The sequence below is a fragment of the Hemiscyllium ocellatum genome, chromosome 30, assembly GCF_020745735.1.
Source record: "Hemiscyllium ocellatum isolate sHemOce1 chromosome 30, sHemOce1.pat.X.cur, whole genome shotgun sequence".
In the NCBI taxonomy this organism is placed as follows: domain Eukaryota; kingdom Metazoa; phylum Chordata; class Chondrichthyes; order Orectolobiformes; family Hemiscylliidae; genus Hemiscyllium; species Hemiscyllium ocellatum.
In genome coordinates, this window is record NC_083430.1 from 11,273,598 (window position 1) to 11,382,865 (window position 109,268).

The 109,268-nt window shown below is 41.3% G+C and overlaps 1 protein-coding gene across 2 annotated transcripts; it reads right to left on the bottom strand.

Moving 5' to 3' along the window:
• Window positions 1-34,723: 34,723 nt before the first annotated feature.
• On the bottom strand, window positions 34,724-107,974 carry stk40 (serine/threonine kinase 40). Of its 2 annotated transcripts, none has more exons than XM_060847370.1 (11): window positions 107,767-107,974; window positions 86,877-87,003; window positions 84,887-84,972; window positions 83,190-83,330; window positions 82,646-82,867; window positions 81,368-81,420; window positions 61,391-61,506; window positions 49,235-49,379; window positions 45,149-45,268; window positions 43,573-43,657; window positions 34,724-38,682 (listed from the first exon to the last, which is right to left on the bottom strand). In XM_060847370.1, exons 1-11 carry the CDS (start codon window positions 107,767-107,769, stop codon window positions 38,467-38,469), a joined length of 1,314 nt encoding a protein of 437 aa, XP_060703353.1. In that variant the 5' UTR covers window positions 107,770-107,974; the 3' UTR covers window positions 34,724-38,466. The 2 variants fall into 2 exon arrangements, with proteins under 2 accessions (XP_060703353.1, XP_060703354.1); XM_060847371.1 differs by lacking the exon at window positions 107,767-107,974 and adding an exon at window positions 106,212-106,578.
• Window positions 107,975-109,268: the final 1,294 nt, after the last annotated feature.

A 109,268-nucleotide genomic window follows, 5' to 3' on the forward strand; every position in this document is an offset into this window, starting at 1 on the left:
GCAATTACCACTTCCAATGGCAGTTCATTCTACATATGAACCACCCTCTGTGAAAAAGTTGCCCCTCAGGTCCTTTTTAAATCTTTCTCCTCTCACCTTAAAAACATGCCCCCTTGTTTTGAACTCCAGCACTCTAGGGAAAAGTCCTTTATTATTCACCTTATCTATGCCCCTCATGGTCTTATAAACCCCTTTAAGATCATCTCTCAACCTCCTATGCTCCAGCTAAAAAAGTCCCAGCCTATCTAACCTCTCCTTCTAACTCAAATGCTTCAGTCCTGGCAACGTCCAGGTAAACCTTGTCTGAATCCTTTCCAATTTAATAATATCCTTTCTATAGCAGAGTGACCAGAACTGGACACAGTACTCCAGAAGTGGCCTCTCGAATGTTCCATACAACCTCTATATGATGTCACAACTTCTGTACTCAATAGTGTGAGCAATGAAGGAAGCATGCTAAACATCTTCTTAAACACCCTGTCTACCTGTGACACAACTTTCAAAGAACTATGCATGCAAACCCCCTAGGTCTCTCTGTTTGAAAACACTATTCAGGCCCCTATCATCAACGGTATAAATCATGCCCTTGTTTGTTCTACCAAAATGGAATATCTTGCATTTATTCAAATTAAATTCCATCTCTCACTTCTCAGTCCAATGGCCCAAGATCTCTTTGTAATCTTAGATAATCTTCTTCACTATTGACGACATCACCAATTTTGATGTCATCCACAAACTTACTAACCATGTCTCCTAAATTTTCATCCAAATCGTTTATATAAATGACAAACAATAGTGGACCCACCTCAATCCCTGTGGAACACTCCTGGTTACAGGTCTCAGATATGAAAAATACCCCATCCACCACCACCCTCAGTCTCCTACCATCAAGGCAATTTTATATCCATTTGGCAAGCTCTCCCTAAATCCCATATGAACTAATTTTACTAGTTAGCTTACCATGCGGAACCTTGTTAAAGGCTTTATTAAAGTCCATGTAGACGATATCTACCACTCTGCCCTCATTAATCTTATTGGTTATGTCCTCAAAAAGCTCAATCAAATTAGTGAAACTCTATTTCCAAGGCATTCAGCCATGTTGACTATCCCTAATCATTCCTTGCCTCTCCAAATGCATGTAACTCCTATCTCTCAGAATCCCCCCGGAACAATTTACCCACAGTGATGTCAGAGTCACCACTCTATAGTTCCCTGGCTCTCCATACAGCCTTTCTTAAAAAGAGGCGAAATGTTAACTACCCCCCAGTCTTTCAGCAATCCACCCGTGGCTGCAAATGATACTGGAGATCAGAGCTGAAAATGTGTTGCTGGAAAAGCGCACCAGGTCAGGCAACATCCAAGGAACAGGAGAATCGATGTTTCGGGCATAAGCCCTTCTTCAGGTATAAATCATGAACTCTTCCTGAAGAAGGGCTTATGCCCGAAACATCGATTCTCCTGCTCCTTGGATGCTGCCTGACCTGCTGCGCTTTTCCAGCAACACATTTTCAGATCCCGCAATTTCTCCCCTATCTTCCCACAACGTCCTGGGATACCCTTGATCAGGTCCTGGAGATCTATCCACTTTCATGTTTTGTAAGACCTCCAGCACCTCCTCTTCTGTAATGTGGACTCTTTTCAAGACATCAGTATTAGTTTCCTTAAGTCCCAGAACTTTCATATCTTTCTCCACAGTAAAAACCAAAACTAATACAGAGGAACCTCGATTATCCAAATACCAATTATCCAAATATCGAATAATCCAAAGGGGATCTCAAGGTCCCGATAGAAACATTGTGTCAAACAATCAGTGTTAGACAGGGTTGGGGGTGGTCGGGGGCGGGTTGGATGGCTTTGGGGGCAGGCGGGGCTGGATGGGTTTGTGGGGGCAGGCGGGGTGGGAGTGGAGAGGGTTGGGGGGGCAGACGGAGAGACGGACAGTGTTGGGTGTCAGGGGCCCACGCTCACTGCTGCCTAGTCTCCTGCATGGGGAGCAGACTTCACAGAAAACTCCGAGCCCCAGAGAAAATTAATTGACCGAATAATAAATTATCTGAATGAAATAGTGCCTGCCCATTTCGTTAGGACAATCGAGGTTGCTCTGTATTCGGTAGTATCTCATCATTTGAAAGGATAAATTCACTTGGCCAAGATTTTGATACACAGACAAAACAAAATGTTTAGAGTGGGCAAATTGTCACTTTTAAATCAAAATCTAAAAACCTGTGAAAGGTTCTTCTTGCGTTCACTCTGCTCCAGTATAGAGATGTACATATTCTAAGCCAGCACATTCCTAGAAGAATTAGGGTAAATTACTCTTAAGGATTTAGAAGTTTTGTCCCTCAACGAGCTAAGAGACTTAGTGAGGCACTTGGGGTTAGAATTTCATGTGAAAGCCAGAAAACTGTGGAGTCTTGTATAGAGTGGGGGCTTGAAATGGATAAAGTTGTGATAGAGAGATTACAATTGGAATAGTGGAAATCAGAACTTCAAGAAGAAGAAGAAAGAGAGAAAAGAGAGAGGGAAATGGCAAAGAGAATGGAGGAGGAGAACACGGAAAGAAGATTCAGGAAAAAGAGAGGGAGTTTGAATAAAGACAGTTCAAACCAAAGAGCAAAAGTTCTACTGTGTTTCATGAAGACAGCATTGGCTGGGAGTTAAAGTCATTATAGTCTTACCAAACACACAGGCTTGGTCTTCCATTAGAGAGTTGACTAGTGGTGGTTTAACCTGAGGGTCACCTCAGACAAGGGGAGAAGAAGTGTCGTTCATGGTAACCTCAGCCAGTGTGAGAATGGAACCCAGCTTGTTGGTGTCACTCTGCATCATAAACCAGGTGTCTAGCTGACTCAGCTAACCAATGAGACTTAAGGGTGAGGGCAACACGGTTGGTTCCTGTAAATCCTAAGTTTGAGGAGGAAGAGATAGAAGCTTTCATTGGAGTGATGTTAACACCAAAGGCAAAAAGATTCTTCAATTCCCTCAAACCAATGGCTCCTCACAGTCAGCAGATAATGGGAAAGCTTAGGTGCACTCCTGTGAATTTCCTGTTCTATGTTCTATTTTCCAAAACCAACAGCTGGACCTAAGAGAGAAAAAAAAGTCTACAAAATTAAACTATTTGTTTTGAATATGCTTTGTGAAAAAAAAATGGTTGGCTTATTTCCAGTAGAGATGGGCATTGTGTATGCATGTGAGGTAGCCTCTCAAAACAAGAATGACACTTGCTTAGGGCAAGATCCTGTATGTAGAGGCTTTTAACATGGGAGGCTGTTGTACTGCAGGTACACTTTGTTCTGCCCGACCAGGAAAACCTCCCACTCTTACTGCCTCCCATCCGTGTATCAGGAGGAGTTACAGATAGATCATCAATCTGTCTGACTGCTTTAGGACACATTCCACTACTCTCATGCCCTGAAGTGGGTGTAGACCCTGGACCTTCTGGCCCACAGATAGGAACATTACCAACTGCACCACAAAACCTTCTGGAGAGAGACTCACCCTTTTTTTAAAAAGGTAAACCATTGTAAGGATTGACAAAGAGCCAAAGCCTTGCTCATTAGTTGGATAAGTGATACATCAATCACAGTCTTATCTCTGAAGACCCAGATCAGCTTCTCATCCAGTCTGCTGCTGTGCTGAGGGAGAACATACAACATTGCAACAGGGCTGCTCTTCACATAAGGCACTAGCAATTCAAAACAGACAAAAATGGGGAGTGCTTCAACAAACACTTTCCTATCATATTCTTCTGTCTTCACAGATGTATGTTCTTTTAAACATTTAGAGGAGGTTTGAGGTCATTACATTCCTTTAACTATATCCATCATTTCTAGAAAGGTTTCAGTATGTGAAACTACTTGTTTAACATTTCAAATGATCTGACTGTTATAAGACCAATCTTGTGGGCCCTTGATAAACCTTCCAGCTACAATCAACACTGACTTATAACTAATTCAAACATGTCAGTGAATGAGAGAAATGAGTGTTTGACATGGCTCTGCATAACTTGTCTCCTGGGGCAGGTTTACACTGAGCACTTAATGTGCCCTTGTTAAACCTGACCTGTACAGGTCTGTATGGATTCTTTGAACCTCAGGGAAAGGAGTATTTACAGAGTGCTGAATGAAGAGAGAAGCTGCCAGCTTTTCCAATCTAATTTACGAGTTGCCACGAGCCACAGGATAAATATCTAACTTTGCAGAAGGCGGTGCATTCCTAACCCACCATCCAGTGTAGCTTGCTCACAGTCAACTCACATGACCAGAGGGTTAAAGCTAATCGGCAGTGTGTCTCATGTTTAACTTTATCCTTCCGAAATAAATGTGATCAGTTCTTCCTTTGAGTCAATACGAAAGCAGTACTACCGCTGATAAAACAAAACCAATGCTCTCTGGTGTTAGTTAGTGCCTGGATCGAAGTCATTTGGAATCCTAGTATGTTTTACAAACAGCAGTGTCACTCAGTAAGTTACCAATGGGTCCAGTAAGTAGGCCTCATCTCCTAGAGACTTACTTTGTACACGTTGGTTCCGCAGTAGGCATACATTGTCACAGCATTAACTATCACGCCATCTGCAGCCATCTGGATATTACATAATCTGCCACACACTACAGCAACAAGCTCTTGATCATCATGAAGTACACATTATGTTGTATACACTGTTTGGCTGAATGGCCTGTTTCCACATTGGAGGAATTCTATGAATGAACTTGTCGAGGGTTTTTTTTAATAGGTCAAGCCAATTTATATCTACAGTTAGAAATAATAAGTAAAATGAAACAACAATTCTGCCATTGGGGGAGAATGTTAATGAGAGATTAGATAGAGGTGTTTAACATGAAAAAGGGGATTTAGCAGAGGAAATAAGGAGAAGAAGCTACTGTTAGCAGGAAGGTCAATAACTAGAGAAAAATTGGCAAAAACAAAAGCTGTGGGGAGTTGGGGAGAATTGTTTTACACAGTAGGTTGCAGCGTGGAATGCTCTGCCTGACAGAGAGGTGGAAGCAGATTTAACAGCAACTTGCGAAAGGGAGTTAGTTTTTTAAAAATTGTAAGACGTTTTGGGTAAGAGTGGCAAAGACGCACTAATTGCTTCGTGCTTTCAAAAAGCCACTTTATTAATGATTGGCAAAAAGGTCTCCTTCTGTACTGTATGATTCCAAGTACCATTACTACAAACTTCATTAACATAATGGGAATGCTTTTATTGAATGGTAAATGAACAGACCGTGCATACTGGCCAAATTCTAGGTTGTCTGTATAACAGAAGTAGCACAATTGAATCAAACTAATGTATCTACATTATCTTTGAATTGCAATACACAATTGGAGCTTTTTCAAAAGGAGATGATCAAACATTATGCTAAAATTACATTCAGTGCTACTGGCTGAAGGAGTGGAAAAACAGAGCAGCAGAATTCATTTTCCTTTCCCACACATCCTGTCCTAAAATATCCATTGGGAAGGACAGAGTTGAGCTGAACTGCAGAACCACTGAAAGAACAGTGGCCCAGTTAGCAGCAGGCTTTCCTTGATGCAGAGATCACATACTCAAGTCACATTTCAGAAAATCTGATTGATGGTACTGAAGGAGTGCTGTTCTGGTGGCGTTATTGCCTTACGTTTGAGATATTAAATCAGAGTCCTCATCTTCCCTCCCAGGTAAACATAAAGACCCTAATCCTGCTAATCAATGGAGAGCAGTGGAGTTCTCTCTAATACCTTGATAAACATTTCTCAATCAATATTTTTAAAACTGATTAGTTATTATCACACTTTTGTTTGTGGGAACTTGCTGTGAACAAGTAGCACAAACTGCACCTTCTACTTTCTACAGCAGTGACTAAATTTCAAAGCTTATTCATAGGTTGTAAAACATTTTGGGATGCAGTTCAAGTCCTTCTGTCTTTTAACACTCATTGGTTTCAGTTTTGAAGGATCATTGCAGTCTAACCAAGCTACCCTCACATTCTGGTAGTGAAGAAGTAAGACAAACCAGGGCAAGATTTATACAGTTAAAGGGAGAGCTGTTGAACAGAGAGATCTAGGGGTTCAAGTACACAATTCTTTGAAAGTGGAGTTGCAGATGGACAGGGTGGTGAATATTGTGTTTGGCACAATAGAGAGTTTGAGTTATAAGGAGAGGCTAGATTGGCTGGAACTTTTTTTCCCTGGAGTGTTGGAGGTTGTGGGTTGAATTTATAGAGGTTTTAAAATCATGAGGGGCATAGATAAGATGAATAGCCAAGGTCTTTTCTTAGGATAGGGAAGCTCAAAACTACATGGCATAAAGTGAGAGGGGAAAGATTTAGAAGGGACCTGAGGGGCAAGATTTTCTCACAGTGGGTGGTGCATATGTGGAATTAATTGCCAGAGGAAATGGTAGATGCAGATCCAGTTAGAACATTTAAAAAACATGTGGACAAATACTGTACATGAATACTGTACATGAATACTGTACATGAATGCAGGCAAACGGGACTAACTTGGTTTGGGAAACCCTAGTTGGCATGAATGAGATGGGGGAAGGGTCTCTTTCCATGCAGTATGACTATATAACTCTGAGTTCCTTGTGATCTTCAGGCCTCAACTTTATTTAAATCTGGTAGGCCAGCAGCCAAAACTGAAATGGTGATGGGTGTCCCGGATATAGCACAGGTGTCTATCATATTCAGTGGGGACCTACTTCCTGAAACAGCCAACCACTTTCGACACTTGACAGTAAGCCCCATTACTGCTAGGTGAGGAGACTCAAAATCAACCCCATTGTCTTCACTCAAAGTTGGCCATTGGGGTGAGGTCCTGAAAGATGAAAGGAGTCTGTTTGGGAAAGAGCAGGTGAGTGGGATAAAGAAAGAAATTTACATCTGAGAAAGGTTGAACGGTAAAACAGCTTAGGAGCAGTTGTTGTATGAATAATTATTTCCCAATCCCACACAGATGAGGAAAGCATCCCTTGTAGAGGATAGAGAAAGCCAAGTCTGAACAAATCAGCCATTCACTGCTTATTGAGTTCAAGATGCAGTTTATTTTGGCAAAATACAATTTGAAAGCAGCAGGCATTTGAGAGCTGCTGACCCCTTTCCTGACCAGGAGTACAGCAGATAAGTTGTTTCAGTTCAATCAGCACAGACCATTCAGTGAACCCTTTCCCTTGGGTTAGAATCCAAGAGTCAGAGAGCTGAATTATATTCAACTGAGACACAATTTGGGAAATCCATGCGTTACACTTTCTGAGCAACTGTGATCAGAACTCAAGGTTTCTACTGTTCAGGTGACATGGGAGCACTGGATAGAGGATGTAGCTTGGGGAAAGGGTGAATTTAACTTGCTCAGGCTTAAAGGATATGTCACTGAGTCTTCTGACTGACTGAATATTACAACCTCAATTTCCTTCTCCTGCCCAGATGGGCAAAAACAGTAAAATAAAAGGGTAATACTTGAAGTGCACATTCTGGTCATTATAGTCATAGAGATGTACAGCATGGAAACAGACCCTTCGGTCCAACCCATCCATGCCAACCAGATATCCCAACCCAATCCGACCCATATCCCTCCAAACCCTTCCTATTTATATACCCATCCAAATGCCTCTTAAATGTTGCAATTGTACCAGCCTCCACCACTTCCTCTGGCAGCTCATTCCATACACATACCACCTTCTGTGAGAAGAAGTTGCCCCTTAGGTCTCTTTTATATCATTCCCCTCTCAGCCTAAACCTATGCCCTCTAGTTCTGGACTCCCTGACCCCAGGGGAAAGACTTTGTCTATTTACCCTGTCCATGCACCTCATAATTTTGTAAACCTCAGTCTCTGATGCTCCAGAAAAAACAGCCCCAGCCTGTTCAGCATCTCCCTATAGCTCAAATTCTTCAACCCTGGCAACATCCTAGTAAATCTTTTCTGAATCTTTCAAGTTTCCGATAGGAAGGAGACCAGAATTGTACACAATATTCCAACAGTGGCCTAATGTCCTGTATAGCCTCAACATGACCTCTCAACTCCTGGACTCAATACACTGACCAATAAAAGAATGCGTACCAAATGCCTTTTTCACTATCCTATCTACCTGCAACTCCACTTTCAAGGAGCTATGAACCTGCACTCCAAGGTCTCTTTGTTCAGCAACACTCCCTAGGACCTTACCATTAAGTTAATAAGTCCTGCTAAGATTTGCTTTCCCAAAATGCAGCACCTCACATTTATCTGAATTAAACTCCATCTGTCACTTCTCACAGGACTAGCCACACTACCATACATCAGGAGCGTTTCAGAACTGACAGCCAGACTACTGCGACCCCTAGGACTCATAACGGCACACAAACCAACAGTCACGCTCAGACAACAACTTACTAGAACAAAGGAGCCAATACCCAACATGAGCAAAACTAATGTAGTTTATAAAATACCATGCAAGGACTGCACAAAACACTATATAGGACAAACAGGAAGACAGCTAACAATCCGCATACATGAACACCAACTAGCCACGAAACGACACGACCAGCTATCCCTAGTAGCCACACACTCAGACAACAAGCAACATGAATTCGACTGGGAAAACACTACTATCATAGGGCAAGCCAGGCAGAGAACAGCCAGGGAATTCCTAGAGGCATGGCATTCATCCACAAATTCCATCAACAGACACATCGACCTGGACCCAATATACCAATCACTACAGCGGACAGCTGAAACTGACACCCGGAAGCGGCAAGGACAGACCACTATAAATGCCGGAAGAAACATCAAAGAAGCGCTTCGCAGGAGGCTCCAGAGCACTGATGATGTCTCCTAGCCAGGGGACAAAACGTTTGCAACAAAAACTTCCAGCTCGGCGAACAGAACCACTACAACTTCTCACATCTTGGCTCAACTGGTCCAGATCCTGTTGTAATCTGAGGTATCCCTCTTTGCTGTCCACTACACCTGCAATTTTGGTGTCATCTGCAAACTTACTAACTGTACTTTTTATGCTCACATCCAAATCATTTACATAAATGATGAAAAGTAGTGAACCCAGCACCAACCCTTGTGGCACTCGACTGGTCACAGGCCTCCAGTCTGAAAAACAACCCTCCACCACCACTCTCTGTCTTTTACATTTAAACCAGTTCTGTATCCAAACAGCTAGTTCTCCCTGTATTCCATGAGATCTAACCTTGCTAATCAGTCTCCCATAGGGAACCTTGTTGAACACCTTACTGAAGTCCATATAGATCACATCTACCACTCCGCCCTCATCAATCCTCTTTGTTACTTCTTCAAAAAACTCAATTAAGTTTGTGAGACATGATTTCCCACTCACAAAGCCATGTTGACTATCCCTAATCAGTCCTTGCCTTTCCAAATATATGTACATCCTGTCCCTCAGGATTCCTTCCAACAAATTGCCCACCACCAATGTCAGGCTCACTGGTCTGAAGGTCCCTGGCTTGTCCCTACCACCCTTCTTAAACAGTGGCACCACATTAGCCAACTTCCAGTCTTCCGATACCTCACCTGTGACTATCGATGATACAAATATCTCAGCAAGAGGCCCAGCAATCACTTGTCTAGCTTCCCATAGAGTTCTAGGGTACACTTGATCAGGTAGTGGGGATTTATCCACCTTTATGGGTTCCAAGACATCCAGCACTTCCTCCTCCATAATATGGACATTTTTCAAAGTGTCACCATCTATTTCCCTACAGTCTATATCTTCCATATCCTTTTCCACAGTAAATACTGATGCAAAATACTCGTTTAGTATCTCACCCGCTTTCCGTGGCTCCACACAAAGGCTGCCTTACTGATCTTTGAGGGGCTCTATCCTCTCCCTAGTTATTCTTTTGTCCTTAATATATTTGTAAAAACCCTTTGGATTCTCCTTAACTGTATTTGCCAAAGCTATCTCATGTCCCCTTTTTGCCCTCCTGATTTTCCTCTTAAGTATACTCCTACTGCGTTTATACCCTTCTCAGGGTTCATGCGGTCTATCCTGTCTCTACCTTATATATGCTTCCTTCTTTTTCTTAACCAAACCCTCAATTTCTTTAGTCATCCAGTAAATCTCCTCTAAACTCTTTCCAAAGCTTGGGCAGAATCTTATCATGGGCGTGTGCCTTGGCGAGATGTGTAGCAGAATCAGACAAAAAGCGCAGCAAAGTCTAACCCATCTGGATGCTGAGATTATCTCATTCCATCTTTTATAATTTTCGCAGACAGCGTGGTGAGATTCTCACCAGGCAGTGGTGAGATTCCAACTGATGCTCGCTTGCTAAACACTTTGTTAACTCCTCACCGCCTGAAGCCCTCCCACACTCACACTCCAGCCTGAGTTACTCAATCGTGATTATGAGGGGAATTTTCTCTCACCTTCATTCTGTGTCTGCAGACAGTGGGGCTAATGATAGTCTAACTGCACAGCTGGGAATAGCTAACACAGCATAGGCTGCAGATGAAACCTCAAATGTTATGATCCATATAAACTTGTTACCACATTTATTTTTGAACTAAAGGGAGGGACGTTTGTTTACTTAATAAATTCCTCTATCATTTTACTACAAAAACATTTACTGCAAAGTCTAGGTGCAGTGTCAACTTGTAAAAGTATCGATTATGAACTTGTCTGGAGTATTATGGAATCACTGTTAACAAGAGCAGTTGTAGTAGCTGAAGGTAACATACTAGCTTTTACACACTAATGTTTCCACCATTTTTTTTTCTCCTGAAACACAATTACCTGAAATTGGGCAAAACCCTATCAGAGAGATGAAACCTATCCCAGTGTTGAGGAAGTTCTGAACCAGGGGGTCACAGTCAACAAGTAAGGGGTAAGCCATTCAGGATTGAGATGAGGAAGAATTCCTTCACTTAGAGAGTTGTAAACCTGTAGAATTCTCTCCCTTTAGATATATTCAAGAGAGAGCTGAATGTAGCTCTTGCAGCTAAAGGGGTTTGGAGACAAAGTGGGAGGGAGATACTGAGATTGCATGATCAGTAATGATCGTATTGAATGGTTAGTGCAGGCTTGAAGAGCCAAATGGCCTACTCCTGCACCTACTTTCTAAATTCCCATGATTTTCTAATGTGGGGAAACGTAAGGTTATATACTTTGGCAGAATGAATAGAGGAGCTGAACAATATTTAAGCAGAGAAAGACATTTGGGTGTATTCGTACATAAATCACAAAAGCGAGCGAGCATCCACGTTTAGCAGATAATAGGAAAGGCAAAAATGCAATGTTCATCTTTATTTCAATGGGAGTGGAGTTGTAAAGTGGGGCAGTTTTGCTAAAACTACACCAGGCAGTAGTTAGACCACAGATGGAATATTGTGAACAGTTTTGGATCCATTATCTAAGGAAAGATAGACTGGAATTGGAAACAGATCAGAGAAGGTTCACCAGCCTTATCCTAGTTGTGAAAGAACTATCTTCCAAGGAAAGGTTGAGTGAGTTGGGCATGTACGTGTTGGAGTTTAGAAAAATGAATGGTGCCCATATTGAAATGTACAATATTTTATAGGAGCCTGGCATGGAGATGTGGAAAGGTTGTTTCCCTGAATGATGGAGTCTAGAACCCAAGATTATAATCTCGGGTCACACTTAAGAGAGAAAGGGCCACATTTAAGAGAGAAACGAGGAGGACTTTCTTCCCTCACAGTGTATTGAAATTGTGGAATTCATGACAGTAGAGGACTGTAGGTGTGGGGTCAGTAAGTATATTCAAGGCTGAGATGGACAGATTTTTAATCAATAAATGTATCGAGGGTTATGGAGAAAAGGTAGGAAAGTGGAGTGGAGGATGATCCTTGTGATCTCATTGAATCTAGGAGCAGACTCGATGGGCTGAATGGCCTATTTCTATTCCTTAAACCATCAACATTCCCATCATTGCCAAATAGTTTGCCAATAATGACTGATGAAGCTCAAATAGAAACAATGACCATTGCGGGGTTCAAACAGAACCCAACCACAGCAAGAATCTTTCAGAAAGGACAAAGGAAAATCTCTTGGGGTGCGAATATAAAAAGGTGTCTTTCTGGATGGGGGAACTTTCAGTGAAACAAATGACGTGTTTCTCTGGAGGCTGAACAGTAATCCTGTTATGTTGGTGCAGATTCAACAGGATATGATAAATCTGGCTCTTCAAAGCTTGCACAATCCGTCTCAGAAAGGGGACATCTGGTTCGCATGTGACCTTCTGGTTTAACAGAGGGTTCATTGAAGCAACAACCTTCAGGACAGCGGAAGTCTCAGCTACAGCAGCCAAGCAGTGTTTGTGCTGAAGGCCAGCACAGTGCACAAGGTAAAAGCAGCAAAAAAAATAAAATGGTGGCCGTCCATCCTGTACATTATTGATTCTCCATGTTGGACACATGTAGTGAGGGAGAACCCCTATATCCAGATAACTCCACATTCTTAGATTGTATTAGGGACACTAAGAGTCTTTCACAGTACAAAAATAGTGTCCAGGGGTGTGCAGGCTAGGTAGGTTAGCCATGGGAAATGCACGGTTACAGGGATAGAGTAGCAGGGTGGGACTGGGTGGGATGCTTTTTGGAGGGTCAGTGTGGGGTCAATGGGCCAAATGGAACTGCAGGAATTCTATGATTCGATGAGAGTGCAGTCGAGGAATGAGTGGAACGGTGGCTCAGTGTTTAGCACTGCTGCCTCGCAGCACCAGGGACCCAGGTTTGGTTCCAGCCTCGGGCAACTGTCTGTGTGGAGTTTGTACATTCTCCCCGTGTCTGCGTGGGTTTCCTCCCACAATCCAAAGATGTGCAGGCTATGTAGATTGACCATGCTAAATTGCCTATAATGTCCAGGTATGTGTAGGTTACGTGAATTAGCCATGGGAAATGCAGGGTTACTGCGATGGTTGGGTCAGAGTGGGCTGCTCTTTGCAAGGTCTGTGTGGACTCGAGCTGAATGGTCTGCTTCCACACTCTGGCGATTCTATGAAATGAATAACAGAGACATGGATTAATACAAACAGAGGATCCTTGGAGGGTACAGACTCACTAACATTTAAAGCGCAGAAGGAAACCATTCGCTCTGCTGTGTCCCCAACAGTCAACAAAGATCTAATTGCCAGCTCTTGGCCATAACACTGGAGGCTATGGCGATGTGAGTGAATATTTGAAGACAGCTTAAATGTACGAGAGTTTCTGACTCAACCACTTCTTCATGCAGAGTGTTCCACACTCCTAACACCCTTCAGCTGAAAAGAACCTCTTCTCAACTCTCATCTTAATCTTCTAACTCTTACATTAAATCTCTGCTTATTGAACCCTCTACTAACAGTAAAATGGCTTTGCTCTCCACCCTATTTATGCCTTCCCCAAACCATACACCTCCATTAGGCCCCTTCTCAACCTTCACTGCTCCAAGGGAAAGAGCCCCACCCTAGCCAATCTTTCTTCGTAGCTCAGACCTTCCAGTCCAGGCAGCATAGTGGTAAATCTCCTCTGTACTCTCTCCAGTGCTATCACATAATCCTCCTATAATGTGGTGACCAGAGCTGTACGCAGTACCCCAGTTTTGGCCTAACCTTCCTACTTTTTATTCTATGCCTTGCCTAATAAAGACAAGTATCTCACCTGCCTTTTTCACCATCTCGTCTATCTGACCTGCTCCTTCAGGGATTCAGGCAGGTGCACAAGAGGGTTCCTCTGATCTTCAGTTCCTTCCAAGTCCTACCATCTAAGATGTAACACTTGCCTTGTTAACCCCCTCCAAACACATTTCCCGGTTGATAGATTTTTGTTTTTGATTTTACTTTCTTCCAGCGTTCTGGGACTTCCCCATTCTTTACATCATTTGTTTACTCTTGGGATGTGGGCATCGCTAGCTGGGTCAGCATTTATTGCCCATCCCTAATAGCCCTGGAGAAGGTCATGATTTGCTGCCTTCTTGAGCTGCTGCAGTCCACTTGGTGTATGTACACTCCTGATGCCCTTAGGGAAGGAGTCGCAGGATTCTGAAGCAGTAACACTGAAGGAACAGTGATATCTTTCGAATTCAGCAGAGTGAGTGGCTTGGAGGGCAAATGGTAGCGGTTGTGGGTTTGGAGGCTGCTGTTGGTAAGCTATTGCAGTGGATTCAGTAGATGGCATGCACAGCTGCCACTGAGCATTGATGGTGAAAAGGGTGTGTGGGTGGACTTGTTCAGACCTAACTGATTATCTGCCTCCACCAATGAGAATCTGTGCTGTATTGCACTCCAATCCCCTATTAAGAACAGACCAGTGAGATTCTGAGCAAATCATAGGTCTCCTGCCTCATCAAAAGTTGCCAGCCAATCAGAAACCATTGGATTTTGGGGTGTAGAGACCATCATTAAGGCCTAACCTTCAAAGGATCAATGATAGAAAGATAGGCCATTTGCTTTTGGGTCTCACAGGGTGGGGTTGCGGTGTAAAAGGAATATGGGGTCTGAGGTAAATGTAAGGAGTATGGCTTCCAATGACCATGCCAAGCCCAATATCCCAAGTGGCCTCACACCAGTGCAAATAGCCCACCCCCTTAACCTGTTGGGTACGTCACCCTGGCTTCCCAGTCGTGAAATTCACTCTATTTGCCATGTGCAGGGGAGCCAGGTAACCAAGTTGGTGGTGAACTGAAGCCCTTGGCAAGGCTGCCAATTCATCATTAAAGGGAACTCATTGATGGCAAGTTGAGATGGCCTCCACAGGATTTTCTTGCCCAGCATTTAGTTGCTGAGGTGGCACTAAGTGGATACATTTTGATCCTGGGACAAATCGCCCAATTATCCACCCTTCTCGACAACTTCCTTATAAATCCAAAAAGAGGGGAAATTGTGCTCATTGCAAATATATGTCATAGTAGGAAACCATTTAGTTGACTGTATGTGATGTCCAAAGTAAATCTAGCCAACTTCATCCCACGTTTCTACACATGGTTTGTAGCTGTGTCGTTACAGTACCTCAAGCACATATCCAGGTGTTTTATTTTAAATGTGATGAGGGTTTCTGTCTCTCCCACTCTTTCAGGAAGGAGGTTCCAGACATCTAAAACAGTTTAATTGAAATAACATCTCCTCAATTCACATCTGATCCTTCAGGCTATTATTTTCATTCCAACTTCCCAAGTTATTGCTTTCTCTGCAAAGGGAGCATCACATTTAAAATAAAACTCAAAGGGAAATATTTCCTTCCTATTCACTCTATTGTGGTCCATCATAATTTTACCCACCTCAGTTAAATCTCCCCTTGACCTCCTCTGTTTCAAAGAAAACAGCCCTAGCCTGTGGAAAGCTATCCCAGCTGATCCAGTCCCATCAACAACGGAGATACCTGCATACCCCGGGATCTGGGTTCTTCGTAACTCTCAGCATCATTCATTCCTCACTTTTAGATTAGATTACTTACAGTGTGGAAACAGGCCCTTCGGCCCAACAAGTTCACACCGACCCGCCGAAGCGCAACCCACCCATACCCCTATATTTACCTCTTACTAACACTATGGGCAATTTAGCATGGCCAATTCACCTGATCCGCACATCTTTGGACTGTGGGAGGAAACCGGAGCACCCGGAGGAAACCCACGCAGACACGGGGAGAACGTGCAAACTCCACACAGTCAGTCGCCTGAGTCGGGAATTGAACCCGGGTCTCAGGCGCTGTGAGACAGCAGTGCTAACCACTGTGCCACCGTGCCGCCCATAAGTTCCTGAGTCTTTATTTACCAAAAGCTTTAAAACTCCCTCCACAAATCTTTCCATCTCTCTCTCTCTCTTTTGCTATAAAATATTCTGTAAAACCCACATTCAGTCCTAATTTCATTTCATATTGTTCTGTGTCAAATTGTGCTGGGTGACATTTCTATGGGGCACTTTGAGATATTTGCTGTATTAAAGGTGCTTTACAAACACTTATTTAAGTGATTTGATTTAGAATCACTTCTTCCTCATCTCTGGAATTCTGCTCTGTTGTCCACTCTTGGAGAAAGGATGTAATGAGGTCAGCTGCTGTGTGGCCTTGAACAAAACCCAAATTGAGCGCCATTGTATGTTATTTGTGAGAAGGTGTTACACTATCAAGGATCCTCCCATCACATGATTAATGACCGAGTGATTGATGGGTCAGCAATTGGCCAAGTTTGATTTGTCTATTTTTTTGTGGACAGGACATACCTGGGTAGTGTTTTACAGCTTCAGGTGGATGCCAGTTTTGTAGCTGCACGAGAACAGCTTTGCTGAGGTAATGCCTCATTCTGTACAACAAGTCTGCACGTTGATATACCTTTGATTCATCCAGTGCCTTCAGCTGATACTTGACATCACGTGAAGTAAGTTGAAATGGCTTGCAAGTTGACAAATATGAAGCTGGGATCTTTGGGAGGAGACCTAGATAGATCATCTACAGCCACTTCTGGCCAAAGATGGCCATAAATGCTTCAACCTTGTCCTTTGGACTCATGTGTGGGGCTCCCTCCACACAAGGAGTGCCTTCCTCCTGTTACTGGTTTAATTGTCCACCCACATTCAAGATATAGCAGGACTGCAGGTCTTAGTCTCAATAGTTGGTTGTGGGATTACTTAGCTCTGTTTCTACCATTAGGCCTGTATGTAGCCCTGGCTTGTGGTTTCACCTGGTGCTGCCCTGAGGATCTTCCAGTGAAATCAACATTGAACCAGGAGTGTGTGAACATGATGAAGGCCTGAGGGAAATGCAGTGCTGGAAGATCACAGGGGATTAACATTTTGCTGTAATGGTTCACAGCATTACATCGATTTCTTGATCAAATCTGAATATCTAGTATGATGGCAACGCTAAATAACACAAGTCTCCACAAGAACTGTGAGGTTGTCACCCCTACCAATACTTTCAGGCACAAAGTGTCTGTGACATGGAAGTTGGAGAGGACAAATCAGGTAGTTTATTTTTCATATTGATTCTCTCACCACCAACAAATTTGATTTGGTAGCTGTGTCCATAAACTCAAGCCACTCTTGGTGATGGACCAAAGTATATTCTGTTCCCTTCCCACCCTCAATGCTTCTTCTAAGTGTTTTTCAACATGATAGAGCATTGATTTAACAGCTCAGGGAAAGGGTGGAATGGAGATTTTGTGGCTGTGCTTGGCCAGAAACCGCAAGACATCATAGAAACCCATTATTGTTGTGGTCTCCAAGGAACAGTACCATCAGACTGTAAGTATCCCACTCTCTCCAATGAGGTAGACAGGACATATTCATAGAATCCCTACAGTGGCAGAAGCAAGCCATTCAGCCTGTACTGATCCTCCATAGAGCATCCAATCCTCCCTACCTTATCCTGTAATCCTGCGTTTCCCATGGCTAATTCACCTAACCTACACATCCCTGGACACTACAGGCAATTTAGCATGGACAATCTATCTAATCTGCACATAGAGTCATAGACTCATAGAGATGTACAGCATGAAAACAGACCCTTCGGTACAACCTGTCCATGCCGACCAGATATCCCAACCCAATCTAGTCCCACCTGCCAGCACCCGGCCCATATCCCTCCAAACCCTTCCTATTCATATACCCATCCAAATGCCTCTTAAATGTTGCAATTGTACCAGCCTCCACCACATCCTCTGACAGCTCATTCCATACACGTACCACCCTCTGTGTGAAAAAGTTGCCCCTTAGGTCTCTTTTATATCTTTCCCCTCTCACCCTAAACCTATGCCCTCTAGTTCTGGACTTCCTGACCCCAGGAAAATACTATTTACCCTATCCATGCCTCTCATAATTTTGTAAACCTTTACAAGGTCACCCCTCAGCCTCTGACGCTCCAGGGTAAACAGCCCCAGCCTGTTCAGCTTCTCCCTATAGCTCAGATCCTCCAACCCTGGCAACATCCTTGTAAATCTTTTCTGAACCCTTTCAAGTTTCACAATATCTTTCCGATAGGAAAGAGACCAGAATTGCCCGCAATATCTTTGGACTGTGGGAGGGAACTGGAGCAGCTGGAGGAAGCCCATGCAGACATGAGGAGAAAGTGCAGACTACACACAAACAGTCGCCTGTGAGTAGAATTCAATCTGAGTCCCTGGTGCTGTGAGGCAGCAGAGCTGACCATTGGGCTACCGTGTCGTCCACTATCTGGAAATAGTGATGGAGATGTTTGAAGTGTCTGTTGATATATGACCCAGGAAGTATGATTATGTCAAACTGTTAGGTGATTGGCTGGAATAAATTTCATCAGTGGGAATACCAGGTCAGTCCCCAGATGTTAGTGAGGAGGATTTTGCAACATCAAATGGACCCAATGTGCATTTCTTAGTTCCAACTCAATGCCAGGATCCCAGCTGAGTGTTCCAACCTGTTTTATTCTGGCATCTTTACAGCAATTTGATACAATTGAGTGACAGAAGCCAATGATATGAGTATGAAAGTCTTTACACTTGCACCCCCTGTTCCTATTATAGAATGGAGGTATTATGCATCAATATATTAGAAAGACAAGGGCAGCAGACATATAGGGACATCTCCACCTGCACATTCCCCTCCAAGCCACTCACCATCCTGGCTTGGAAGCATATCGTCGTTCCTTTGCTGTCACTGGGTCAAAATCCTGTTGCTCCCTTCCTTAGGGCATTATGGGTCAACCTCTAGTACATGGACCTCAGCGGTTCACAAAGATGACTCACCACCATCTTCTCAAAGGCAATTAGGGGATGGACAATAAATATTGGTTTTGGCTACCAAGTTTGCATCCCAAAACTGAATTGAAAGAAAATGATCTAAACTGTGTAATGAGAACTTTTAAACACATGTCCATTATATATGCCTTGTCTCTGTTTATTGTGTGAAAAATGCTACTGACTTTCCATGCATATTTGAATTGTCAAACAAATGCATGATACAAAATAAGATATTTCAGGTATTTTTCTAATCAACCTGCTCAGAGATGGTATTACACACCTCTGGAGCAGGTGGGACTTGAACCAGGGCTTCCCAGTCAGGGGTGGGGATGTTACCACAATGCCACGTAAATATATTTTGTGATAATTGAAGTGAAAGGCACAGGCAAGTTGTGTGCTGTGCTTTCTTTTTCATTTGTTGATGAGGAGTGAGTGTCACTGGCTAGGCCAACACTTACTACCAATCTCTAATTGCCCAGAGGCCAGTGAAGAGTCTACCAGCTTGCTGGGTTAGGATGGTAGATTGGTGTCTCTAAAGGTCATTGTGAAGCAAATGGATTTTTTTTAATGATAACCAGCAGTGGTTACAGATATTTCTGCTAATCAACCTGTTCAAGGATGTTATGACACCCCTTTGGAATAGGTGGGACTTGAACTCCTGACACCTAGCCCAGAGATAGAAATATTACCACTGTGCCATGAGCACCACTTTGATAATGGTTACACTGTTGCAATTTGGCCTGCTTTTTACTGAATTCAAACTTCTCCATTTGCCATGGTGAGATTCGAACCCATGTTCCCTGAAAATTAGTTTGGGGGTAACTAGTTCAGTTGGTGTGTTGGGGTCAGTGGTAAGGGTGAATAAGAGCTTCAGTTCCATAGTTACCCAGGAGTTACAGTAGGTTTTATCCTTTAACCATTCCTGGGTAGTTACAAAGCATATACAAGTTGGAAGCTTCGAAATTCTCCAACTTTAAGAGGCTTTTGCTAAGGGTTCCAGACCCAGAGGAATTGCCCATTACAATTTTCAATTACCTTGGCAATTTTCAGGGACTGTGCTGCATTGGGAATTCTGCATGGTCCCAATGTGCAACTCCAGTCTGTGCTGCAGCAACTACTATCTGGCCATCAAAGTATCTGGGCCAATAATAACTAAAGACTTCTCTCTTATAACATTCTTTCAATGACTTCTTTAGTGATGAATGTATTAGATTCAGTATCCGTGAAAGGCCTACTGATTTTGATTTGATTGGATTTATTGTTGTTGCATGTACCAAGATACAATGAAAAGTGTTGTTTTGCTCTGCAGGCAGATCGTACCTTCCAAAAGGCATCAGGTGGCAAAACAGAGTGTAGAATACAATGCTACGGCAACAGAGAAGGGGCAGAGAGAGAGATCAATGCATTCCTGATGAAGACCTTATGCTTGAAACGTCGACTCTCTGGCTCCTTGGATACTGCCTGATCGACTGTGCTTTTCTAGTGTCACACTTTTTGACTCTGACCTCCAGCAGCTGCAGCCCTCACTTTCTCCTATTAATATTTAAGAGGTCCATTCAAAAGCCTGATACTCGTACTGAAGTTATAAATCACACAACACCAGATTATAGTCCAACAGGTTTAATTGGAAGCACTAGCTTTCGGAGCGCCACTCCTTCATCAGGCAGTTGTGGAGTGCATCGCTGCGAAAGCTAGTGTACTTCCAATTAAACCTGTTGGGCTATACCTGGTGTTGTGTGGTTTGTAACTTTGTACACCCCAGTCCAACACCAGCATCTCCAAATCATTACTGAAGCTGACAGCCATAAGACCAACAGTGCCACTGCCTGGTGGTTTGCAGTATCACAAGTGCAGCCCATACTGTATAAACCTTTTCCTCAAAGTGAATAACTGTACTCAGAAGAGAAGGAACAGCTTGATTCACTTTACAATCCTGAAGCAGGCAGTCAATACTTGCAGCTGAGGAAAGGAGACTACTGCATTGTTTTTCCCCCTTCCCCAGCTATTCCCATGAAAGACTGGCTTAACGCTGTTGCTTCACAGTGCCAGCGACCCAGGTTTGATTCCGGCCTCAGGTGACTACCTGTATGGAGTTTACATGTTCTCCCTGTGTCTTTACGGGTTTCCTCCAGGTGCTCTGGTTTCCTCCCACAGTCCAAAGATCTGCAGGCTAGGTTGATTGGCCATGATAAATTGCCTATAGCGTCCGGAGATGTGTAGGTTGGGTGGACTGGCCATGGGAAATGTAGGGTAACAGGGATATAGTCGGCATGGGGGTCTGGGTAGGAAGGTCTTCAGAGGGTCGATGTGGGCTTGATGGGCCAAATGGCCTGCATCCACATTGTAGGGTTCTATGATTCTCCAGCTCAGTGCTACCTGTGGCCAGTAGGGGACAGCACTTACCTTATCATGACAGTCATACTTTCAAGTTCTATTTCAGTGTCTTGAGCACAAAATATTGTTACAATCAAGAGTGCTGCATTGTTGGTACTTTTATTTTCAAGCTTAGGCTTCATCCACCATTTCTGTATTGACCCAATTCTATGGCATTATTTGTAAAGTAGGGCAGTCTGTTAGTGTCCTGGACAACGTCTATCTAACAACCAACCTAGGTTTGAGGCAAAATGCTACCTATATCTTGGAAAGTAAGAATCAAAGTACAAGAGTCACAAGGGACACAGGGGTACAGATATACAAAACTATTAAATGTGGCAAGATCGACTAATAAAGACTTTAAAAAATGCAAATTGTTGACACTTATTTATAGAAGAATGACTTCCAAAGAAGAGAATTTATATAAAACATACACAGAGCCTTGGTTAGACTTCAGTTGGACCTCTGTTTTCTTCATTATATAAAAAAAAACCACAGGCCCTAGAAAAAAGTGGAATAGAAGATTTGCAATGATGATACCAGTATCAGGATAATACAACTATAAAGACAAATTATAGAAACTGGGGCTCTTTCCCTCAGCAAATGAAAACTAAAAGCTGATCTGTTAGAGTCTTCAAAATTATGCTGATTTGATTTGATTTATTATTATTGTCACATGCACCTAGGTACAGTGAAAAGTTTTGTTCTGCGTGCAGCACAGGCAGGTCATACCATACCAAGTGCATTTGGATAATAGAACAGAGCGAAGAATACAACGTTACGGCTACAGAGAAGGTGCACAAAGAGCAGGATAGACATTAAGTTTGAAATTTGAGAGGTCCATTCAGAAGTCTAATAAGAGTGGGGAAGACTCTGTTCTTGAATGTGTTGGTACGCACTTTTAAGCTTTTTATCTCCAGCCCGTCAGAAGAGGTTGGAAGAGATTATGAATTTTCAGTGGGTTAGATATAGAGATACTTCCATTGGTGCCAAAATCCAAAACTAGGATAATAAATGTAATATAGTCACTAATAAACTCAACAAGTTAATCCACTTCCTTTGGAATGTGATGAGAATGAAAACCTTGCTCCCATGTGGAGTGTTTGAGATGAATAGCATCAAATACATTTAAGAAGTAGCCACTTAAAATAGTGAAGAAAACAAGAACCCTGATGAAGATGGTGGGAGCAGGAGGGTGCATGGGGTTTTGAGGGAGGCTCTTCTAAAAATTCCTTTGTGGGATGTGTACATTGCTGGCTGGCCAGTATTTATAGCCTATCCCTAGTTGCCATCCTGAAACTCTGCAGTGCACCTGCTGTAGGGAGGACATTCCAGGATTTCGACCCAGCAACGATGATACATTTCCCAGTCAGGATGGTGAGTGACTTGTAGGGGTACTTACAGGTGGTGGTATTCCCATGTATCTGCTGCCCTTGACATTCTAGATGGAAGTGGTCATGAGTTTTGAAGAGCCTGATTGAGAATCTGTGGTGAATGTCTGCAGTGTATCTGTACATTGTACACACTGATGCTACTGAATGTAGGTGGTGGGGGAAGTGGATGCTTGTGGATGTAATGCCAATCAAGCAAGCTGCTTTGTCCTGGATGGAGTCAAGTTTCTTGAGAGTTGTTGGACCTGCATCCAGCCAGGCAAATGGGGAGTATTCCACCACAGTCCTGATTTGTGCCTTGTAGATGGTGGATGGGCAGGAGTCAGGAGGTGAGTTCCTCCCCACAGCATTCCTAGCCCCTGACCTGCTCTTATAGCCACAGTTTTTATGTGGTGAGTCAAGATAAATTTCTGGTCAATGATGACACCCAGGATGTTGAAAATGGAGGGTTTAGTGATGGTAACACCATTGAACGTCAAGGGTGGTGGCTAGTTTGTCTCTTAATGGTGATGGTTATAGTCTGGCATTTGTGTGGTACGAATATGACTTCCCACTTGCCAGCCCAAATCTGGATATTGTCCAGATCTTGATGTATTTGGACATGGACTGTTATAGTATCTGAGGAGAGTTGCTGAACACTGTGTAATCATTGGCGAAAATCCCCACTTCTGACATTATGATAGAGAGAAGGTCATTGATGGATAATGGTTGGGTCGTTGTTCAAGAAACATCAGCATAGACGTAATGAACCAAACAGGTTTTATTCTGTTACTGTAAGATTCTATTTTAAAGATTTAACATTTCTTACACCAATGTTCTTCATATGATCTTGCTGTGCTCCAATTTGGTATATGTTTAAAAATTAATTGGAATATCTTGAGGTCATGAAATACATCATGTAAATGCAAGTCTTTATGAAGCGTTTATTGTGTCCCACCTCTATACCTCTGCGATTAGTAGTGGGGCACTCTCACTCAGGAAAGCCATGGGAAATGGATGTTTGGATCTCTTTAAAACCTTTGAGCTGGTTTCTATACGGGTGATACAGGAAACGAAAGACATGTGTCACTGCAAGAGCAGACAGCCTGTTCCTGCCACCTCCTCAACACCAACAACTTCAACTGCCTGCCTTCTGAATCAAAGTTACAGTTCATTTGTTAGAAATTATAAACAGAACTGCAAAATCAGAGGATATGATTTAAACTTAACAATCAGGAAACTGTCAAGTAATGGTACATGCTTCTCAAACAGATGGGGCAGGTATCAGCTATACAAGGCAAGTAGATTATTTTCTTAACAAAAAAAAACTGCAGATACTGGAAATCAGAAACAAAAACTGATATTGCTGGAAAAATTCAACAGGTCTGGCAGCATCTGTAGAGAGGAAACTGAGTTAACGTTTTGGGTCCAGTGACCCTTCTTCAGAAGAGGTTCATTTCTTGGTGCGCGTTTTTCAATTCTTTCAGACCAGGAACTTGTATCCTATCCCTTTCTATCTCTGCTGCTTTGAAATGGGATTTAAAGTTGAACTCTCACCAAGTGCGGCACGGTGGCACAGTGGTTAGCACTGCTGCCTCACAGCGCCAGAGACCTGGGTTCAGTTCCTGACTCAGGCGACTGACTGTGTGGAGTTTGCACATTCTCCCCGTCTCTGCGTGGGTTTCCTCCGGGTGCTCCGGTTTCCTCCCACAGTCCAAAGATGTGCGGGTCAGGTGAATTGGCCATGCTAAATTGCCTGTAGTGTTAGGTAAGGGGTAAATGTAGGGGTATGGGTGGGTTGTGCTTCGGCGGGTCGGTGTGGACTTGTTGGGCCGAAGGGCCTGTTTCCACACTGTAAGTAATCTAATCTAATCAAGTTGTAAATAGATTAGAACCCCACAATATGGAATCAGGCCCTTCAGCCCAACAAGTCCACACCACCCCTCCGAAGAGTAACCCACCCAGACCCCATTCCTCTACCCTATATTTACCCCTGTCTAATGCACCCTAACACTATGGGCAATTTAGCATGGTCAATTCACTTAACCTGCACATCTTTGGATTGTGGGAGAAAACCTATACAGACGCAGGGAGAATGTGCAAACTCCACACAGACAGTTGCCTGAGGCTGGAATTGAACCTGGGTCCTTGGTGCAGTGAGGCAGCAGTGCTAACCGCTGAGCCACTGTGCCACCCCAAGTTGTTAGTCAAATTGTTTGCTGAGGAGTCATTTTTTGTCTGATTCTTCTCATAAGATTCTTGGTGTTTTAGTGTGTGATAGAAGTTGCTGCTGTTCCTTTTTTCAATGAAACGCTCTTAGCTGCGGTTGCAGTAGATGGGTATCACCAGCATGGTAATTATCGCTAGATTATTAATTCAGTGGTTACAGAAATAGTCAGGAGACTTGGCTTTGAATCCTGCCATGGCAGATGGTGGAATTTGAATTAAATAAATATTTGGAATAAGAAGTCTAATTATGACCATAAATCCATTGTCAGGAAAAACCCATCTGGGTCACTAATGCCCTTTATGGAAGGAAACTGCCATCCTTATCTGGTCTGGTCTAAATGTGACTCCAGACCTGCGGCAAAGTGGTTGACTTTTACTGCAATTAGGGGTGGATAATTACTGCTGGCCTGGCCAGTGATACCAACATCCTGTGAATCAATTTTTTTTTAAAAAAGGGTTGCCACTTTATCAAGATACTGGAATCTTCAGTGCTTGTGGAACATCACTCAGCTTGCATCCACATCATCTTCAAGAGATGACAGGAGAATATAGAACATCACTCGGAAGTTGGTAATCAGACCTGACTAACTCCATCATCATAATTCAGCATGGATACCCCACTCTCTTAGAAATATTTCAAGAGAGGATGACATTCAGAAGAAAATGGATGGAAAGTGGAGTCAAGGGTGACTGCACGTGAGTACCGAAGAGATGAGCTCAATGGGATGATACATACTCTACTAGCTTGAACAGTGCACCACTGTCTGGGCTCAAATGATTCTCTTCCCATTTAGTGTAGCTTCACAGATACACTTGGGCCATTTGTTAATCACGAGTCTGTCTTTGCAAAGTGATCCTGCTGGATAACACTCGAGGTCAGTTATTGATTTGGTGCATGTCAGGCACTGCTAATGAGTGAAAACCAAAAGAACTGCAAATGCTGTAAATTACAAACAAATTTAGAAATTGCTGGAAATTCTGAGGATTGAATTTCCCTTGGATTCCCCTTCCATTCCCTTGCAGCAGGCAATAGCCTGCCCAATAGGAACTCATCACCTGAGCCCTTTATAAAGCAGAAACATGGTGACTGCCTGGCCCGCTGCTGGGGTTATGGTCATGCTCAGGTGTTCTTGGAGTGGGAGCATGTGAAGTTCATTAATGCTGTTGATGCCTTTAGGCAGAGGTGAGCTTTATTTGTCCCTCCATTTCCATTTTGATTTAGTCCCTTCCCACTCTCCCTACCTCCCCTCACCTTCTGATGGCTAGCATTGCCCACAATGGGCTTTGTACATAATTGGCTACATGGGTGATTTACTAGTGGCAATTAATAGATGAAGAACAAAGTAAAAATGCCATAGTGATTTAGTGATGGAAAACACATCGCTCAGTTACATGTAAGAGCATTTCTGGATATAAAGAAAAAAAAAGTCACATAGCAGAACCTCTTTTTTTGCTTTGAACCAGACAGAATTGTTCCTACAGTTCCTCCATACTTTAATGGAGCTGACTGAGGCCCTCACCCAGCTCTCAAGAGATAAGTCCCCAGGGTTAGGCAGACTGACTGTGGAGTTCTTTAGGGTAATCTGGGATATCTCGAGGAGCCACTATTTAGACAATAGACAATAGGTGCAGGAGTAGGCCATTCTGGCCTTCGACCCTGTACCACCATTCAATATGATCATGGCTGATCATCCTTAATCAGTATCCTGTTCCTGCCTTATCTCCATAACCCTTGATTCCACTATCCTTGAGAGCTCTATCCAACTCTTTCTTAAATGAATCCAGAAACTGGGCCTCCACTGCCCTCTGGGGCAGAGCATTCCACACAGCCACCACTCTCTGGGTGAAGAGGTTTCTCCTCATCTCTGTCCTAAATGGTCTATCCCGTTTTTTAAGCTGTGTTCTCTGGTTCGGCACTCACCCATCAGCGGAATCATGCTTCCTGCCTCCAGAGTGTCCAATAGTTTAATAATCTTATACGTCTCAATCAGATCCCCTCTCAGTCTTCTAAACTCAAGGGTATACAAGCCCAGTCGCTCCAGTCTTTCAGCGTAAGGTAGTCCCACCATTCCAGGAATTGACCTCGTGAACCTACGCTGCACTCCCTCAATAGCCAGAATGTCTTTCCTCAAATTTGGAGACCAGAACTGCACACAGTACTCCAGGTGTGGTCTCACCAGGGCCCTGTACAGCTATAGAAGAACCTCTTTGCTTCTATACTCAATCCCTCTTGTTATGAAGGCCAGCATGCTAGTAGCCTTCTTCACTACCTGTTGTATCTACATGCTTGCACTCATTGACTGGTGTACAAAAACACACAAATCTCTTTGTACAGCCCCTTTACCTAAATTGATTCCATTGAGGTAGTAATCTGCCTTCCTGTTCTTGCCACCAAAGTGGATAACCATACACTTATCCACATTAAACTGCATCTGCCATGCATCTGACCACTCACCCAACCTGTCCAGGTAACCCTGTAATCTCCTAACATCCTCCTCACATTTCACCCTGCCACCCAGTTTAGTATCATCAGCAAATTTCCTAATATTATTACTAATATCATCTTCTAGATCATTAACATAAATTGTAAAAAGCTGCGGTCCCAGTACTGATCCCTGTGGTACCACACCTGTCACTGCCTGCCATTCCTAAATGGAGCCGTTTATCACTGCTCTTTGTTTCCTATCAGCCAACAACTTTCAATCCAAGTTATTACTTTGCCCCCAATACCACGCACCCTAATTTTGCTCACTAACCTATGTAGGATTTTATCAAAAGCTTTCTGAAAGTCCAGGTACGCTACATCTACTGGATCTCCCTCGTCCATCTTCAGAGTTACATCCTCAAAAAATTCCAGAAGATTAGTCAAGCATGATTTCTCCTTCATAAATCCATGCTGACTCTGTCCTATCCTGTTACTACTATCCAGATGTGTCATAATTTCATCCTTTATAATAGACTCCAGCATCTTTCCCATCACTGAGATCAGACTAACTGGTCTATAATTTCCTGCTTTCTCTCTCCCACCTTTCTTAAAAAGGGGTACAACATTAGCCACCCTCCAATTCGCAGGAACTGATCCCTAATCTATCGAACTCTGGAAAATAATCACCAACGCATCCACGATTTCCCGAGCCACCTCCTTCAGTACCCTGCGATGTAGACCATCAGGCCCCGGGGACTTATCAATCTTCATATCTAACAATCTCTCCAACACCAATTCCTGGCAAATATAAATTCCCTTAAGTTCAGGTCCTTCAGCCACTGTTACCTCGGGGAGATTGCTTGTGTCTTCCCCAGTGAACACAGATCTGAAGTACCCATTTAATTCTTCTGCCATTTCTTTGTTCCCCGTAATACATTCCCCTGTTTCTGCCTTCAAGGGCCCAATTTTAGTCTTAACCATTTTATTGCCTTTCACATACCTAAAAAAGTTTTTACTATCCTCCTTTATATTTTTGGCCAGTTTACCTTTGTACCTCATTTTTTCTCTGCGTATTTCCTTCTTAGTAATCCTCTGTTGTTCTTTAAAAGCTTCCCAGTCCTCCGTTTTCCCACTTATCTTTGCTATGTTATACTTTTTCTCTTTTGACTTTATATGTTTCTTAACTTCCCTCGTCAGCCACGGCCACCCATGCCTCCTCCTAGGGTCTTTCTTCCTTATTGGAGTGAACTGATCCTGCAACTTCTGCATTATACACAGAAATATCTGCCATTGTTTCTCCACTGTCATCCCTGCTAAGGTATTGCACCATTGAACTTTGGCCAGCTCCTCCCTCATAGCTCCATAGTTCCCTTTATTCAACAGAAATATTGTCACTTCCGATTGTACCCTCTCCCTCTCAAATTGCAGATTGAAGCTTATTGTATTATGGTCACTACTTCCCAATGGCTCCTTCACTTCAAGGTCCCTGATCAATTTGCACAATACCAGATTCAGAATTGCCTTCTCTCTGGTAGGCTCCAGCACCAGCTGTTCTAAGAAGGACAGGTCTTGGAGGAATATTTTGCTGTCAGGGAGCTGGGTGCTAATGAGTAGAATATGGTGTGAGTATGGGCCTGCTGCCAAAGAAGGGTCACCTTTTTGCTTAAGAACGAGTGTCTGTAATCAACCCTGAGAACAGAGACTAAAGTCTTTGCCATAGTGCTGTCATCTCACCTGGGATCCGTACTGACCAGTTGCATACAGTCACAGGCTGGAGGATTCAAGACAACATCCATTTGATCTGGGACCTGATACATTTTTTTTTCCCAGAGGACAGGTCTGTCGAACGCCTTCCTGTCTCCTGACCAGGAGAAGCCATTTGACAGGGTGGATCATGAATACCTACTCAGGACTCAGCAGGCATATGGGTTTGAGACGTAGTTTGTTGCCTAGATTTGACCTTTAACCAGACACTGTGGTGGTGTACAAAGTTAATGGGTCCCTGACAGCACCACCTTGCTTCAAGAGAGGAACACGTCAGGGCTGTCCCTTGTCCGGCCAACTGTATTTCCTGTACATGAAGCACTTCCTGTGCCTCCTGCAGAGATTGTCAGGGGTGGCTCTGAACAGCATGGGCATAGTCCTTTTGGCTTACACGGACATACTCCTCCCATTCACTGACCCGGCTAACGTAGACAGGATGTTCAAGTGCCAGGCCGTGTACTCGGCTGCAGCTTCCATCAGGATCAACTGGGCCAAGTATCCCAGGCTCCTGGTTGGTCCATGGATTGTCTGCCAGAGGAGTTACAGGGGTTTAGCTGGAACAGCACCCATCTCCCTCTAGCTAGGGGTCTACCTTAGACCAGCAGAGGAAGCCTGGCCAATGAATTGACAGCAGCTGGAGACCAAAGTCGCAGCTTGCCTAGGCTTCTGGACAGGACTGCACTGAATGCTACCTTACAGGATCTGAGTGTTGGTCAGAAACTTGATAAAGCTTGTAGCGTCCATGGATAGAGGTGCTTTTTGTCCTGGCTGCTGTTACACATCATCTCAACTCCAACATTTGCTTCCGCAGACATGGCGTAGTGTAGTTGTTGGTCACTGGGCAGTGAAGAGCTCTCGATGATGGAGTGCTCCCTCTTTCCATCAGGGAGCTGGAGTGGAGGGTGTTACACACAGCAGTACTTTATAACAATTGATTGTGGCTGTTCACAAACTCCCAACTCAACTTTTTTTTTTGAAAAGGCATCAGAATTTTTTTATTTTTTTTAAAAAGCCCCCATACTACCACCTAACTGCAGTAGTACTTCTTATTCTTCTCCCACCCCCTATGTTGTGTGCGTTCAGGTATGAGACACAGTGAAAGACAACAGGTGTACAAATCTTTATTCAAGTCCCACCACCAGGGAGAAAGGAGACAGCCAAGTGGCCAGTAACCCAACTGTTTAGTTTGCAGGACTGTGGATTATACTTATATTGGTTGTGGGTAGTTGCACCCCCTTTTCTGTTACTTAATAAAGTTTTTTGTTAGCATTCAGCCCCACCCACTCCTGACCTTTGAGCAGCTGGTGCAGAGGGGTAGAAGTAGATCAGAGGATCTCCTCAATGGGCATAGCTATGCTGTCTATAAGCAGCTCCAAGCAATACGTCAGGAGGAGGGTCACCCTAGCTATCTTTTGGCTGAGTGTCCTAAGAGAGGTAGCATAGTGTCCATCAATACTCTTACTGCTTTTAGTGAGAAGTGTGCACCGTGGGGGATCGAGTGCTTTATCTCCCCCTCCAACTCCAGTGGGATCTCACCTCTTCCTGGTTTCCATCACCCAAAATAGGCTCTCTGGCTGTAGACTTCTAATTGGCTGCATGGGTGACTACTGGTTACAGTTAAAAATTTAGTTTTTATTTTAAATCTATTGAGTTCAACAACAATAACAAAGATTTCCTTTGCAGTCAGGCTTCCTGAGTTATTGCAAACAGGAATCTCCAATCACTCATCAAATATGGGGCAGACACTTAGTATGTTATCATTTAAATACACTGCACATGCAGCTGGAGAACAATTCATCGCAAATGTTACTGTCCAACCTACTGTGCAGTGATTAACCTCTTGAATTCATAGATAAAAATCTAACAGTTCAGTCTAAAGTAACTTGTGGGTGAACTTGATTCAGAAGATGATCCTCCACATCCACCTTATGTACAATGAAGTGAAGGTGGGTGGGCCGCTCCTCAGAGCGTAGGTGACAGATTATGGCAATGCCCTACAACCTCCCTTTCAGCAAAGTGAGAGACAAAACAGTGTGCGCTCTGGTGACACAATACAGTGATGCTGAAATGGACTGTACCTAGAACTGATGAGATGAAAAATTCATAGGGCAATAAGATTCAAGTGCAGGCAAGTCACGACAAAGTTATACACAAAATAATGATTAGACCTCAGCCTGAGTACTGTTCTGGACTCCATTCAGCCCACTGAGTCACACTGACCCTTCAAAGGTCATCTCACCCAGCCATCTCCCCTCCTCCCCCGCACTCTATCCTTATGACCCTGCATTTACCATAGCTAATCCATCTAACTTGCACACCTTTAAAGTGTGGGATGAAACCAGAGAATGCGGTGGAAACCCACAGACACGGGGAGAACGTGTGTGGAGTTTGCACAGCCTGGTGCATTGAGGCAGCAATGCTAACTACACAGACACCCGCAAGTAGGAAGCATGTAAATGGACTGGGGAGAATCCAGAACAGGTTTATGAGAAGGGTTTTCCAGGCTTGAGACACTTCAGTTATCAGGAAAAATTGGAGAGGGTGGAACTGCTCTGCCTGGTGATGGAGAAAGCCAAGGCAATTTGAGAGACCTTTTTACAATCATGAAGGGTCGAGACAGAGTGGCTAGAGAGAAATGGATCCTGCTGGTAAACAAATTGAGAACTTATTCCCAGCGAGCATTTAGAGCCTGAAATGTACTGCCTAAGAAGTGGGATGGTGCGGGTTCAAATGGGGCAGTGATTATTTAGAAAGAAAGAGAGTGTGCAGGGTTGCAGAGAAAGGGCAGAAAATGTGCAGTCAGTGCAAATACAAACAATCGTCAACTTCTACATCGTACGTTGACAGCATTTCAGTCAGCTAAGTTGGTTTGCGACGCAAAGTGATGACAACAGGGGTGGCTCTTTTCCCATGCTGGTTGGAGGTTCCTGCCTTCTCAACCTCACTCCTTGCCTAAAGAGTGTCTCACACACACACACGTCCATTTCAGGCAATGGCAGCTGTTTTTAATTCAAAGTTCTACTGGTAGTGTTGGAGGCTTGACATGGTGTAGCATTCAAGAGGACTACTCACACCCAACTACCGGGCAAGCAAATAATCCCAAGAACAAAACCTTCGAAGATTATAACAGAGAGATGGCTGAATAGTGCCACATCTATACTCCAAGGGTAAACTTTAAAGGAAATGCCAGCGTACGTTTTAGACACATAGTTCAATCTCTCATTCAGCCCTCAAGAACACAAGGAATGTGAACAGTTAGATAATAGGACAGCAGGAGCCTGTTCAGCTAAATCAATACAATCATGGTTGATGCTTTAGGGTCATGACGCAGGAAGGAGCTATATTTGATAGCACATTCTAAAATGACCCATAGCAGCTCTCTTCTCCAAATGTTTTCTCTCACATCCTTCATCAAGCACAGCCACTTATTTTGACACAATGCGGGGCTGGTGATTTTTGACACCAAGAAGGAATACAACTTAGCAGGGGCAGTGAACTTATCTGGGTGAGATATATGCTGCCAAATAAAGTTAGTAAGCTAATAGAAAGGAATATGAAAATATTAACTGGAATATTTGCACTACTTTCATGATTAATTGTTGAGCTGGATATCAGTTTATGCTTTCATTGTTAATTACAGTTTGCAGCGCACACGATTAAATAATCTGTGTGTCATAATAGCATGTTGTCCCTAGAGGGTGCATCCATGCCTGTACCTACATCCAAAGCTGCCTTTGCAGCCACAATTTAGAGATGGTGCTGGACTAGGGTTTACAAAAATTTTCAAAAGAATCACACAACACCAGGTTTATAGTCCAACAGATTCATTTGAAAGCACTAGCTTTTGGTGCGCTGCTCCTTCATCAGGTGATTGTCACCTGATGAAGGAGCAGCGCTCCGAAAGCATGTGCTTCCAAATAAACCTGTTGGACCATAACCTGGTGTTGTGTGATTTTTAACTCTGCAGCCACAGGTAGTAATTGCAGAGGTAGTGAGAATGAAGTTAGTGCAATGAAAGTAAATAACTAAATTCAAACTTAATGAAAGCATTACATCAGCTTTACAGCAAACATTAAAGGCACGAAGACATGGGAAAGAATTGCCCGACTGTTCTCCACAATAATATGCTGGGCCACTTGAAAATGTAGACATGAGTCAAACTTTGCATCTCCATGCACCTCTTTGCTCCTGAGCTGCAGCAACAGCCCAGACTTTACACTCAATTGTCTGAAGTGGGTGTTCAAAACAACGCCTTACATTTCAGAGCAAGAACAGAGTGCTATTGTGAACCACCTCAACAAAAGGGAGTAAAAAGCAGAACACAGCACAGCAACATGAAGCCGACTAATAATCACGAGATATACAGAAAGGCTGTCGCTGCAGGAATGTGGATATTATCAGCCTTAATGAGCAGCACATCATATTTTGACAGCACAGCATTCATGACCTGCGTAGCATGAACTAGAACTTAAAAATCCACTAACCTGGAGAGAAATCAGATATTGAATAGAATAGCAGAGAATAACACAGTCGTTAAACATATTTTTTTTTCACATATATGAATAAACACTAAACAAGGTACACTCAGGTTCTTTTTTTGAAAAAATAATCCATAGAAAGTCAGGAGTGGAACAGAGTCTCGGATAGACTTAGTTAGGTTGGTTCCCTGCTCTTGGCTGGTACAGCTGTAGCAGTGTGACAATACTGTCGTATGCCTCGAATAAGGACTGCAAACGTGTTGGTGGAATTCCCACCACAGCAGGTGGTGAAGTTTAAATTGATAAATTAATTTGGAATATAAAACTGACAATTTCTTATTAATTATCAATTTTTGTAAAAACCCATCTGGTTCACAAATGTCCTTTAGGGAAGGAAAGCTGCCATCCTTGATCTGGCCTACATGAGACTCTAACCCAAGGCAATGTGGTTGACTCTTTACTACCCTCTGAAATAGCTGAGCAACCAACTCAGTTTTGGGACAATTAGGGGAAGACAACAACGAGCCTCATCAGTGATGCCTACATTACACGAAAGAATAAATAATAACAACTTTAAGACATCCCACTTGCCGTTCAGTGTCAGATCTCTAAACAATGCAACATAAACCAAAAATGAATACAACTCAGCAGGAGTAATAAAATTAACTGGGAGAAGGGGAGATATTACCAATTAAGATTGCTAAGTTAATTAGAAAGGGATGTGAAAATAGTCACTGGAATATTCTATAAATACTTATTGATTTTGTAGGAAAAGCAGCAATATATTTGCACACAGCAATGTCTCAAACAGTGCAATATATGACCAGGGAGAATAATTCTAAGAAATGGAGGTGTTCCCATTTCTGAGAGAACACACAGTGCAGATCTAAAACCTTGTTACTGTAGCCCAAGCACTGAAAATGCATCCATGCTGTACCAGTGTAACATGATCAAAGGAAACTAAGTAGAGGGAGCTTTCAGCTACATCTGGCCTGGGAGTATGGCTGAAGATACTCATGACTTGAAATGACAAATGGGGAGAAAGTGAGGTCTGCAGATGCTGGAGATCAGAGCTGAAAATGTGTTGCTGGAAAAGCGCAGCAGGTCAGGCAGCATCCAAGGAACAGGAAATTCGACGTTTCTGGCATAAGCCCTTCTTCAGAAATGGGCTGAAGAAAGGCTTATGCCCGAAACGTCGAATTTCCTGTTCCTTGGATGCTGCCTGACCTGCTGCGCTTTTCCAGCGACACATTTTCAGCTTTGAAATGACAAATATCTCATTCGAAAGGAGCAGCACTCTTTAACCTTGAGCCCAATCACCACAGGAATGGTGGCCATCCTTGAACATAATGGTCTCAGTGTCACAGAGATCAACTTTACAATGATTCCATTGGAGACTGACAACAGGTAACTTGATATGAACCCACATTCAACCACAAATCAAAATGAACATCTCTACAGTATGAAATTTATTGCTGACATGCAAGTAGATTTTAAATGAAGTACAAAAATATGTCATCTTTATTTATACAAATTTGTATACAATGATCACAATTCCTTTCTACTGACATCTCATACAACGTACTTCAATTGGTACACCCAGAGGCAGCTCAAAGCACACAAATCATCGACATGCATAGGCTGCTGCATTATTCCAGTCTGATTAGATAATCACTTTTACTATAAAGACATAATTCAAGGGAAACAAAAAAAAATTGCTCAATAAAAAGACTTCCCAGGATGAAGTAAAAAGCCACGGCTTCTAATTGTGACAAATTGTAATACTTTGCCTTTCCACTGAATTAAGGTTATCAGGAATTATATACAATTTATTGTATTACAAAAAAAAAGTAACTGGAGCAGCCAGACTGGAGTAAGGCTCAGAGAACTCAGTGAATGAGGAGTTGAAGAAACAGTCTACGATGTAACAAGTGATGGGGCCACTCCTCTGCTGCTCTCTCCATTGGGCTCAGCACTCCCCAAAGCAGTTTTTTTTTGGAAAAGCACGAGCCAAGACCCAATAGCAGCACAGCACGGTCTTTGGTGAAACCCTTCATCCTCTACAGCACTGATGTGCCCTCACTGGCAAAATCATAGTTACCTCACCATTAATAACATCTAATACAGGAAGGTGAATTCCACAGTGCTGGTAAGTACCCCCCCCAAAAAAAACTAATTTTCATGGATCCTGAGCACTGTGGTTAAGAGTCAGTTAGAAAATACAGCCCGATTCCAAAATGCCAACTTCCAACAAGAATACATTAAAGATCAACAAGTTCTTGGGTCGAGACCTCAACGTGAGCATCACTCTACCAACATCACAATATCTTCAGATTCAACTCAAGCTGGTCAGTGAAATGGGGACTATTTCTTCAACAACCCTCCTATCGCACCATTAAAAGCTACCTTGGCCTTTAAAGGCCGTTCAAAAATTATTTACTTATGCATTTTTAAGACCTTCTATGCTTTACTGCATTCATATTGGAGTCTTATCATAAACTGCTACTTTGTGTTCCACCAAATTGATTAAAATACCACACTCAAAATGGGACACATTCACTTACCCAAGTTGTCCCCAGTGGTGAAATCAGGGGCTCTTCAAACTCACTTTAGTGAAGCACTGAATGGACAGTGAAAACCTGTCTCATTAATAATAAGCAAACATTTGCAGTACAGTTTCAGGACATCACCTCTGTACGTATGAGTCCACTTACTGCATGATAACGGACAGGCAGTCGGATGTCCCAACAATATACACACTAGCACCAGAAAACCCACTTCCACAAGGACCCAAAGATCTGCAGAATGTTAGAAATTGTCAACGTAAGATCAAACTTCACCCTACCCCAAGCATTCAATTTGTTTACCCAATCACACAATATAAAGCTTTGAGGAACACACTGTATTTAATAAATATAACCCTTGACCGCATCACAGCATTTCTCTCCCCTCCCAACAAAAACAATCTACAAGTTCACACTGACCAGAGATCACTTGAGATCATCCCTGAATGGTAGAGGTTTCCTTGTTTAACCACAAGAGACCAAACCTTCCCTCAATTATTAAATTTGAAATAAATCGACTTGAGTCCTTGTATATTTTCACAGGTTCAACAAATTTGGGCAAGACAGGCATTTATCACTGGTTTTAATACTAACTAAAATTCTCAACATTGAGAAAACTCAAAGAAGTTGAAAGCCACCACAAAAAAAAACGTACACCAAGCTCCATGTTACTGCAGACCGCCCTGGAATCATTGTCTATACCCTCCCCTCATTAAAATAGGGGTTAAAAAAAAACCCAACATAATTCCAAAGTCACTTAGGCAACATTTGGCTGGCATAAGTAATTTGTGCTACAGTTAAATGATACTCCCAAGACCCAAAAAGGATCACCAGAACCAGGAGTATGGTCTGTCAATCAGGAGGCAAGCATCTGAACCTCAATCTTTGGATGGTTGGAATAAGATTAAGTAGTCTCTGTTGTTATTTTACAGAGTGATGGGAAAATGAAAATGCAGAGTAGGTTTAGATCTATTGCCCTTATTAAAGGGTCCATATATGTTCTTCACTGATGACTCTTCTGGGACTGACAGCAAACTAGAACAGATCTGAAAAGATCAGATTGTACTGGCCCATCATAAAAGCAGACCCGATGTATTCACAGATCCCCAAACGGTACAAGTTTTATACCCGAGCCAGACTGACTGGATGAGGTGGCAAGCAATAAATGGATCATTCCTCAATAAATGGTAAGATAGAGGATTAACTGAGCATGACCATTATTGTGTAATGTGATGGCCACTTCTAAAACAGTAAATCAAAAAGTCCATTGTTACTTACAGACAAAGTAAAATGCACGCCCAGAGAAAAGGCAAGTGGGAAGAGGCAGACATGACACAAATGGTCCATGCAGCAGCACAAAATCTGAGCAATGGTTACAATAAAAGAAAGATTTGCCTCATAATTGTCCAGTTAACCAATTCTGCAGGTGATGAATGTTTTACAATTACAAATCCTGTGCACTTAATGCAGTGAAACCTAAACTGAAGGGACTCACTGAATGCTCAGAAACACAACAATGTCACGTTGTCACCAGGCCCACTGCTACCAAACCAAACGACAATTCTGTCAGGTCATTTGATTGGGAGATGACCAATTCATTTCAAAATCACTCCCACCACAAGCATGATGCCTGCTGTCACCAGTCTTCTATAAATTCAAAGTCTCCATTGACTCAAAAGTGATGTATGAAAGGGCAAAATCATTACTGGGCACTGAAGCACCATGAATAGTTGTGTGGGAATCTCTCTTGTTCAATGCTTTAGTGAAATCCTGGTGGCAACGCTGAATGTTCTCCCTGAGCTTGTAAAATAAAAGAAAATTATACCCTCAATTGCTCTTTAGTGTTCTAACAGTTTCTGCAGCTCAGTGAACTTGACAAATTCCAGTAGTTCTGGATCAAAAACAACTGCTGAAGTATGTCATGAGTTTTTAAAAATCCAACCTCCAAGCTAACAGCTTTCAAATTCCAAAATAAAAATAACTAGAAAAAGATGGGAAAGGCCAATTAAAGTGATCTCTGCTGTTAAGTACAATAAAAGCAACATATCTACGGATCACATTGATTTTCTTTCCTTCACATTTTCCTTTGTTGGGCATTTTGTACCACACTGAATTCTGCTCGAAAATCTTTCACAAAAAGGGGATGAGGAAGGGGAAAAAAAAACCCAACAAGCTACATTTTAGTCTACTATTCAGCGGGTAATGCAGGCAAAGGGGATTCCACAGCGAATGAACACACCCAATTCTTAATGCTCTTAAAATCTCTTGCAGTACACGTCCTTTTCAGAATCACAACATAGGACAAAACAAAACTTAGCTCAGTCTCTCAATCTATAGTTCTGAGAATGTCTTGGTTAAATGAAGAAAGAGGTAGATTATATAAAGTAAAAACTAAACATCTACTACGGCCCCAGGCGATGTTGCAATACTGTCCTTTCTTTATATGGGTATATAAAAAAAGCCGTCTTATTTTGCCTCTTAAAATAACAGTTTTCCTTTCGAAGAGACTCCGTCCAATGCTACATATCGGTCACAGAATACTGTATTGCTCAGGATTGGTACTACGTGGCATGATGAGTATTACTGTGCTGTGAACTTGGCTTGTGGAGCTTCAGATGCTGTTTACAGCTGTCATTTCCGCAAGTAACGCTGAGCAAGGATTGCCGCATCGAGGGGGTTTATGGGCTGAGCATCGTGGCCCAGTCGTCGCACTGGCGGGATGTTGCTGAACTGTCGCTTGTGTGCAAAACTCTTCACCTCGTGCATAGTGTTTCCCTCAGCCAGCATCAACTGCTGCCGCATGTAGTTTTCAAATTCATATTGTGAGGACTCTTCTGTGACTTTTGCCTGAGAAGGAAAGCAAGATTTTTTTAAAAAAATGTGCAGCTTTTTCCTCTCCACACACCATCACTATAAAGGGCTGGGAGTCAAGTCATTAGAAAAATGTAAGGTTCCCATCTATATCATCTGCCACCCCACGCCCAGCACATTTAGTGTCGTGGTGTAAATACATCTGAGGATGGAAAACTTTGGAACTGTTAGGTTCACCAAGTTTGATCCCAAGATAGTGGGACTGTCCAACGAAGGGGAGATTGGACAAACAGGACCCAGATTCATCAGCGTTTCAAAGACTGACATGTGATCTCATTGAAATCTACAAAATATCAAAAAGGATTAAACGTTGGTGAGGAAGACGAGTAGCAGGGAGTACAAATTTAAAGATAAGAGGGAGTTGCCATTTAGGATGGCGATGAGAAGAATTTGCATTCATTCAGAGGGCTGTGAACCTTCGGAATTTCACACCCGTCAGCCATGATTGTATTCAAGCAGGATCAATAGGTTGAATGACCTACTCCTGTCTTTAGACATCAGTTGCTGAGAGTAGTAGTAAACATTTAGCCACTCATACTTCACCATAGTACCTGGTAACTCTTTGTGCAACCTATATTTGGAACTAAATCTTCTAAATGTAATGCTGTGCTTACATTGTTCAGTTGGATATAATAAAAAGACCCACCATGATCTTCCGCAAAAAGGGCATTTTAAGAAGTGACTTTAATGACAACATATTAAATCTTGAGTTTGAATGTGTCAAGTCAGTAACTGTTTAGAAAGCAGTTAGGAGCTGGTATCTGAACTTACATGTGGTTTTGTGAAATTTCTGTTCCCTATTCTAGGGAATAATATACTTTTTTCCATTTGTGGTATTTAATCACTCCCCCATTAGGTACAGCAGCTCGACACAGAGCAAACTCCTATACTTACAGTAACAACTCTGCACTGTCCCAATGTACCTCCATCCTAATAAGTTGATGGTGTTGTGGCCCTTTCCCACAGAAGACTCTGCGGTCTCTCAACACAAGTATACATTAAAAGCAAACGAATTTGTCTAGTCCTGTATTTGTAAAGAGACTGCCAATATTTCTTATACATTAGAACCTTCTTTCAATCAGAGACAGGTGGCTTTTAACCGCAATTCTTGGCTGAATTTAACCTCAGACACCACAAATGAAGAAAATTTAACTCTAATTTTAAAAATGTATGATTGCTGGCAATGGTCCATTCATCAGTCTACTGCCTTCCAACGTCCCTTAAAGTGCAACTGCAGGAATGGTTAGAACACACAGCTCAACCTCTTATTGCTTAACATGTGATCCCATCCAAATATCAAATTATAATGTATGTAACTAAAACACAGCACATCACAAGATCACACACTTCACTCTGCATCAATCGTACTGTCCCATCAGCACTGGAAAAATTTTTCCATTTCAGAAACCTCTGCTTGCTGTGAAGACAATTATTGAAAAACAGCAACAAAAATCAAGATGGACGTGGCTGATAGCTGGTCTCTAGCACTTAATTTGATAATATTAACAACTGAAAAAGCCAATTAAATCAATGATTGGTTACACAGCCCTTCAACACTGAAGAATCACTAATTACAGCACGTTGCTAACTCTGGGATCAGTGGTGACTGCACAGCATTACTGTGAAACCAGGAGTAAATCTTGAATGAGAATCAAAATTCAAACATACAACAAAAACAAAAAATGCTGGAGAACGCAGCTGTCCAGCAGCATCCATAGAGAGACAGAGAAAGAGAGTTAACATTTTGAGCATGATGATTCTTCTGTGAAGTCCTCTAGCACTTGTGGCTTTTTTGCTGCTTTTATTTCCAGCATCTGTTCTTTTTGTTCTTTCCCAAAATAATCACAGCTCAATATCCAGTCATAGACTTCAAGGATGACTAACTTATCCATTTTCCTCTAAGGATCGGGATGAAGGCTTTCATTTCTTTGTAATCTATGTATAATTGATTTGATTTTTAAAAAGTCAGCAAGTTGTAAATCTAAGTTTACAGATGGCACTAAGTTAGGAGGCACAGCAAATAGTGCAATTGGCAGCAGAAAGGTAAAATGAAAGACAAAAATGAAAGAACAAAACTGACAAGCCAGACACGTTGTAGGGAAATGAGAGATTACTCACTTTGTATCTAAAACATAAATCAGAATAAATTCTAATGGAAAGAGCCTAGAGCCATGGATGAGCACAGGCATTTAAGTAAATGTCAACATATTACTAAAATCTAATGCACAATCACAAAGGCAATTGGAATGTTAGTCTCTAACTCAAGGGGTTTAGAGCGAGGAAGCAATTTCTCTTCAAGCCACTGAGACATTCAGCTTTGCTGACGCTGTGAGAGGGAAGAAAAAGCATAACCATGGAAGAGTTACAATGCAGGTACACTGGAACAATCTCAGAACTTCAAGGATTAAACTGAACGCACGTCAAACATATAAACCTGACTTGCATTTCCTCGAGTTTACAAGATTGAGGGATGATGTAATCGCAGTGTTTAACATTAAAGTACTGAGTCAACACAGGGAAAGTCTTTCCACTTGGTGAGGGAGGTTTCCAAAGAAAAAGAGCTACAATATTTAAAAAAATAATTTGTGCTAGGATATTAAGGTTAGAAATCAGGAAGTACTCTGTATCACAGAATTGTTATGGTGCAAAAGGAGGCCATTCAGCCCATCATATCTACACCAAGTCTCTAAAACAAGGATTTTATTTAATTCCATTCTCCTGCCTATAACGACATATTTTGTTCCTTTTCTAAACAGTTGATTTCTCCTTTGAATGCAACAATTGTATCTGCCTCTACTATTCTCTCAGGCAGCACATTCCAGATTTCAACCACATACAGCATGAAAAAGCTTCATCTCATCTCACTTTTGCTTCTTTTGATAATTTCATTCAAATTTGTGCCCCTCTTGTTCGCGACTCCTTCACACAGAAGGTAGTCGAAATCTGGAACACTTTTCCCAAATGGATATGGAGACTGACAATTTTTGAAAGTTGCAAAGTTAAAAAATCATAACACCAGGTTCTGGTCCAACAGGTTTATTTGGAAATACTAGCTTTCAGAGCGGCACTCCTTCATCAGTAAGTAATGGGGCAAGATCACAAGAAACAGAATTTACACCAAAAGATCATAGTGTCATTCAATTGACATGATATATGAACAAACCTAGATTGCTGTTAAGTCGTTCATCTTTTAGAATGTGTTGCAGGTATCGATTCATTAATATGTAAATACGCACACACAAATATTCTCTCCCTCACATGCATCCATACACACAATTCTATAGTCTACTGCAGAATTGTATTTGTAGATGGATCCTATTTTGTTCAAAAAGCACACAGTCTGCAGGGAATCAATCCATGTGACATTTCATAAATTCCTACTTTGGAAATAGAACCAGTCAGAGTCAAGGTTGGGATATAGACAGACTCTAACCTCACACCTTTAATGCAATGAGATGTCCCTTTTATTTAAAACAAAACCTCAAGTTATCTCAGCAAAATGACTTGAAAGAAGCATGGGGCTTACTTCTAAGGCATCAACACTTGCAAAGATAAAAGATGAAAGACTTAACAATCTAGGTTTGTTCAATATATCGTATCAATTGCACGACACTATGATCTTCTGCTATAAATTCTGTATCTTATGATCGTGCACCACTAGTTACCTGATGGAAGGAGTACCGCAACGAAAGCTTGTACTTCCAAATAAACCCATTGGACTATGACCTAGTGTGATGTGATTTTTAACTTTGTCCACTGCAGTTCAACATCAGCACCTCCACATCATGAAACTTTCAAAGCAGAGACTGACGGGTGAGGGGACAGACAGGAATGAAAATGAAGTTGAGGTGCAGAACAGTCACAATTGGGTGGAACATATTCAAAGGATTAAAATGTTGATACTTCTGGTCCTCCCTCTTTCCCAGTCAATGAATGCTGCTGGTAGTTTATTCTGTCATATAAACAACAGCATCTCTCACTGAGAAGTCAGCCATTGGACAAATATGGCACTGAATCAATAGAACAGAATGGCTCAGGTGGCAGTCTTTTCTGAAGTTCAGATGAAACAGCAGTTGGGAAGCTTACATTTATCTATGGAGAAGGACATTCCCTGCCTGATCACTATTCGGTGTCACTTTATTCCGAATGTGTGCAGTTATTAAAAGGGAATAGAATCCACTTGGCTATGATGCCCCTCATGGGCAAATGAGGACACTCATCGCTTGGGAGTTGCTACTCACTAAAGAATTAAAAAGAACACAAATAATACTAGTTTTAATGAGTTGCCAGTGGATAAGGTGCCAGCCTTCAAAGACAGGAAGCAATGTCAGCAACCAGCTTGATTGATTGATTGAAGTGATCATGTCTCAGTACCAAAAGCAAGGACATACTGCATGGTCAACTGCCCAGATTAACCAGGGTGCACACCCTGGTTGAGTCCATGTCCAAATATCTGGATTCTTTGCAACTTAAACCAAGCACAAGCTGCCAAATTAACAGCAGAAACATAAGGGGTTAAAGGCAGATGAAACAGGTGGTGAATTTTAAGAAATATTCAAAACTGTCATGAAGCCAAAGAGCAAAATTTACAGGTTCAATGACAAAATGACAAAAGAAAAATTACAAGTTCAGGCTTAAGCATCTTCTGGGTCATGAAGCAGTATATCAGAAAATTGCTTGCTTGCAAGGTTGGACTCATGCTTTGTGCAAATAGTTCCAACCCAGACTGATCAATTCCTGGTTACAGAAACAAACTTAATACACTCGAGTAGACTTGATTCAGGCTGACTTACTTTATTCCTACTTTTAGCAAACTGAAAAGGTACAACATATCAGGCACAGCAACTCAGGCCTAGGAGTTCTTACCTCCTGTAGGATTTCTGGATTGTTGACTTGGTCATCAATATCTGGCACCACCTGCAAAGGGCCATGAAGTGATGAAAGAGATTGCCTACAAGAGGATACAGAAGCAGTGTATCAGAAAAATCTGCTGTTGCACTTCATCTAAACAGTTGATGAATAACGTTACAACTTGCATTTTAATACAATAGCAAGCACTTAGAAACAGCAATTCTATTCGTTGAAATCTGATGCAAAGCAACATCTTCAGCCAGGGAACTAGGTTGAAACCTAGGAAGCTGGGGTTGGGAGAAAGAAATGAAGACTTTCCCTTTTGGAAGTCATAAGGGAGATTCACTCAGTAAGGTACTATTGATGGATTCACAGGGCAATGAGATATCTTCCAGGAAATTAATCAGCATGGCAAGAAGGGAAGTAGTGGGAATTGAGATTTCAAAAGATGGTTGGCCTCAAGAGATAAAGACATGCATTTGTATAGCACTTTCCACATGCACTAGAGGTCTGAAGATACTTCACAGCCGAAGTAATAAATTTTGAAGTGTAGTCATTATTATAATCTTGCAAGTGTGGCTGTTAATTTGCACACAGCAAACTCCCAGAAACAGCAATGTGATAATGACCAGATAAACTGTTTTTTGTGATGCTGACCAGGACACAGGGACAACACTCCACTCTTCTTTAACAAAATGACATGGGACATTTTTGCATCCACTCACACAGGCGGATGTGGTTTCAGTTTAGTGTCCCAACAAAAGAATGGCATCCGCAACAGTGCAGCATTCCCTCTGTACTGAAGTGTCAGCCTTGAGTTTAACGCTCAGGTACTTGGTTGGGATTTGAATCTCATGAAGAGAAAGTGAGGACTGCAGATGCTTGAGATCAGAGTAGAGAGTGTGGCACTGGAAAAGCACAACAGGTCAGGCAGTATCCAAGGAGGAGAATCAACGTTTCGGGCACAAGTCCTGATGAACGGCTTTGCCCGAAATGTCAAATCTCCTGCTCCTCGGATTCTGCCTGACCTCTGATTTTCCAGCACCACATTCTCGACAACTTGTAAGAAACCATTATTTAATAATAATGTCATGCATCATTTGCACTGCTTCAAAAATGTTGTCAAAATTGTTCAAACCAAAACTATTCAAACCAAAACTATTTTTTATCCGAATGTGCTGAATGTACACTTTCCTACTCATGCTTTTGCAACACCCTGAAATTTGTAAGTTGCAGTTAGCTGTGCAAGTAGTCAATTCTTTTATGAAATGACTCAACAAAATTTACAGTTCCAGGTGACAAAGGCTCCGAGTGGCATTTGATGAGGGGAAAAAAAGACATGAGGCTTTAAAAGGGATCAGCCTGATTGCAAATCTTTTCCTGATTTATTTATTGCAAGCATGCAGTCAAATCACAGTAATACAGGCAAGCGAGACAGGACCTCAAAGACAGAACCTCTGACAATATGGATTTGAAGTGAAGTCTGTCTAGAGGAAGTTAAGAAATCTATAGCTGCGTGTTAAGAGATGACTGGTTTAGGTTGGTCATAAACAAACAAAATAATTTTGTATGTACAACATAGCAAACTCACCATGTAGCTATGATGGAGCTCAGAGAATCTAGCACTTCAGTGGCTGTCAGCCTTTGCTGAGGGTCCAGAAGCAACAGCTTTTGAATCAAACAAACGGTGTTTTCTGACACACGGCAATCCCTGCACGAGGGGAGGGAAGGAAAAATAAAGCAGAGAGTTATGGCTGGACAGTATTTTTAATGGAAAAAGACAACATATATTGACCACATAACAATATTATGCCAGCTGTAGAGTGAGACTTGTATCAATTTGACACAAAGCAGTGTAAAACATGTAAACCTATGAGTCACAAAGCAGCACACCCAATACTTCAGGCACAAGACAAGCAACTAGAAACCAGTGAGTAATGCTCACAAAATCCATCTCCCCAAACAAAACAACCCCTACAGATCTATGCAGTAATGAGACTTTTCAAAACACAGCAAGCTTAAAGGTTTCAGAACAAATGCTCCCACATTTAAAATCAAAGCAATGTTTCTTGGAAAATGAATAAGAACGTAACAAATCATTGATCAATAAGTGTATTGTTCTAAGTAGTGCTTTTGCTTTTAATTATAAAGCAGATGTCTGTGAAATGGCAGTTTGATTTTTTTTTTTAAAAATCATGAACTATCATTCTACAGTTCTTTGAAAGGCAGGAAGGGAAATTGCCAGGTTGGTATATAAACCTGTAAAGTGGTGAATATTGAGTAAATCATTTCTTGCAAATCTCAAGTCGGTGAATACCGGGGCTTTAAATTTTCATTCCCCATTTACAGTCAAACCTATGACAAACTTTTCTGAAGCAGTTCTCAGCGTCAGACTCCACAATTAATGATTACAAAGGATTGCAATTAACATGCTCAGTTGTGCCTCCTCCATTTAATTATCCTTTAAATTAGCAAGTCCTGGCGCCATCAGGAAACTGCCAAAGGGAATGATCAAGTCTTAGAGAGTTGAATCATTCTTCAAGAGTCAGATCCAAGAATGATTCAGCAGGAACACACCCATTCCTTTATCGCTCTCACATTATATTTACAATTCTGATCTTCATCACCTCATTCTAAGCCAAACTGTTTGGTTTGCAGAGGACTTTCTGACGACGACAAATTTTACATGATTTCTCTGACTTGAGAAGCTTTCCAATCTTTTCACCTCTGTACTCTCACTTCAGCAGAATGTGGGCACAAGAAGTATTTCAGAAATTGACTACAATTTGTGCTGATACTTCAGTACAGAATGGCTAGAGTAGGGCATAGTATTGATGCAATCTTTAGCGGAGACATGTCTGCCTGTGTAGCTGGATGAAGGAAAGCACATGGCAATTTTGAATGAAGAGAGAGAGTGTGATCACTGTCAGCAACATTCCCCCCTCAACCTCAAGTAATGTGGGGTATAGAAGTATGGCTGACAGTGCCACATAGTTGATACTAGAAAATGGTGCATCAAGTCATTGTGGAATCCTGCTAAGGCTACCCAAGACTGAGCAGCAGAACATGGCTGACAATAGTTAGAGGGATTGGGAAAATAGTTGCTTAATGCAGTCTTCACAAGTAGAACGATAGTGACTCTGTAGACTCAAGGTTACTGGACTGAGATATAATATGCAGTATTTATGTATAATGACATTTCACACTAATTAATGCTCTTGAATTACTAAATCAATCTGTTACAATACAAAGAACAGGCTTTAGGTAAGATTCTTCAGATAATCATAAATATAGATTCAGAAGTAGCTTTAGATCCACTTATATATGAGATAAAAAGATTCAAACTAGTCTCAGACAGCCAAAGCAACCCCCATATTATGACAGAGAGATAAGAAAGTCTAGCAGAATCATGAAACCATGGAGAACCGGGATTGACCACAAGCCTGTCCATCTCTTTGTGTCATTCAGTGATATGATTAGCTTAATTGTTGTACGTCCTTTGGGTTAAGGATTATCGACAGTTAAACTACGTACAAGACAGCAAGTAAATTGCTAAGGCAAGCTTGAATTGTATAAGATGCTGTACTTGGGATTGGGGTGGTGGTTTTTTGGGGGGGAGGGGGCAGGGGGGTGGCACTTACAGCTTGAGCTCTTTGAAATAAACTTACAAACTTTGTGTGCCTTATTGCTCTGGAGAAATGACACTGAACTGAAAATACAGGTTACCTGAAACCACCCTGTGACTCAGACTCTCATTGGAAACTAACAAATCCTTTACCAGTTTTTGTTTCAAATGCCTAAAATTTGTTTGGTGCTTTCATTCCACTTCCATCTCACGTGACTGCATGATTGGTGGATGGCGAGGGAACAAAAGGTCAGTTTAGTGTAACAATTAGCTACACACTATTGAAAAAAAATGGACCTACTGGAACTTTTCCCAGCTTTCACTTTCATCAGTTTGCAACTAAACACCTAAATGGAATCAGTGGTCATCCACAACTTTTGTTTCTAAAAAACAAAGGAATTTTGTGCATAGACTGTTATCATATTTGCCTACAAATGAATATGTTTGAAAAGGAATTTCCTAGCTGCAAAAAGAACATAAAACCACTCCTTGATTTCACAATTAAAGCACAAATGTTGAACTCTCTTTCCTTAAGGTGTCACTAATTTCTGAAGTAGTCCTACAGGTGCCACAGCATTCCAGGATTTTGCCCAACTGGCAAATCTTCACAAGCTAGCACAGACGTTGTTCAACAAACAGTGCTAGCTTTCAGGACTAACTTGTATAAAGGCACCACAGTTGTGTACTTGTCCTTATGTTGCTGAGATCCCAAAGTGCTATCTCCCAGTTACATCATTTAACATTGAGCTGAATAGGCTGATGAGAGATAAAGATAGATTCATCCTGCTCACAAAGAAAACTGAAGCATTTTCATATCCCTTTAATAGTGGAAGCATATTTTCAAAGAACTCGGAACACAGATATTTCATGGTGTTTGTTTTGAGTCGTGTTGTTTAAACACTGACTAATAACCAGAAAGCTGACATGGAGGCACTGTGGAGCCTAGCCAGTATGTGGCAAGTGACTCATCAGCAATAAAAGCTACAGTCACCAATCCCACTCCCAGAAGTTTCAGCAACTTTGTTCATTTCAGTTGTACATGCAATTCAGCTTCTTCAGATTGTCAGGGTCAGCAACACTTTCAACAGCGGTACAAATTTGCACCTTATGCAAGCAAAAATAGAAAGAAATAGACAAGTCAGCTCATTAAAGACAATATCTAAAAAAACCAAGAGAACAGATACAACACACTGACTCATGCAAGAATAATGGCAGATCAATGCAAAGTGGTCAGATTGGAAGAAACAATGAAATAGATCCAGGAGCCTTCATAGATATAGCTTTTAACAATGAGTAAATAATGAAGAACTGCAAACGAGGCCCATTAATTATGTAATTACAGATTCAATACAAGCAAGAAGAAATATGCCCAATTAATATAGTGCTCTGGTCAGACAGCACCTCAACTGCATCCAATTCTGTTCACTAAGACATTCAGGGTCAGGAGTAGGACTGTCCCGGCTCTGAGGCCGCACAGTAGAGAAATTTGAGCTCTTCAGCTTTGAAGGCAGATGGCGAAGAGGTAATCTTAGAGATATTCAACATTATTAAATGGTTTAAAAAAAGGCAAATCCAAACAGTAAAACGAGGTGACATTGGTGTGAACCAACAAAAGCTAAAAAATGGAAAATATATCACAAAGCGCTTTACACGAGGGGTAATCGACACATGGATGTACTCCCAAGCAGTGAAATAAAAACCACTGAATCACTTAGGTCAGGTGCTGCAATGAAGGGATCACAAGGACTTTCTGCAGGGGCAAATACTTCCTTTAAAAGTGAAAATCTTATGAATAAGCAGACTACTTCCATCTGCATTTAACAAAACAAAATCCACTTTTAACTGTCTCTTAAACTCTCAATTACTAGCTGTTGTAACGTGGCCACTCGAAACTGGCTTGTGAAAATAACAAATACCTCGGATCGAGAATAGCTCCATCCAGCTGTCCATTACGGTCAACATCCAGAGGATATGACAAGAATAAAAAACATTGACATAAAATCACATTTGTAACAAGTTATTTTTAAGCCAAAGACAAAATTACCAACTTACTCTGGGATGGTATATTCAGCCGCTTTTATTTTCCTGAAGAGCTCTTGAGGTATGCTGTCATAAAATGGAAACTGCCCATAAAGCATGGTGAAGAGCACTACACCAAGTGCCCACATGTCACTGGGTTTGCCCCTGTATGGTCGACCTGAAAAAAAACACACAAAATAATGTACTTGGCTAAAGCTGCAGCGTCCTTCGTACATGTGACTCATTAACTAAGAGACTTAGCTGTCTTACAATCGGCTTCCAGGCCCCTGCCAATCCAACACTACAACAGCACAAGGGGTTGACAATGTAACCAAGGATGTCTTGCATTAAAGATTTTTTAAAAATTATTTTCATTTCTACGTCATCACACATACCATTAAGTGCCACTACAGACACAAACATTAGCCTTCAGTGCAAGGCTTAGCAGAGCCCCACAAGCCCTGAATGCTCACTGCTCTAATTTCCCCCATCCTTAACCATGACAGAACATGGAACTGTTGCTTGGAATCCTACATGAAATAATACTGGTCTCTGCACATTTAACAATGTTAGGTGTTGCTTAGATCATAGAAGCATTTCACTCAATGATTCATTTTTGCATTTCAGTCTTCTATGCAAACTTAAATAAGGTCTTAAACGTTCGTTACCTTGACCTACACAATTTGGTTTCAATGTGTACAGTACTATCCCCAAGATGCATTTTGGAAAATCTTCATCAGCATCTCCCAAACCAGCAACCTCTACCACATGAATATGGGTCCGCAATTCAAGCTGCAGACAGCTCCTTAACATCTCATTTACTGATTCCAAAGCTTTTCTGTATACTGCGTCATTAGAAGAGTTTCAATTTTTCAAAACACATAGTAAGAGTTGTGTTTACATTGTGAAGATATAAAGCTCATCATGATCCCCCACTTTCCTGCTTAAAATTATTTTAACAGAAACCATCATGCTCTAAAATAAAGCTACACCAATCATTACAGGCCACAATTATTAGTGTTTCTAACATCGCCTGACACAATTAGCTAGGTTTGGCTCGAGAATAAGCAAGCAAAAAATTGTCTTAATTATACGCATCTTAAGTAAACTTTTGGTTTCAAAGAGACTTTACTGAACATTATACAAAGAAATTATAACGGTGAAAATTAAGTCTGCTTCAATTTACTTTTCTTGATATTAATAGAAGATGTACTTTAGTTATTACATGTACAAACTAAACAATGTACTAGAGTATTTGTCACGTTAGGTACTTGGTTTAGAAATGCCAAATTTTCAGCACATAGTTCCCAACAGTCTTTACTTTGAGCAATTTTTCTTTTTCAGGTAAAAAAAAAAATGCCCTTGGCCCAGAACAAGGGCTGCAAGCACAAGGCAACATCACCCGAAATTCTCCCCTAAAACATCCTGATAGAGAACTACATTGCAGTTCCTCCACTGTCAAAGTCAATGTATTGGCACTCCTAACTAAACAGCACTATAGAAGTGCTTTCACCACACAGTTAAAAATCACACAACACCAGGTTATAGTCCAACAGGTTTACTTGGAAGCACTAGCTTTCAGAGTGCTGCTCCTTCATCAGGTGGTTGCAGCTGTGACGGTTGTGATTCTCCACAACCACCTGATGAAGGAGCAGCGCTCTGAAAGCTAGTGCTTCCATATAAACCTGTTGGACTATAACCTGGTGTTGAGTGATTTTTAACTTTGTACACCCCTGTCAAACACCGGCATTGCCAAATCATTTCACCATATAGACTGCTGAGTTCCAAGTGCTTTTATTTACTCGTGATATGAGCATAATTGGTCGGCCAGCATTTATTGCCTATCCCTAGTTGCCCTTGAGAAGGTGCTAATGAGCTTCCTTCTTGAACTACCATGTGCTGTAGGTTGACAAAATGCCCTTCAGTTTAGAATTCCATGATTCCATAATTAATCGTTTAATGAATGAGAGAAGGTCAATGAAGAAGCAGCTGAAGATGGATGGACCTCGGACACGACCCTGCGGAAATCCTGCAGAGAAGCAGTGCAGCTGAGATGACTGACCAACAATCTCAACCATCTTCCCATATGCCATGTACAACTTCAGTAGGTAGAGTTTGCCCCCTGATATCCAGTGATTTCAGTTTACGTGCCTCACCAATGTTAGCTAGATCTGTTTGAAGCCTGTCCCATTTAGTACAGGGATAGTGCTACAAACATGATGGAGATCATTCTCAATGAGAAGGCAGGACTCCTCTCCACAAGGACTGTGTGTTGGTCATTCTTATTGATACGGTCATGGACAGATGTATCTGCAGCTGAGAGATTGGTAAGGATGAGGTCAGGTATGTTTTCCCTCTTGTTGGTTCCCTCACCACCAGCTGCAAACCCAGTCTAGAAGCAATGTCCTTTTGAACCCCACCAATTTAATCAATAGTGCTGCTGCAGAGGCACTTTTAGTGGTGGCAAGTGAAATCCACCACCCAGAGTGCATTTTTCACCCTTGCTGCCCTCACTGCTTTCTCCATTGTTCAACATGGAAGAGCACTGATTCGTTAGCAGAGGGAGGACAGTTTGTGATAATCAAGAAGGTTTCCTTGCAAATGTTTAACCCAAGGCGCAAGACTTTATGGGGTCTTTGTTGAGACTTCACAGCAATTAATAGAACTGAGTGGTTCCTAGACCATTTCAGAGGGCAGCTGAGTTCAGACCCATTGCTATGGGTCTGGATACACATTTAGAAGTCCACATCAGGTGAGGATGGCAAATTACCTTCCCTGAAGGACATTAGTGAGCCAGATGGATTTTTCAGACAATCGACAATGGTTTCAGTGTCACTGGTGAATTCTTAATTCTAGAAAGGTTTTTAATCAAATTCAACTTCCTCCATGTACTGTGGTGGGAATGAACCTGGCACCCGAGATCATTAGTTGATTTTCTGGGTTCATAGTTTAACGATATCACCGCTAGGCCATCGTTTCCACTTAACTCATTATAATCCTATAACAGAAATGAGTGCAACAATTTAGCACCAATGACACTTCCAAACCAGGTTACAAATGAAATTACTAAATTCTGGGATAGCTGGGGTTTTTGTGGTTTGTGCATAATCTATTCAAAATGTGAAACGTGAACTCCTGACTCATTCCTGTAAAGAGAATGAAAATGAAAACAGAACGTTCACACCATATTTTGAGTTTCAAGACGTAATTGACATAATAAAAAGTGAATGAATGGTAAAACGATATCCCACAATAAAACTGAAGGCCATCGTTTAACTAATGTGCTTACCTTACGTCGATTTTGGTTCGGAACAACCAAAATTAAGACAGATTGCACTCAAGACATCAAGCACAGAAATTTACATCATGCGCAGCAAAAAATGACAGCAAGTGGTTCCCCCCACAGCCTGCTGAAACTGTAGAACATTTCTTCAATTCAAAATTGAACCTACTCCACACAGGAGAATTAAAACTGCAAGTAGCATTTTTACCACAGGAAATCTAGGCACTAAGTAAATGAGAATAAAATGTGCTGACAGAGTTAGATAAATACGGGAGCCGGTCTTTTAGCCCCTCTTTATTATTGTGTGGGATGCTGACAGTGTTGCTTGGCATTTATAATTTAGCCAGTATTTGTCGTCCATTCCTAACTGCATTGAACTGCAGGGCCCTCTTCAGAGGGCAACCAATAATCAATCACACTGCTCTGGGTTTGGTAAACATGACAGATTTAAAGGGCATTAGTGAACAACATTTTGTTTCAAACAGCAACTTTGATGATGGCTGTACTGACCACCAGGATGAAGCCTCGCTTTAGATTCCAGTGCTATTAATGGTCTTGAAATTCCACTGGCTGTCCCGGTGAGGTGCGAATGCCTCATTGCCAGAATATTAGCCTTGGCCGCTGCATTACTCGCCAAGTGACGTTACCAATATACCATAGTCTACCATGAAGCACAGATCAGTGGGCTGAATGGCTTGTACTGCACCATAAGTTTTGATGAATTGTATATCATGATTTCTGAAACTGTTGATTCCTTGCCCTCTAACTTGCCTGTTAGTGAATAAAGGATATCAGAGGCAGGGAGGGAGCAGAACTTGAGCTTCTTCTTACGTAATATCTAATCTTAGGAACATAGGAACAACAGCAGGCCATTCAGCCCATCAAACCTGTTCCACCATTCAATCAGATCATGGTCGATCTTTTGCCTAATTCCTTGTATCTGCCTTTAGCTCATAGCCCTTAATAGCTTTGCTCAATAAAAAAAAAAACGAGCATGTAAGATTTAAAGCTAACAAGTGATCTAGCACCAACTGCAGATGTGTAAGAGAATTCCAAACCTCTTCCACCTCTGTACAGGAAAGTGCCAAACATCCCTCCTCACTGGTCTGGTCTGAAGCTTTACACTACGCCTCCTGGTTCTAGAACCCCAACCAGTGGAAACAGTTCATCTTTATCTACCCTGTCTTTTCCTGCTAACGTCTTGAAGACTTAAACTTTCTAAATTCTAGAGAAGCAGACCTAATTTGTAAAATTTGTGCACATAACTCAACCCCCGAGGTCCAAGAGCCATTTTTGTAAACCTATGTTGCACTCCCACGAGGCCAGTATATCCTCCCTAAAGTGTAGTGCTCAGATCTGCTCTCATACTCCAGTAGAATCTAAGCAGGGCTTTGGACAACTGCAGCATAATGTCTACATCCTTACGTTTGAGCTCTCTTGAGAAAAAGACCAGCATTCTATTAGCCTTCTTGATTATTTTCTGCACCTGTTCATGACTTTTTAAATTCTGAACTGCGAAGTCTCTTTGGAGATCCACTGTATGTAAGTTCATGCCATCTAGAAAATACCTGACCTATCTTTTGTGGACCCAAATGGATAACCTCTCAGTTGCATGTATTGAACTTCATCTGCCGAAGTTTTGCCTATTCACCTCTCAATATGTCTTTGTTAATTTTATGTTATCATCTGCACTGCCTACAATGCAGAATAACTGTGTCATCATCATATTTGGTTATATAACTTTCTTTGTTTTTATTCAAGTTGCTAATAAATAATGAGAATAATTGAAAACCTAGCAGATCTGTGGAATGCCACCAGTCACATCCTGCCAATTTGAGTGCCTACCCATTCGCCCGACTTTGTTACCTGCTATTCAACTAATTTCCCAGCCATGTCAATAATTTGCACCCAATTCCGTGGGCTTTTACTTGAGTTAACATTTTCTTCTGTACGACCTTATCAAATGCCTTCTGGAAATCCAGAGAAACAACATCCATAGGCATTCCCCTGTCCAATACCTCCTTCACCTCTTCAAAACATTCAATGAGGTTTGTCAGGCATGACCTAATTGTCACAAATCTATGCTGGCTCTCCCTGATTCACTGTAAAAAATGAGGTCTGCAGATGCTGGAGATCACAGCTGCAAATGTGTTGCTGGTCAAAGCACAGCAGGCCAGGCAGCATCTCAGGAATAGAGAATTCGACGTTTCGAGCATAGATGAAGGGCTTATGCTCGAAACGTCGAATTCTCTATTCCTGAGATGCTGCCTGGCCTGCTGTGCTTTGACCAGCAACACATTTGCAGCTCCCTGATTCACTGAAAATTTGAGGTGCGCAGTTTCCATGTTCTTGATTTCAGACTCTTAAAAATTTCTCTGCCATCAATGTTAGGCTAAGATGCCTGTAATTCACTGGTTTTCCTCTTTTATCCTTCTTAATAAGCAGTGTCAGGCAATTTTACAATCCAGAGTATCTAGGAAATGCAATTATAATAATTAGGGCATCTACAATGTGCTCTCCCAAATCCTTTAACATGCGTGGGGTGGATACTATTGAAGAATTATCTAGACTCTAAACACTAGATTGCGCTCTCTCCACGTATGCTGCCTTACCTGCTGTGATTTCCAGCATTTTTTATTTTCTGTGTGGTTCCATTACTTTCCTCATGATCAATGTCTTATGTTAATTTTATTCAGTCCCCGTCCCTCATCCACTATTAATTTCCTCAGGACTTCTCGAAAGCTCTCTTTCTTTTCTACCGGAAATACTGAAGCAAAGTAATTATTCAACATGACTGCTACTTGCCCATAATGATCAACAATATCCCACTTTCAGCAAAACCAACTCAAAATAAGGAATGCAATGCTTTCTGATGTTTTTAGAGTAATTCTAAAAAGAAGAGGATCATTATTGGGAGAAAAATATTTTATATCCATTGACTATACTATGATTAGGCAATCATTGCCAATCCAAATTTTATTTTAACTAAAATGCATAAGTTTTCAAAAATAAGGCAGTAACTTAATCAGAAATGCATCAAGTTCATACAACTCCAAGAAGCTTGTCCAGAACCTATTTCCCACTAAATCCAGTTATCTTTTTACAGCTCCAGCCAAAATAAAGATGTAAAGTGCAACTCGCTATGCAATGATTAAGCAACATACAACTATTTCCACATGCTCACAAATTGCTCAGCAAAAGGTCTTGTTTATTCAGGACAAAGCTTTGTTGGTTTGTACACTGCAATTCCCAAGGTTTTATTGCTAAATCAGTACGAACTTTAATTACCTAAATGTTTGTAATCATAGATTTGTTTTATAGCTGTTAGCATATTAATAATTGAATTACATTAGTAAAAATTCAGAAATTCTGTTATAAATCAGAACTATTGAACGGAATTGCAGATTGAAAAATATTGGTTCTCTCTCCTGTGGATTCCTGACAAAAGGAGGAGACTGAATCAAGGTCAGAGGACACAGTGGATCATTAGTGAAATAAACAGCCAGTGGGTAATATTAGGAGTGCTCAGGTTGCTTGGTTTCTTTTAGAACACAAGTTCTTGCTTCAATGGGCAGAAGTCCAAGAGTGTAGAGCTCGGCCCAATAGTGCCAAACACGAGTGGCACAGTTCCAAGAGTGGAATCTGTTATAGAAGTTAAGTCTGGTTTTATTTTTCACTCCCCCCTCGCCATGTCAGACAGTTTTACTGGAGATTCAAATTTCAAAAACAGTAATCAACTTTTAAACAGGTTGTTGATGTGGCTGGCTCAGTTAACTTCTTGGTCAATGGCAACCACCCTGTTACTGATAGTAGGGGAAAATACTGATGAAGATTATAGGGGTGGGACTAACCAATGCAGCAGTTACAAATTTGATGTGGGTTGTATCCTGTGCACAAATACTTCAGCAGAAGCTGGAACAAATAAACAACGCGATTCAATAAAAGAGGGACCCTTTTGATGATACAGCTTATGGCGGGCAGGTTGAGTCTGCTTCTACTAACCTCTACGGCAATATTCTCGAACCACAGTGAGCAGCCTCCAATAACCATGACCATCTTTCTCTGCGATAACTGTAACTACAGCCACTGAATGTTTCTTTCCCTCAATAGCCTTAACTTGACTAATATTCCCCAATTTGAAACTAATGAATCTCACTTTCCTCAACATTAAGCTCTTGTCCACCATTTCCCAGATTTTCCATATACTGACCCAAAGCCACATGTTTTGACATCAGTTGGCAGGGCTGAGACAATCATGTCAACTTTGTGATCTTTTGTTGGGAAGGCAGTATGATAGAACAATGAATATCCAAGCCCAATTCCTCCAACAGCCAATAATCATGGTCAGTCTCAAGTGCCTTTGTTGATCTTACAGATAATCAGATGATTGTGATGCAAATTCCAACAAGCATAACTCAAATAATGGATATAGAGAAAATGAAAACCATGTCTAACACTGCGAGTAACAACAGATATGCACAAATGCTTGGTACGTTATATTACAGAATTGGTGTCAGTGATGAACTTGGGGCTCAATGCCACACCATATAGATAATCTAAGTGAAACTGACCAATGACCACTGGTATCCAACATCACATCTGCTTTTTTTGGCTTCCCAACTATTTTGTAGAAAATTGTGTAATTTGACACATCCACTGCAGAGAAAAAAAAGTTTTATAACACACACTTATCACATCTTGTTTATAAAAGATGAAGGAATGCTATCACAACAATTTGCTACATCCAGATTCTACTCAATTATTATGGCGGTGCACTGCTGCTCATTCAAATCCCATCGACTGTCATGACCAGAAAGCCGTCACGTCAGTTTCTGACACCTAACTAGTTTATAGAAAGCCGATTACTCCGTTAGTTAACAGCTGGTTCTTGATTGATTTTGTTTTTAGATTCACACATTCTCAAAATGTCAGCGTTGCTGGTGAGACCAATATTTCTTGCCCATCCCTCAATTATCTGAATATGGAGGTGAGACCAGAGCATTGAAATGCTGTAGCATGGTAGGTCTTTAGCCAAACAACGTGGCTTCCTCAGCTATTTCAGCAAGCAATCTAGAGTCAACAACGGCATGTATTTGGCATCACATACAGACGAACTGAATTGATACCTCAAATTTTTTTTTTAAAATATTACTTGTTCATGGGCAGTTGACTTTGGTGGCCATCAACACTTCAGACCAGGAAGCAGTTTCAGTTTATAAAATGTTTCTCCAAAACTTGTAAATATATACCATCACTTAGGGAATTACAACTGACCAAGCAGATAGTGAACAAGAAATGCCCATTTCCAGCTGACTTAGTCTGACATACTATGCTCAAGGCTTGGTCTATGTACTTGTTCGAAATCTAATTTATTGTTCAAATTATTGAGATTTAATTTGCTTTGCAAGGTTAGAGCGATTAAACTGATGGCTGCTCTTTTGTTTGACAGGTAAACATGGTACACCGCCATATTTGCAATCCTCTTAAAATCTACATGACAATAGTTACACATCAACTAGCCCCAAAACTGTGAAGTTAACATACAAATTGTGATAAACATTCATAAATACACCTATCCAAACGTGAAGATTCTCCTACTGCTTACTTAAATTTACTAATGCAATACTGAGTTGCAGAGAGCTGAAGGTCCAAGATTCAAAAACTCTAGCTTTTACACGATTTACTAATTTCATCGAAATGGCAAGACAAAGGCTGCCTTACTATCATGGTTAAGTCAGGGCAACAGAGAGAAAGAACAATTCTGCTCCCTAAAGCCACTGTTCGGGTAAATATCAGTGTTGGCTGCAATGTTTTCCCACTGCTTGTCACCACTTACTATTAAGGCTTTGATGAAATACTGTCCATTAGGAAACCAGTTAGAAATCTTGAGCAAATATATTCAGAACAGAAGGAAAGAAATGGAGTGGGGAAAGGAGGAATACTGAGCAGCCACAACTCAAACACTAACAACATAATTTCCTTCAAACAATTTGGAAAGGAAAAGCAGTATTATCACAACCCAAAACAGGAGTCAAGTGCTTTTGAGGGTGATGGGAAAAAAAATTGATAAAAGCTTCATAAAGAAGGTAAATTGTTGACAATTCAAAATAGTAATCCAATTAAACATATTGTTGCTATTTGACCAGCCTAAACATACTGTTACATCATGTCAAGTACACAAAATACAAATCAAATCCTATTTCAAGTTACTGCTGCAAGATTGCAGAATTAAGATTGGTAACAAGACTAAGCTGAAGAGGCTGGATGCCATTTGGTGTTGTATCAACAGTACCACATTAGAATTTAGAAAAACGCACACTCCATTCCTGTCATTGTGAATTGTGAAGGTGAACAAGGAAAAGCTTGCAAGCTGAGAGAAAGTGTAGAGTGCAGATACTGAAGGGTGAGTCAAGAAGTGTGGCACTGGAAAAGCACAGCAGGTCAGGCAGCATCCAAGGAGCAGAAAAGTTGATATTTCAGGCATAAGTCCTTCATCAGCGTGGAAGCTGCCAATTTCTTGGAGAATATTGCTGTGTAAGAAAACAAACATTGCAGTATAACCCAACCAGTCATACATGCGATGCCAGCCCCACACTGTATAGTTGACTTGAGTGTTCATTAATGCATTCAGCCACAAAGAAAATCAATTCAAGACATTGCACTGCAAACCTTTGGACAACTAGAGATGCAAAACAACTCAGCTTTGGTAGCAACATTGGCATACCAAGAAACATATGATAAAAGCACAACAAAAAGTTAGAACAATCAGAAAAATCACAGATTTAATTCCCACCATGCCCGGTGAGCTATCACCTGAAGTGTGACAACTGGTTTCAGTATTTGTGGAAGAGAAGCAGCCAAACTCCATATTCTGGTCACTTACCAATGACTCGATGGAGGAAACTGCACAGATGCGAGTCTCAAAATAAAAGAGCAAATCAAGTTCAACTGCAATATCCCCTCTCCTCCTTGGCTCTTGTGCAATGCTGGCGTTTTATTGCCTATCCTGAAGTTTTCCTTATTAACTTGTTGGATCATTTCAGAGGCAAAAGGTCAAGCACTCCTGTGGGAGTGAGGTCACATACCAACCAAGTTGGATATGGACAGATTTTCATCTCTGAACGACATGAGTGAACAGGAGAGGTTTTTACACCAATTTAACAGTTTGATGATCATGAATGAGACAAACCCGGAATTCCAGACTAAATTAACAAAATTTAAATTTCATCAGCTGCCATAATGTTTCAAGTCACATCTGTGAACATCTGGATTACCCAGGGTTATCAGTTGTCAGAAGACCTGAAACACTCTTGTAACCAAGAATCGCACTATTACAGCACTAATGCGGATCTACAGTGAATTGCAAGTACCTCTACACTACTTCAAGTAGAAAGAATAATTAAACTGCTGATGAATAGAAACATTGGTATTCCACACATTTTCTATCATCATCAATACCACTAACCAATACAATTGCAGCAAATATCTGAAGTAACCTCAGCATTTAAGTATTCAGTCTGGCTGGTACATTCATGTTGAAGTTCTCTTTCCAAACTTTTAACTCACTGAGCTGCTCCACTTCAAAACCCTCTCCTTTCCACTCAGTTACCATAACTGTAACACCAAGCTACCCAGGCTCTTTATGGCCACACCACCACTACTGACCCTCTCACACAGAATCTTGTTTGTTCTCTCCACCCCCTCTGCTTCGCTGACGTTTCAAACATGATTCATGTGACCTGCTCTAAAGTCTGCCTGACACAAAGTTTGGTGGTTTGAAACAATCAAAAGAAGAGTTCATTTTATAGAGAAGGCTGTGCAAGGTATTACGTTGCATGACAATGGTTGCAGATCCTGAGTTTTAAAAAAAAAGACTGCCTCCAAAAAGGTCCCTACAAGAGCTTGTAGGTATCAGATTTCAAACAGTTTGCACTATAAATTGTCTATTTATTTCAAACATAAAAGGGAGTTGAGGACGAGTCAAGCTAAATATCAGCAGTTTTTTTTCCCTAGATGAAAGTTTGTATGTTTCATATGGCTTTGAGTGTAAGATGGCAGAGAAAGTCAGTTGGCTTTCTATTGGTTTACAAACTTCTCACTAAACCAAGGAACACAGACAGTAGTTCTAGGAGGTTAGCAGTGTGAAGTTGTGATATTTTGCAAGGTCCAGCATCCGGATGCAGAAGGGAGACTAGTTGAAATGATACATTCAGCAGCCATCTCAAAGATCTGGGGAAATTTGTCCTGTAAAGCTTGGAAAAAGCAGCAACAGAAACAGATTTACTATTATCCAGGCGTTTAAGAAGCTCCTAAAACTGATCAAAGTACCTTGGAATAGTCATTCAAAATTAATACTCAGCAAAGTGGAGTCATAGAAACTCACTGAAGGATGGGTCCTGGACTGTTTGCTTTAAAAGAGTGTAATTTACAGAGTGTGTTTCAAAAATAAGTTCAGGAAAAAAAAACTTTTATCATTACTGCTTTTAGTCAGTACAGATTTTAAAACATGAAATCCTGTGTATTTTTTCAACAGGAAATTCAAATCTCTTCAAAAGAGTTATAGGTCTCGACAAGAACTGAAAATTTGAATATTCATATCTGAACTAGGATGAAGACCTCTTTTCAACAGCAAGAAAGGTACTTCCTCACATTCTCATACATCTGTTTTGCCACTTGTTAAAACATCTAGATGATAAATATGATTACAGTACAGAAACACTTTAGTGGAAGCTGGAAGGACTGAATAACAGGAAAAAATAGTGGGTGTAGTGACTGGAGAAGGCTTTCCTGTCTCATATTGCTATACTCAGTAAACACTGATGCAAGAACACAGGCAGCCTTAACATTGCAAACCACCCACTCTCCTGCCAACAGTATATAGTCATCAGACAGAATTGGGAACTCACCACTCAGAACATCAGGGCTAATGTAGGCAGGGCTCCCCCGCTGATCTTTCAGTAAATCATCCTCACTAACTAGATGCTTTCCAAGACAGAAGTTAGTGATGGTGATTCTGTGCGTCCTATGGGCAAAAGAAATAAAAAAAAAGAGTAAGTGTGCACCAAACGTATTTTTTTCAAAGCACTGAAGGTGGAGAACAGAAAGGAGACCAGAGAAGCAAGTTAGAAGTAGCCTGCTTTTAAACAAGCTGTAAAATAAGCCATGAACATCTATTTTTTTTTCTGAGAATGAGAATTTGACATTCCTACAACCAGCTTCACAAATAGAAATACCAAATGTCAGTGTCTAAGCAGTATATGTAGATTATATCATGTATTATACAGTAATGATGTTTTCTGTGGACAAATCAGGAAGTTGTTGAATCAGTAGATTCTCTACATCAATAATGCAGTTGGTTACAGCCAACACCCTCCAAGAAGACAAGTTGATCAAATGCACAACTTTGCACATTAACACACTATAATCCTTTGGAAAGATTGTTGAGCATATCATAATACTAACAGCACTTTTCAATTAACTTAACTTGTTGCACACCACGTACAACCCCCAAAAAATTAATGGTAAAAAAGATTACATAAATATTGTCTCAATTTTATCTTGAAAAACAGCCAACAGCAAACCAAGATCAAGGCTGAAGTTTGCCACTGAACAACTGGACTAAAACAACAATTCTAGGATCAAAAGACACAGCAAAGCAACTTCAGAGAAACTTCAGCTCTGACTTGAAACATTAGTCTGTTTTCTCTCTCTTCATGGATGCTGCCTGACCCACTGTGATTTCCAGTATTTGTAGTTTTCAGTACAGATTCCAAATCAACAGCAATTTGTTCCTACTCCTTCAGAAAAAGCAGCCAATTTAAAAAAAACCTACCCCTTGCATTTTCAGGACATTTTGATAGGAGATACTTCAAGTTGAAGGTTATGAAGGTGGGTTGGGGGAGAAAGAGGGGTAGCTGAGAGTGCGATAGGTGCCACACCCTAACCACCCAAAGCCTGTAGGAAGAACGCCTCATCTTCTGCCATGGGACGCTCCAACCACATGGCAACAATTTGAACTTCACCAGTTTCCTGATTTCTCCATCAGCCCCCACCCCATTATTCAGATCCAACCTTCTAAGTCAGCACTGCCTGCGGCCGGTCATACCTGTCCATCTTCCTTCTATGCCACCTATCCACTCTACCCTCCTCTCTGACCTATCACCATTACCTCTACTTCTACCTCCAACTACCTTCCCCGCTCCCACCCACCCCTACTCACCTCTCATTTATCTCTCCACCCCCTTGCCTCACAAGCCTCATTCCTGATGAAGGGCTCTTGCCCAAAACGTCAACTTTCCTGCTATTCTGCCTGACCTGCTGTGATTTTCCAGCACCACACTCTCGACTCTGATCTCCAGCATCTGCAGTCCTCACTTACTTCAGTGAATATGGACCTAACTGATCCAGTCACTCTTCATACATCAGGCTTGTCATCCCAGGAATCAGTCTGGTAAACCTCCTTGCACCTCCAACATAAAAGGAACATTCTTCCTCAAATAAGGAGGCCAAAGCTGCACACAATACTCCAGGGTGTTATCTCAGCAAAGGCCCTTGGCAATTACAGGAAGGCATCCTGTACTCAAATCCTTACACGTAGAAGACGAATGGACTATTTGCCTTCTTCACAGCCCACTAATTTGCATGCTTACTTTCAACAACTAGCTTACAAGAACACCCAGGCTTACAAGAGTGCACCTCACTCTTTCCCAATCTACTGCCATTCAGATAATGATGATCTTCTTGTTACAATTACCAAAGTAGATCATCTAATTTATCCACATGATACTTCATTTGTCATGCATTTGTCCATTCACTCAAATTTTGTCCAAATCACATTGAAGCATCTCTGCATTTTTCTCACAGTTCACCCTTCCAACCAACGTTGTCTTGTCTGAAAAGTTCTCTTTTAGTTCCCTCATCTTAATCATCAACATATAGATATCATGAAGAACTGGGGTGCAGGCATGAACTTCCTGTTATACCCCACGAATCATTGACTATCACTTGTAAAAAGACCTGGTTTATCCTTTTTTTTTGTTTGCCTGCCAATTAGTTCCTTATATATGTCAGTATAGTATACCCAGTCCTAAGGATTTATGTTCCACATTCCAATCTTTGACGTGGGACCTTATCAAAAGTCTTTTTAAAGTCCAAGCAAACCATATCCACTGGGTTCCCCTGACCAACTCTAGTCTAATTACACCCTCGAAAAATTCCAGTACATTGTTCAGTGGTTAGCACTGTTGCCTCTCAGCGCCAGAGACCCGGGTTCAAGTCCCGCCTCAGGCGATTCTCTGTGGAGTTTGCACATTCCCCCAGTGTCTGCGTGGGGTTCCTCCGGGTGCTCCCGTTTCCTCCCACAATCCAAAAATGTGCAGGTTAGGTGAATTGGCCATGCTAAATTGCCCAGAGTGTTAGGTGAAGGGGTAAGTGTAGGAGAATGGGTCTGGGTGGGTTATGCTTCAGCGGGTCGTTGTGGACTTGTTGAGCCGAAGGGCCTGTTTCCACACTAAGTAATCTAATCTAATCTATGAAGCATGATTTCCCCTCTGTAAATCCATGGCAATCCTGTCACTGTTTCCAAGTGCACAACTGTAAAATTTTCTCTGATGAACTCTAAACCATTAGAGCATTTCTCCAAATCATTTCAATAACAGCTCATTGCTGAACTGAGCGCTAGTGTCAATGATTTTGAAACTTACTTTGAGATCTCATGGTTTCATCCTACTTAAGCTCCTCTAGCCCTACAATACTCAAACGCATACACAAGCTAAAATTAGTGGGATATTCCAAGTTTCTCATGCCATTAGTTGTGGTTGTGCCTCGTCTCCAAGCTCTGAAATTCACATCCTCGACAGCACTCCTCTGTTAAAGTGCTTGATCACAGCTCTTTACATGGCTCAGTTTTAAAAGTCTGTGTGAATGAGAGGGTTTTTTTTATTATAGGTATACTCTCAAATCCAGCTACCTAAAAACAACGGACATTTAAAAACATTTTGTTTTCATTTTAAACGGTGCTCATGTAGGAGGAGGTATGAAGGAGTTAGTACACCTAATCCATGAGAAGTGAATTAATGTCAGCAGCAACATGGCCATTATCCTGAAATGCTTTCCCTCTTTCCCCTATTATCTGGGTTAAGGCATTTCAATTTGAATTAACAATGCTCAAATGGGTTTTTTTTCTGGAAACCTGCAAGCTCTGAAATTTTGAATGGCTTGATCTCAAGGCTCCCAGATTTGAGAGAGTGCACCTGTACATAAAAGAGCCACCACATAAAATTAAAATGCAGGTTTGTCATTTGGGAAGCCTTTTGAAAGTGGAGAGAGATTAGGAAGTTGGAAATGTCTTAGGAAGAAAATTTCATAGTTCAACAGATTACTGACACTTCTACCATTATGATTGATGGGAGGAAGCCAGGAACTTTTGGACGAAAGCAGCCAACATCAAGTAGGTCAACGGAGGGACAGAAAGGTGAACGGAGGACAAGAGGATTCCCAACCATCCTCATGTCAGCCTGCTGGGAGCAGGAAGCCAATCAAGAAAATGGCCAGCGAGTAGAATTGAATAGCAGAATAAGGCTAGGAAATTACAGAGGTGCTCTGGATTAATTAAATCTTCATATTGGATGGAGCTCAAGTGGCAAACAAAGAGGCAGAGAAGTCAAGCTTGCAGATGGTGAAGACAAGAATGGATAAAAATTACTAAAGGCAATAAGGTATACATGGGAGAAGCAGGTATTATGGTAGAAACAGATGGTGTCAGTCATGGATACAACATGAAGTTTGAAGCTCAGCTCAAGGTTGCGAACAGTCTGAGCAAACAGCAGGGAAAATATTAGAACAGATTTTCTGGCATCCACTACTACCATCAAACAAGCAGTCACCAAGGGTCATTACATAAATGTGAAATAGAAAGGTTGAATAAGAGAGAATGAAGTCAATTTTCTGATCATATGGGGAAAACGCAAAATCAGATGTAGGTCACATGACAAAAGTGAAGCAACAGAGCGAGCAGATCAGAAATCTTCAATAAAGACAAAGGGGTAAATGCATTTTGACTCCAAGTGTCATTCTAAAAGGTGTGAGTAGGATAAAAATGTGCTGTAAAGATTGAAGAGATAATCACGGTGTCAGATGGCAATGGCACATGAATGGGACAATCACTGTGAACTCAATTACAGCTGTTTTAAAAAGGAGGGAATCCAACACTGTGGTTAAAGAGACGCCTGACATTTTTTCCATAATAGTGCAGGCAACACCCAAAGAACTGAACCTTAGCATGAGTCAGTGCCTTCAGGAAATGAGGATTTTTAAAAAATTGAACATTTTTTCCATCTTTTAGCTTCTCAAATACAATTTCACATTTCTTAGCAGACTGACTAGATCGTTAACCAGATATATATATCTCTTTGGTTCAAACATCCAACTAACAAAATACATCCACAGGCTAAAAAAGAAAACTTAACCTTTGCTTGAACTGGTTGCAACAATTTTTAATGCATCCTGATGTCGATTTAATTTGAACTGTGGGAATATGCTTCCTTGCAACAATCTTGAGTAAAAGTTAACTTCAGTCTGCAAGAAACAGAAGTCTGAAGTGTTTGAGGACATTCATGCTCTCGTCTTGCTCCATCAGAAAGAACATGAACAGAAACTAACAGCGCCCTCAAATCTCTGTCACTCGCCTTCCTGCCAAAGATTTACCACTTCACATATGAACTTGATGAGAAAATTCCTGACAAATGAGCTCCATCTGAAATATTAAGCAGGATTCCCCTTTCAGAAGTTGAGCATTGCTGACACATTACGAAAAGCACACATTAATGAACTGCATTGTTTCTATAGTTCTATGTTGCAAATATATCTACAAGGGAAAGCCAGTTACCCTCAAAGTCTAAGCAAATTAATTTTCAAGAGGGTAACCTAAATAAAGTTCTTAGTCATAAACTATGAACACTATTAAATCTCCCTTTAATCTGCTGTGCTAAGGAGAACTAGCCCAGCCCCTCTGGTCTCTCTATATTAAAAGAAACAATTCAAACAGAACTGTGATTAGAATTTGAATAAAATGTCATGGAACATGTGCCCATGTGAGTTGTACAACACCCAGCAGTGCCACAACAGACTGTCCGAGTTTAAGCTAAGCCTGTAAGTCAAGGGTCAATATAATGCATAGATGTCTGAACTTTCCACCCAAACAGCATTTCCAATAAGCTAAGTAATCCTAATGATTACAAAAGGCTATAATACTGCACCCAATAGCACTAGCTGCGAGGGTGAAGATTGGAGGCAGGTTTGGTATGGTGGCTCAGTAGGTAGCACTGCTGCCTCACAGCTCCAGGAACCTGGGTTTGATTCCTGCCTCGGGCAACTATCTGTGTGAAGTTTGCACATTGTGTGAGGAAACTCATGCAGACACAGGGACAATCTAAAGATGTGCGGGCTAGGTTAATTGGCCATGTTAAATTGCTCAGCGTATTCAGGAATATATACGTTAGGTGCATTAGTTAGGGGTAAATGTAGAGTAATAGGGTAGGGGAATGGGTGTGGGTGATTTACTCTTCGGAGGGTCGGTGTAGACTTGTTGGGCCAAATAGCCTGTCTCCACACTGTACAGAATCCATGATTCAAACTAACTTGTGATGGAAGCTCATAATTGAAACGTCCTTCAACCAAGGGAAACTTATACCAGGCACATCTTGGTATGAACAATGCAATAAGAACTACTGTTAGGTCCCTACAATGGCTTAAGGTCATCACATGAACAAACCTTTCCAAGAACAATAGACTTAATTTGGCAATTCTACGGTAGTACTGTTTTGAAAGCCTGGAACAGGTACACATCAGTCAGCAGCTCAAACCACAGATGGCTACAATTAAACTCGCATATGTGACTCACCTTTCAGCAATGCCCCACCACAATAACAACCAGCACCAAATATAGACCAACAGCCTGAAGCTAAATTTGTATTTCCAAACACGAGTCTGGTAAAGATTAGGGAAATGATAAACACATATGGAAAGGATTTCATAGAATACGTATTTGATTACAGAACCTAAATATTGCAAGGGTGGATCACTGCAAAATAGAAGGACATTATAATCAACAGTCCCCAGCACCTGCCCCCAACCTTCAACCTACGTAAGTCCTTGCAGTTAGTGGCTATGCATGTAACTCATGGCCAGACAAGTTGCAAGATCCGGTGAAACACCAATAGATACTAATTTACTTTTGCAAATGTCTGCAATTAACCTTGAAGATGAAACGACCAACTGGACTACACTTCATGGGTACTACTCCACTTACATAAAGTTATAACATATTATGCCAAGTTTCAGTATCAAAGCTGCAAAGTATCATTATGTATGCAAACAAAGTCATTCATAGTATCTCGGTTCCAACTTAACTCCGTCAGAGCTCCTCTAGCAGTGTCCAAGACCCAAACATCTTCAGATGCTTCATGAACAATCTTCCCTCAATCACAAGGTCAGAAGTAGTGATGTTCTCTGATGATTGCAATGGTACCTTTCACGACGACTCAGACTCTGAATCAGATAATGTCTACACTAGACCTACACAACATGCAGGCTTAGATTGATAAGTGGCAATGACCATGTCATGACTAAGAAAGATTATCTTCCAACAAGAGAGAATCCATCATCCCTTGACATTCAGTGGCACTGCCATTGCTGAACTCCCCATCGACATCCTGAGGGTTACCACTGAGCAGAAACATGATCAGTAATTTAAATACTGACTACAACAACAGATCATAGCCTACAAATTCTGTGGCAAGTAACTCACTACCTGACTCCACAGAGCCTGGACGACATCTGTGAATGCACATGTCACATGGATGATATTCCATGAAATCAATAAAATCTGAAGGAGTTGTACAGGCTAAACAGACCAAAAGACAGGCTCAAATCTTACTTTACATCATCTGCGCACCAGGGCTTTGCCTGAAAATTATTTGCTTTTGGGAAGGGGGCACACATAGCAGAGAGGAGTGAATCTACTTGAAAAATTTAAGTCATTTCAAAAACCAGCAAGTTATGACAAATATTATAACATTTGAGGCATGCAACTTAACCACACATCATATCCAACTCTCAAACAATGGGCTGTGGATGCCGCCAGAATTGCAAGGCACAGCACAGAAATTCTTAATGTACATTAATGTAATTCATTTTAGGCTTACTATGCCTACATCCAAATAGTGTTGTATATGAACACATTGCAAAATAAATAATAGACAGGATTTCTAAAATAAGGAATTCTAACTTTAGCTCCACAGATTGATTTTAATTTGGAGGTGGGGACAGAGAGACATTCAGGCAGGAAGGAAAGAAAAGGGAAATGCAACTGCAATGACATCATTCCATATAACCCAAGTCACATTTTCCCATCACCATGCTATTCCTGATATGTGCTCAGGTCTAAAAAGAAAGCCAAGTGTTGCACTGGTATTCTTGATCTCTGATCAATGGTCCATATTGAGGTCGCATGTTTCGACCAGATAATGGGGCTTCCAGAATTAGCCAATGTCACCAGAAGAAGGATGCAATCTAATACAGACACACACACACACAACTTGCATGCTGCCTCAAGCTGCTATACAGGATATACATTTGCACTCTCTAGATTATCAATTTATGCCCCTTCTCATCCAACAACACAACTGCTCTCGCTTACAATTCCAAATGCTTATGGCTTGCTGCACTGGTAGAAGTGCTGTACTGCAGAATCTTAAAACAACATGTCACCCCTCACAAGTGGGCAGAAATGTTCCACAGTACTATTCTGCTGGCTACTATTCATTCCTCAATAAGAGACAGATTATCTGTGATAATTCTCACATTGCTGTTTATGAGAGCTTGTTGTGTACAAATTAGATACCATATCTCCTTTATTATAACAGTGAATGGACTTCAAAAGAACCTCAGCAGCTGGAAACTGCATTGTGATGTCTTTTGTGAAAGGCACTATGTAAAGGTCTTTTCTTTTTTCTACCTGCTAAATGGAGTCCAGAGCTTGAGGAAGGCCAGGTGAAAGAAAAAATAATAATAATAATTAATAATAATAATAATAATAATAATAATTTCTCCAGTGCAGATTTCTTAATCAGATTAAAACAGTGAAGATACATAGCATGTTCTTAATAAAGTGACCTAATTGTAAAGCATTGTGCTTGATTCGTTTAGATATTTACAATATAGCAATACTAAAGAACTGCAACAGTGCCTATTTTCAAAATGATTTCTGAAGTTCACAAACCATGCTATGTTTATTACTTCTGGTACCCTCCTCACAGAATATTTCACATATTTTGACAAATTACTTCTGTAGAGGACTTACCAGGGAAAAGCCACAGCGGCCAGGTCTCTGGCACGGAGCCTGTGTTGCTCAGAGGAGAAAGGGGGAGAATGGAACAGCGACAAGGATAGGAGATTCTGTGGTCATGAACAAGACACACTGATGGTAGGTTGTCTCCCAAGGGCCAGGGTCAGGGATGTCTCGAATTAAGTCAACTGGATTCTTAAGGGGGAGGGGGAGCAGTCAGAGGTCATGGTGCATATTGGCACTAATGACATAGCTAGGAAAAGAAGATGTGAAAAGTGAATATAGGGAGTTAGGTTGGAAGCTAACAGGCAGGACGAGCAAAGTAGTAATCTCAGGATAGCTACTGGTTCCACAGGCTGGTGAGGTTAGGGACAGACAGTAAGTGCAAATGAACAAATAGTTGCAGGGCTGGTGGAGGAAAGAAGGCTTCAGATATGTGGATCATTGGGATACCTTCTGGGGAACGTAGGACCTGTATAAGGAGGATGGGTTGCACCTGAACTGGAGGGGCACCAATAACCTGTGTGGGAGCTCTTTGGGATGGTTTAGACTAGTTTGACAGGGGTATGGGAACCAGAGCGATGGATCAGAGGATAAGTAGTAGTTGAACAGGCAAATGCAGAGGTTCTGTGAGGAAGGATAGACAGTTGGTAGGGCAAAGTTGGAGGCAGTGTGATGGTTTGCAGTGTGTCTATTTTAACACAAAAAGTGATGACCTTACAGCATGGATCAGTAGTTGGAGGGATGATGTTGTGGCCATTACGGAGATCTGGATATCACATGGGCAGGAATGATTGATGGATGCTCCGGAGTACAGATGTTTCAAAAGGAATAGGGAGGGAGGTAAAAGAGGTGAGGGGGTGGTATTGCTGATCAGGGATAGTATCACAGCTGCAGAAAGGGAAGCCATCAAACAGCATTTGTCTACTGAGTCATTATGGATGGAAGGTAGAAACAGGAAAGGAGCAGTCACTTCTTTAGGAGTTTTCTACAGAGACACAGAGGAGCAGACTGGGAGGCAAATTTTGGAAAGGTGCAGAAAACAGGGCTGTTGTTAAAGGTGACTTCAACTTCCCTAATATTGATGGGAACCTCCTTAATACAAATAGTTTGGATGGAGCAATTTTGTCACGTGTATCCGGGAAGGATTCCTGACTCAATAGGTACATAGGCCAACTAGAGGGGAAGCCAAATTGGATTTGGTGCTTGGCAATGAACCAGGCCAGGTGGCAGATCACTATCACAGAAATGCTGTCCCACCGAGAGATCACAATTCCTTGATCTTTACTATATTCAAGGAGAGGGATAGGAGCAGATGGTATGGGAAGGTATTTAATTGGGGGAGGGGAATTACAATGCTATTAGGCAGGAACTGTAGAGCACAAATTGGGAGCAGATATTCTCAGGGAAATGCATGACAGAAATGTGGAGGTTGTTTAGGGAGCATTTCTTCTGAGTGTTATATAGATTTGTCCCACTGAGACAAGGAAGGGATGGTAGGGTGAAGGAACCTTGGATGACAAGAGATGTGGAACACCTAGTCAAGAGAAAGAAGGAAGCTTAAGGCTGAGGAAGCAAGGATCAGGCAGGGTTTTAGAGGGTTACAAAGCAGTCAGGAAAGAACTGAAGAATAGATGTAGGAGAACTAGAAGGGGACGTGAAAAAGCCTTGATGGGTAGGATTAAGGAAAACCGCAAGGTGTTCTACACTTGTGCGAGGAACAAGAGGATGGTGAGGTGAGGTGAGCTTGAGGGTAGGGCCAATCAACGATAGTGGAGGGAACTTGTGCCTGGAGTCGGATGAGGTCAGTGAGGTCCTTAATGAATTTTTTGCTTCAGTATTTATTAGTGATAGGGACTTTGTTGTTTGTAAGGACAGTGTCAAACAGGCTGGTATGCTTGAACAGGCTGAGGTTAAGAAAGAAAATGTGCTGGAAATTTAGAAAAATGAGGATAGGTAAGACCCCTGGGCCAGACAAGATATACCCAAGGTTACTGTGGGAAGCGAAGGAAGAGATTGCTGTGCCCTTGGCAATGGTCTTTGCATCCTCACTGTCCACTGTAGTCGTACCAGATGATTGGATGGTGGCAAATGTTATTCCCTTGTTCAAGTAAAGGAAAAGGGATAATCCTGGAAATTACAGACCAGTCAGTCTTACATCAAATTATTGGAGAGGATTCTGAGAGACAAGATTTGCGATTATTTGGAAAAGTTTGATTAGAGATAGTCAGACAGTTTTGTGAGGGGAAGGTCATGCCTAACAAACTTTATTGAATTCTTTGAGAATGTGACAAAAGACATTGATGAAGGTAGAACAGTGGATGTAGTGGAAATGGATTTTAGCAAAATGTTTGATAAGGATCCCACTGGTAGGCACAAACAGAAAATAAGGAAGCATGGGATACAAGGAAATTAGGTTGTCAGGATACAGAACTGGCTAGCCCATAGAAGACAGAGGGTGGTAGCAGATGGAAAGTATTCAGCCTGGAGCTTGGTAACCAGTGGCATTCCAAAAGGGAGCTGCTCTGCTCTTTGTGATTTGATAAATGACTTGGATGACGAAGCGGAAGAGTGGGTTACTAAGTTTTCCGATGACGTGAAGGTTGGAAGAGTTGTGGATAGTGTGGAGGGCTGTTGTAGATTGCAATAGGACACTGAAAGAATGCAGAACTGGGCTGAGAAGTGGCAGGGGGAGTTCAACCTGGAAAAGTGTGAAGTGATTCATTTTGAAAGGTTGAATTTAAATGCAAATTGCACGGTTAAATGCAGGATTCGTGGCAATGTGGAGGAACAGAAGGATCTTGGGGGCCATGTCCATAGATCCTTCAAAAGTTGTCACGTAAGTTGATAGGATTAATAAGGCAGTTTAAGATGTGTTGCCTTTCATTAGCAAGGGGATTGGGTTTAAGAGCTGCGAGGTTATGCTGCAGCTTGATAAAGCGCTGGTTAGACTACACATGGAGTATTGTGTTCAGTTCTGGTCACCTCGTTACAGGAAAGATGTGGAAACTTTAGAGAGGCTCGGGCGTTTCTCATTGGAACAAAGAAGGATGAGTGATGGCTTGATAGAGATGTACAAGATAATAAGAGGCATAGATAGAGTGGACAGCCAGAGACCTGTTCCCAGGACGGAAATGGCTATCATAAAGGGTCATAATTTTAAAGGTGATTAGAAGGAGGTTTTGGGAGACACCAGATATAGGTCCTTTACACAGAGTGGTGGGTGCGTGGAATGAACTGCCAACCACGGTAGTCGAGTTAGATACATTAGGGACATTTAAGCAACTCTTGGATATGTCGGTTAGTTTGATCTTAGAGTGGGATAAAAGGTCAGCACAACATTGAGGGCTGAATACTATGCTGTATTGTTCTGTGTAAGATGGAAAGCCCAGAAAAATCAATGGTGGGGGGGGGGGGGGGGGGGGGGGGTAGAGTAAAAGTGTAAGCAAAAGACTTTCATTCAAGACTTTAGCCAGAAGGGACTTTCTACATCTAAAAGACATTTGATTTGGGATATTACAAGACAAGATTCTAACAGGAAGCTCTGAGCTCATGGACAAACTCTGCGGACCCACTCAAATGTAAACATACTTCTGGCACAATTCTTGAATCAAGACAATAGAAGCAGAATAAAATCACACTGTTAAAGGAACACGATACTCTATCACTGGGAATCAACACTTTTACCCTCTTGAATCCATCCCAAAATCTCTTTCAAAATTCCATCTGAGCCGAATGGAGGAGCTTCGATTCAATGTCTCAGGCTAAAAGAAAGATAAAACAGTAGAAATTGCACCTTGCTAATCAGCAAGTCAGGTCCAGATGCCCAAGATAGAAATCAACTCACCCTCACGTTCATGTTTGTTTAAAAGAGGTGAGACACTGATGGAGCTCCTCAGGGAGCAAATGTGATGCCATAGTGAGCAAAACATTTTAGAATTACTCTGGCTGACACTGATTTAGGGTTACAAACCAAGCAGCAGATTTCCATTAGAACACCGCTTAAGACAGCATTATACTCATTTTGACAAATTCATTGCATTTATTAATCATTAGTTTCAACCAAGTGGGGGAGCTGATTTTGCTGGCCAGCTTGTTTGCAGCCATTTTCATCAGTTATGATATTGCTCTCGCCTGGCTTGGCCCCTTGCCCTGGGTGACCCCTAGCCTGCGAGAACATTCTGAAACAATCACATAACTACTTCTTTTCCCACAATGTTTATCTGCAGACACCTGTTAAGCAAAACTGCAACCCAGCTAGATACCATCAATGGGTGTATGTCGTATCTGGAGTATGCATTGACTCAAGGTCTGAGAACAATAACTCGTTATATACAGTCTTAGGTGAGGCCAACTTCAGACTCTGCCTGGTGTATGCTCACGCAGACTCACTCTTGATTATCATGTGGATCTGTGTCTGATTGAGCAACTGTCAGATCGGCATTGGTTGTACTATTTATATCCGTGGCGATCTGCAGCACTTTGGAGTATCACCTGACTGTACTAAGACAAGGTGTGCTCCCCATGATATCACACAATAAAGTATATCAACGCTCTGAAGTCTGAGTCTGGAGAATCTCTTCAACAGGTCAGTACAACAGTTTTGGTTTAGTTGTGTGACTTCACAACCTAGTTGGAGGAAAGTTATATCACTGATACTGATTTGGAACTGGATCACTTCTTAGCAAGACCAAGTATGGACAGCAATTTTCCTTCCCTTCAGGATATCAATTCATTTGTTTTTTTGTTAAATGATACCCTGACAACTTTAACCAATTTCAGCTTCACTTTTAAATGTGAATTCAAATTCCCAAACAGTCATGAACTTACTTTCTGAACTACTGTTCCAGTCATCACTATTCTTATTATAAAGTTCAAGTGTTCAAGGCAAAAATAAGCTAGTCTATGCTAACTCCTATGCTTAAACTTGCAAATACTCATGACCTGGCCCACATATGAAGAACAGGCATATGGGACTATATGGATGTAGCATGAAATCCCCTAACAGCACTCTGTGTCTTGAGAGGAGACAGAAAAAAAATAAAAATGGAAAAAAATGCTTCCAAAAGAGGTCAAATTTTATTCTTCATTTATAAACAGTGATTGGAGTTTGCAGCATCAAGATACCTAGCATTTTGCAGCCTCTGCCAAAGGGCTCCTGGATGTCTGGTTAAACAAAAAGAAAATTTCATATTGGCGCAATAGAGACTGGTCTTCTGAAGTCGACATTATTTATATTGGTTAGGGGCATAAATATATCATGTTGGAATTTTCACCTTAAAACTTAGAGGAGAATAAACCTATAGTGCAGAGCATGAAGCTGTTGTATAGCCACAGGGAAGAATTTGAACAGAAATACTGGTGACATTGAATTTATCATTGTATCTGAAACCCCTCTATATCCAAAGGTATTTTGAACAGATTCTGTCCCACACAGATCTAGTCCAACTCTTCAAAATGAAAATCATACTCAACAAGACAGAAGTAACAGAATTCAGAAGCAGCAGTTACAATGATGAACTAAAATATTCAAAAGATATGTAACACAAAAGCATTTCAATATGGCACTGCCTTATCACAAAGCAAAAACAGGTTGTTAAATCGATGGCATGCTTTTGAGAAAGAACAGAAGCACTCGTGAGGTCTCATTACTGCTTACAAACTGCCATCACCTTAAACCAAACATTAAATTACATTTATGTAATGTATTTGCACAACTTTCGAAACTGGAATGCTTGAAGTATGCTTCTTGCAGTATCTGAAAGTTTAAAAGCAAATGGGGGAGATGGTAAGGGTGGGAAATAGAAGGTACACGCACACCCCCACATTGGGTAGGACACTTGCTGCTTTAATTGCTCCCTGTGCTGCATTACCCAGAGTTATAAATATGAGCAAGCCTTCTCTTGCGTCAGCACAATTTACACTGCATGAGTCATCCAAGCCATGGTTCCTCTGGCAAACGACTATTGTTTGCTTCTGTTGAAGGGCTCGGAAAACCTCTCCCTTTACACAGGAGGAAGAACTTTAACCCTTCAACTACCTAGTTTTGCTAGCCTCCCATACTACAGAAAAGATTCCTTTCCTTGCCTGTCTCCAAAAACGATCAAAGCAAAGCGCAACATCAGTGTGGAGCTATGTAGACGAACACGGACCAGAAAAAGCCAGATATGCTAAAACAAAAAAAAACTCAACAGTATGCACTCTCAAAATGACATCTTGTCTAAAAGGGTTATGGGAATTTTAGCCATTGCACAATTAAATTGAAATATTCGGGATCAAACACTGAGTGAAACAAAATTATGATAGTGTGTACACTGGCTTCAATTCAGCATTGTGGATAGATATTATTTCCTTTCTTCTTGTAAAGATAATGTGCAATCTGTGTGCGCTCCTCAGCTAACGGCAATTAACTATAAAACTAAGTTGTTCGCTAATTCAATATTGCGTAGAGCAAGATACTCCTGTCGAACTGTTTTCAAAATAAAATACAAAAGTTGACAGGATGCTCAACCTATAAAATGAAACAAAAAGTTGCGAGCTGCTTCTTGTCAGTTAAATTAAAATATCACAAATTTCACAATGAATATCAATGTTCTTTCAATGGATAATCAGAGCAACCAATCAAGCTGCATTCCTAAAGCACTAAATGTAGAAATTTATTCTCATGATTCAGGCATTATCAGTTCTAGACACATTAAAGTGGTTTAAAAATTGCCAGCTACATTCAACTATCTTATTGTTTGTATAAGGATTGGAAAAACAAATTCAAAACATCTGTTCATCCCAAAGTTGAAAACAAAGGCAAAACCAAAAGCAAAGAAAACACCGTCAGGGAACTTGCACATGTGTTGCATAGTATATATTCAACTGTAGGATGAACCTCTGATTTTACCTTACTGAAAGACAACCTTTTGGTGAAATTTAGCACAGATTCCACAGCTATATCAACATAGAACATAGAACAATACAGTGCAAAACAGGCACATTGGCCCTCGACATTGTGCCGACCCGTGAACTATTCTCATTTCGATCCCCTACCCTATCCCAAAATCATCCATGTGCTTATCTAAGGATTGTTTAAATCTCCCTAATGTGGCTGAGTTGACTACATTAGCAGGTAGGGCATTCCACATCCTTACCACTCTCTGCTTAAAGAACCTGCCTCTGACATTAGTCTTAAATCGATCACCCCTCAATTTGTAGTTATGCCCTCTTGTACAAGCTGATGTCATCACTATCTTTCTCTGTCAACCATTTCTGATCATCTTGTATGTCTCTATCAAATGCCCCCTTAGCCGCCTTCTTTCAATGAGAACAGACCCAAGTCTCTCAGCCTTTCCTCATAAAACCTTCCCTCCAGACCAGGCAACATCCTGGTAAATCTCCTCTGCACCTTTTCCAATGCTTCCACATCCTTCCTGTAATGGGGTGACCAGAACTGTACACAATATTCCAAGTGTGGCCGCACCAGCGTTTTGTATAGTTGTAGCAAGACAGTGCGGTTCCGGAACTCAGTCCCTCTACCAATGAATCCTAACACATCGTACACCTTTTTAACAGCACTATCCATCTGGGTGGCAACTTTCAGGAATCTATGCACATGGACTCCAAGATCCCTCTGCACATCCATACTACCAAGAATCTTTCCATTGACCTAGTACTCTGCCTTCCTGTTATTCTTCCCAAAGTGCATCACCTCACATTTAGCTGCATTGAACTCCATTTGCTACATCTCAGCCCAATTCTGCAGTTCATCCAAGTCCCTCTGCAACCTGTAACATTCTTCCAAACTGTCTACTACTCAACAGACTTTAGTGTCATCTGCAAATTTACTATTCCATCCACCTATGCCTGCGTCTAAGTCATTTTTAAAAATGACAAACAGCAATGGTCCCAAAACAGATCATTGCGGCACACCACTAGTAACTGGACTCCAGACTGAATATTTTCCATCAACCACCACTTGCTGCCTTCTTTCAGAAAGGCCAGTTTCTAATCCAAACTGCTAAATCACCCTCAACTCCATGCCTCTGCATTTTCTCCATCAAGCCTATCACGTGGAACCTTATCAAAGGCTTTAATGAAGTCCATGTATACCAACCACGTCAACTGCCCTACCCTCATCTACATGCTTGGTCACCTTCTCTAAAAAAACTCTGAGGTTTGTGGGACACAACCTGCCCTCGATGAAACCATGTTGACTACCTGAAATCAAATTGTTGCTTGCTAGATGATTATAAATCCTACCTCTTATAATCCTTTCCAAAACCTTTCCTACAACAGAAGTAAGGCTCACTGGTCTATAATTATCTGGGACATCTCTGCTGCCCTTCTTGAACAAAAGCACAACATTTGCAATCCTCCAGTCCTCAGGTACTAAACCTGTAGACAATGATGACTCAAATATCAAAGCCAAAGGTTCTGCTATCTCCTCGCTAGCTTCCCAGAGAATCCTCGGATAAATCCCATCTGGCCCAGGGGACTTGTCTACTATCACTCCTATCACTCCTTCTAGAATTGATAATACCTGTGCTTAACTAACCTCTAGTCTAATACCTCGTACCTCATTCTTCTCCTCAACAATATTCTCCTTTTCCTGAGTGAGCACCGATGAGAAATGTTCATTTAGTACCTCTCCAATCTCTACAAGGTCCACACTTAACTTCCCACTTTTGTCTTTGACTGGCCCTACTCCTACCCTAATCATCCTTTTATTCCTCACATACCTATAGAAAGCTTTAGGGTTCTCCTTTATTCTATTTGCTAAAGACTGGTCGTGTCCTCTCTTGGCTCCTCTTAACTCTCATTTAAGTCTTTCCTAGCTAATCTGTAACTCTCCATCGCCTCATCTGTACCATCTTACCTCATCAACATAGAAGGGAAAGAAACCTGAACATTTTTTTCAACAGATGTTAATGTAAAGTTCTATTATGTGCAATTAAAGAACAAGGTTACTTTTGCTTGTTTCTTTATTTCCTTCCTCTTGTGCAGTATAGACACAGCAATTTACACCTATGTAGTATAGGTTCTCTGACAGACTAACAGAGATAGGCAAAAGAAACAATTTAAAATCTCATGGAATACTAGAAACTGTTCTCTTAACAATTTAATAAAAATAATCTTGACTTACTGACTTATTATTATTAAATGCATGCTTTTTAAGGGGGAAGTCTCTCCAACTGTGCAACATTAATAGACGTTATGTAACCTACTGTGGGCAGGAGTAATATTGTGGTTTTCAAAAAGACAGGACTCATGTAAGTGCTCATTTCTTAAAACAAATTGACCATGTAATTGGCAAATTTGCCCAATTTACAGACATGATTAAATACACTTAGCAAGATGTGCATAAGGAACAATGACAGAATCCAAATACAAAACATACTCACTCACAGGACTTAACAATACAGCGGTAAGTATCTTTTGCAAAAGTAAATTGAGTTACATTCATAAAGCATGTGGAAGCAGGTCCAAACTTTCTGTTCTTTTATGGATGCAATGGGGTTATTGTTCCAGGATACTGAACTCAGACTTCACAAATGCAGTCGTCATTTAAATGTGATCTAACTACACGAACTTGCTTTCAATCTTTTGAAAAATGCGAACAAATTAAGACTGACAATTCTGAGTTGCGCAGTACAATACCATATGCTGTACTGAAGGTACATTTCTTTGGCCAAGAATTTCTCGATTAATGCTCAATTATTTTCCATCAATTGATAACTTTGTAATTAAACAATTCTCTACATAGAATGAGTAAGCATTGTGATATTTTTGAGTTGGGATTTTCTTTTTTGCACTGACTTTTGATCAACACATTTTGGACGGCACAGGGGAGGGTGGGAATTGTAAAGATAAGGTAAGAAACAAGGCAAAAAGGGACTGCAGTGACAAGAGAGATCAAACATCAATCCTTATACAAGGGAAAAAAAACTAAATATGTTGAGCTGAATAAACACTTGGTTAAACTGGTCTCACACATCTCCAAGCAACTGATCAGAGAAGACCATTCATTACAATGTTTCCCTTCCATGAAGGGAATGAAAGAAGATGTCAAAACACAAGACCAATCTTCTATCTCTCTCTATAAATATATAGATAGATAGATAGAGAGAGCGAGAGAGAGCGAGAGAGAGCGAGAGAGAGCGAGAGAGAGCGAGAGAGAGCGAGAGAGAGCGAGAGAGAGCGAGAGAGAGCGAGAGAGAGCGAGAGAGAGCGAGAGAGAGCGAGAGAGAGCGAGAGAGAGCGAGAGAGAGCGAGAGAGAGCGAGAGAGAGCGAGAGAGAGCGAGAGAGAGCGAGAGAGAGCGAGAGAGAGCGAGAGAGAGCGAGAGAGAGCGAGAGAGAGCGAGAGAGAGCGAGAGAGAGCGAGAGAGAGCGAGAGAGAGCGAGAGAGAGCGAGAGAGAGCGATATAGAGAGATATAGAGAGATATAGAGCTTTGGTCTTGTGTTTTGACATCTTCTTTCATTCCTAATCAGAAAAAAAACTGCACACTTGCCCTTCATCCATTGACCAGATTTACACTCAGTAATTGGTGGTTTTATTACACATTGCCAGCTCTCATGTTTTTCTCTGCAATGCCTGAACTGCTTCACATGGTCACATGAATTACTGCTTTCAAGTTTCATATTTACACTAGAATACCAAGACTCATGACACTGTTAAGTAGTGACTTATTGGTGCCTCCTGGCTGACTCAAGTCAAACCAGTTACAACTGGTTGCTTTACAGAAACAGCATTACTAAATAAAGAAGCAATGAGATATGGCTATGCATTGTGTTGGACACTAGCGTTTACCTTTCGAGCTGGATTAAAACAATGTTTAGGAGAACAGTTTGAAAATTTCTCCTTATTCACCGCTCATTACCTGCCAGGTGAGAAATCATTTTTAAGTAACTGTAGACCAATCTGTGTGGGTATTGGGACCATAATGGGCGGCACGGTGGCACAGTGGTTAGCACTGCTGCCTCACAGCGCCAGAGACCCGGGTTCAATTCCCGACTCAGGCGACTGACTGTGTGGAGTTTGCACGTTCTCCCCGTGTCTGCGTGGGTTTCCTCCGGGTGCTCCGGTTTCCTCCCACAGTCCAAAGATGTGCGGGTCAGGTGAATTGGCCATGCTAAATTGCCCGTAGTGTTAGGTAAGGGGTAATGTAGGGGTATGGGTGGGTTTCGCTTCGGCGGGTCGGTGTGGACTTGTTGGGCCGAAGGGCCTGTTTCCACACTGTAAGTCTAATCTAATCTAATAATGCACACTTGCTTGCAACTGGCAATCACACACAGAAAGCCACGAGTGACTAATGGGAGAGAAGCAAAACATCAGTGATGCAACAGACTGACCTTTCAAAGCTTTGAGTCAAATTATACCAAGTAAAATAGAAGAGTTTAGAATTAGCAGTGCCAAATCGTATCTAGAAATGCTTAACACAGTAGCCACAGCAAGTGTTACATTCTCCTTGCACTAATATCACTCAACTTGATGAGCCAAGTATTAACACTATATTGATTCAATAACCGATACGTAATCAATTTCAAATTACCTTTTATTTAGCACCATGTTCCCCAGCTTCAGGTCCCTGTGCACAATGTTCTTCTGCAGAAGAAAGGAAAACAAAGATTTTTTCTGTAATTGATCAGCCTTCAGCAATGCAACCTGCTTGAAGCTGAACATAAATTAACTTATAAAAGGTTCACACAGTCAGAAGCTTGGTTTACATCAAACCACACAGCCACAAAAATTTAAAGATCAGATTTCTCAGTAGCAAAATCACAAATGACATTATGAATTACAAGCAAGGATGGAATGTCATCATTTTTGATTTGATGTCAGAATAGTCCAGTCGAGTTTGGAGCATCAATTCAGGGCTGCTTTGTTATGATAATAACTAACTGATGATCTGTCCAATGTCTGCCCTGTCGCATATGAAGTATCATTTTCTGACTGCCAGAATATGTCTGATTTCTAAATGAGGATATTTTCAGAAACCTTTTTCTCACGTGCTACATCTAACCAAATGAATTCCTACCCCAAACGTTCATAGAAAAAAAGCAACAGATAATCAGCAGTTAAGTACACAGCACGCAATAGCACTGCTTGAATCACTTTTGAAATGGTTCAGGTTTGTGCCACTAATACTTCCTTACATTGACAAAAAAGTGAGGTAAAAACAAAATGGAGAAGTAAGGAAAAGGTAGATTAAACACTATATGCCCTCGGAAATATAGCTAGTCTTAGTTACAAGGTAGGTACTTAGTCCCCACTGAGATGCTTACTGCATATTTAAAACTAGACAAATTAGATTAAGTTAAACTAATAGGTGTTTACTTAAACGACTAAGTCAATGGAATGATATGGTCATACGGGGAAGCACATCAAGGAAGTTCAGAATATAAACAGAAACTAGACAGGGTGAACCTGTCTAGTACAGCAATGAGCTAAATGGAAATTTACACATTATTAGTTATGACTATGAGAAATGAATCAAGGTCAAGGTACATAACTGCAGCAATCTAACAATGTTCTTCAATGGTTCTCGTGACTGAGCGGCCATTTTGTTGTTGTTTTGTCCTTCCACAGGTATTCGAGACCTTGTGATGTTAATATTACTTTTCCTTTAAAGTCACAGGAGTTTGCAGTGGTTCTTCTCAAATCAACTGGATTACTGCCTCCCCAGTCTTTGCAGATGTATGCATTGGCTCCAAATTAAAAAAAAACAAACTCAATGCAGACAATAGGGAGTTGGAAAACAGCATCTGCTGCAACATCAACATACTCCTGATCAGAAGTAAAAAATTAATTAAACACAAAATCCTTTTACCTTGTGTAAAGCTTCCACTACCCGTACCACATCATAGAATATTGCGATTGTTTCACGCTCACTGAGCCTCTTCTCTTTGATGACATAATGTTGTAGATTGATGAGATCTGCAGTTTTATCACTAAAGTCATGGGCACAGAGGCAGTCAAGAACTAAACAGATCCTTTTCTTCATCCTCCGCATAAGCTTGCTGGATTCAAACTCTTCGACAACAGCCCTATCCTATAAAAGAGTAAACATTGAGAATCAGTCCATCTTTTGAGCCACTTGTAGACTTCAAGCATACAAGCATACCTTGAGTGCTTGGAAACTCTTTCTCCAAAATGCCCAGAATTTGCCAAATTCAAGAGAAAATTGGATTATTGCTTGATAAGGATGAACGTACTGGGCTCCAGGAGAAAGCAGGAGTGTAACACTCCATAACTTGCTCTATACGAGAACCAACAGGCCAAATGGCACCTGTGCTACACCATTGATTGTACAAGAAAAATGTTATTAATGGGATTAGTAAAAATACATACATTCTGTGCTTTTTTACAGTTACCTGAAAGAGGCCGTGGTGATGCACCACTCCATCTTGATTGGGAAGCAAGGACAGAAGCGAGTATTCTGTATGCAGAAGCATCTTTCCTTGCCTTTCTTCCTGAGTTTCCATTCTCTCACCTCGATCTTCAAGCGTGAGAATCTAAAAGGGAGGAAAAATAGTGAGAATTCAAATGTTTATTTACCATGAAGAGCATTTTTCTTCATTTTAACAACTGATTGTCACAAGGTTTATAAAACACATTGAAGTCGTAACATAGAAGTAAAAATATTCTTCTTTGATCTCATGGAAGCAACTTTTCCTGGTATTTTTCAGCAAATATGAACCCTAAATAATAGGATGACAAATTCAATACAGGTCATAGCTACTGGAATCACTGTACCTTTGCTATTTCCACATTTAAACTACTTATTCTAATCCAATTTCCCACTTCTTCCCAGCGGCCCTCCAATATTTTCTCATGTAAACAACTAGTAACATCTTTAAAAGGATAAAAAAATTGATGTTCTGTGTTTTCACACTTCCACCAACCTCAATTTATGGCTACTTACAGATTCAATGAAATAATCTTGTTCTCTTAAAACATTTGATCTTTTGTACTGATAACCCTATCTTGTCAGTGTCTCACCATTAAGATAATAGTGCACTGTTTTGACCATTCTGCAGTTCAAGAAGATCTATCCTATTTTTATTTTTAGCCCCTTTATAAATAACATGCAGAATCCTACACCATCAAGAATCATGCTCTTCAGAGATTTGTCCATCTGTATTGTCACCATACATGATAATTTTACAGTTACACACCATTAACTGTTTTGTTCCAAGATGATGAGATGTCTGAGCATGTGTACATTATATGCAAAAAGAAAGATATTGGACAGATCACAATCTAATTCTAATCACAGTTTTCTAGCAGCGGGAAGGAAAAAAAAGGAAATCAAACATGTTATGCTTTGTAACGTGTGCGTACCACTTTTACACCTTTCCTTAAGGTGCATTTATTTAATTTGAAGTAAATAGTATTCTGCTGTCAAGTCTGGACAGCCACTCATCCTGAGAGAACCTGGACAACAAATGCATCAGCAAGAAAGCACCAAAGTTCAACTCAATCAAGCCTTTTAATGCAGACATGGTTTTGCTTTCCCTAGGGCTTAAAAAAAATGTACTGCAGTAACTAGATACAAACAGTAAAATGTAGTTACAAATAAACAGTGCAGACTTGCTGGCACTTGGAGATACATAAATATCAGTGACTGAAATTTGGCCTCATGTCAGCACCTTTCTAGGTAAGGATCCTCAAAGCAGTGCAGCTGCAAGGAGATCAGAATGGCTTTGGAGCTCAACCTTCACTGGGTTAATGTATCACACTAACATGATAACATACTTTTACTGTAAAATATGCTTTGCAACTATATTATGCTGTCACCTTAGTAACAATAGTTCTTTGGACTATTTTTGATGTGTGATGGAAAGGTTTATAATTGAACTCAAGGACTCTTGTGGTATAGTGGCAGTGTTGCTATCTCCGAGCCAGAAGGTCCAGATTAGAGTCCCACCTGCTCTGGATGTGTCATATTATCTATAAACATATTGGGTACAAAAAACATTTGTAATTGAACGTATCAAAAAGTATATTTGTTCTTCCATGAAACAGGTTTTTATTTTAAGTACAGTGTTAGTCGGCTTTCTTCACTTACTTTTAATTGATAGAAGTCATCTGTTCCATCTTTTCTCGCCAAACACTGAACAATGCTCTGTACAGGCGAATTTCCCAAACGAGGACCTAACCAAGAGAAATAAAACTGCTTTAAAAACAAAGCACACACCCAAGAGATTCCTTTCAATTTAGTGGAAGGCCTATGACTAACTCTCAATTACATAAAAGACTTCCCCAATGTGTAGGACTTCTTACTCATTTCAAAAATCAAGGTCATTTTGTGTAATAAGTGCCACTGAGAACAGTTCAGCGAGTGACTAATCGTTTTTGAGTCACTGAAAACCATAAAAACAACATACAGCTGACAAGTCCTGCTGAAGGATAAAGCTAATTTTCTAATCCGTTTCAGGACACAGCAAAGCAACTTTGTTGTTTGTTTCAAACATGCCTTGAAACATAAAAATAAAATTGACAAGAGCTCAAGTAGTTCTTTAATCAGAATAAATTTCCTTCTCTCCTCCACTGTTCAAGTCAAATCTGGATTTACATGGCCTGGTCCTGCAATCAATTCTGTCTGGGCCTCCGTGTTGGCACATTGCTCAACCTCATGTGATGTCTTAACCCTGTCCTCAATCAAAATTTCCAGCAGACAACCAATAGAGACAGAAATCCCAAGTGATCTTTCTTTCCCCCTCCCCCCTCCTCTGCTTACACCATCAAGTTGGAGTTCTAACAGGTCTTCTACAATAAAAATGCGATAGGACCACAAAAAACTTATGTCACAGAAATAAACCATTCAGCTCGTGGTATCTCTGACAATAAAATAAAAACAAGCTGCCCATTCTACAGTATTTCAAATCTGCTAATTCACCCAAGTTAGAGATCAAACTCAGGAATTCCTGGCCTAGCAAACTCCACCACAGATTATCCTCCAGCATCTTCACATGCTCAAAATGATTTGTATTCAGTTAGCCACCCTTGTGGTAATTTACCAAACCTGTGTTTTGGAAAGAACAATCAGCTTTTTTTTAAAGATTAGATTACTTACAGCATGGAAACGGACCCTTCGGCCCAACAAGTCCACACTGACCCACCGAAGCACAACCCACCCAGACCCATTCCCCTACATTTACCCCTTCTACTAACACTACGGGCAATTTAGCACGGCCAATTCACCTGACCTGCACATTTTTGGACTGTGGGAGGAAACCGGAGCACCCGGAGGAAACCCACGCAGACACGGGGAGAATGTGCAAACTCCACACAGTCAGTCGCCTAAGGCGAGAATTGAACTCGGGTCTCTGGCATTGTGAGACAGCAAAGCTAACCACTGTGCCACCGTGCCGTCCACTCAAAATACCACAGACTCCCCGGCGGGGAATTGAACCCTGGTCTGCCGTGTGACAGGCAGGGACACTAACCACTACACTACTGGAGGATTGGATCAGCTTCACTTCAACAAAAAAAAACCCTGCTGGCCGAAAGTACAGCTACCACCTCATCCTCCAAACCACTACGGCTCAAGTGTGGACATTGGATTTTGATCGGATATTACAACACAGTTGAATACATTCGAGTAGAATCTCTGGTCAGTATTTTTTTTAATTGAGTCTGTGCACAGACTATTTTGTTATGGAGCTGCTTTGATGGTTCCACTCAGAAAAGCAATTGGTCTCCCAGCCACAGAAACCGACTGTCCCAGGCGTGACTTCCCTTTAACTGAGCTGATCTTACACAAGCATGACTACTGGCCTCAGGTTCCTAGGTGACTGAAGGAAGGGCAATAACCTATGGTCCAGCTGATCACAGTCAAAAGACTGAAAACTGGACAGAACAGGAGTATGCTCGATAGCAAAAATCATCTGTCAACACTCACCATCCCAGCCTGCTCGTGAAGAGCAGCAAATAAGGGGTAACGGGTGCCTCTGGAACTGAACACGAAATAAGTTCAAGAGCAGGAGGGATATGGTAAGAAAACAAACTGATAGCCCAACACCAATATTCAAAGAACTGAAATTGGATAAACTCACCCAAGATGAATGGCCCAGCTCTTTTGCTGTTACTCCCAGAGATTCCTGCACAAAGAGCCTTCGAGCGTGCTGAGGATTCACCAGCTCCTCTGTCTGCTGCTCTCCTCTTCATCCTGCAGTCTCCACTCTAAAGAGAAGGAAACATTTTGAAACATTTGCTATGCCTAGATTGATTCGACAGAATTATTTTAAAATGACCCAAGCTAACCTGTTTAACAAGATGCAAATGATCTATTTCATATACACAAACTAATCCCTATAAGGATCTAAATTGGGTTTGGCAGCTCACAGAAGCAGAGACACTGACGCTGAGAGAGAAGCAGTGGTAGTTGATGTGCTGCAACCAGCAAATCAGAGTCATGAAAAGGAAGAGTGAGTAATCATCACAGAATCTACTCAGTATCATAATGGACAGAGCTTTTCCATAAAACTGTGGATATTTGATTATATATATCCCTTTTGTCATGAATTATGTCATAGCAAATTAAACAGTAAAAATAAAATGTCATTTTATTGACAAAGAAACAGAGTAGCTTCCTAGCAAAATAAGTGTTTAGCATCCTTTTGCCTTCATCTGCTAAACACTTGCTGCCTTCGATTGTTTTTGTCTATCAGTGTTCTTTCCAAATTACAAACTACCGATATCCTGACAAGGAACCACTCTATTGCCTTTTCTCTTGTACTGAGCTGAAGTGAATTTTTACTTGACACATGGAAAGTGATATTGCACCCTCCCAGAACGGAGCACTTGCAATTGCATTCACCCTCCTTAAGTCGAAACCTGAAGTGCTGACAGCAGCACAATGATTTTGGATTGTTCATTCAGTTTAGGGTGATCACATGATTAATTTTCCAACTTCAGTATTTCAAAGTTGATTATCAACATTATGATTCAAGTAAACAAAAAACTTGAAGATACTTATTAAACAAAGATCAAGCCTGTTTTAGTTAAAGTGGAAATTTACTGCTGTCGTGTTTACAGAGAGCTAGGTTTTCACTGATTTAAAAAGGTACAATACACCACAATTTGTGTGAAAACAGGATATGACTGATTGAGAGAAACTGACTTTCAACAAGCCTGAAATCTCACTCTTAGTGGAGTCTGTGTACTCTGCTTCTGTTGTCACTGTATCAACCATGAAGCTTGGAGAGGCAGGAGGGGACTTTTGAGCACTTAAACAACTTCAATTTGCCCAAGCTCTCAACCCTAACTGCAAAACAGTATGCTTCTCCTTAAAAGGATTTAACACAAACTATTTAACACACTGAATAAATTGTGCTGAGCATTTCAATGAACATTAAAACCTGAAGAAGAAAATAGAGATTTAAAAGAATCTGCAGTGATTGTAACTAGGTCAGCCAAGTGAATCTCAGAATACGAGTTGCCAGATTAGACCAGATTAACAGCCCCAAAGAGCTCTGGCTGACAGATAAGAACAGGAATGTCAAACATCTTGTTCACCTGGAGATGGCAAAGATTCTCCCGGGTAAATAAAGGGTGACTTAGTGATGGGATACCAATGTTTGTGGAGCTACTTCAGTGGCAATGAGAGAAAACAAGCACACTCCTGAAGAAATTCACTCGCAACAGTGACTTTGAGTTTTCTTAAGCATTTGTGGCATCACGCTATTATTTGGGAAGCGTGACTCCTCAATCCTGCCAAGGACTGGGCACAGGTATGTGGAAAGAATGTGTTATTTTCTCCTGAGCAAATTATTTTGGGGCAGACGGAAAGCAATGAGCAATTCTCCTTACAGCTTGTGGACCTGCAGCTTTTTCAGTTATTAGGAACCAAACATTCCCGGAGGCACCAGGCATTAAAATCTTTCAAGAGTTGATGGATTTAGTTAAGGAATTTAATTACCCAAGCTGCCTCTAATTCTGGGATGCTAGCGGTTTTACTTGACAGTTCGAGAGATTTGACTAGGTTAACACAACTTGCAGAGACATGCGACTTTGGTTTAACCTTTATTAAGATACGGAGAGATCATCAGGTATGTGGGGTTAATGTTTTAACCATGCAAAGCATCTATTAGCCAAAGGACTTCAAACAGTCACTAGAACTGGCTTTACCATTGGAAAGTGCAGCAAGTGGAGCATGATTTGCAGGGTATTCTGATGGAAAAGAATACTGTCGCCAGTCAGAGTGAGCTTGGGGAACACCACTTGAGTGAGAACAATTGCATAGCCTCACTCAGGAATATGCTGAGCAGAGGGACTCTAGGTTAGGCCAAAGCAAAACCCCAAAACAAGGCCAAGCCTCAGCCAAATGGTTAAATTCTCTTCAGGGATAGCTTGAGCAGAATTGCTAATGGGGAAAATACTTTGTAGCAGGTTAAATCAGATCTCCCTGGACCAAGGGAGGTTGAAACGACATATCAGGGATGTAGTGATTATACGGAGGTCAGTCAGGTGATCACAGAATGAGTTGCCTGATTGGACCAGATAAATGTTCCCAATCAAGGAGCCCTGGCTGACAGGCATGAACAGGTTTTGTTCACTCAGAGTTGGATGAGTGGGAACTGGATTCATGTTACGGAGTCTCCCCGTGTAAATGAATGGTGACTTTGTGACTGGATACCAGCCTCTGTGGAGTTACTTCAAATCTCTTCTCTGCAACAGGACAAACACTATCATAATTTAAGCTTGTCCCAGTTTCTAGGAAACCACTTTTTTCAACTCAAACAACACTTCAGAGTATTCATTTTCTCTTCAAAGAAAGTGAGTGAGGGAAGGGAAGAGGGGGGAGAAACTTGTGATCATAAAATTTTTCAACCAGTACATTTGTAGATGCAACATTGCTCTTAAATTTTAAACGTTTAACGTAACATCTTAGTATGCACCACTAACCTAAATTTGACTCAAACATAACGTTAAAAATGCATCTATTGTATGCTTCTCATAACATCAGTATACACTTTGCCCAAAATCGTAGACCATAAGACATCAGGGCATAAATGGGCCTCTCAGCCAATCAAGTCTACTCCAAAAATCAATGAGATCACTTCTGATCTGATAATCCTCAGCTACACTTTCCTGTCTTTCTCTCAATCTTGGATGCACTTACTGATGAAAAATCTGTCTATTTCAGTCTTGAGTATACTCAACACCCTTGTCTCCCTAATCCGCCGCAGTAAAGAATTTCACAAACTTTCAGGGGAGGAGAAAGAGAGGGAGAGTCTTAAGAGAATGACTGACCTCCAAAGTCTGAGGTCCTCCCCTATGGCCCCAGACTTTCCCTAAGGTAGAAACAACTTTTCTAAACACCTACCGCCCAAAGTATCTTACATGTTACAGTAAGTCACCCTTGCAGATGTGTCAAGATTACGTCTCCAAAATGACATTATTATGTATAACGTTTGTGCTTGCAATCTGTGCAGCAACAAATACTGTGTCATATAATATGGATTAAAGCCATCATAGTCATGTTATCTACTCTGCTGCTGAATGAACAGGGCCTCTAAACCTATAACTACACTACAACACAAAGAAATTCAAAAAGACAATGTCCATAAAAACTGGCTAAATTATACAAGACATTGAATTTTATCTATCAAAATAATGCTTTTTTTTCCCCTCCCCTTCAGACCTACAAGTGCCTTTGGGTATTGATCTTGTTCTTCAGCATTCAAGGTTTCAATTTAAGCTTACACATTCTACATTATAAATTACACAACGATTTCTCCATTCACATTTATTGGGTAACTAAGTTAGGAGATGGTTGAGGCACCGGTTGGTCACTTATTTCACAAGAGCAATGGTGACAAGTCTCATGTAAATTTTCTAAGAAATAACAGAAAGCTTCTCAAAAGTGAACTGCTGGTTCCCACATAATCACACAATTTAGTTTCAAAATACGTGATGCTTCTTCATGCAAGATGAGTGTCTGCCACGTCCTTCTACAAACAGCTGCATTTTTCTAATAAAAGGCCACAGACCTGCTCCTTCTGTCTGCACAGACCCTACTCAAATTGCCGAGTACCTCGTCTTCCTTAGAACAAAAAATTGTGAATAACAGGGGCCTAATCAAGTCAACAAAACTAGCAAGAAGGTAAGCCAAATGTTGAGGAATTAAAGAACAGAAGAGATGTTGAGAAGCCAAGTTTAGTGTAGAAGATGCAGCAAGGAAACTGAAGAGAAAGAGAGGTACAGAAAAGCTGTAGTCCAAGGACTAGAAAGTGAATGATGCTACAGAAAAGATGAGTGTAAATAAATGTTATTCATGCATTAATGATAGGAAAACTAATGAAGATGAAAATAATGGACAAGCAAGATTATAGTACCAGTTAAGATACATTCATCCGATTGCAAAATTCCACAGGGATGGGGAAATCACACACTTGTAAGGACAATGCTGGAGAAATAGAATTTGCAACCTATAACTGCTCCACACTTCAATATATAGTTTATACAGTTGGTTCTGCTACAGCATGTGTTTCTTCAATTGAATTAGCTTTAATGCGATTGAAGAATTTAGACTGAACATAAACTGTCCTTACCTGGATTGGCTAAAACACGATTCCGGCCCTATTAGTTTAAATGGTGCAGCTATTGTGTGATTTTCCTATATTGCGAGATTGCACGAGAACGGGACTATTGCATTATATCAGAACCAACTACAGCTTCAACCTGGCAGAGCAGCATACTGAAATCCAGAGAGGCTGCACCACATTGACAGTATCAATACAGCTATATGCAGTTTAAAAGCTAGCAGGGCACCAGTACCTCTTGTGTCAGCTGAAAACAGGCTTTATATGATAAATCAATCCATTGTAACTCGCTATATTTTTCTAACATTAAATCACTTAATTAATACAAGTATAGCTTCTCTGGCAGTTTAAAACATCGATCATTTACAGCTGCTTCTGTTTAAAGGATGTAACTAAATTCTCATGCTTCATTGGAGTTTAGCAGAGCGGGCAGAAAAAAAAATAGCTTCTTGTGCAATCTCGCAATATAGGAAGATCATACAATAGCTGCACCATTTAAACTAATAGGGCCGGAATCGTGTTTTAGCCAATCCAGGTAAAGAAAGTTTATGTTCAAGAACCAGAGATCATAGATTCAACATCATTGGCATAAGATCTACAGAGGAAAACAGACGAAAAGAAATGAAGAGAAACCAAATATATCAGCTCTTAGAAACATCCAGCAAAGACACAAAAAGCAAAATGATCTCTTTCCAAGCATAGACTCAACAACATTATGCACTATTTTATGAGGAGTGGTAAGGTTTCCAATTGTGGGGAAAGTCCAAGACTAAAGGGAATAAACTCAATAAAAGGTTGATGATGATTTGAAACAGATGAGGAGAAATACCTTTTCTCAAAAGGATAGTAAATTTGTGGATTCTGTACCACATGGAACTGTCATGGTTGGGTCACTGACTATTCAGCAAGGGAATCGAGGGTCATCAGGCTAAGGCAAGAAAGTGGAGCAGAGGATGATCAGATCAGCCATGAGCTCATCGAATGGCGAAGCAGACTCAATGGGCTGAAGAGCTTACTTCTCCTACAACTTATGGTTTTATGCAATATTAGTAGCTTGCGCCACAAAAAGCATACTAATCTACCGATAGGAATCAGAGTTATCCATATACCCTACATGTTCACAACAGACAATTACAAAATAACATGAGAACTGGAGCTCTATTCAACTAGAACACAAAATGGGAACAGTAAAAATAAAATGTTCAAATCAACTAGCTACAGGATTATTGAAATAAAAAGTTTAAAAATAGCTTAAGGCAAAAATTATTCAAAGCACAATTATTCAAATTATGTCAGAATTGTATTGGTAGTGATCTGCCAAAATATGGCCAAATAAGACAGGTTATAAAAATCAATTCAGACTGCACAGAGGTCACCTAATGTGCCAGGGATGGTTTTTGAAAGAGATATCCAATTAGGTTCATTTCACTGCTCATTTCCCATAGCACTACAAAATTCTCTTGAATACATCTGACTTTCCTTTTTTAAAAGTCATTGAATCAGCTGCTACCATTCTTTCAGACACTGCATTATGATCATCTGCCAGGTACAATGTAAAATCAAACATTTCTGCACATTATCTCTTGTTCTTTTGCTCATTACCTTCCATCTGTATATTTTGCTACCACTCCTTCCTCCTGGTAATGGAAAAAGTTTTTCCCACCTACTCTATTTATATATTCTACACTTTTTAACAGTTCAAAATCTCCCTGAACATTTTCTGCTTTAAGGAGAGCAATTCTGGTTTCTCAAGCAATTCAAAAACTTCCAATTTCTGGTATGTCCCAGGAGAGACCAAATATTTCATTCAAAATACCGAAGTATTTTTAAGATGCTGATTGATGGGTTTTATATCTCAAGTATTTCCTGTCATGTTCAAAATCCATAATTTTCTATTTATTTTTGTTTTCTCAGCTCCTTGGATATGAAGTCTATGATGTGTGTCACACTGATAGAGACCCAAAAGCAAAAGTTCCAGTCTCAAGCATTAAATTCACCAATGTTCCCCTGGAATCTGGAACTGCAACCTCTCAGTTAAACATGGAAACTGCAGCCAAAGACTTTTCTTATAGGTCTGTTCAATCAGCTTTAAAATCTGTTTGAATACTACAGATTCAAAGCATAAAGCAGATACGTTCTCTCGAATTCACTATCAAATTATGCTGGTACATGTCAGATTTCACTTCCTAAAAGGCAGCGTGGATGTTTCAATCACTCCTATGCATTTCCTTCAAATACCGTAAATGGAACTACTTAATCCTTTCACAGGATTAAATTCCTGTGGTTAACACTCAAAGCAACAATTTTCAATGAGCAATCCTGTGAAGTCATTACTAGGCAACAGTAGCGAGTACTTCTTTCTTAATTCAGTATTTCTTTCAGAGATAAGATCAACTTTTTTTTCCCCGAACAAATTAGGACAATACAGTTCCACAGCATTCAACTTCAATCCAGAGCAACTTCTAATAACATGGAGGGGGGAAAATATCAAATAAGTTTATCCTACAGACATGACAGCAAGCAGGTCAGAACATAAGTTTCTACTACACCCAATTCTGCGTGTCAACACTTTATACAACAACACTTACTGAAAAAGAACATGCAAGTTTTTAAGCCTTAACCAGTTTGAATAAGCATGGTAACAGGCACACTGGATTCTGAGGACTAAATAATAAAGCCAATCTATTTCACAACTGAGTTTATGGTCAGCTTCACGAGTGCGGATACTTACCAGTTGTCCAAATTTTATGATGTGTAATTCCAGACAGAAAGCATCTATATCTATCCAACATGAAGGAATAGGACAAAACTCAATTCCTGACAATATCCCTCATGATGTGCATTAAGCATAACAGTAGCATTTTCAAAGCTGTACTGATCAATAGCAGGTACAACTCAAATAGGCAGTAGGACCAGTGATTTTCCAGTTCAGTGCAATAAGCAGTGTGAATTGAGGGGATCACCCAAACACTGTGCGAGTGCGAGAGAGACAGAGAGAGAGACAGAGAGAGAGACAGAGAGAGAGAGACAGAGAGAGAGAGACAGAGAGAGAGAGACAGAGAGAGAGAGACAGAGAGAGAGAGACAGAGAGAGAGAGACAGAGAGAGAGAGACAGAGAGAGAGAGACAGAGAGAGAGAGACAGAGAGAGAACACGTGTGCATGCATACACAGCTTTTATTGCACTTGAACCTCTGACTTTGAAATGGGACTTGGAAACCACAAACATCATCTTATACTGTTCAAGCCTACCTGGATGAAAGGAACTGCACCATCCATTGCTCCTGTCAGTCTGATTTTAACAAAAACTAGTAATTTGCGGGGTGTCATTACAAGGGAACAAAATCATCCTGCAGGAAACCAATGAAGCTGAATAAACACATGACTGCAGTGCCACATGGTTAAGGAACAAGTTGCTTTGTTACAAACATGTGACTGTAAGGCCGAGCCTACTACTTAGGGCTGAAAGTGCAACCTTGCCAGAACCCTTCACAACTCAGAAGTTTAAAATGAGTTGATGAGTGCATTACTGTCTGTTTGTTGTCTGGATCAGCCCATTATCCTCATAAGAATGATTGCACTATCACATTTAACCACAGAGTCATCAAAAAGATTAAAAATAATTGGTAGTCTGGTTGGGTGCTGTCACCATGTATTTCCCAAGAAAGTATTCACACTTTCACAAGATAAGAAATTGCAAATTACTACAGCCAAAATCAAGGGTCACAAAGCATACAGCTGCATTTAAGTCAAAGCTGTGCTCTACATCTTCAAACCCAGTTGAAAATCTGGTACACGAGGCCCTTTAAACCAAGCTTGACTCAGCATGAGCCCAAATTTAAAGACTGTGTCTTTCTATATATTTGACTGTGAACTGAAATGGGAAAAAAGAACTGTTTTTAAAAGACAAGGCTTGTTGTAGGATTACTGCATTACTTTTGCAGGTGACACTTAAGTACTGTTTATAAAGCCACCTGTTCAAGCAGTAGCAAAGGGTTTACAGCTGAGCCAGAACTAAGGATGGTGTTAAAATGGAGATTCAACCAGCAACAAGTTGCTGATTGACAACTGGTCACTAGTCCACAGACCAATGACAAAGGCCTTCTGCCTGCCAACACCTGTATGAATGGACTCCCAGGGAGATGAATAGCCCCAGACTGTGAGCAAGTTACTGAGAAGCCATTAGTTCTCTGAAAACTCAGGAGCTTTGTTATTCTCTGCCATAAGAAAAAAAAACACCAAATCCGGAAGAATGCCAACTTATTTTTCCTTCAGCAGTTGCTATTAAGCTGTGACTTTTAATGAATAAGTTAAAACCTTTTATAAGTGTGAACCAGTCAAATCTGTGTACCTCTAAACAACTCACATCATCCGGAAAAGGAAAATCAATAATGTTCCGATCAGCACAAATACAAATCTCAACAAATCCTGTTAACAGGGGCCATTGAACTGCCTTCCCCTCTGCCCACATAACCCTTGTTTTTTCCTTCTGTCTGTATGTAGAATATAAAGGGGGAGGTGATAAAGTTTTAACCAGTAGAGCTGATATATCAAAAGTCCATAATTATTTACCTGCAGCTCTAATCTACTTATTTAAAAGAAAGAATCAGTCAGCTTGATAAATATATGCTTTCTGTTCATTGAAGTCTGAGATTTCAGCATATTGGAAAATTTTACGTACTTCTAAAAAAATCTTGAACTTTTGAGAGAGCTCGATTTCCAGCACATGATTTTGTGTTCTGCCTCACTGGATTAATCACATAAAATAATCACACTGGGTCAAAAGATCCCGGATCCTGGAGTTGTGGCACAGCTCACTTAAGCAGATTAAAAACAATTTTAGCCAGCTCTCGTGACAGTGTTAGTGTCCTGAGCTCTTGATGAGAAAGTAGAGGTTGAAATCCTACCTGCCTTTGAAGTGGATCAGGACACGGATAATCTGGCTTACTGAACATAAAACTTATAAATTAATAGTAATTATATTTTAAGAAAAACACAAAATGGAAAAGCATCTCAACAATTAGCAAATAATAAATGTAACAAAGGTTGTGATGATATAAAAGTACCAACATAAATACAAAAATGAAACAGAAATTCAAAGGGTTTAAACTTGGTGAATGGAAACTATTAGCAGTAATCCAGATTGGAGGACATGCATTAACGATTTTGAAATTGAAGTGAACCGAAAAGAAATGTGATTATAATTTGACACAAACTCTGTGGTAAGGAAAATAAATTTCTTTTCAGTAATTCATTTCTATCTATTCCTGTTTCTTTTTCTCTTCTAAAGTTAACACTTATTAATTCTTGTACCAACCAGTGACCAAAGACAGCATTCCACAGAGATGTCAGACTTCACACCTTTTCAGGAAAAAAACGCAAAAGGTTTTTCAACCCCACAATTTCATTCTGAAGAAATAGGCTGCGCTCCCCAGAGTTCTCTCTGGTCTTTAGCCCTTGCTGGCCACCAACAAACAAATCATTTATTTCACCATGGAGCCTTGCTGGTCACAAATTAGTTGTTGCATTTTCTACATCATGACAGTAACTGCACTTCAAAAGTATTGCTCAGCTGGAAAACATTTTGGTTCTTCCAAAATGTTGCAAAAAAATGTACTAAACAAGCATACATTGATCTTTATCTACAACATATTCAGCACAATAAAATCCAAAACTTCATGAAAGCAAATAAATATTTTGACATGAAAGTGTCAGTTATACAGTACTCAATACACTAAAATATTAGGAATCTTTGCACAATAATATTTTGTGTGGAAGCGTGAATATTGTACAATTGTTCATTGTATTAGACTTTGCTGATCTTTAAAGTAACTGGATTTCCAGTAAACCTACAGATAAGCATGAAACTGTTCATACTTTCTGCATGTAGTTGAAAATCACAACACCAGGTTATAGTCCAACAGATTTATCTGGAAGTACTAGCTTTTGGAGCACTACTCCTACATCAGGTGGTTGTGAACATGTGCACGTAAACGGTGAGCAATACCCAGCAGCTCATAGCTTCTTCCGAACCTTAGTTGTGACTGGAGATCTAGCTGTTTAAAATCAAAGTGAGGTGTTGATAATTTCAGATCTGTCAGTGATGACAGTAATGTTAAAGGCAATTAGAAATGTAAAACACAAGTACAAGCAAAACTCAAGATGGGATTTATTTATTTCCCTCAACTGTAACTAAAATAAACCTAAATGTTGCTTGGACTGCTTTACATAAGGAGCAAAGAGAGTGCTACAGAGGTGGAGATTCCAGATTCCAACTGAATAGGACTAAACAAAAAGCATTTGGAAGCAAAAGTTTAAATAGTGACTAATTACCACAGGTTCCCAAAGGAGAACTCCCAAAACCACCAAATAACCTTACCACAGTCAGCCCCATCTAAATATTTCCAAGAAAAAGTGTCAAGATGTTATCCTTCACAGATCTTTAAAATTCACATTTGGGAGGCCAAATTACATGTTTTATCAAACAATTATTAATGTGATGATATTGCCAATACTAAACTTAGCAGCAATTTTTATTCAAATAAAAAAGAATTGCAACATAGGTCAAGGTAGAGACTACTGGCACTTCTACACCACAAGTGCAGGCAAATTTTCCTTTGTTGGACACATGCTTTGATCAGAACAAGTCCGGGTCTCAATGGCAAAGCAAAGTGTTAAGGTCTTGCCATTGGATGCTGGCTTCTAGTTTTGGCAAGGTAAATACAAAGCCAGTTGCACACACACACTCTCTGTATTTATAGACAACTAGCAACGACACCAGGCTTTTACTGACAGCAAGGAGATAACTCTCTCTAAACAGTGTATGATTTTACATGTGAAATGCTTCAAAGGATGTTACAACGGAGGCTAGCATTTTACTCGGAGTACAGTTTTTTTTGAAAAAGTAGAGGGTTGCATGATTATTACAACTAAGTACAAGACCAGTATCAATGTTCACATGATCATGATTATTATACGCGATTATTCTTTATGTAAAATAAAATCCCACATATCCAGAATTTCAGGGAAAAGTAGCAGCAAATCACACAAACCTTCTAGGCAGGAACACACAATGAACAAAGCAAGCTTTTTTTCACAAAAAAGGAGCCAATAGTCACATCTTTAGCCTGCTTCTCAGAAACAGACCAGAATTTTTCACTCGCCACAACTACCATATTATGCGACAGCCTACAATCATAAAGTAACCACATCTATGACAGGAGCTTAAATTCTTCTGTTCCGTATGGTCACTTTCACAATCCCCAACATTATGAGCAGCAGCAATTAACATAAAAAACATTATAAAGATCAGATCACTTACACCAGGTTTTATTCATTTTCTTTGCACTCACCCCAACCAATCCATGAAGGCTTGAACTGCTATGCACAGTCCAGAGCTCTCAAAGGCAGCCATTCTTGACCATTTATATCTGCGTCAAGGCACCATAACCAAATCTAATATTTCCTTTATGAATGCAGTGTTCAGTTTCACTTGAAATGTGCAGGAAGCCAATTATCACACTCTTAGCCGCTGCCAAAGTTCTGATCAACTACACCAGCAGAAACAATTATCATATCTTGGATTGAATGTTTGCTCAGGTATTTGATCTGTATTGGCTGGGCATATCTGTTGAGACTAAACAAACGTGCCTGTCACCTTGGAACAATGCTTGACAAAGATACTGCCTCATTTCAGAAAAGCAAGCTGCAGTTCTGACTGATGTTCTCACCAATGTAATGAAACAAAGAATTGCAAATGCTGAAAATCTGAAACAAAGACAGAAATTGCTAGAAAAACTCAACAGGCCCAGCATCATCTGTGGAGAGAAGGCAGAATTAATGCTTTGGATCCAGGTCACTGGACCAAAAAATGTTAACTCTGCTTTCTCTCCACAGACGCTGCCAAACCTGCAGAGCTTTTCTAGCAATTTCTGTCTTTGACACCAATGTATTTATTTTGTCAGTCAGTTAACACCAGCGTTATTAGCAGCAGCAGCAAACTGATAGCGTAAACAAGAGTGTTGATGCTACCACTACCAGGATCAGCGCACAGCTGTCAAACAGGTGGTTCAAACCATCACCTGCACCAGCAACAGTAACAGTAACTGTTTGGCCACTGAAAACAGCCTTCATAGTCAGTCACCAGCAAACACAATGGCAGGAGCATCCTTAACTTTATAGGCCACTTTTGGAATATTGCGTGCAATTCTGGTCCCCTTCCTAGTGGAAGGGTGTTTGAAACTTGAAAGGGTTCAGAAAAGATTTACAAGGATGTTACAGGGTTTGAGGATTTGAGCTACAGGGAGAGGTTGAATAGGCTAAGGCTGTTTTCCCTGGAGCAACGGCAGCTGAGGGGTGACCTTAGAGGTTTATAAAATCATGAGGGGCATGGAAAAAATAAATAGACATGGTCTTTTTCCTGGGATCGGGAAGTCCAGAACTAGAGGCCATAGTTTTAGGGTGAGGGGGGAAAAGATATAAAAGAGACCTTAGGGGCAACTTTTTCACAGTGGGTGGTGTGTATATGGAATGAGCTGCCAGAGGAAGTGGTGGAGGCTGGTACAATTGCAACATTTAAGAGGCCTTTGGATGGGTATATGAATAGGAAGGGTTTGCAGGGATATGGGTCAGGTGCTGGCCGGTGGGACTAGATTAGGTTGGGATATCTGGTCAGGATGGACAAGTTGGACCAAAGGGTCTGTTTCTGTGCTGTACATCTCTATGACTCTAGATACCATTGAACTCTACTGACTGCACCCTGGCATCAGACGAGCTTCTTGCAGAAAAACAATTCCAAACAACATATACGTACAGTAGTTTTAAATTGGAACCTGGTGTTGAAATGTTAGCCCATCAGTAGAAGTAGGGCCGATTGAACAGTGAAGTTAGGAGCCAGTACTGGAAACCACTTTAGCAACCAGTTCTACAATATAACTAGACCACAGGATATAGTGAGATCACTCCATTACACTGGCTCATTATTATACACAAAGATAAAAGTTGTCAAATGCTCAGCAAAAACGCTAAATTTCAGTGGTTCAGATGCACTTGAAGATCCAAGTACCTACTTGCAAACAAAAGCAAAGTAGCAAAATCATTTCAAACAAGGCTACTTCAAAAGCTCAAAACGGATACCCACCCAACGTATTAAAGCAATTGTGAGCAGAAACAAAGTAGGATTGGACCTCTGAGTCATAAGGTGGGACATCCAGTTTAAGAATGTTTCTAAATCTCATGCGGGGTCAGGGAGTTGACAAGCCACCCGTGCAAGCCTCCATTGCAGACATTATTTCAAAAGGTTGAGGTATGATGCACCCAATCAAGATAAAAATTGGCACTACCCATTTCTGTTGGCAAAGAGTCATCAATAGCCACTCGCAGTTCAGCTGCCCCACCAAGCTGAAGGACCACCACTTGGGCAATGAGCCAGTAGAATAGTTCAGCTACATTGTAGGAAGCAGTATGAGTTTGAAAGCTCGTGAAGGACAGTATAAAACGAATGACAATCTCCTCTGGGTCAGGAAAACTTAGTCAATAGAGTGTTCAATGTGGACATTTCACTCCAAATCAAGGAACTAAGATTGCCAAACTTTTGGTGGTCATTCAGATCCATTCCTCTTCTGGGGCTAGCTTACACTGAATCTAACGCTTTCAAATCAGTTTCATGGAATGAATCCATCGGGCTAGTAGACAGAAATACTCAGAAATAGAATATGGATCCATCTATGTTGCTATTTTATAGAAGGAGACAAAAGAACTCATGATAACTCAAAAAAAGGCAATAAAATGGAAACGAATTTCAAAATGAGGAAATTAATGTCAGTGAGGCAAATAGGAACAATGCATTCACAGAACAAAATTCTGGACAGGGCAAATTCCCAGACTGAATCTCCTGACTGAAAAATCTGCAAGATGGGGCCACAGCCTCAGGTTAGGGTGGGATTCCTCAACTGGAAGAAATTTCTTCACTCAAAAGACGGCTATTATTTGGAGTTCTTTGCCCCAGAGGGTAGCAAATGGTCCATCATTTAAATATTAGTGATTTGGACTTCTCAAAATTAAGATCAGTCATCACCATACTGAAGGAAGCAAATTCAAGAAGCCTTATAGTCTACATTCGCTCCTCATACTCCTTTAGTCAATAGAAGGATATGTTGCTAAAGAGAGATGAAGTAGAGTGGCAGGAGGTACTAGCGAAGCATATAAACTAGTATTGGGCCAAATAGCTTCATTTTGTTTGTAAGTTTAGTTATTAAATGATTGCTTTGAAAGCACAACCACAAAGGCCCAGCATGTGGAATTTATGTTTAGATCAAAAGGTAAGTTACAGCACATAAATAAAAGGACACAGGATGAGAATGTCACTGGCTAGCGCAGCATTTATAACCAAATCTCGAATTGCCCAGAAAGAGTGAGCATCAACCACTTTCTTGAACTGCCTCAGTGCATCAACACCCATAGTGTTGTTAAAAAAGGAGGTTCAAGATTTTGATCCAGCAACAGCGAAGGAACCATGTAAGCACCAAGAGTTCATCACCCTGCACTTGCGATCATTTGAAGGAAGAAAATAAGACCTATTGCATAACTTTTGCAGGGATAACCCTGCCTCCTTAAATCAGTTCCTTCAAGTGGTTGAACAGCTTCTGCTGGAATCAGAAAACAGATTCCAACTATCAATAGGCAGTGGACATGACCTTCCAAGCGTGACAAATCCAAAAACAGCAGAGACTGCAGCAGTTAGCTTAATACATTACCTTCTTTGACCTCACAAAGGCCTGAGACTCTATCTACCAGGAGGGTTAAGGGAGGTCCTCCTCAATTTGGTTGCCTACAGAAATAAGCATTGTCCTTTGCTTGTTGTGTGACAATATGCAAGACATGATTTTCATCAACAATTCTGACCAACCCAATACCTGAGCAAACTAAAATCAAGCAAACCTGTGTCATCGCACCAACACTCTTCTCCAACTTCTTTCCTACAATATTTGCCCCCATTTATGTAAAGATTCTACAAGAATGCAACTTCTTTACCAAATACACTGGAGACCATTCAATCAAAGTTTGGGAGAAGATTTGTAGCTCGGGTGCTCGGTGTTGTGGTTCTGTTCGCCGAGCTGAGAATTTCTGTTGCAGACGTTTCATCCCCTGTCTAGGTTACATCCTTATGGCTTGGGAGCCTCCTGTGAAGCGCTTCTGTGATCTTTCCTTCAGTATTTATAGCGATTTGTATCTGCCACTTCCAGTTGTCAGTTCCAGCTGTCCGTTGCAGTGGTTGGTATATTGGGTCCAGATCGATGTGCTTATTGATTGAATCGGTGGATGAGTGCCATGCCTCTAGGAATTCCCTGGCTGTTCTGTTTGACCAATGTAGTGTACAAAATCCCATGCAAGGACTGCACAAAACACTACATAGGACAAACAGGAAGACAGCTAACGATCCGCATCCATGAACACCAACTAGCCACAAAACGACATGACCAGCTATCCTTAGTAGTCACACACACAGATGACAAGCAACATGAGTTCATCTGGGACAACACTACTATTATAGGACAAGCCAAACAGAGAGCAGCCAGGGAATTCCTAGAGGCATGGCACTCATCCACAGATTCAAGCAATAAGCACATCGATCTGGACCCAATATACCGACCACTGCAGCGGACAGCTGGAACTGACAACCGGAATCAGCAGATACAAATCACTATAAATGCCGGAGGAAACATCATAGAAGCGCTTCACAGGAGGCTCCCAAGCACTGAGGATGTCACCTAGACAGGGGACAAAACGTCTGCAATACAAATTCCCAGCTCGGCGAACAGAACCACAACACCATTCAATCAGCATCACATTCAGTCCATAACCAAGACCACCTCAATGTCTATTGTCATTGATCTGTATTGTGGCCCAGATGTGAAGTTTTGACACTAAAATACTCAGCCTCTTTCAAATCCCTCCATAGCTTTGTTCTTATCTATCTTTGCAGTCTCCCATATCAACACTACAGTGAGGGCTGTGCCTTCAGTTGCCTAGTTCCCAAGTCTGGAATGCACTCCTTACATTTAGATTAGAGTGGTGATAGAAAAGCACAGCAGGTCAGACAGCATGCGAGGAGCAGGAAAATTGATGTCTCAGGGAAAAGCCCTTCATCAAGAATGTTATCACACTTTCCTGATGAAGGGCTTTTACCTGAAACGTCGCTTTTCCTGCTCCTCGGAAGCTGCCTGACCTGCTGTATTTTTCCAGCACCACTCTGATCTAAACTCTGTTTTCCAGCATCTGCAGTCCTCACTTTTGCCTAATGAACTCCTTACACCTATCTCACTTCCCTCTAAGATATGTCTTCAACTTATCCAGAGTTTAGTCATTTGAACTAATATCAAGTTATGTGACTTGGTGCAACACCTTGCTCTATCACACCCTTGCAAAGCACCTTGGGTCATTTAATCACAACACAAATGTGATTACTGTGGTTAGGCATTTTGAGGGTGGCATACAATCGGAAAAACAAATCTCCAAATTCCTTCTTTTAAAAAAAATTCTAAGGCTAGTAATCTGCCCGTGGAGTTATTCTGCCAACAAACTAAGAGGGCTTTGTTAGCTCAGTCAGCTGAACAGACTGTTTGGGGAGCCAATGGCCTAAGGGTATTATCGTTGTACTGTTAATCCAGACATCCCAGTAACGTTCTGGCGACCAAGGTTCAAATCCTGCCACAGCAGATGGTCGGATTTGAATTCACTTTTTTTTAAAAATCTGGAATTAGGAGTCTAATGATGACAATGAATCCATTGTCGATTGTCAGAAAAATCCATTTGTGTCCTTTAGGGAAGGAAACTGTCACTATTACCTGGCCTTGCCTGGCCTACAAATGACTCTAGACTCACAGTAATATGGTTGACACTTAACTGCCCGCTGGGCAATCGGATGCTGGTCTAGCTAGTGTCACACTGATTGTGTGAATGAATTTTTAAAAATTATAAATAGGAAGGTTTACTATCTCAGACGGCAGAAGTTCCACACCTCCCCCTCAAGGCAATCAAAATTCTAGCATCCATATTTGTAAAAATCATTTATCCTATCACATATACTTAGCTTATCAATAAGATGCACATTTATTTCACACAACAGCATGACAGTAATTCCTGGTAGCTTAATATTGAAAATCTCAAAAAAGGGGAATAGAATAGGAACGGCAGCCATCAGTACCATCATAACATGACATGGGATGTGGAATATTAGTCCCTTAGCCAAGAACACATGCTTGAGGATCAGAGAAGAAATGGGCATCAAGAAATCTTGTCATTACAGCCTGACCATCCGTTATATGTTTGCACATCAGATTCTTGGTTTGGAAGTTTTAAACTCTAATGTCTGCACATGCTTCAGAGATCCTGAGCAGCTTTCTGCTTCAAGGCTACACACTTTTGGGAAAACAGGACCATAGTAATCTCAGCAATCAGAAACAAATTCCCATGGCCTTGGCCCTTCTAATCAACTTGCATGAGAAAACATCACCAAGCAGGCATTTAACAGCAAGCACCAGAAGAGTAAGGCTGAGCCAGTAAGCACTTATGGTTATGTGCTGCTCCACTAGATGCTCGAAATGCAAAGTCAAGAGAGACCTGTGCTCATGTCTCCGAAGTGGAAAGCTAGCTTTTGAGCAAATGTCAGTGATTCTACAATTAAAATGACAACTTACAAGTTCAAAGCCAACACCTAACTCATATTAATCAATGTAGAAATCAACTTCAAGGTTCACAGCTATCCAGGATTATTCTAACTCATTTCATACCAGTATTGTCAAAGGGATCATAGCAAAGCTGGTCAAATTATGACATAAGCATTGTATAGCAAAGGACAGAGAGTGGGACTGTGACGCTCTTCAGAGACACTGTAGAGGTGCGAGGTTACACCTCTGAACAGGATAATTAGAGAATTAGAAAAATACTCAACTTGCATAAGTATCATCTTGTAACTGGAAAATCCAAACAAGAAACAGAAACTTCAAATCTCCATATGATAATGGAAGCTACTATGAAGACGAAGGAACAAAGACATTCCTTCCAACCAAAGTCTTTGTTCCAGGCTTTATGAAATATAAAGCATGTGGCTATCGTGCGGGTGGCTCAGTAAAAAGATGAGATGAAGAAGATGTTGGCTTGGCAGGGCGGGACAGGGGAGGGGGGGGGGAAGCACAGAGAAGAGGAAAGTGGTGCACATGTGGAGGGATGCCAAGACAGTGGGGTGTCACACAATTGGAGGAATACAGGAGGGCCATGGTACATGATCAGGGGCTTACAGGGGTCAATAGAAGTTCAGGTGGTATACAGGGGGGCACCACTAGATCAGGGGATATACAGGGTGCATCCCTAGATCGGGGGGTATACAGGGGGCATCCCTAGATCAGGGGGGCATCCCTAGATCAGGGGGGTATATAGGGGGGCACGAGATCAGGGCAACATAAGGAGGAAGCAGTGGTGATCGGAGGGGGTTGGGCAGACAGGGTCCACAGAGGAGAGCCAGTGAAGTGAAGCAGGGCAGGGACAGGGGGGATGGTGGGGGTGGGGGTGGGGGTGGGGGTGGGGGTGGGGGGGGGGGGAAGAGTTGGTGGGGGCGGGGGGGGCATTGGTGGGGGATGTGGGAGTTGGTGGAGGTGAGTTGTGGGGGGTGGGGGTGAGTTTGTGGTGGCGGGGGGCAGGGGTAGTTAATGGGGGCGGGGGTGGGGGGGTTAGTTTGTGGGGGTGGGGTGGGGGGGGACAGTTTGTGGGGGTGGGGTGGGGGGGGGGACAGTTTGTGGGGCAGTCTCTCCCCCAAGGACCCCGCGGCCCTCTCCAAGCTGCTCACTCACCCCGTGTGCTGGCTCTCGGCACCGACTCCACTAAAGACACTCTCCGCCTCTCATCGCCAGGGGACCCCCTGCGTTACGCCGCACCGACCTCACCGGGACTGCGGGGCTGGCGCTCAGGGTCCGCAACGAAAACCCGGGGCAAACGCTGGCGGCGGGGACACGGGGGTGCGGATGGTACAGAGATTCCTATTTACCCCCGGCTTCAGTGGATGGTGGAAACCATCGTCGGGGAGCCCGAAGCCAGCGGGGTGAGGCGACACCGAGCACCGCGGCCGCGATCTCCATCCCGCCCCAGGAGCCTCGCCTTTGCCCAGGCCAGAGACGGGAGAGCAGGGCGGGGGGGAAGACCACCTGAAAGCGGAAATGATGCACGGCCCGTCGCTCCTCTCCCCGCCCTTGATGGACAGCTGGGAAGCCAGAGCTCAGCCAATCGCAACCGGCCACCCGGTGCCGGGGCGTGGCTAGTCTGGCAGCCAGCTCACCCTGGCGCTGTCCATCACCCGGATTGACAACACCGTCGACCAATCAGAGGCGGCCCAGGGGAGGTAGGCACGCGGCCTCCCTGGAAGGGAATGTCGCGAGCACGTCTGTGCTGGCAAGGGAGCTGTTCAGGGCATTCACAACATTACGTCGCTGCTTGAACCACAACCGTTTGCATTTATCACATAAAGCCTTTTATTCATCTGCAGCATGCAACATTTTAGGGTTTTTTTTGTATAAATTTCAAACCATCGTATCTAACCCAACTGGGGCTACCTTGATGGTGTGGGCAGTTTGTTTCAGCAAGTGGGGGGAGATGTCATTTCACAGCATTGGCTTCAGTGGACTCTGAATGTTGACCGAGTGATTTGCACCTTTTACCGCTTTGGACACACACTTGCAAGAGATACTGTTGGGGTCCAAAGAAAGATTTGACTGCACCAGAAGAACTTTGGAAGTTTCGAAGCGTTATCCTATCAGCTTGCCGCTCTGCTTTAAATCAAAGTCAGGACCTTTAATCCAGCATAATTTAATTTTTATTGCCCTGATCACAGACGTTGCTGGTTGAGCATTAATATGTGCCTTTGCAAGTGCCACTTGTCGACTTCGACACCTTTCAGAGGAACAGGGAGAGCCCATTCACAATATTACTTTTCCGAATCCACATACACCCCAATCTTGAGGAAGGATTACTTCACCCGAAACGTTAACTCTGATTTCACTCCACAGTTGCTGTCAGACCTGCTGAGCTTTTCCAGCAATTCCTATGTTTGTACTTACACCCCCCCCCCCCCTTTTTAAGCAAAGTATCGTAAATTTTCTTGACTTTATAATTGAAATCGAATCACTTCGTTGACCGGTAAGTGCTGAGAAAGGACAAAATTCAACACACATGGCTTTGATCAACGCTAGACCAGAAATGTCACTATTTCCAATTGCTCCTGTGAGCTCGAAAAACTTGCACTTTATAAATAAATCATGCCGAATTTAGAGACGGCTGTGATATTTACAGACCAGTCAAATTCCCCCCTCCCACACAGCTCGATGCAAGGTGAAATAGTTTCGCTGTACCTACCATTGCAGTGTCCCGCCAGCTATATTAGGTTGAGTCTAGACCTCAGTCAGATCTTTAACAGTCTTTCCATTCAGACTGCTGTCACTGACCCCCGCATTCTGAAGAAGCTGAAAGGTCGCAGAGCTTATTTTTTTTCGTCGAATGAATCCGATCACATTTCCTCTCTTTGAAAAGGTCCTCCCCTTCCCTCCTGCTACAATTGCTTCCTTCTCCCAGGTAGTTGCAAAGCGCAAACATACACTCACCAGACAGGCAGTTCAGAGTCAGCCAACCAACAGACCATTTGCACTGTGAGCAAATCTATAATATTGCACAGCTCCAACCAATCCAGTCACCTCTGATATCATAAACCGTGCCCTCCTGCTGAAGCAGGTATATCAAATCGCCAGCCATTCGATAAAACAGGAGTTTAAAAAAGGAAACATGTTTGGACTTTAAAACAGGCTGTGACAGCATGAAGACACAGCCGAGAGGAGAGCTGTGCCAACGCATTTAACAGCAAAACGTCAAAAGTGCAGATTAGTCTCAAATGTGAATGGCAATAAAAAGCTGGGAAGACTGAGTCACACATGGTTTTGTCTATCAATCATTCTTGAGGAGGCGCTGCCATTAGCCAAGCTGAGATACGTGCAGTTACTAAAAAGGAATCTGCATTTACATGTTACCCTTACTATGGTAAGATATATCGAGGTGCTTAGCAGGTGTGTTATTGGGAGCTGGCATGGACTCAGTGGGCCAAATGGCCTCAATGCTGTGCCATAATTCTCGGATTCTATGATTGGCCTACATAAGGATAGTGACAAAAAGCTTCATAGTGCAAACCAAAATACGTCACTTTTATGGAGCACCTTAGTGCAGGGGAGAGAGGTTTCTGGTCATTTCAGAAGTACCGGGAGAGGCAGCTGAAGATATGGCCATCAATGGCAGTTCGATAGAAATCAGGACATGCAAGGGGCCAACATTTGAGGGAGGCTATAAGCTGGGAGCAGGAAAGAATGAAAGCAACATTGGAATACCGGGGTAACAGTGAAGCACAAAAACAAGCAATGGCAGCAGGCCATTCAGCCTCTTAAACCTGTTCTGCCTTAAATTAGATCAAGCCCATCTCAGAATCATAGAATTGTTATGGTGTCAAATGAAGCCATTTGGCCCATTGTGCCTGTATCGATTCTATTACCGAATGTGATTTTTCTGACTTTACCCATAGCCTTGCATTCCATTTCTATTCAAATAATCAACCAATGCCCTTATGAATGCCTCAATATGTATTTTAGTTGAATTTAACTTCCTTACTACTCTTATTGAACAAAGATATATCACTGTTAACATTTTCAATTCACATCAAATGTATAGCATCTTTCTGACAGAAATGCCAGATTTTCACTATCCATTAGAGTTCTGAAGAAGGGTCACTGAACCCGAAACGTTAACTTTGCTTTCTCTCCACAGATGCTGCCATACCTCCTGAATCTTTTCAGCAATTTCTGCTTTCTGAATACACT

Excerpts from the sequence above, each read along its gene's own strand:
- stk40 (XM_060847370.1), bottom strand. Across the intron at positions 83,331-84,886 it reads ATGACTTCTATCAATTAAAA|ATTCTCACGCTTGAAGATCG; the intron begins GTAAGTGAAGAA and ends CCTCCCTTTTAG. Across the intron at positions 81,421-82,645 it reads TAGTGGAAGCTTTACACAAG|AAGAACATTGTGCACAGGGA; the intron begins GTAAAAGGATTT and ends TTTCTTCTGCAG.